The 144,179-nt window shown below is 36.6% G+C and overlaps 1 protein-coding gene across 1 annotated transcript; it reads left to right on the top strand.

The window, feature by feature from the left end:
• Positions 1-26,897: 26,897 nt before the first annotated feature.
• On the top strand, positions 26,898-123,144 carry LOC145682198 (glycine receptor subunit alpha-4-like). Its single transcript, XM_081753781.1, has 11 exons — positions 26,898-26,902; positions 32,323-32,426; positions 43,555-43,622; positions 44,154-44,267; positions 52,608-52,708; positions 59,471-59,553; positions 70,397-70,537; positions 87,617-87,876; positions 94,616-94,720; positions 97,826-97,986; positions 123,009-123,144. The coding sequence occupies exons 1-11, from the start codon at positions 26,898-26,900 to the stop codon at positions 123,142-123,144; spliced, it is 1,278 nt and encodes a 425-aa protein (XP_081609907.1).
• Positions 123,145-144,179: the final 21,035 nt, after the last annotated feature.

Below are 144,179 nucleotides of genomic sequence, written 5' to 3'. Positions count from 1 at the left end.
AGTCTGTGAAAAATAGACTCCATTCAGTAAATGGAGTATTAGCTGCAGCTGCTACCTGTTTCACTACAGGCATACGATTGCTCGTCCTAAGTGTTCGGGTCGGACAGTGTACATTCCATAATGTGTTGCCATCTTTTCCTGTATACATTGGTACAGATAGGGCATTCGGGAATTATGCTGCAATATTTGTGTCATCACCGGATTGCTCAGAATCACAGTCATTGTTATCTTTTTCTATATTATCTTCTTCTTCTCCTTAATCAGAATCCAACGGAGAGTTGAGCTCTATTTCAGAAATATCATCATCGAAAAACAACTGCCTTTGAATAGGCCCCACTTCACTACGACTTACAGAAAACTCCGAATTTTGTCTACTTAAATTTTGTCTGCATAAAATTTCTTTCTCAACACTATATAGCATGTTTCTAATTCTTTTTTCCTCTTTACCATCCATTATGCTTATTCAAGAGTACATACAAAAGCACTAAAATATCAGAACCCACAACAACACATTAAAATAAAGAAAGGAAATAAAAAGCATACGTTCACAAAACACTATTATTTAAATGCAACGCTAGAGGTCACTCACGGTGCAATCGACCGGTTACTTGTTTCTCGAGCAGTCGCGCATGGTTCAAAAGACCAGCTGGTAAACTAAAGCATTGTTGCGTGCAACTTATCCCAAATAAAAGGAAAAATAAAAATGTACTTGTAGCGGACGAGTCCACAAGAAGGTATAGAGACGGGGAGGCACGTGGGTGCTGGGACTTGTACAATATTAAACAAAATTGTTCAGCACGGTCTTTTAGACCGTGACGCGACTCCTGACTCCTGAAGGGTTAAATGATCTTATCTTTAGGCAGAACGGGAATTCCCGATCTGCCTAATCTTTCGAGACGAGGAAATCATTCCAGGGAGGGATTTCTTCAAGAGAATTTTTGTTTAGTAATTGTAACAGATTCTGTAAGAAGAATAACTACTTCTTTAAGTTTTATCATAAATTTTAGATGTTATTCTACTTGTTCTTCTCGGAAAAATGACTGGATACAGTTCTGTTAATAACAGTGTTGTTCACATCTATACAGTAAAAATGAATGTGATTTAAAAAAAAAAGCTACCTGCACAGAAATGGAAAATTGCTTGACTTAGTTGCAAGAAAACCGTTTGACATTGTAGCTGAAATAAAGATAAAACAAACTTACTTCGGTGTAGTATCAAGCCATTCCACAACAAAATGTTATTCAGTTTTGCAGTAGTTCACCTCCAACATGCTAAGGCTCGTAGTCAAGGGCGGCCTTATGATTTTAATTTTGGGTAGGCCCGCACCCTCGCGTATGGATACATATGAACATTTGATTGATTAATGCCGATAAGAAATTACTTTTACAGAAGTGGTTGATGCTGTTTATTAAATAATTATTGACCATTAATATAAAGAGTGGAAAATATATGTATTCTTTATTGTATCTTTTCGTGTTTATATATTTTTCAAAATTTTTGGGTGGTCCCCTGCCTACCCGGCATACCCGCTAAAACTGCACTGCTCTCAGTACGTAAAAGGTGCCACAGTTCACATCCTCAAGACATGTTTGGCCATATATAGGCAAACAGTGCAAAAGGATGCGTAACACGGCCCTTATTCCCGATTATCTGACCTTTTGATTTGATTGAAAGTATCTACGAAAAACATACAAGTATTTCAGTATTGATATTGATATTTTGTATTGCTGCTATTTACATTGACAATATAAATGTGAAAATAAAAGTATATAGAAAAGACTATTGCATAGAATTATGTATATAAGACAAACCAGCTGAGAAGGTGATATCGAAAAAGTTGTGATGTAGAACACTCACATGCTTTCTTAACCTTTTTAGGATTTATGGTATATTTTTATACCATGGCGTAGTATAGTCTTTGACCGCTTATTCAGGTTCTATAAAAAAACATTTAAGCCGGGTTCTTTTTGTTGGTCAAGGCAAGGATGGACCAAAGAACACCCTCCGTTTTAGAACCGGATGTTCAACTTGGGGCGCCAAAGGGGGGCGGAGAGGCGTGACTTTTGTTTTTTCTTAAGGCAAATTTCAACAATTTTTCACTCCTTTAGTTTTCAAGATATCAAAGTGAAACTTTGCATACGGATTGTGTGTACGTTTGGGTATCTCTCAAATGTTTTGGGGTTCCTACGTGAAACCGGGGCCGGGACCGAGGGGCGCAAATGTTCCGAGGGGGTGATTTTTGCAGAAAGATTCCCGTTTTTCTTTAATTTTTACAATGCAGGTGGATGATATGGACATTTGAGTGATACCGTTGGAAAGGGCTCGTTATACTGAAGAAAATGGCGTTTGAACCATGATTCTAGACCAAATAGTAATGACGTAGTAAAGTTTTATAATATGTATATACATGTGTAGGGCCTAAATTCAGACTTTCAATAATTTTTTCCGCCCTTTGTTTTCAAGATGCAAGATTGAAATTTTGCACACGTATTATGTACATAACAGCGATTCTTTTTTAAAAAGTCAGATTCCTACGTGAACCCAGGACCGGGTCCAAGAAGCAAAGTGTTTTGGCGGAATTTTTTTAAAAATCCGGGTTTTTCCGGAATTATCCGGTTCAGGTGTATGATACGGACATGCGAGTGGTACCGTTGGAAAGAGCTTGTTATACTGAAGAAAATGGCGTTTGAACCATGACTCTAGGTCAAATAGTAATGACGCAGTACATTTTTGAAGGTTTATATATATATATATATATATATATATATATATATATATATATATATATATGAGGGAGTTTCAATAATTATTGCCCCCGGCATATTTAAAATACTTGAGCTGAGATGGCTGATGGGGGATATTGTAGCCTAATGTCTTAGATGCCTATATGCTAAATTTCAGAACCATCACTGCTAAAATCAGAAAGACAAAGTTCGATGTTCAAGGGCTGGTTTGGAAGTTATGGGGGCAGACCTGAAACAGTTCTGTGATAGATTTGTGACAGTGGATGAGACGTGGCTCCACAACTATGATCCCGAGTCCGAATGACAGAGCATGGAGTGGCGGCACAGCAGTTCGCCTCTCCCAAGCGAGTTCAAGTTGCAAGCATCAGCACGCAAGGTTATGGCCATAATTTTTTTGGGATGCGAAGGGTGTGCTCCTTATTGATTACCTGTAGGTTGGACACACTATCACGGTGGCCTATAATGCAGCGCTAATCCCTAAGTCACGCGAAGCAATTAAGGAAAAACGGCGCGGGATGTTGCAGCAAACAGTGCTGTTCCACCAAGATAATGTTCCGGCCCACAAAAGCGGTCTTACTGGTGCCGCACCCATGCTGCTAGTTTTGATGTGTTGGAACATCCTCTCTACTCACCCGACCTCGCCCCTAGTGGCTTTCATTTGTTCCCAAAGTTGAAGGAACACCTCAAGGGGAAGAAGTTTCACTAAAATATAGCTGTTATTGAAGCTGTGGAGAAATGGCTCACGGCTCAGTCAGAGACTTCCTTTGAAGCTGGCATAGTGGCTCTACGGCATAGATGGAAGAAGTGCATTACAATGAAAGGAGACTTTTTGGAAAAATAATATTCCTTATAGGTCAGGGACAATAATTATTGAACCACCCTCGTATATACAGATATTGATCAGAAAAATGGAAACACCTGAAGGAAATTGCAACTTACCAGATTAATATGGTGTCGGGCCAACTTTCGCCTTCCAACAGCCTTGATGCGACGTGGGATGGAGGCATAGAGGTCCTGAATGGTAGCAAGTGGAATTTTACACCATTCCTCGTGCAGGGCATCGGCCAGTTCTGTGAGAGAGGATGGAGGTGGAAACCGTTGCCGGAGTCGTGTTTCCAAGACGGACCACAGATGTTCAATTATGTTGAGATCTGGGGATTGGGCGGGCCAGGGGAGGTGTTGAACTTCATCCTGATGTTCCTCAAACCACGTTGCAACAACGCCAGCTGTGTGAATAGGTGCATTATCATCCTGGAAGATGGCGTCATTGTCCGGGAACAACATCCGGACCATAGGATGCAAGTGGTCTCCTAAAATTGCGACATAATCATTGGCAGTGATTCGTCCGCTAACTGTGAGCACAGGACCCAATGAAAACCATGATATGGCGGCCCACAGCATCACCGAGCCGCCGCCATGTTTCACAGTTGGGCGGAGACACTGCAGATCATAAGCTTCTTTGGGCGTTCTCCACACATAAACACGGCCCGTGGTTGGGAATAGGGTGAAGGATGACTCATCCGACCATATCACACGTTTCCAATCCTCAACGGTCCAAGTTGCATGGTCGCGGCACCATTTGCGGCGTGCGAAAGCGTTATGGTCCCTGATGAGCGGTTTTGCCCGTGCAACACGATCCCGTAAGTTCATGTCATGTAATTCGCGGCGGACTGTGATTGTCGAAACAGGGTGGCGGAGGTGCTGATTGAGTTCCTCTGTCACTTGCTCCGCAGTGGCACGATGGTTCTGCGTGACAACGCGCTTTAATACCCGGCGCGACCTGTCACTCATGATTTTTTTCCGCCCACAGTTCCGCTTCCGCGATGTGGTTTTCCCGTGTGTTGTGTAGGCCGTCATCACCTTCGACACTGTCCCACGCGACACACCTAACACAGTAGCCACTGCCGTCACACTCACTCCACATAACCGCGCACCAACAATTTGCCCTGTTTGAAAATCTGAGAGGTCTCCCATTTTACACTACCTCCGTCTGCTGCAGCCACTGGACACTGCTGTTCCACTGCGCCTGACGTAGTATGGAGACCGACCTAACACACCACCACCAGCGGTCCGGCGCTGCGGGCGCCACGACACCACTGCCAACTCATACATCTGACGTGTTGCCAACTACAGGTGTTTCCATTTTTCTGATCACCATCTGTATATATATATATATACGAAAAAATGGATCACCTTCAGACTTTCAAAAATTTCTCCCGGCCTTAGTTTTCAAGATACAAGATTGAAATTTTGCACACGTCTTACGTATATAACAACGTATTTTTTTTAAAAATTCAGATCCGTACGTGAACCCAGGCCCGGGCCAGAGGTGCGAAAAATTTCGAAAAATCTCCCGGTTTTCCCGATTTTCCCATTTCTGGTACATAATGCGGACAAGCTAGTGGTACCGTTGGAAAGTATGCTATATCCTAAAAAAAAAATTAGGTATGAGCCATGGTCTTACGATAAATAGTAAGGAAGCAGCAGCTGTTTGAGTGAGTCTAAAATTTACCTTAAAAAGTGGAAGTCCTAAAAGGGTTATGCATTCTCTTGCATTGTTTACTTTATATGGCCAAACATGTGTTGACGATGTGAACTGTAGCAACTTTTACATCCTGTACTCTTAGCATGTTAGAGATGAACTACTGAAAAAGTGAATAAAATCTTGATGTGATATAATTTGATATTATACCGAATTAAGTTAATTTTATGTTCGTTTCAGTTACAATGTCAAACCTCTTTCTTGCAAATGAGTCAATCAATTTTCCATTTTCCCGCAGTTGTTGTTATACGATAAAAAATCACATTCATCTTTACCAAAGTAGACGTCAATATCACTGCTGATAGAGAATTTTATCCTCGTCATTTTTCCAAGAAGAACAAGAAGAATAACATCTCAAATTTATGATGAAACTTAGAGAAATAGTTATATTCTTCTTACAGCCTCTGTTAGAATTACCAAACAGAATGTTACAAATACAGGACAAAATTCAAGAAGACAAACCCCAAGGAAAATTCAGACAAAACGGACTAAATTCAAGCGACAGAATCATAGGTCAGAATCAGATTAATAAAAGAATGATTTTTTCTTCCACTCTTATGCATCTAAAATGTTATCTGAAATCCTTCACTTTACGGAAATAACATTTTTTTAAAGTCCTGGAAACCCAATAAAAGACGTAAGACTTATAGTAAGTATATATGTCATATTTTGATCTTTGCAAAAAAAGGTCTTGATCAGTATTTCAGAATTAAAATAAATATACATTACTCAAAATGAGACTGCTATATGCTACCACACAAGAACGACTTTTTAAAAATCAAATAGCATCACAGTTACTCTTCGTAATATGCTAAACGTATTTCAAATATATTAAAGGTATAATAAATAGGAATACCCAGAACTTTTCATATGGGTCTGTGTGAAAGTAATTACAGGTACTTTTATTATTATAACTTTTTTACGTTTTGTTCAGTTTCAGCATTTTAAAAGAAAGAAAAAGTTATTTCAGTTGAAAAGATAATCACAGAGGGTGTGCACTGGTACATCCAATATATACTCCTGTGGTTTTGTTCCATGGATTTTGTCCTCGTCATAAATTTCCTTGTATTTTGACCGCTTGGATTTAGTTCCCGCCCTCCTTACTATAGCCATTTTATACATGAGTTCCGATCTGCATAGAAACACGCTAGAAGCCAAGCTTTTCGGTGCTGCATTACTCTAAATATTTCCTCCTCACATAGAATTCAAGGATTATATAGAACGAGAATTCCCATTCTGCCTAAAGATAAGATCATTTAAAATATTTTCTACAAAGTTCTGGAGGACCTCTAGGCAAAACAAGAAGAGATCTTTTTAATATTGCACCCTCCTAGTTTGGAGAGTGTAAGGAATTTATTTCCGGAGGGTGTCCGAAAATTTTAGGGGGGTGTTAGGGGGCTGTAGATAAAACACTGACTGACAGTACAGCATGTGCACCTTGACCAATAGATGTCTTGGAGGGAGTAATGTAAATATGAAGAATCGAGCAGAACATCGTGTAATGTGACCATGTCATAAGACGGCAGATATATTATACACTTCGTTCTCGTCTCGATCAACCAATGATTATCTTTTGATCTTGGCCTCTTTTTAAGCCATATCTCGATAATATCAAAATAAATGGTTCGAACTAAAAACTGGTTTTAATCGAATCGTAATGCAAAATTTACGATTTTTCCTTTATTATAAATTGCATTCTCATTTACTGTCGTCTTCAACACAATTACGTTTACTATCTTAACAAAATATTGGTGAATCATTACTACATAAAATTTTATTTCAAATGGATGAACTGCTTGATACCTGTTTTACTTTACAAGTTTAATTGACATATTAAAAAATATACTTCTTGTAATTCCATTGTCAGCTTATTTCTCAATAATGTAATTATTACGATTTTTGGTGTACTTGATCTGGCGTTGAATCCCCAAACAGGTTAGATTCAAACTGCAATGTCTTACGCATTTCAAATCCCGCTTTATATGTATTCTGTTTCTTATACTAGCTTATAACATTGAATTGATTTATACAAAAAATTCTATTTGCATAAACATTGTAATAGGATATGGTTAATGCGATAGAATTAGAAATCGTTAAAGATCAATTTACCAGAAAACTGGAGATAGAAACGTTCCCTTTCCAAAATAGACTCCTTAGTTGTCTTAAGCTTACGTGTTTGTATGGGAGAAAAATGAAACTGCTAATTTTAAATACAATCATGTAGAAAACATGGATCAAATTTGAACCTCAGAATACTGTATCCACTATGATTGGCATTAGCATTTACATTGTTATTGTTCTTTTCGTTCGGTATTAATGTTCTTTGGATTGTTTTAGGCGTAAAGTCGTAATTATCTGTTTTTACTGTGCAAAACATCTATCTAAAAATTTCCCTGTTTTTCAGTACGTTTTAAAATCTTTTAGAGAAAGATTGTCTTGTACAAGCAGCCACAAAAGTAATTCTCCCCCTTAGGGCTCTAATTCCATTACTTGGGGTCCAGGTAAATTGTAGTTGTGAGAACGCATAGACAGATGCAACCCAAATTACACGTAACTTTTCTCGGCACTCACAGCAGTTGGTAGCACTGAGTCAAGTCTGTATGGAAGTAAAATTGTGAGTAGATGACGCACGAAACATTTCTCTCTGGTTCAGAGCGTGTTGTCCAATGAACATCATATGTTAATCTCAATATTGCTGTGTATGTAATGTATTTTTTCATTATATACTGTATAATCAAAGAAATAAAAAACACTGATTACATATGAATCAGAAAATGCTTGAAAGTAGCTGAAAATATCAAATCTAGAACAACTGCTGGAAATAACTTCGTAAATGATTGCCTCCATTGAGAGACCTCCAATTCTCCTCATGCCAATATATTCTTATTTCTGGAGGAGAGATGTTGCTTATCACACTGAGTATGCATTGAAATTCAAATTGAAACAAGAAAACTTGAAAAAGCATCAACCTGGCCGGGACTCGATCCCGGGTCCACCAAATAAAAGTTCAATGCGCTAACCACTCACCCACCGCGCCATTTAAACTTACAGCCAAACTAATACCTAGTTAAAATCATTTCATGGAAAAATATAAACAAGATACTCAAATATAACAAAAACAAACAAATATAAACAAAATATAAATAAAAATAAGAAAATATAAGCAACTTGTGTGAGTGTCTTAATGACTTACTCGATATTTCCTTGTTTAACTCAAAAACAAGTTATACACACGTTCCTCAATGAAGAAAATAACACGAAACGTTCTTCAAGTTGAGGCTACGCCATTGGCAGAGTCATAGCTTGTGGAGGCAGGGGCACAGCCCCCCCCCCAGAGAAGCTCCCCGCCGTTCGAGGAGTCCATTTTGAGACAAAATTTTCTTACTACATATACAATAGGAATATGAAATTAGAAATAAAGCATCAAATAGGGTCGCTACATTACCTAAACAAAACAGCAAACAAAAGGCAAATAGAACAAAAATGAAGTCTTGGACCCATTTCAGAAAAAAAAAATGTCTACTATTAGGTTCTCTAGAAATAATATTTATTCCTATGGCTTTGAGATTTATCAATATTGTCCACTTACTAATTTTGTCATGTATGGAATGGGCCCAGGGAGTAACTAACGGAACAGCAAACCTTGCCGTGCGGGAGGGCCCACAGGTTCCGGTGGGGCCCATAAAGATTAAGAGAAAGTTGGAAAGAGGGGACCCAAGACTCAGAAGAACAACTTTTTCTACGGAGCCCAAATAAGCTTATTAATGCTTGCTGCCCTCAGAAAAAATCTAAGTTGCGGCGCTGGTCATTGGTTGCACATATTGTCCCGATTTAGAGTACATTTCTTCTTTTACGTAACTTCTAATTTCCAAAGAAGAAAAGACGACAGAAATTATTTTCACATTCTTTAAACTGCATTAACACGTGTAAAAATAGACACTTCTATGTTTATGTTCCATAACTACTAGTTTATTTTCTTATGTTCATTTGAGGAAATTGTGGCAAATTCAGGCCACATCATCATGGGGCGCAATACACTAGGGGCTCAAATTCCTCTGAAGAGCAAGGTCGAAATCTTAACTGTCCTCAGTAATTCAGTGTTAGTGTTTCTGTAGTGTTTGGAATGCGTCTAAAGGACATGAGGTGCAAGTGGCGAACAATACTCCGGTTGGGGCGATTTGTTTAAAAGAAATTGTGAATCCAGGAAACTCCGATTGTAGCTACCCGTCGTAGGAATTATTAATTTTTCTGAATGGGAAGATAATGTTTATGTAATTGGTGTGTAATTATGTCATTCCTTTATTATTATTATTATTATTATTATTATTATTATTATTATTATTATTATTATTATTATTATTATTATTACCACAATGGAAAGAAAAAGTAACATAGTCGAAAGTATTCACAGGAACAGAAAAGATATAGAGTACGAGAGTCACTAAAAAGTTTTGAGATACGCATTGTTGTGGCACAGTATTTTAATTCCAACAATTCCGTTCGGTAGTGGTATCCAGAGCGAAGATGCGAAGCAAGTTTCAACTCGCCTCATTTATCGGCGTGGCCGTATCGCCTTCACTTGTTTGTTGGTGTGAGCAGTATTCGGCTGTCTAGAATGGAGTTCGAAAGGGAACATTTTTTGGACAATGATCCTTTACGATTTCAAAAGTGGTTTGAACGAGACACAAAGCCTTGACCATTTGCAGGGGGCATTTGGCGACCTTGCTCCTTCCCGTGCTATAATTTTTCGGTGGTTTGGTGAATTCAGAAGAGGCCGGGCATCGCTTAAAGATGAATAGAGAGCTGGACGTCCGGCAACAGCATTGTCAGAGAAAAACATTGCCGCTGTGGAACAAATGATTCGAGAAAATCCTCGAACAACTTTCAAAGACATTGAATCTACAGTGAACATTGAATCGCCAGCAGTAACAAAAATTCTTCATGATCATCTTCGGCTCATCAAGTTTTCATCTCGTTGGGTGCCTCACACTTTGACTGAACAGCAGAAGCGCATGCGTGTGGAATGGTATGAAAAAATGCTTGCAAGATTTGATGGAGGCAATTATCGACACGTCTCTGACATTGTTACTGGTGATGAGACTTGGATCTATCAATCTGACCCTGAAAATAAACGCCAGTCTACAGTTTGGGTCTTTCAAGACGAAAATTCACCCACGAAAGTGAAGCGACCGCGAAGTGTGGGGAAAGAGATGGTCGCAACTTTCTTCTCCAAATCTGCCCATGTTGCAACTGTTCCACTTGAAGAACAAAGGACTGTTACTGCTCACTGGTACACTACTGTTTGCCTAACAAAAGTGTTCCAGAAGCTTCGGGAAAGGCGTCCAAGGACTCGATTGCGTGGGATCCTGCTTCATCATGACAACGCGTCCGCACACACGGCCAACATCACAATTCAGTTTTTAGAATCTACGGAGGTCAAACTTATGACTCGTCCGCCGTATAGCCCTGACCTGGCCCCGTGTGATTCTTTTCCCCAGGATCAAAGATCGCATGCGTGGGAAGAGATTTTGCTACCTTGAAGAAGCTGTAGTGGCTTACGAGAACGAACGTTCAACACTTGAAGAAAAATACTGGCAACACTGCTTCCAAATGTGGTTTTTGACGATGCAAAAGTGTGTACAGTATAAAGGTGATAAAATGTAAGTGTTAAATTGATTTTAAGTATGTAAGTTATTTCACATCTCAAAACTTTCGTAGTGACCCTCGTATGTCAGATATTTCTTAGGTTTACACATGAACGCAATAATAATAACGCAATAATTACGTTTATGGATTTGAGATAGAATTATCATTTTACGACAACAAGAAATGGAATATAAAGATTTGTTAGCTGATAACAGTAATGCATTTTGTTTCGCACTTCTTCTAGGTAGATAGATGGGGTGACATCAGTAGGGTGGGGACACTTGGGGGAATTTTTTTTTCCTACTGCGCATGCGCAAACCCTCGACGCTGATTGGCTGGCGCAGGTCACGTGACCCCGCCACGCCCCCTTGACGCTGATTTGTCGGTGCAGGCCACGCCCCTTGACGCTGATTGGTCACGCTCTTTTATGACCTCCTATCTACTGCGCTGACTGGCTGGCGGCGGACCCCCGCCGATTGGCTGGCGTCGGACCCCGTCCCTCTTTACGCTCATTGGCCGGCCACGCGCACGGTCCGCGCAGATCGGCCGGCACCGGATCACCCTCCACACACATCTCACATAAGATTCGTTCCCTTTTATGAGCACTTTACAAACACATAGCAGAGCCGATAACACATTCTCCATCCACCTATTTAACATAGAACATATAGCATAGCATGGGATGAACTCGTTCCCTTTTATGAGCACTTTTAACATAGCAGATATTACTCAGAGACTACGAACATATAACGCAGCACATATTACACAGAGACTCGTTCCCTTTTATGAGCACTTTACGAACACATAGCAGAGCTGATATCACATTCTTCATCCTAGCAGATAGCAGAGTATGGCTTATTTTCTTTTACGGGGGTAGCAACACCCCCAACCCTCCTCCTTTCTCATCCAGGGCTTGGGACCGGCAATGGCGGAGTTTAAAAAAATAATACCATCATACTCTCATAAATGAATAAAGCATAATATCATTAGCATCAATAGTGGTGAGTGAGAATTTGTTTAAAAAATCCTGCATCGAATAACCAGTTGCACGACATGCTAAATATAGGAAACAGTAATGTCCACAAAATTGAGATAAATCACCTTGAATACGTCTATTATTCCATGTATAATACAGACAGTTTCGTTTTAAAAACCTTATATGATGTATATAGGGAGGTATACCATAGCTATCGAAATACTCTCCCACACACATATTAGATATATAAACAGCAACCCAATGTTCACCAGGCTTATCACTAGAATCAGTATTTATAATTATGGCGGCTGGAAATGTATGAATAAACAAAGGTAACTCATCAGCAGCATATACACCAATAAAATGATCTTTAGGCAAATTTTGTTGTAATGCTTCATAAAGCTCAATTGTATTTAACATTTTTTTCTTTAATTAATATATACTTTTCTCTGGAAATCAATTTCTAATTCTGAAGAGAATTCACCATAAATAATTGTTGTTACAGGAGATGCCAGTGCTTCTTTAAAATGAACCTCTAAACGTACACTTCCTTGCCGTTGTGGACTAGTATGAAATGCAGCACTCGCGCTTGAATCAGGAGTTAAATCAAACACCAGTAGAGTATAACCATTAGGATATTCGGCGAGTGAAATATCATTACCTTGATTAGAATAATAAATACCTGAACCTGTAAATAACGTGGAATATGCTTGTACATATAGCTTATTATCAAAATCAGGTTGTAGTGGTTTGGAAGGCACAGGCGTTCCATCAACATACAATGTAAAAAATGACATATTAAAATGCTGAAAATTGAACGGATTTGTTTGATAAATACCATTAAAAGCAGTATTACTAACAAAACCAATAATAATACGTTTAGGCACTAGGCCTGAAAATAGATCTGGAAGTGTACTATCCATAATTCCTTGTGGCAACGTTTCAGTCTTCACCTGCACTTTTGTTATAGGATATTTTACTCTAAATTTAGGATTTTGTAATACTTTATTTTGTGCTATTTTAACGGCCGGTGACACATCAACCTTTTTCACAAGCAATGTTGCATCTGTAATTACAACTTTTCCATCAGCATCTGCGTCACCCATTAGACAAAATGTAGGTTTAGCTGGAATTAGTTTAATACGCAGTTGTACACCATTCAGTAAAAATTTCTCCTGATTGAAAATATCAGCATGAATATAACCCAATAGTTCAAATGACTGACTTAAAGTAGTGAGAAGAAAACGTTGTTTAAATCCTACATTAGCATCCGCCACACTGTCCATATGCCCTGCAGTATCTTTAAACCACATTGATGTTTGAAGATGCGTTGATTTAGCTTCAGCATTATAATTTAGTAGTTTTTCAATATACGATCGATATGGATATGTACGTGAAGAGTAGGAAATAAGTTGATTATTTAAATATAATTGCAATTCACTGAACATTGCGTTGAGAAAATCATTTACAGGGCCGAGTTTCTTATCGGCAGAAGTTAAATTAGAACCATCTGATTTAGTAATTTTACCTTTAACATATAACATTGTGTGCGGTAAGTCAATATAGTCATCCCCATGAGCGGGGACAACAAATTCTATTGGTGCATTATCAGCTATTGAAGCCACAGGTTTATATGGAACTATTTTATTACCTATAATACTGGTTTGAGTGGGTAAACCAGCAAATAAATCTAATTCTGATTTCATACAATCACACTGCATTTTTCTCTCTTTTCTTACTATTAATATTCACACATGGTAAATTTATAATACCGTATTACGTTTGCGAAAATGTAATTTTACACATACACTACCATGTTGGAAAGGAAGTGGATTACCTGTACTATCTCTTAAATCAATAATAATTTGATCAAATTGTTTACGTTGCACGGGGACATAGTGAGGATTGTCAAAAATATGTACATTATTAATACCATACTCTGTAATATTTGTATTTATAATACGTAACAATGGAGCTACGGTGTCACCCACCATTTGTGGTTCTACAATATCACTGTAAATATACATAAGTGTAGGTAGCGATTTTTGTAAATCAGGTGGATAACGAGCATGATGCACAACTGCAATATCTTCTTGTTGTATGTGATCAAAGCCTAGTATTCTGGCTAGTTCAGGAGATAGACGTACTTCTATACGCCTCTCTTGATCTTTTATTACTCTACTGACTTCAATTCGTTTTACTGTTGCTTTAACTTTTAATTGTAAATTTAATATATCACTTTTATGATTAATTTGAGATAGAATATCATCAACATTATAATAGTGTCCTGGTAAGATTTTAGTTATGTTCCAGCTTTCTGTATTCATGAGACGGTAATAAATATTATTAGTATATTTGGAAACATTCTGAAATGAATTTGTATAATGTACTTCAACAACTGCCGTCTCCCACTCACCTTTCTCTAGCACCAATGGATAATATAATTTGGTAGTATAACATGACAAAGTATTTTGTGGAAAATACTCCATAGAACTGTTACTCGGTAGTGTAAGATAAAAGCTAGTAGTACTCTGTTCCATATTAATCAAAAATATCACTCTTCCTTTTCTTTTTACCACCAGTCTTTGCAAAATGAACTTTTCTCCGTTTTCTTCTTCTTCCAGATCCTTCCAACACTTGATTTATTTTATTTTGAGCTTTACTTTTTAAATTATTTTTAGCTTCTTGCCAACGTGATGTTAAAGCTTCGTCAATAGGTCTATTATCACCTAATACATCTCCAGCTACATTAATCCCCGTACGTAACAATTCTTTACCAACAGTTTTTGCTCCTTGTTTAATTAACGGAAATACACTTCGAAATAAACCACCTAAAAAACTTCCAATACCATAACCTTCTTGATATGGTGCACCTCTATACACGTTATAACCACCTCCTGCTTGGTGAGTATAATATTTAAAGTATGGATCATTCATTATTATTATTTTTTCCTATATACACAGATATAACAGTCGTTTATAATATTGTATTGCGGCTAAATGTTTTTTAAATGTGACACAGGAATCCATGAATTAAAGGAAGGGGGATATCCCCGCCAACGAACAAGTACACGTTTACCTTTAACTTCTAAAATTTCGTCTATTTCATAAACTTTAGGCAGAGGTACTCCTTGTAATTCCTCCTCGTAAAATGTACCATCAATTACTTCACCATTTAAGTCCTCCAACACATAAACCACTTTCTTTTCCTTATGTATCACCTGTTTTATTTTAAATATTTCTACAGTCCACTTTTCTTTGTACCCTTTTTCAAAATGCCGTTTTGCTTTAGTAATGCGCACAGTATCACCTTTTTTATATTTTGCAATGTTAGTATGTGGCATCGGTTTTATTAATTTATTCCAAACTTGTTGAAAAGTGTCCTGGTTCACACTGGCGGGTGGTAATTGATGAGCTCTATGTGGTCTAGAATTATATGCCTGAACAAGTTTCGATAGCACATCTATGTATCGGTAAGTCTTCTTGGCTGTAAAATATTTCCACATTCGTTCTTTAAGAGTTCGATTAAAACGTTCCACCACACTTGCCTTAATATCGGAGTTTTGTGTTGTGAAGAATTTAATATTTTGCTTTTTTAAGTATAACTGAAATGGTCTATTAACAAACTCTGTACCTTTATCTGTTTGTAGACGTAAGGGTCTACGACGTGTAGATGCAAATATTTGCTTAAATGCTTTTATAATGTTTTCACCAGTTTTTGTACGTACAGGCACAGCCCAGGCATAACGACTAAACAAATCAATCACTGTTAAAATATACATATTACCATCATTATACTTCTGCAGACTGCGCATATCGTTTAAATCGGCTTGCCACTGATCGTCAATATTGAACACTAAATAGGAATTACGTGGAAACTTTTTACGTACTGGCTTATGCAGAGTATAAGTCGACTGTTCTTTTACCCACTGTTGCACTTTGTGTAAAGGTATAGATTTCTTCACAGCTCTCCATAATGACGTTGCGGTTGAAAACGAGGCAGGGTGTGAAGGGTTATAATAAATATCGGCCAGCTTCTTCATATTTTATAATCACACCATCTGTTGACAACTTTACGTTTACGTGGTGGCTCCTCCTCCTCCTCTTCTTCTTCCTGTTTTGGATCAGCAGCAGATGATGTCAGCTTACGAATATATTCTATACGCTGTGGGTTGCCTATATACTCTAAAGGTATATTGGACTTTGCTAACAGTACAGCAAAGGGTTCCCAACCTGTAGGGGGAATATTTTTCTTGCGATACCTGACAAAATCTGCTATTAGATCTACTATATTAGCTCCAGGAATTAATTTATTATAAATATTAACATTACCATTGTCATCCCAATGAATGTCGGAATTTTGTTTTAATCTACGTAATAAAGGTCTTGCTTTACGCAATTTTCGGGGAGAGTAGATAGTATTTCATCGTCCTCCCCGTCCTCATCCTCCTCCTCCTTCTTCTTAGTACCAACACTAGTTGATGTTGTTGCAGTAGGTTTTTGCACAATGTGTAAATATTTTTGTAACACCTCTTTATAGCGTATCCATTTTTCTTCAACACTCATATTTTTATTATTTAAAATATTTTTCATCTCATCATCTAAATTAGATATAGTTTGATATTGGTGCAATTTTTCTGGTGCAATTAAAACAAGCTTTTGTGCATGCTGCATAATTATTTAATTAAGGTAGATAGTATACCTCCAATAATAGGTGCAAGCAAAGCAGTAAGAAACCCACCTTTTTGTACAATTATTCGTTTTTTCTTTTGTTTTAATGATGGACCCTTTTTCGCTAAATACCTCAATTCCTTTCTATACCTTTTTAATCTATTTTTCTCTTTTTTATTTAACGGAACATTTCCTTGTAATACGTTATAGGAACATTCACAAATAGAGCGAATTAATTCGGGATCAGCATTTTGTAAAATTGCTTGGCGTACTTTGGGCTTCGCCTTTGCTAAAAGTTTTAGTAAATGTGCACTCTCTCTGCTAATCATTTTTCTTTTTGTAGCTATTATATTAAAATTGAGTATTAAAATATATCAGTTATTGAGATTATTTTTTTACCGGTACATAAACATAATTGTAAGAATCTGAGGGGAAAATTTTTGTTCGAACACGATGTTCGTCGGGAGTGTCCTGTTTTAAATCAAAAACCATATAACTATGAGGATCTCGTGTTGCGTCCTGATAGGCCTCCTGTACAAATTTTGTGTTACCAGGATATAATTGGCGTGCTAGATAATTAATTTGAGCCTGGTCTCTGGGGTTTTTAAAACATATTATATAATGGCAATTTAATGATATGTCTCGCATACCTTTAGCTTGATGAAACATATTTTGTGTTATAAAAATAACACTTAAATCTCGGTGGTGGCTACCTTTAGTAAAAAAGTCAACAATTCGTGTATCACATTCTCGCATTAAATCGTCAATAATTACCAGATGTGGGCCAGCTTGTGCTGGAAAATCATCTAATTTGGGGAGCCCTTCTTTAAATGTACAACCCGAGGATAGAGTTTCATACAGAGGTTGCCACTCACCATAACACCATACTATATTTTTCCATTTTTCGGCATAATGTTTTAAAAACTCTTTTACAAAATATGATTTACCACACCCAGTGGGGCCAGCTATAATACAAGTAAATGGATGTTGAAACTCCATATTCTAATACACCACAAATAATTATGAATATAATAGCATATTACAATTCAAAATGTGAATACTTGAATGCACGGCAAATGAAGCTGGAGTTTTCGCCATGTACAGACACAGAAATTTACCTGACAATGATATTTTATAATATACCTCCCTCATCATCGTATGCTACACCAACACATCGATTTAAAATTTGATTATCCATTTTTTACTCTCTCTCTCTCACTCTACTTAATTAACCTATTCGTTTTCTTTTATACCCGTAGGGAAGTGTATCAAAATTTTCTATTCGTTTCCTTTTACTAGCAGTAACCTGATAGATTTTATGCGCCTCCGGCTTAGTAATCAATTTATAATCTTTAGTACGTACAATTTGTCGACCGAGAGGAACGCTAATAGAAGGTGAATTATTTAAAATCATATCTTTCATCTGTTCAAAGTTAACATATTTTAATGTTTTATTATTCAGTGTGATTCCCTTGATTTTACATATTGTCTTTGTTTTACCATTAAGAGTGTTAACAACGGAATAGCCGTAACATTTGGGACCACCAGCACAAAATTCTTCGATATATGCATCCGGACCATATTCTGCCAACTCATTCTTCCATTCCCCTAAATGCACTCCTATTTTTAACTGTGGCTCGCCAGGCGATTGAGTGTAAATAATACTATTGGTATCATAATATAACACACGCTCGCCAAGTAAATCCAAATAACGAAATAACTCGAGGCCAGCGTGTGTCGTGGTGTATGCTGCGATTATCACGTTAATGTTTTTAGCAGGAGCAATAACGCTCTCATTAACACTCCAGTTGAGCACACGGAATTTGTCGCCGATTGGAATACACGAATTAACCTCAATATTTGGATTTGTTAATTTATCGAAATACTCCTCGGGAGTTTTAATGATAGCGATTTGCTCCATGTTTTCTCTTTGTGCGAACTTACCGCACAGGCTGTTTACTCCTAGCTTTGAAATTCGTTTCTTAGGTTTGTTGCGCATAATCTTTTCCCGGTCTAATCGGATACCCTCTTTCTCATAATACTCCTGTATGAACTGGTCTTTTTGTTGTTCGGTGACGCATCCTGCAGGCCACCCGTTACACTCAGTCTTGATCTTCATAAACAGGTTAATGTATTCCGTGAAAAGACCGCCCTCTTTCTTTTCAGCGTCATACATTACAACCTCATAGCTCCATACCTCGTGTTTTTCTAGCACTCTATATCCTTTCTCGACAGCTACCCGCACTTCGTCTGCAACCCACACTCCAGTCAAAGCTCTTTCCCCTTCCGAATGCGTGCATTCTTCTTCTTCATTCAGAGTGTCCGCGCACGTTCGGCATAAGGGGAATAATAATTTTCCACCACTCCGATAGGGCAGCACCGGGTGGTAGAGATCGGCCGGGGGTAAAACCGAACACTTTATTATTCCCTCAAACGCTGAAATATCGGGACACTCGTCATCACCCACATAAACTTTCGGATGACCCACAGGATATTTTTTCACCTTACAACAGTAAGGATAGAGGGAGATTATATCGGTATACATGATACGTTCTCCCTCTTTCGCCTTTCTGTAGAGTTTCACGTTGTCGACTCTACCACCATACAGGGCATCCCGCGGGTGAATTGGGGCTTTTTTAGCCATGATGTGGTTTTTTACAAATATACTCACCGGTGGGTGTTCTTTTAAAAACTCGCGCCACCGGCATTCCCACATTTCATGAACTATATACCCCAGCTCTTTTAAACGATTAATTTTGTTTACACTACTTTCATAACGCATATTAAAAGTAGTGTACGCGTCATTATATATGGGGTTGTCACGGCCTGTGGGGTAACACTCCCGGCACCCGTGGAATAGACACCCTTGGTACTCCCAAACGTGTTCTGCTCCGTTATAGTGCGCATATCCATCCACTTTATACCCACCTCTCACCACAACCTCTCGTCCGTTACCAGAATGCTGGATTCGTGTTTCCAATCTGTCGGCCTCGTACACGAGCCACTGAACGGCGCCGACAGATTGATTATCACGCCACCTGTACCCACTATGCGGGATAATACCAATGGTGTCTGTTCGCAGGAACTTTTTTCGATACATTAAGTTGCACGCGCTGGCAATGCTTATACTCTCGAGGAACGGGTTGACGCCAGATATAGCCTCAAACTCGTTCATAAATTTTACGCAAGCATTGCGCAGCACGTCCACATCGTTCGCACAGTATTTTATAAGTTGTTCTTTTAAAATGAAACCCGTCTCTCCAAGTGTTTCCTTTTCCTCATTGTACCAACGCAAAAACTTCTCTTTCTGTTTCTTTTTCAAACCCCCCACATCGTAATACTCGATACCCGGTAAAGCACCCCTATACTCCTGATTAGCTTTTGCGTTGAATAAATGAGGGAAATGACCCTTCGAGACGGGCAAATCGAACGCGTCGCCTAATTTGGCCAAAGGCATCGGCAAGAAATTTAGACTATCGATAAATTTTAAATATAAATACTCCATCGATAAAATTTTGCACCCCCGCATAATTATTCGCGGCGTCCACTCTTTATGAAGCATCATTGCACGTAAAATAAAATGGGCGTCTTAGCCCTTTGCGTTATGAGCTACAACGACTATTTTATTTATTTCAGAACGTCTTTGTGCTAAATAGTCTAAAAATTCGCCGATGCATTTGTCCCCATAAAATACATGTGTTCTATCACCGCATACACCACACCGTTCAGTCTCACTGTTTTTACAACAGTAGCACACCTGTTGGCTGACTAACAGGTTGGGCTCATGCTCAAAAATACCACCGGCTACTTCTTTATCTTGGCGGCACTCAATGTCGTAAAACACTAATATCCATTTCTGTGGGGTACGCGTTCGGCATGGTTGTATATAACATAAATGCCCTGACGGCATCATATTATTACACCCTGTGCAGAATACCTCCCCACAGACATGTGGATTCCGCCCTTTTTTCACCACGTAGGCTTTACGACATTGAGGGCACACTTTCAGAATATCGCACAATTAAGCCTTATGGTTTTTGAGGCACTGAGCCCCATAAAAGCATCTATTGCATTCCCGGCAGTATATTACACTTTTCGTAATTGTGCATGGTGGTCTGTTCCGGCATTTATTGCATAAAGCTTTACACTTCCCCACGTGCCTGTCTTTAGTCTGAATTTTTTGTGGCATTCTTCGCAGAAGTATCCGCATGAAAAGGCTGCTGTCAGGCTAGTGATCACGTTATAATGATTGTTAATATATAACAAGTTAATCTGTTTGCCATGACCGTGACCCTCAAAAAATATTTTTTCACCCGATAACCCATCATACACTGTGATTTTATAATCCGCTAAATATGCCTGAAATTTTTTTAGTTCCGGAATCCCCCCGCCATTCTCTAGGCTAACACCAGCCTTTTCACTTAGTTCGGATACCTTTTGAAACATATGTTTTGGGCTTTGATTTCGATATCTATCTCTTTCTTTTTTATCATTTTTATGTTCAATAAGCCCTATAGCCACCACCAGAGCTTGACCCAAACAATAGTATTCAGGGTTTTTAACGACTATAATACCTCTGTTATGTTTTATGTACTCGTTTATGTCAGAAAAATTCTGTTTCACTCGTCCCATACCAATAGGTAATTCGACGTGGTGAAAATAGAGAATAAAGCGATCTTGATATAAGAATGAAATATTGGATTGAATTACTTTTTCTAACGCACCCCACACATTTTCAGCAGTCATATTATTAGCAGTTCGAAACGACAAATAGAATGGTTTATCTGGGTGATTTTGGTTTATAAAAGTCAACCCTACACGATGATGAGGGAGCACACCTCTCATTACATACCGTACCAAATCATTAATACCGTTTTCTACCCATTCAAGGGGGTTTTCTCCCTCTGGGGGAGGAGTTAATTCAGTTGTCAGTAAATTCCCATTATCTTTAAACTGTCTATAATATTGCTGAGATTCGGATATTATATTAAATCGCTCCATTTTTTTTGCTGTTTATCTAACTTTTAGAATATTGTAAAATCGTTAATGCTTGCTTTTTTTATCTTAATTGTAGTCTTCCAACTATAGAACACCGATTAGTGTTTTTTCTAATAGCCTATTATTCTTAACGTTCAACAATTATTCACTGTAACGCTATATTGAAAGCAATGCTTAAATATTTTTTTTTGCAAAATTCTTCTAGGAAAAATCAGGTGTTTGCAAGAAAAAAGTAATTGGGACTGTTCCAACTATAGAACACCAATTAGTGTTTTTCCCAATAACGTATTCTTTCTAAACCTGTAAATAGAAAAAAAAAACGGAATTTTACTTTGCAAAACCACCACCGAAAATTTTGACAAAGTTAAAAAATGCTTATTTTTAAAAAATCTATATTCGGCTTATTTTTGACCGCTATGACACCGGGTTTTCACGATCGTATTCAACACAACGTATTCTTCAAAAAATAATCGGTCCGGGGTGAGGTTATGAGGAACACTTAAAAATCCGCACCGAATTCACTTCAATGTTCTCACACACTGCACACGATGTTATCTTTTTTTGCAATCCGACGAATAACTGACCGAGAATTGCTTCGAACCTCACCCCTTATATAGTTGTTCTGCTTTCCTCTGATTGGCTAAAATAAAACTCTTTTTCATTGGAGCAAAATCTACAAGTCAAGTATCTCATTGGCTAAAATAAAACTATTTACTATTGGCTCCGAACAAAAACGACTAAGATATGTGCTAAATATTTTCTACGTCCATTTTTGATGTCCAAAAATCATAAAATGGCTCATATCTCGAAAACGGTCAAAAATATCGAAAAAATAATCGAAAAAATCTCCCCTTTATGAATCTCCTTGCCGTTTTTACACATGAAGAACCCATGGAACCATGTTTCAAACTTGTACGACAAGGGTGGGCCAAGTTGCCAAAAAAAACTTCGGATCGTCATATCTCGAAAACGGTGAGAGATAGAAATAAAATTTTAACGGCATTCGATTTAGGATCATCAAATGTATAATCTACCCAAGTTTGGTAAACATCGCCCAACTTTCAACGTTTTTTTTTCGAAAATCGAAATATTTTGCCTCTAAACCGTCATATCTCGAAAGCGGTAAGAGATAGAGCCACATTTTTGACCGGTCTTTCCAGTGGAGTACACATATACAGAGTTTCAAAAACTCAGAAACCAAACGGGTCGAAATTTTGAAAAATTCGAATCGTTATATAGGGGAAAACAGTGAGAGATAGAAATAAAATTTTAACGGCATTCGATTTAGGATCATCAAATGTATCATCTGGCCACGTTTGGAAAACATCAGCCAAACGACTAAGATATGTGCTAAATATTTTCTAAGTCCATTTTTGGATGTCCAAAAATCATAAAACGGCTCATATCTCGAAAACGGTCAAAAATATCGAAAAAATAATCGAAAAAATCTCCCCTTTATGAATCCCCTTGCCGTTTTTACACATGAAGAACCCATGGAACCATGTTTCAATCTTGTACGACAAGAGTGGGGGTCCACGGTGAGCCAAAAAAAAACATAACATATTGAAGCACTGTTTCTCGTCTTTCATGGCGTCGTTGCTAGAAATACTCCAGACAAATCGTCTAAGTCCATTTTTGGGTGTCCAAAAATCATAAAATGGCCCATATCTCGAAAACGGTCAAAAATATCGAAAAAATAATCGAAAAAATCTCCCCTTTATGAATCCTGTTGCCGTTTTTACACATGAAGAACCCATGGAACCATGTTTCAAACTTGTACGACAAGGGTGGGCCAAGTTGCCAGAAAAACATTCGGATCGTCATATCTCGAAAACGGTGAGAGATAGAAATAAAATTTTAACGGCATTCGATTTAGGATCACCAAATGTATAATCTACCCAAGTTTGGTAAACATCGCCCGACTTTCAACGTTTTTTTCGAAAATCGAAATTTTTTGCCTCTAAACCGTCATATCTCGAAAGCGGTAAGAGATAGAGCCACATTTTTGAGCGGTCTTTCCAGCGGAGTACACATATACAGAGCTTCAAAAACTCAGAAACCAAATGGGTCGAAATTTTGAAAAAATTCGAATCGTTATATCTGGAAAACAGTGAGAGATAGAAATAAAATTTTAACGGCATTCGATTTAGGATCATCAAATGTATCATCTGCCTACGTTTGGTAAACATCAGCCAACTTTCAACTTTTTTTTCGAAAATCGCAATTTTTGACACAGCTTAAAGGGGTTCCACTGCTCATGTTGAATGAATGGGCTGGAAAATAAGCCATACTCTTTTATTAATTCTGCTATGTTTAAATTTGGGTTGGAAAATATGCCATACTCTTTTATTAGTTCGAATATGCACTATGTTAAATAGGCGAATGAAGAATGTGATATCTGCTCTGCTATGTGTTCGTAAAGTGCTCATAAAAGGGAACGAATCTTATGTATTATCTGCTATGCTATGTGTTCGTATTCTCTACCGCAATGTGGCATGTGCGCGGTACGTGAGTCCAGTGGGTGGGGCCCGGCGCCGACCAATCAGCGCGGTACTCCTAAAATGGAGGTCATAAAAGAGCGTGACCAATCGCCGTTAAGGGGCGTGGCAGGGGGCGTGGCCTGCACCGACCAATCAGCGTCAAGGGGCGTGGCCAGCCAATCAGCGTCAAGGGGCGTGGCCGGGGGCGTGGCCTGCACCGACCAATCAGCGTCAAGGGGCGTGGCCGGGGCGTGGCCAGCCAATCAGCGTCAAGGGGCGTGGCGGGGTCACGTGACCTGCGCCAGCCAATCAGCGTCGAGGGTTTGCGCATGCGCAGTAGGAAAAAAATTCCCCCAAGTGTCCCCACCCTACTGACATCTTAAATAGGATAATTCTCGTGACTAGCGTTGTAAGTCCGATCACATTTTACAATTTGTGCATAGCTACGAACAATTCCTTGGAACTCATTTTTGGCCCATACTACAACAGTAAGGACGTGCTTAGCCCTTATGTATTCATCAATTCTTGTCCAAACACGTTACTTCCCAGACGGTTACGAATAAAGTTGATACGGATGATGTAATTTTGTGTTGTTGGCATTTCACCTGTAAGGTAGGTCGTCTCAACTCTTAGACCCAGAGAAATTGAATACTTTTCATGTTAGTATACATCAGAAGTATTAATTTTGTAGAGTGAAAAATTTACTGAATTGCCACACCCGGAATCGAACTCGCGTCCCCAAAACTACGAAACTAACGCTTAAGACACTACTCTAAGACTGGGATAAGGAAAAAATGAGCTCTAGTGAATTCAGTAATTACACACTTTTACGATTCCAGTGTAATAATGCTGAAACTTTCTGATATCAGTCATGATAAAATAGCAAAGTATTATACAGAAAGAATAGTCCAGAGAAGTCAACTTTAAATTGACAACCCATATGTACGGAGGCGCTGCCATATGCTCTCGCCTCGGGCCCTGATTTTTCACGGCACGGCATTGGACAGATACTTATACAGTTTTTTCACTTTTACAGCTCTACAGTTTTCCCATTAACTCTTTAAGAAGAGGGACAAAAACACACAAACCTTGAGGAGAGTAAAAATCACGAACACTATTCGTGCGTTCTTCCTTTGCCTAAGGTAAAACAATAAAATATGGAGAATATGTAATTTTTGGTCTTCCATCTTCTATGTGTTGTCAAATCTGTAAACCCAAACCAAACAAAGAGCGATACTAGTACACAAAACGCTCAACATCTTAGCTATTCATGACATAACTATTTAATGAACCGAATAATTCCAGTATATCCACAAATCATCATTTGTCATATTTTACGAAAATATGTCATGACTTACTTTAAATGTTGTTAATACGCATTTAAGTTCATTGATATCAGCACTTATTCACTTACTATCTTATGATCATCACAACTTTAGAGTACTTCCCGTAGATATAGAAAGGTGAAATATAGCATCCAGGCTTGGTGTAGGATGCAAGTAAACAAATAAAAAGCAAAAGGATTATATTTCTTTCCGCCAAGCACCCCTTCAATGGTGTGAGTTTTTCATTTAACAAAAATACGTGAAGTTCAATCAGAAAATTCATAAAATATAAAATATGTAGCCAAGTCTCGACTTTGCAATAATAATAATAATAATAATAATAATAATAATAATAATAATAATAATAATAATAATAATAATAATAATAGGAATAACAGAATTACAATATTAATTACGTAACATATACCTTCCAATCAAGAAAAAATAAATGCCACACCGAGATTCGAACCCGGGTGACTGTAATTGCAATTCTCTGCTCTCACACTTTGCCATCAATTCCTCAGACAAAGATAAGAAAATAAACTGGAAGTTATGTTAGATAATTATAGCACACACTATTTCTACGCGTGTTAATATAACTCAGGGAATGTGAAAATAATTTCTATCGTCTTTTCTTCTTTGGAAACTAGAAGGTAAAGAAGAATTGTAGGGTTGGGCACGAACGAGTTCGAGCGAGTTTTCACTCAAACTCGACTCGATCAAAACAGACATCTTTGATCTCGACTCCAAAACTCAGCTCGAAAACATTTTCTCCAACTTGACTCGAATTTGAGTCGAGTTTCTATTCGAATCGAGTCAAAACGAATAAAATCGAGCCAAATGCTGTGTGTAGTTTCAAGTACTTCCTTTAAGTATCCTACATAAACAATATGAACAATATACTTCTACTTATTATTATTATTATTATTATTATTATTATTAATATTATTATTATTATTATTATTATTATTATTATTATTATTATTATTATTATTATTATTGTTATTACTTTTACTATGGATCCGTATAGTAGAACTGCAAGCTTATTTTAATGAAAAAAGTGTTATGAAAAGTTAAAAAAATCCTTGGGCAAGGTTTGAACTCACGCCAAAAAGTATTTTCATTACTAGAACGTTGTCTTAGAACACTAGGCCACTGCCTTAATTTCAACTATATGTAGGTCATGACTCTTCTATGTCCTATCTCTATCGGCCAATAAGATTAGAGTATATCTGAAACTCTTGGAATCTCCCGCACACCAAGGTCTGCGAGATCGTTAATTACGCTTCTGGGCTCGTTCCATACACGACAAAATAATTAAGGGGACCATATTGACAAATCTGACAATAATATACAAATATATATAATTTCTGGTGCCCCTAATAGTATACATTTGTTCACTAAAATGGGTCCATGACTCATTATTGTTTTATTTACTTTTAGTGTTCTGTTCTGTTTATGTGATGTAGTGAACCTGTTTGATGCTTCACTTATAATTTCATTTTCGTAACGCATATGGAGTAAGACCATTTTGCCTTAAAATGGGAACCCCTTGAACGGCGGGGAGCTTCCCTTGGGGTGGGGGAAGTGACCCCCTGCCCCCACAAGTCACCTTTCTATATCTACGAGAAGTACCCTAAAGCTTGTGATGATCATAAGAGAATAAGTGAATAAGTGATGATATCAATGAACTTTGCGTATTAACATCATTTCAAATATTAGGTTATCAAAAAAGTCATGACGTATTTCGGTAAAATATGACGAATGATGGTTTGTGGATATACTAGAGTTATTCGGATTATGCAATAGTTTGTCATGAATAGCTAAGATGTTGAGCGTTTTGTGTAGTAGTATCCCTCTTTGTTTGGTTTGGTTTTATAGATTTGATCAGAGATGGCGTGAAAACTTGACCAATTCTAACTAATCGGAGTTTGAATTTCTACGGTCAATCCCTCAAACACCGCTCTGTTACAATAATAATGGATCTGACCTTTACGATATAAAATGGTAAAGTGTTTGTCATGGGCAAACTTACGATTAATTTCAATTAAATTATCATTGTCTAATTATTTCCTTGTTGAATTATCGATACTTCTCAGTGGAGAAGCGGATGAAATTTGAAAGTCCCAAATCAAGGTACTTAGTCCAACATACAGAAGCTTACATTACAAATTTTATGTCCATTGTTCTCACAACTTTATGGGTTGATTGCCCTGTGTTCTAAGCGCTCCATATAATAAACAAGCTTTTAACAGTTATTATAAAGCGCATGGTAAGCATATATGGACATATGATGCGAAGCACTGTATTTTTTGTTTGGGTTGATTTTGAGTTTAACGTCCCTTTCAGCAGCGAGGCTATATGAAAAATTGACCTATTCCACGCCCTAAACGTCGCCAACACCTAGTGGCCCACTTGCGGATAAACGTCGATCGTCAATATAGAGACGAGTCGAAGGATTGCTGCTAGTGCCTAACTGCCGGCAGAGTTTCATCGAGTCGAAACAGATATCTCACGTCGGAGTGTGAAAGTTACCACCGCCTCGCAGGGAGGACTTCGTTTTGGTCTGCGTTCCTTCGATAAATCGCGGAGAATCGCGATGGGACCAACACGAACTATCGCCAATCATGTGCATGCGGTTATTGTTATATATTATTTTTTCCTGACGAATTGTTCCTAAAGTGAGCTACGGGGGTCTAGAATAACCTCTGCCTCAACATCATGAATTGAAAAATCTTGAGTGCGATACTTGTATGAATTTAGATGGCAACTGTCGTCGATCATTAGAAAGTGAGTATGGGAGAACTATGAAATAAAGTTAATAGACACGCGTCATTTTGTTATAAAATTACATGGCGAACGCATTTGATCTTATCCCAAACAGTTATCGTCTCATATATACGGTTAAAGGAGCATTCTGATTGACCAAATTAAAACGATCTGAATCCCTTTTTCCCTCATCGCCTACGTGGCGAATTCAGAAGAACACCCGCGCAGTAATCGTAAGGTTGGTGGTTGGAGCCCCTTCCGAGGTACTTTTCTGGTACTTTATTTTAGTGTTTTTTAGACTCACGTTATTGTAATCAAATGACTCATATAGGCGATTTAACATATTTTGGGGGAGTAATTTTGTGGTTCATTGGCGTTTTGCGCCAGAAAATGCTGTCTACAATGCAGCGAGCAAAGAGGGTCGTGTGTCAGAGTGCGTCATAGTGAGTGGTGGGTCACGGTGGGTGGTGCGTAAGAGTAGATCACGGTGGATGATGGGTCGCAGTGGGTCACATGCTGTTGACCCACGACCCAGTGACCCACTCCAACTCTCGATTTGACACCACATAGAAAATAGAAGACCAAAAATTGCATGTTCACCATATTTTATAGTTTTACTTCAGGCAAGGGAAGAACGCGCGAATAGTGTTTGCGAATTTTGCTGTCCTCCATGTTTCTGTGTTGTTGTCCCTCTTCTCAAAGATTTAGTGGAAAAACTGTAACAGTGAGTAAAACGCATAAAATAGGAAGGTACTGAGGAAGGTTCATTACATTAATTAACTTAAAAAATAAGCCAGTGCCCTGAAACACCAGATACCAATCAATATATGTATCTATCCAATGCCGCGCCGTGAAAAATCAGGACCCGAAGCGGGAGCATATGGCAGCGCCTCCGTACATATGAGTTGTCAATTTAAATTTGACTTCTCTGGACTATTCTTTCTGCATAATACTTTACTATTTTATCATGACTGAAATCAGAAAGTTTCAGCATTATTACACTGGAATCGTAAAAGTGTGTCATTACTGAATTCACTAGAGCTCCGTTTTTTCCTTCTTCCAGAACAGTGATGTCTTTGAGTAGTAGCTTCAGCGTTAGTTTCGTAGTGTTGGGGACGCGAGTCCGATTCCGGGTGTGGCAACTCAGTAAATTTTTACAATCTACAAAACTAATACTTCTGATGTATACTAACATGAAAAATATTCAATTTCTCTGAGTCTAAGAGTTGAGACAACTTCCTTTACAGGTGAAACGCCATTAACAGAAAATTATGTCATCTGTATCAACCTTCGTAACTGTCTGGCAAGTATCGTGTTTGGACAAGAATTGATGAATACATAAGGGCTAAACATGTCCTTACTGCTGTAGTATGGGCCAAAAATGAGTTCCAAGGAACTGTTCGTAGCTATGCACAAATTGTAAATTGTGATCGAACTTACAACGCTAGTCACGAGAATGATCCTATTTAAGATGTCACCTCACCTTTCTACCTAGAAGAAGGGCGAAACAAAATGAATTACTGTTATCAGCTAACAAATCTTTATATTCCATTTCTTGTTGTCATAAAATGATAATTCTATCTCAAATCCATAAACGTAATAATTTTATTGCGTTCATGTGTAAACCTAAGAAACATCTGACAAACTCTATATCTTTTCTGTTCCTATGAATAGCTTCGACTATGTTACTTTTTCTTTCCATTGTGGTAATAATAATAATAATAATAATAATAATAATAATAATAATAATAATAATAATAATAATAATAATAATAATAATAATAATAATAATAAATAACATAATTATAATACCAATTACATAAACATTATCTTCCCATTCAGAAAAATTACTAATTACCACGACGGGATTTAAACCCAAGTAGCTGCAATGAGAGTTTCCTGCTTTCACATTTTTTTTTAAGAAATCGCCTGAACTGGAGTATTGTTCGCCACTGGCAGCTCATGTGCTTTCGATGTATTCCAAACACTACAGGAACAGAAACACAGAAATACTGACTACTATTAAAATTCCGACCTTGCTCTTCAGAGGAATTCGAACCCCTACTGGATTGCGCCTCATGATCATGTGGCCTCAATTTGCCACGAACTCCTCATATGAATATAAGAAAACAAACTAGTAGTTATGGAACATAAACATAGAACTGTCTATTTCTACACGTGTTGATACAACTTAAAGAATGTGAAAACAATGTCTGTCGTCTTATCTTCTTTGGAAATTAGAAGTTATATTAAAGACGAAATGTAATGTAAATCGGGACCATCCCTGCAATTGATGACCAGAGCCGTAACTTAGATTCTTTTCTACGGGGCTTTGGCGTGGGAGACCCGGGTTCAATTCCCGGCGGGAGCTCAGGTGGTTAGAATTCCACGTTAATCAGTAGGTCCACATCTCATAAAGCGTCGCTGCTGAACGCGACGTTAAACTCAAAATCAACTCAACTCTTTTCTGGGGAGCGGCAAGCATTAATAAGCTTATTTGGGCCCCTAGAAAAAGTTGATTTCTAATTATTGGGCCTCCTCTCTCCAACTTTCTCTTAGTCTTTATGGGTCCACCGGAGCTTCTGGGCCCTCCCACACGGCAAGGTCTGCGGTTCCGTTAGTTACTCCCTGGGCCCATTCCATACATAGCCAAATTATTAAGGGTACAATATTGATAAATCTCAAAGCCATACGAATAAATATCACTGAAATGGATCCACGACTCATTTTTGTTCTATTTACCTTTAAGATGCTGTTTTGTTTAGGTAATATACCGACCCTATTTGATGCTTCATTTCTAATTTCATGTTCGTATCGTATATGGGGTGATAAAATTTTGTCTGAAAATGGGGCCCCTCGAATGGCGGGGATGTTCTCTGGGGGCAGTTCCCCCTGCTCCCACAAGTTATGGCTCTGCCGATGATGTAGGCTCAAGTTGAAGAACATTTCGTGACACTTTCTTCATTGAGGAACGTGTATATAACTTGTTTTTTAGTTAAACAATGAAATATCGAGTAAGTCATTAAGAGACTCATACAAGTTGCTTATATTTTCTTATTTATAATTTTGTTTATATTTGTTTGTTTTTGTTATATTTGAGCATCTTGTTTATATTTTTCCATGAAACGATTTAAGTAGGTATTAGTTTGGGTGTAAGTTTGAATGGCGTGGTGGGTGAGTGGTTAGCGCATTGAACTTCTTTTTGGCGGACCCGGGTTCGAGTCCCGGCCAGGTTGAAGCTTTTTCAAGTTTTCTTGTTTCAATTTCAATTTCAATGTATACTCAGTGTGATAAGCAAGATCTTCTCGCCTCCAGAAAGAAGATCATGTTTGAATGAGGAGAATTGGAGAAGGTAATGCAGGCAATCATTTACAAAGTTATTTCCAGCAGTTGTTCTAGATTTGATATTTTCAGCTACTTTCAAGCATTTTCTGATTCATATGTAATCAGTGTTTTTTTATTTCTTTGATTATACAGTATATATTGAAAAAATACATTACATAAACAGCAATATTGAGATTAACATATGATGTTCATTGGACAACTCACTCTGAACCAGAGATTGATATGAGTATAGAGAAATATTTCGTGCGTCATCTACTCACAATTTTACTTCCATACAGACTTGACTCAGTGCTACCAACTGCTGTACGTGGCGAGAAAAGTTACGTGTAAGTTGGGTTGCATGTGTCTAGGCGTTCTCACAACTGCAAAAGACCTGGACCCCAATTAATTCAATTAGAGCGCTTGGGGGGGGGGGAATTGCTTTTGTGGCTGGCTGTACCTGTAAATTGACCCAATATAGCAAATGAGTTATCTCAAATTGAAACAAAATAGGCAGGTTTCTACTTTACTTCTAAAATTATTTCCGGCATCTCAATTAAGCGGACATTCTATCTTGCATTCAGTTATTTCTTTTTTTGAGGTGACTAATTTGATATATTGAATTATTCAGAATTATGAGACAATCTTTATTTTAACACATTTTAAAATGAAATACATACCAAATGTGGACCATTTTTTCGAAAAGTAAAGAGAAATATATATATGTTTTGGATATCAATGTAATGCTAATTATTAGTAAGAGCACATATAAACATGATAAAAAGTTCATTGCTACATGGAGTAAACATTCATAAGAGTATATTGTTATTTTATATCATATTTACAGAACAGTGACAACTGTAAATTCCTGCGAACCTGGTTTCCAAGGGCTGAAGGCATGTAATTTTCTACCATCCGACTACAATCAAACCTATCCACCAAAAATCAATGGTAAGTAATGCATTTGACAATGTTTTATATTGTTTTTCTAGAAGTGAATATACATTTCAACCAGGAACCAACTGATAGTCGTAAAGCAAACTCTGCTAGATTAAAATGAGAGCTCACTTTATGAATATGTTAAAAGTGTATTTAACATTGTTTATATGCTTTATCAGATATTGCTCTATCTACCACTTCTTTAATAATAATAATAATAATAATAATAATAATAATAATAATAATAATAATAATAATAATAATAATAATAATAATAATAATAATAATAATAATAAATAATGCATGTGTCTGTATGTCATCAGTTTTCCCGCATAGAAAGAAGTAACCTAGAAGCACCAAACTTGGTACACAGATAATTCTTCAGCAGATGAAGAAATAAGGGGGTCAAAATGTAGTACATGAATCGAAAACTTTATCCCTCATAGACATGGGGTTGAGGAATATGAGAAGTAACACGTCCGAAATGACCAATACTAGTTTGTAATGCATAGTTTTATGATCACTAAGCAGACTGGTGACAGTTCTGATGACATTAGAGCCCAAGTTTAGTTAAGAAGAAAAACATGGCAGCTAGTTAGAAAACAGACAAATGCAACGTGTAAGTCTCAGTGGCGTAACTAGTTTTACTGCGTCCTGGATCGATCGATCATCGATTTACTCATACTCGCCCCCTGCAACACGTATTTCAGCTGCTGAGTACTACAAAGTTATTTTTATTAAGAAACCTAAAGCTTTTACTGATCTTTTTCTTAAGTTATTACTACATACTTAATATGTATTATGTTCATAGGAAAGTAAAAAAAAAAAAAAAAATGGTCGCTCGCCCCTTCATGAAGAGTAAAGTATATTAATTAGTCCCTAATGAAGAGCTTATTCAAAAAGCTGTGGAAAGGAAAGTTTGAAAATTTCTCTAAAAAGGAATATTGTGAGTGCTTTCTCCACTCTTTGCAGATAATGTATGCGTTTACAGTTCATGGTAATCCTGTATTCTCTCGTGTTGAACAACATTGCTTTCCTCAATGCCGCCTCCAGAAGGGCGGAGATCAATGCGTATTTTGAAGCATTGCAGTCCACAAGAGAAATTAGGGAACCAAATATCGAAAAATGTCTCAAGTTCATTTTTCAGACCTGCGCCCGAAAAATTCCTTGATCTGCCCCCAGTATTGGCTGTTGTAAATTAACTGCTAATAGTTATAGCCTACCTTTTGAAATGTTTTCAAACGTTCCTTGCATAAGGAACATTTTCCCGTATTTTTTTGCCCACGCGCGTTTTTACTGTGCGTCTCGCAGAGGCGGCCTTTCTTCTTGTGAGGTCCTGTTCGAGTTACTTTAAAAAAAGCTTTGCGACTTTTCAGTTGACTGAATTCTTCTATCAAAGCACTGTAGTTTAAATAAGGAGCCAGTCGTTTTCGATGAAGAAAAAGGAGAGAGCGGCCAGTCTCTATTGAGACATGGTACTTCTGAGGTAGGTATGTTTTATGAGTTTTTATCTTGAAAATATCCTCTTTGCGGATGCAACGGTAACCGGTATTGTGCATAATATTCATAAAGCATTAGTATCTGCATTAGGGTAGATTTCCTCCAATTTGTTTTCACTTATATCTTTAAGCATTGATAGTAGCTTATTTGTGCCATCAAAGGCTAGTGAGAACATCTTCAATTCTTTGTACAGTTCCAGTTCATTTATGTCACTTTCTTCTCCGGCAGTTAATGTTTGTTCTTAGTTTTTGCAGCACTTCATAAGGTCTTCGCCGCTCATGTCCATCAAATTTTAAACCTGGTACAGAAAACCAATGTGTGTTCATGCTTCTTCAACGTTTCGAATCGTAGTTCAAAGCTTCGTCGGATCGTATCAATAATTACATAGGAGTATTCTATTTTAAAGTAGTCTTCTGCAGACTCTTGGTCCTCGTTCTCAGCTTTGTAAGAGAATTGTTTATTTGTCTTTCTTTTTGTGATAGTCTTAAAAGTGGTTTCAATTTTCACTTCTTCCGCGACATCTCTCGCTGTTAGCGGGGTTGTATGAAAGCCACTTTCCTGGTAGTCTTGAAGTCATTTCTGAAGCACTTTCAAGTGCTTTCTTGTCACCTATAAGTTAATTTTCTCACCTTGCCACACTTTACTAAGGACATTAATATTTATAAAGAGTTCGTAACACATTATAGATAAGATGGCAAATTCGTAAGTTGTTATTTCTGCTTCTAGTGGCTGGAACTCACTGACCAAAACACAGTCTTCTTCTTTCAGACAAACTTTGCAGTGCATCGCACACACTGTTTACCTGGTATCTGACTGCTTTGACGGATTCTACTTTGCATTCCTACTTTGTTTCCCAGAGAGGTTTCAAAGAAATTTGGACATTTCTGTAAGAATAGTCCATCTTTCACTTGAGCAAAGTGTGTACAGTCTCTGTATAATTCCAAAGAAGAACTTTGTACGTGCACAGGAACTTCCCACGTCTACCAACACCAAGTTCCAGTTGTGACTGCAACAGGGTACAACAAAATCGAAGGGATTTACATTAAGAATTCTTTGCACGCCGCTTTTTTCTCCACGCATGTTTACGCCATTATCGTTGCCAGTCACGTATTTACGATTTTGTTTCGGGAGGGGCTTTGCTAACTTTCGGTGGGGGGCTTTGCCTGGAAATGTGAAAATTTTGCAAGATATTTCATTTACTTTACTATACTAAGATTTCGGGGGGGCTTAAGCCTGGAAGCCACCCCCCTAAATACGCCACTGATCATTGCCTTGGCCTCTACAGTTTTGCGTTGATAGTCCCAGTTGTTCATTTCGGTGAAAAAAAAAACATGCCAATATACGCTTTCATCTGTAGTTACCTTGACAACTATAAAACCCACAAAGTTCTCCTCGATTTCGCCTTTTTTTGTTAATAAAACGCAATATTAGTGAGAGTTGTTCCACACGAGCGACATCTCGAGTGCAGTCAACAATAATTGAAGAATACTTAATCTACATAACTTTCTTCACAATTTTTCAGCTTTGACGTTAGTCGCTAGCAGTTGTATAAGTTCATCTTGGATATTCTTTCCAAGCTAATGGTTCTTAACTTCTTTGCTTATCACTTGTCGCAGGTTTGGATCGCAGGGTTTCATCAAATAAAGCTATCAACTTGACCAGGTCCAAAAAATTACCGCTAGAATCTGAATCCAGTTTCTCTTTGTTTCCCCTGAATGGTAAATTATGAAATGCTAAATATTGCACGATTGCGAGCAACCTTGCCAAAATTTCTTTTCAGCGCTCCTTTTCTGCTTCAATTTGAATCTGAGACATGGTGTCGATAGTTTTTGCGAGTTTAAGTCCTGTTTCTAAATTTAACCATTTTAATATACACTCTTTGTGGAGCATGTTTGTTTCGAGAGATTTCACATAATCATCAAGGTGCTTCCAATCACCCATTCCCCTATACGAACCAAAACTTGTACTCTCTCTCTCTCTCTCTCTCTCACACACACACACACACACACAAACACAGTAAACTGCATCTTTTACTTTGTAACAAATCATCCAACGTGTGTCTTTCTTCTCACCATTACTTAAAATTCTAATATAGTGAAATTCACTAAAACGCCGTCCATTTTCATTCACGGGAAACACATCTAGCTACTTTCGCTCGAATAGGGCTCTTACACACTATCAAAGTTCGCTCCTTGTCACTCTTTTTCTGTGGTCATAATCCTGGGTCATTCTCCACATGTCCATTAGACACTTCACAGACACTTTCATTTGTTGGTGACTGTGCTGATGAGTGCGAAATTGCGGATGAGAACGAACGCGATGATTCCTCTGTGGTGGCTGGTACCTCATTGGCTGTGGTACCTCAACTCTGCTGCTGGGTCCCGCTTCTACTTCAAATGCCGTTGTATGCTCACACTCAGTTTTGCCAACGAATTCACACACTACACTTTTTTCTTTAATTTGATTTTCAGTTTTTAAATATTTGGACAATGATCCGGATTTTTTTCATATTTTTTTCTTTCTTCTGTTTCATATTTTCTACCGATATCCAGAGCCGTAGCTAAGGGAGGGCCAGCGGGGCGCCCGGCCCGGGCGCTGACAACAAGGGGGCGCCGAACGAGCAAGGAGAAAGAAAAAGTTGTGTTGGACATGAATAAAAGACGAGTCGCCCCCAGAAAGTATTGGCGCCTTATTAGATCAATATTGCTGTCGGTTATCAATGAAATACGTAGATTTCTTAAAAATTTTCTTGCTCGCTTCGCTCGCAATCCAAAAGTTTAAATAAGTCACAACAAGTTTTTACTTATTACTTAAAGAGTTATAGATGATTTCTTAATGACATGTGGTATACAAGGTGCCGAGTAATGACTTATAGTGTACGCAGGAGCATTTTCAAACTCAGAAACGAGCAAAGTCGTCTTCGGCGTTTTGACAGTGATGAGTTTGCTTAGTTCAAAACGTTTTTCTACCCCTGGGGGTTCAGTGGTAGAGCGTTCACTTCTGGTACTTGGGGTCCTGGATTCGATCCCAGCCCCGCCAAATGAACTTTGTGGTGGACAAACACCGCGTGCGTGTGTTTTCTCGGGGTTCTCCCGTTTCCTCCCACTTTCTTCATTCCACCATTTCATTCGTTACTCATCATCACCGTCTCCTTTAACCTAACCGGCATAACCGTGGGACATAAAAATCAAAGATTTCATTTCTTTTTTTTTTTTCCTATCCAATCCGATTAATCACGACGCACAGTGGAGCCAAGGCACTGAATTCTTGGCAAAAATAAGAATTCGCAATATGAAGCAGAAAATTGAAAGAAAACCAATTAGTTTGGTGTGTGCAGTGGCTACAATAATGATATTTCACCATTATTTTATCAAAAACATAGAGTGTTACATCATAAAAGGAAATATTCCTTATATTCGCGCCTAAATAATATAACAGATTATATAATTGGCATAAACAAACGCGTGGGCAATATGCTTTGATTTGGCAGCTTACGATTGACTTACATTCTTACGCATGAAAGGAAAAAGTGTTCTTATTCTTTTTACAACTGAAGAGTAATAAAATTGAAGAAAAGTTCTTGCTTCTCAAAATTATTTCCAAGTTGTGGAGGATTCGTTATGACAATGAAGATGCAAGGACGCTTCAATACATAAAAATTATCTCTTCACAAGTTCTCGATATATTATCAGATGTATTAAACATATTATGATTTACAAGCATCAGTAACCTGTTCAGCTTGTTTCATATATTGCATCGTGCATTACGTGGGCTGATTTCAAGGCTTGATTGGAACACTCTGAGCTGGAGCGAGCGGAGGCTCATTACAGTTGATTCCAATGTCACTTCTGTGCACGCATCGCATCACAAAAAAAAAAAAAAAAAAAAAAAAAAAAAAAAAACGCAATACTGAATTGATCAACACCATTTTAAATATGGTTCTACCTTATGGTCCATAGATTGTTTGGCAAACATTGACGTTTCAAAATATCGCCACCATTAATCACACATGTTTGACTAGAGTTTAGTTCTGTTGGCGAATGCCAGAGAAGTATGATTGGATGTTGGTAACAAGATGGGTCCTAGGGGGCGAAGCACCAAGTAGCCTAGGTTTGGCGGCAAAATTCCCAGAATCGATCTATATTTAACTTTGTCACTGCGTGCATAGGGATCACACGTCTAATAATCTAACACTTGCTCTCACATTCATCCCACCTCAATTCAAAAGCAGCATTGCATCCAAAATGCGGTTTTCCTCAAACATTTTCATGCGCTATATTTCCCAAAAGTGCAAATATGTGCAGGTATTCACTTTGCATACAGTAAGAACAATGTTTCCGCTACGATATATTAAAAAATCACAGATATAACATTATTATGCCATATTTTCTACTAAAATGCCATTCTATCGTTTGACTACAGTTTATATGCTTTCAGTACCACAGCATTTTCCAAATATGATATTAAGTAGGGGATTACCATAGGGATATGATACTGATATTAACATCATTCCAAATATGATTATTGATTACACATTACCTCAACATTCTAAATATACAAAACGATACATACATGTCGGTCGTGTCACCATGTTTACCAGTCACGGAATATCTACACGCAATGTAGGAATAGTCACATTCAAAGTCAATTTCCTATCTTCTGTCACTAAGCAGCACCTTTCCTGCTTCGGTGGATAACCAAATTTACACGTCCCATGAATTCATTGTAAATAGCTATCACTTCTTTTCCTGCACACTATCTTATGTGTACACTATTAAGGTTTCATTATAGCAAATTATATCAAGTCAATCTTTTACTTCATTCTTCGAGTTTTTGCTAAGAATTGCCTGGTTTGGCCCCACTGTGCGACGTTGAGAATGAAGGTATGAAAGTGAGAAGAGTGAAGAGACACATTCAAGCTGCTGTTTGCGCGGGAATATTAAAAATAAAAGTAAACGAGGGAAACAATAACATTTTCGAACTTCAAGCAGTTGTAGAATAAGGGCTTAAGAGATCAGAACTTAGCCCGACGAAGTTCGACTTTTTTACACACACTAATCACTACCAATGATTTATTTTAAAATTCCATTGACATATCAAATGCTTCCAATTTGGAGGAATTTATTGAGGTCATTTTTCATCAACTTTTTATATCGGCACCATATTATTTTGTGTATGCGTGTCTAGTTGTGTGATTTTTTTATCTATCTACATACATACAAAACATAAGTACACACATTCTTCATATATGTACGTGTTAGTGTATTTTAATATGTTAATTAATAATAAGTACCTTAAATTCGAAACTTTCATTCATTAAGAAATTAAGTAATTACTATAATTTCAGACATATGTAGTAGCCAAAGTATATTTTGGATTTTAAGTACAAACATTGAACATATTCTTCACCTTCATCGATCAATATTTGGAAATTCACAAAGAAGGATCCTTCTGAATTTCCATTACATTTCACAAAATATTTTTTACGTTAAGAGATCGAAATTAACATACTATTGATGTGGTCACATACAGAATAAAATTAAAAAGTTTACAATTATTACTGGAAATTAATACTGTCACCCATTTGGAACAATTTAAAAGCACGTAGTTTTTAATGTATTAAAATTTCATTTCTTATCAATAGTATGAAATGTTGTAAATAGTAGTAACTTTCCATAACTGTTCTCCTAGCGAATTTGTATACAACCAAAGGCAGTTTTGTCAAGTTTAACAAAAAGTCCCAAATAAGACTCTCGAAAACAGCTCTTATTTGGAAAAGGATACATAATGATCGTTTTTGGTTGTTGTAATGGCCTTTCCAAGAAGATTAATAAAAATTCAGCGTAACAACAAAAGTTGCTTTTCTTACACACACACACACACACACACACACACACACACACATATATATATATATATATATATATATATATATATATATATATATATAATGATTGCTAAAGTGAGTGTAGGGGCGCTGAATTCTACTTCGCCCCGGGCGCAGAAATCTCTAGCTACGGCTCTGCCGATATCACAATCACGCGAAGTCATGTTTCTAAACTAGTCACACTCAATAAACCAAAATACGTACGAACCTTCAGACTTCACGCGACACTGCAATTAAAGAATCCAAACTGAAACGCTTCGGACATTTTAAACCAACAATTAAACCAAAAGTCCTTCTTTTTGTAATCCGACTTCACATCATTATTGCCTACCTTTAGATTGGAGAAAAGATAGTTATACATCGCTAAAGAACAGAGCATTTTATAATTTTCTCCTTCCACGTACGTTTCTCATGTTGGACGTTTACTAAAGTACTAAAGACATACAAGTTGACCCGTCTGTTGTTATAAATCTCAAGAAAACCTTTTGCAAATGCATACTATCCAATACATTAAAATATTGATCTATAAACTCTTTGTAAGGTTATCAGATTATTTGTGTACAGTTTCAGTTTTAGCTGTGCAAAACAGCAACTTAAATTTTAGTGCCAACTAGGATAATTAGTACATATTATTTTGCGTACCCTTATTAAGTTTGTGTTATATTTTGATCTTGTTGGCTAAAATACATAAATACTTTTTTGATTTGTAATTTTCTCTCATGTATATATATTTTTAAAATTATGATATGCTGTTGCGTATACTTTAATTAATGTGTGGCTTCCTTCTTTGCGCGAGGCCCCCCCCCCCCTGGCAATGGCCCGGTTCGCCCAACCCAAAAGCCGCCTTTGGCTCTTCGTTATATATTTATTTCACCCATGTTGAAAGGAACAACGCGGAAGGCATTGCTATTTATTCCAATTACAGGGGAACGAAGACGTTTTCTTTCTAATTTATTTTACTCATTTCTTTACCTTGAAATATATTGCATATAACTGATCCTCCCCCTTGGAAGAATGGGTATTTCAGCTAATATATTATTATAAAAGCAAAATATTGATTACAAACATATTCAAAAAAAGTTTTAAAAGTAACAATTTCTTCCTAACGCATACTGTGTATAGTTGGCATTTCATTTTAATTGTAAAAATATGCAGCACTGGAATTGTCGCTTTTAGTTATTTGTATAATGAATTTAAACATCTTTTTTTAAACAAATAATTCTTACATTTTAGAAAAGACCTAAGATTAATCTCAATAGTATAAAAAAACACAATGTCTCATTACTACATTTTGAATCATAACTTCTTCTGTATCAGGAGGTATTCCTAATATTTATCAAACAGAATTTCCTTAATACTCTACTTACGCACTTAGAACATGATGAACGGCTTTTAACCCATAGCACGCACCGCGGAGTCTCACTCTGCGGATACTCCATGGACAGAGAAGTTTTTGTTTTCTTAGAACTGTTAAAGAAGTTTGTGCTGTAAAATATACGTGGGCAATTGTCAAAAACATTGCAAAGAAAATATTAAACAATTTAATATCGCTTTAAAACAAAATACATATTAAAATAAGATAAATAAATATTGCGGAGTGAGACTCCGCGTGCGTGCCTTGATGTTACAATTGATCACGCGTGCTTTGGAGGGTTAAGTGTAGATTACGTGATATATTAGACTACAATTTTCTACCCAATGAAACGGTAATACTATGTGGTCATTCGTCACTGGACACTCTTCAAAACATGCTTCGGATCGTCTGCACACGCCATAAAATATATAAAAAGCGTTGCCGTTTGAAAATACACGCATATCAGCTACAACAGTCAATACGGAAAGATGACGCAAACTGAGTGAGGTGGAATGAGGAATGATCATTGGAGCTCACATTCGACCAGTGAGATTCCCAACCAATTTCAGATAGCCTAGTCAACAGTGAGTGATGTTATCTTGAGGTGGATGCAAAATGCGGTTATGCACATTGGCCCAAACACATCAAAACGAAAACATTAACAGATCGTAATCGTCAGTACTTGAAACATGTGAAGGTAAACTGAAAACCGTCATTAGAGATGGTACCACAGGAGTTCGGGTTCCAATAGTGCTGCAAGTGATCGCACCGTCCTCCGCGAGAACACCGCACTTAGTTTTCATGGTCGAGCAGCAGTTCACTAGTTACATATCATAACCCCTAATACGACCATCATTTGGACTCTCGCGACTATTGGACTCTCGAACAATGGAACTCTGTCTTATGGTGTGACAAATCGATCGCTACCAGATGTAGCGATGCGATGGACGTGTGTGGGTGTGACGTATACCCGGAGAATCACAATGAAATTCGGCGGAAGTGGCATCATGATGTGGTCCTGCTTTTTGTGGTATGGGCTTGGTCTTCTTGTTTTAGTTAGGGGAAACATGAATGCTGAAGGGTGCCAAACAATTCTAGATAGTTTTGCGCTCCCAACATTATGGGCACAATTCGGTATTGGCTCATACCTGTTTCAGCTCAACAATGCTTTATATCATACGGCAGGTATTATAAACACATGATTCGAGGACATGTGAATGCAAAAACGTTTGGGACAAGTTGCAGCACCACTTAAGGGCCAGAAAATGCCACCCCAAAACATCATTAAGTTGTTAGTCGCTTGGTAGGACGAATGGGCTAAAGTTTCCGTTAACGCCGTGTTGCAAATTGGTGGAAAGTCTTCCTCGAAGCGTTGCTGCTAATGGTGGCCTTACAAGAGACTTATATGATCCAGCGAGATTGGATTAACATGCTCGTATGGGTGTCCGGTGACGAATGGCAACATAGTATATATTGTATTTCTTAGTCTGATTTAAATTTCGTCTAAATCTGGTAATTTTTCTTGAAAAATTTGAAATTTTGAGAGGTCATCAGTGATACTTAGCCCTAATGTTCTTTATTTTCATAGTTACAGAAAAGAGGACGTTTCTTGCATATTATCGATAAGAATTTAATCAATTTTCCGGGTCCATGATATACTCAATTCTTTCGCATAATGATTTAAGTTTTTCTTTAATCCAAAGTTGAATAGAGTAGGGGTAGAATTTATATTTCTGGGCTTTCGGCATCTAAGGCCATTTAGCCCGTCACGATTTGAAGGATGACGTTCCTCGGCAAGCACACAATCCTGGGAAAGGGAAGGAAAAAAAGGATTGGAAAGGGAAGGAAGCGGCCTGGGACCTATAAGTTAGGTACCACCCTGGCATTTGCCTGGTGTGAATGAGGAAAACCCAGGAAAACCTCATTCAGTGTGGCTGGCCTGAAAAAGCGTGTTACAGTTTTTCGACCGAGCGACTCCACCGGGAATCGAACCCGCGACAGCTCGCACCGGAGGCGAGACCGTTAGTGACTACGCTTCGCGGGGCCACCAAGGTTGAATAGAAATAGAACATGTTTTATTATAGAAGAGTTGTAACAAGTGTTGTATGGAACTCAAAAATCGTATATAACTTGGTATCGTATACGTTTAAATGTCATTTTGTTGAATCATTTGATCCACTTTGAAGAACAATATATAATGGAATATTTGATTAAGTATTCCCTGGTTTTACAGAACGGGAATGATATCAGGCATAATGCACTATGTTATGTACAAAATTAATCTTCAAGCTATCACAATTGCATTTATATCATGATTCGTTTTGAACAATATCGAATTTTTTCATAAAGTTTCTCTAGTACAGCAATATTTTAACACTTGCATTTACTTAATGTTACAGGTCAGGCGGTGAATGTTACTGTGGACGTAGCCATTGGTGCTGTGACTGCAGTGAGAGAAACAGAATTGGTAAATGCTTATTTTTGCATCTCGATTTGTATTTTAGGATGAATTTTTTCTATCATAAGCAGATCTGATTAATCTAATTTTCTTTAAAATTTTCGGTCATATTGGAAGCTTGCACTACAGAGTTGAGCACATTCCTGAAATATAACTTACTATTAAAAATATTGTTACAGCATTCCTTTTGTACATGCAAGCAGTATGAAACATTTCTTCACAGGAAAGATACACATGTAGCTATGCAATACAAATTTATTATTTTCAATGAAAGAAAAGATTATAAGAAATTTATCTATAATTTGTGTAAGGAAATAGACTAAATTCGATGCCTCCTGTCGCTTTAGTCTTTGTTCGATTTTAACTTGGCAACTCTGCAACTTGTAATATTGACTATAATGGTGATATACTCTAGTAGCCTATATTTTGGCTCCTTAATATTGATATCATAAATTCCAATTAATATTGAGACGTGACTACTAAAGTACAAAGGTATCGTAACTAAACGTCCCCATAATATTTCCTTGTTTTTTTCAACAGGACATGGACGTTACTTTCTTCATGCGAATAACATGGTATGATTGTAGACTGTTGGCTATTCCTGAAGATATTCTACTTCCGATTGAAGAATTCTCGAAATTTTGGCAACCAGATGTAAGTGTAACATACGAAGTAGTTTGGAGTGCGCTATGAAATTTGGATTGGTATTAAAAAAGAATCGATATAATTGTTTTAGTGGAATAGAATATTTTAATGCTAGTATATATTCTGTTGCTTCTCTCTCACAACACACCCTGAGTTATACATATTAAATATCCTGTTTTATCAATCAATAAAACACTAAAAAATAGATTATCGTTACTCACATCAGGAGATGAGAAAGGAAATCAAGGCACAGGCAACACATGTAGTCTCATATTTTACTCTTACAGCTCATTATTATTTACTACAAATGACCAATCAACACTATAGCACAAAGTATATGAGAATACTTCCAAGAGTTCCGACTTGACCCTGAAATATCCCTCTTCACTGGATATTTGAGGTGAGCTGTCATACATGGAGGTTGACAGACTTCTGGATAGATGACATGCAAAGCGCACAGCACTGCGTGTTAGCAGAGCAGAAACGTGAAAGTTGGACCTCTGAAGCAGAAATATGTGATGTGTCTGCTAGCAAAATAGTCGTGTTGTGAAGCCTAATGATGCCTAACGTGAGTCGATTCTGAGAAAGCTATATTGTAGCACTTTCAGATGGACCCATTAGTTTTTCTAACATAATGAATCAAAGAAAATGGTTTTACTATTAGACGCTCAATTGTAAATGTCATAATTCAATGATATGAAACACGATCGTTTCCGGATTGTGCATCACCTACTAAGCTACATTCAAAAGGACTCCAGTAAAGCTGACACCACCGGTGCAGCACCAAATTAAGACACTAACGGCGTCGTACAATCCACGGACACAACCTGCTACGGCCAGCCAGTCCTGTGTGTCCCAAGCAAACAACCAGCATGTCACAAACATCACGTCTTAAGATAGTCCAGGAAACAAATGTTCATGTTCTGAAAGCCCACCATGTCGTGCACTGAAGAAAGCTGTACGAACAGGGACGCGGGGTAGTCCTGAATGGTACAAACTGCAACTGTATTGAGCTTCACAATCACTAATTCTAAACAGCAGAAGTTCTAAAAATCAACTAGTGGCACAAGTACTAAACAATGTAAGTTCTTTAAAAAAAGCTCTTGTGACTCTACCATCGTGTTCAATCCAAGAATACTGTGAAAGTGGTACGAATAAGTGCGAATACAACCATATTTTATAGAATATATAAGTTTGTAGTTTGTAGCAAAGGTGCTCATACCGTTGAACGGGTTATAACCCACAGTGAATCATTAAAATTTTACGAAATCTTTCAAAACCAACGTAATTGAAATTTCTGTGAAACTTAAAAATGTATTTTCAATAAGTAATAATTAATACAAGAACATCATTTTTCATCAAGCCCCCCCCCCTCCCGTCCACAGGGCTGCAGGTAGCATATTGAAGTACGATCCATTGAATTAGTTTAGAATCAATAGCTCTTTGGATTTTATGAGTTTCTGTGTTTTGTGTTCTTGTACAGCGCCGTGGTTACGAAGAGCAAGACATACTAGTAACATGGGCCTTTAACCATGACCAACGATTGATTATGATGCAGTTGAAAGTTTACCAGTCACCTGCAAGATAAATCTTCATATTATAGGCCGTTCCCCACTAAGTTATCTCACCTTCAAGAGAGTTGATCATAGGGCCATGCCACTGGCCCCAGCAGCAACAGCTGTTATTTTGAAGGAATATGTTAGGTAAATTTAGTAATGGAGTTGCGACATGTACTAAAGTGGATGGATACCCATGGTTTATAGCATTGCAAAGTAGACTAAAATCGAATTCTAGTGGATGAAGAAACATACATTTCTTTAAAGTTCCGAAAGACACTTCACAAATTCAATCCCAACCAGTGGTAGTAGTTCTTAATCTTTTAATAAAACACATGCCTTGTTTCAAGATTTATATTCATTTATTTATTCTTATTATTATTATATTAACGAAAGTTATGGTGAAATATGATTTTAAAATTGGGATGAATATGATGTTGATCAATAACAATAGGACCTCTTGGATAGCCTGAAAGAAAACATAAACATTGTTTCATAGAAAATGTGTAACTTTTAGGAAAGTTATAATAAACCTGTTTTTTGAGCAAGTGTAAATGACTAATACCCTAACAACCTAATCCTCTGACTAGCTTCAACTCTAAACATTAGCAATAACTCTCTAATCTCAAAGAAAACATATTCTATATTTCATAAACCTGCAGAGCATCTGTAGAGGTAGGGATAAATTCATTTTCTCATTATTGATCAATTTCAAGTTGGCTATTTGGTAAGTTAAGAAAGAATATATAACATATTGCGGCAAAATCCAATACTATTGACGAAAGCTATCGAAGAATTTTTAAATCAAAGAGAAAGGGGATTAAATCACTTCCTCATAATTGCCTGGCTTCAATCTCATGCCAGGGGATTGCGAGAGAGCCTTAATCATATACATCATATTATATAAAATCTAATAACTTTTGGAAAATTATAGCGAAACATTTCTTTAAATAAGAGGGTTAATTCAATCCTCATTGGGAGTCAATTTAACCCTAATTCTTGAGTGATTTTAGCACAAAGCATTGCAGATTGTGGAAAATCTTCAAAGAAAAACACATAATATTCGTCAAATTCCTATTTATACGTGAAACATTTTTCTTAAATTGTGGTTGACCGGAGGTCGAGTAAATTCATGTCTTCAAAAATGAAAATGAAATTATTGTGGTGGCTGGGCTAAAGGAGACGGTGATGATGAAAAATGAATGAAATAGTGGAATGAAGAAAGTGGGAGGAAACGGGACAATCCCGAGAAAACTCACGAACACAGTGTTTGTACAGCACAAAGCTCACTTGGTTCGAGATAGGATCGAACCAAAGACCGCATGCACCAGAGGTGAATCCTCAACCACTGAGCCACCGTGGCCTCATGTTTCCATTCTTGGTAAATTTCAAAATCAAGCAATAGGAATGATTGGGAAGTCTTATATTAGACTACATTGTACCAAAATTGAATAATTTACGGTACAGACGTAGATTTATTGGATTATCCTTTAGTTATCACATTAAATATATGTACAAACTTAGAGCACGGTGTTGATTTTATTCATTTCTCTTTCTGGTAAAAAAAAAAAAAAAAAAAAAAAAAACCTGCTCATACACAGTCCATTGAGAAATAAAAACGACTTATGAAAATCCATCCCCTGTTGGAGAGGTTTCGACCTTTCTTAACGAAGTCAATTTTAATTTTATTGACTGAATTTGTCTTAAAATAATGTAGGCCTATGTAGAGAAAGTGTCTTAATTCTTTCTTTGCAATGAAGTAAGTTATTTTATGTAATTCATGTGTAACTGCAGAATAGATAATAATAATAATAATAATAATAATAATAATAATAATAATAATAATAATAATAATAATAATAATAATAATAGTTTTGGTATTATACTGTTGCCGTTGGAATTAACTGTCGCCGTTCCTAGCAGCATTGTGGCAAGTACTGCACTGTTGCGGTTCTGTTTTGTGGTGGTGTATTTCAGAACTAAAGCAAGTGGAATAAGCACGAATCCTCAGCGACACAAGTCTCAAACTCCACAGGTCTTAAACGGCCTAAGTCCTAAACTGAAGAAAACCTAAAATTTAGACTTAGGGGGCCTTATGCAGAGTTGCTTGTCGCGTTGTATTAAGAGTTTGACTAATGAGTGATGCTAACTTCCGTGTTTAGTAACATGTAAGTGAAGTTAGGAATGATTCATATCGGAAAAGGTCAACCACGACTTTTCTCCTTAAATGTTTGGCTAACCCTGAGAAAAAGTCGAGGATGACCTTTTGTGATAGATTGTTCTTAACCTCATTCGCGTATTACTAAATACGGAATTTAGCATCAGGCGTTAGTCAAGCTCTCAATACAATATTAAAAACGACTCTGCATATAATCTATGCTGTTTTACGACTAACGAACGTTACCCGTATGAATACCATCTAACGGGAGATCACTGGAAGTTTGTAGTCATCGTAAACGAGGCATGGATATATGTGGCCGATTGTGGAAAGGTTCGAGCAATTACGTACAGAAATGCCGAAACATAAGAACGAGGCAGATTCGTTTCTTAGTGCACCGAAAGTTATTTCACGAGATTTCATGGTTCTGGTTGGATTTTCTTACAGTGAAAAATTGAAGGGACGTCACGTTGCCAATAATATGAGAACCAATACTGTACATGATAAGGAAAATGTTTTGATGGATATTTACAACGAAATAGGCATACTGTTTGAAGCGGACATCAACCGGATGGAACCGTAGGACAAGGCGCACCATCGCACAACAAAAGAAACGCTGATTTTCTATAGAATGATAGAAACTAGGACTGAAATTCGTGCTATCTGTTCACCGACATTCCAGTGAAGAATCTCGATTTTATAGCCCAACGAACTGCTGTTCGTTTGGACTTCTGAAACGTAGACGGATTTTTCGCAAAGTGCGACTGCCTCTGGAAAGCTGAGTTCCCGGTCTCTGCAGAGTGTCCCAATAGAAGTGGAATAAACTATCCCTAGTACATCGCAAATAAGTCTTCCCCAGTAGAAAGAACGCTGAAGAGTGATTGTAAAGAATGTTCGTCGCATAGACCGCAATGGAGAAACAAATGCAACCGGAAGATCTGGTGGAAATATACCATGGATCACTTATTTATTCTACACCACTCTTCCCAATTTTATCCAATACTAGCTGAAAATACCCATTCTTCGCATGAGGGCTGTATTTAAAAGTCAATGCTTGTGAGATTTTTTTTCATTCGTTCAGTCACGTTACTGTCTGCCGGTGCCTTGAGCATTCAAAAACGTCGAAGTATCATCATTGCAAATGATTTCTCTTTTGGGTTTATTTATTTCAAAATTTTGAAGAAGGGAAAAAGGACGTGAAACCAAAACAAGGGACTGGACAACAAAACAAAAGATCGAAAAAACGAACAAAAAAGAAACAAAAATACACTATTTAAACTTAACATTTGCTTAACTCTAGTCTCATTTCTAGTCTTGGGTGATTTTGTGTGTTTTATGTTTTATTGAGTTTGTTGTGTGTGTGTTGTTTTGTATGTCGTATATTTTGTGTTTTGATGTTTACCTTTTGGTCATCTTCTTCTTTCTTCTTCTCTTCAGGTTTTCACTCTGTATGTTTGGTTTCTCTGGTTTCTCCATGCATTTCTCTCCTGTGTGTTCTGTTTCACATTTGCACTATTTACACTGGCCTTTCGCCTGTATATTTTGCCTCTTTTCACTATCCTACATCAATACTACGCTACACTCACTACACACACGGATACTGACTGCTTCTTGTGAAATCACTAACCTTCACCAACTAATACTTACACTAGAAACACACACACTACATTTATTTTTATCTAAATTTTCACATTTTCCAAACTTTTAATTTTGTGATGCTTCTATATAAGTGTTTCCTGCTTTGATGCTTTAGTGTTCTCAGTTGCGTGTCAATGCCAGTTTCCACTCATTTGTGCTGGCTTGAAGTCCAGAGCCCACTCAGAGCACTTAGTGCAGGCCCTGGTCCGTTTTACCCTTCGACCGGCACGCCCAGGATAGGCCGCACTATTCGCAATAGTTGCGCTATGTTTTGTTTCTGAGACACTATCCTCGCATCACCTCAACATTTACTCTTGCTCCGGAATTCCTTCCCAAACCGAGAGGCTGGAGGTGCAGCACGCGTTCTGGTCGTCGGCAAAAGCACGGTAATCCAGTGCTTGGGTTCCAGGAGTATTTTCTCCCGTCCGAGGACTTCCTCACACGTTCTTCCACTTGCACTCATCCTCCTACTCTTCTTCTATAAGTTTTTCGTCTTAGTTCGGAGTATCGCCATTCATCTCAGCGACCGCCAAAACTATGGATTTGACACTAATATCGTTCATTTTGGATTATTTTTACATGTATCGGTAACCCCTCCGTCCGCAGGTGACTCCCGACCCGTATACAATGGGAAACAAATTTGCAAGTCGTCGCTAATGGAAGAGTCACCATTGATCTCAGCGACCGCGAAAACTATGGATTTGACACTAATATCAACCATTTTGGATTATTTTTTACATGTCTCAGTATTTTCCCCTCGGTAACCCCCGGCCCGCAGCCGAACTGGGTGAATGCGATCGGAATTTCACCATTGATCTCAGCGACTACGAAAACTATAAATTCTACACAAATATCGGTCATTTTCTACTACTTTTACATGTCTCAGTATCCCCCCTTCCCGGCTGAACCCCGGCCCGGGTAGCTGAATTTGCAAGTCATCGCTAATGGAAGTGTCACCATTGATCTCAGCGACCGCGAAAACTATGGATTTGATATAACATCGGTCTTTTTCTACTACTTTTATATATCTCTATATCCCCCCACCCGGTGCGGTGTGCCCTGGCCCGCAGGCGAATAGGATCAATTTGGAAGTTTATACGATCAGAGTTTCTTCATTGATCTCTGCGACCGCGAAAACTATGAATTCGACACTAAATCGGTCATTTTGCATTATTTTTACATGTCACAGTATCCCCCCCTCCAGGTGATCCCCGGCCCGCATAGAATGATAGCTGAATTTGAAAGTCACCGCTAATGGAAGTGTCACCATTGATCTCAGCGACTGCGAAAACTATGCATTTTACACGGTCATTTTGGATTACTTTTACATGTCTCGGTATCCCCCCGGTGACTTTCGGCATGCATATAATGGTAGCTGAATTTGAAAACCATCGCTAATGGAACTGTTACCATTGATCTCAGCGACCGCGAAAACAATAGGTTTGACACTAATATCGGTCATTTTGGATTATTTTTATATGCCTCGGCATCCCCCCGCCAGCAACTCCCGGCCCCCAGCCGAATAGGGTGAATTTGGTAGTTAATGCGATCGGAGTTTCATCATTGATCTCAGCGACCGCGAAAATTATGAATTCGACACTAATATCGGTCATTTTCTACTACTTTTACATGTTCTGGTAAATGCTCCCCTGAGACCCCCCTGGTTCGAATTTTGATAAAAACACTTCGCCCTGGTCTGGAGCCTGGACTAAGGTACCCATGACCAAATTTTGGTTACTCTTGGTCAACTTGTCTGGTCCCTAGGCCAGTCCCGGTAAACGCCCCCCTGAGACTCCCTGGTTCGAAATTTGTTAAAAGGGCTTTGTCTTGATACGGGGTTTGGGCTTCGGTATCCCTGACCAAAATTTGGTAACCGGTCCATACGTCTGGTCCCCAGGCCACACACAGACAGACAAACACACAAACAAACTCTTTATTTTATTTATATTCGAAGATTAGACTAGATTAAACTTCTGGAAGCTATTTCAATTCGTCTCACATGTTTGAAAGGGTTTATACCCTATATCTAGAGATAATTGTAGATGACTACGTCCAGGACGATCGGCAACAGATGTAATCCTGTAAAATAACCAAATTAAAACTTATGATAAAAAAATGAAAAGTATGCTCCTTAATAATATATTTTCCTCCATCTCACCCTATTTCTTGAAATAACCAGAGGTTTATTTTAAACGCAAAGAAGAAATCGCTTTCCTAATAAACTGAGCCTAGTATATTTTCTCATATACAGGGTGTTTCAAAACAACACCGACAACGTTTGGGAGGTGATTCCTGACACCAAGATAAGACAAAAAGTATAGACCAACTTGGGTAAGCAAATGCTTCTTTTCGGAGTTACAGGCTGCCGAAAATATGAAAAAGTGAACTTTAAATGTCCATAGCTTCAGTACTATGGAACGTACTGTAGTCGGGTCAAGACTTCACTTAGGAACTACTATGTGTACTATCCAAAAATCCATGTTTCAGAATCCTAAGGTTCTTACACAAAAATTTTTATAGAGGGAGTGTGGCTATAGGCATATAATTTTTAGCACTCACCAACCACCTCTATAAAAATTGTTGCGGAAGTACCGCAGGATTGTGAAAGATATATATTTGTGTAGGTCGCATACAACTTTCTAAGTGAAGTCTTGGCCCGACTATGGTAGGCTCCATAGTACTGGAGCTACCGACCTTTAAAGTTCACTTTTTCATGTTTTCGGCGGCCTGTAACTCCAAAAGGAAGCATTTGTGCACTCAACTTGATCTATAGTTTTTGTCTTATCTTGGTGCCAGGTATCATCTCCCAAACGTTGTCAGTGTTCTTTTGAAACACCCTATATATATATATATATATATATATATATATATATATACTTTGTTTTGATTTATTAAAAGTTTATTACTTCTTTCTTTTAATTTTGTTACACCTATATATTTACGAGTGGTATAATTCAATCTGTTTCAACCTAACTCAACATTCATATATACTTCTAGGTACATTTTCGAAATGCGAAAGAATGGATGTTGTTTGAACGTATTTTAGACAGGGCTGTGTATTGGATTACTCCAGAGAAAAGACTTTTCAGAAGCAATAGGTAAGTGAAATTTAACGATCAGAGTGAAGGTGTAACACTAATGTATTTTTTTTAAAATGGAAATATTTACAATTTTCAAAAAAAAAAAAAGTTTGTTTTTTAGGTTTCGTTTTGTTTTGAATTTATCGTCCCTCATCATGCAAGCTATAATGAGATATTCAGCTTAACGTGAGATCCGAGCCACATTAACTTTCATACCAGAAATTGAACCTGGGTATTCCGCACGGATTAGCCACGAAAAAGTTGTAACCAGAAAGCTTTAACTACTAATCCACGATTATGTTATTATATGATGAAGACGATACATTAGACTTTAGCATTCCTTTCAACATCGGGTTATATGAGATATGGACCTACAGCCCAACGTGAAATCTGAACCACTTGAGCTCCAGTTGGAAATGGAACCGGGGTCCTCCGAGCCGAATACCATCTTACCATTTATTTGCGCTTAATTGAAGTATATTGTATTAAATTTATTGCGTTCAGTGTACCAATAACATGCAAATTGTCACGAAACGTTGACAACATTTTTTAAATATTATGTTCGCAGATAGTTAATTAATTACAATATATAAACGTATTATTTTCATGAATGATATTAAGTAATAATAATTGTAAAAGCTCTCATAGAACTAGCGTTTGTGATCTCCATTAAGAAACTCAACAGAATAAAACTACCATTTAAGAGTTTTTGATTCTGATGCCTTGAATCTACCGATATTAAGATTTAATTTATTGGTTTGTGGCGAGTGGTGAACAATCTTATGGATGTCCAGAATAAACATTTTCCACGTTTTCAATTAACTGGGAGGAACATGTACAGTATACTACGTTTAGTTTGTTTTAGTTTATCATCACACAATTATGCTGTGAAGCTAACAAGTAAACCTTACGTTTGGGTGAATCGAGTTGCTGACGGAGACACATATGAGAAAGTAGTACTAAATGTGGTCAGTATTTCAGTGAAGTTATAGGTGCGAAGCTCCAGGGGTTTAGGAGATACAGCTACCAGAACATCACATGGAAGTACAGAATAGTCTTCATACAGTTGGAGGTAAAAGCTCTATAAGACCTATTGGAACGACAAAAGGTGAATAGCAAATATATAGATACATATTAGGACTAGGGAGAAGTCATATAGTAAGGGTATATCTGACGGCGGCCATCTTGAAATCCGCCATTTTGAATTAATGTTAAGTTTTTAAAATAGGAATAGGGTCATGTGATACATGATTTAAGACTCGAATTTAATCAGAAGAACAATGGTGACGCTAATTTTGATTTACGGGCAATTGGTAAAAAGTTACAGGGAAATTAAATATTGTTGCAGCATATTAGTCCTTTACCCCATCTTGTAAATTTTGTGTTAATGATAATAATTAAATAAAAAGCAGGTGGATAAATATTAGGTCTATGGTAAGAGTTGCCTTGATGGCGGCCATGTTCAAATCCGCCATTTTGAATCAGACAAAGTTTTAAATAGCGAACGAGAAATAGATGTGAACAGGATACAAGAAAAACAACGAAATGGCGTGCAAGTACAGCATCAAACAACTAACATTGTAACGCCAACATTCTATTTTTGATTAACTTCTAGCCCGAAGTCATCTATTGCATTACTCTATTCCCATTTAATTTTGTGCTGAATAATGATAAAGCAAAAATGGGTATACCGTTGGATTTATGGCAAATTTGCTATTAATAAGATGTCACTGTTATGCATTTTGTTTAAAACTTTTGTCTGATTCAAAATGGCGGATTTGAACATGGCCGCCATCAAGGCAACTCTTACCATAGACCTAATATTTATCCACTTGCTTTTTATTTAATTATTATCATTAACACAAAATTTACAAGATGGGGTAAAGGACTAATACATATGCTGCAACAATATTTAATTTCCCTGTAACTTTTTATCAATTGCGCGTAAATCAAAATTAACGTCACCATTGTTCTTCTGATTAAATTCTAGTCTTAAATCATGTATCACATGACCCTATTCCTATTGTAAAAACTTAACCTTAATTCAAAATGGCGGATTTCAAGATGGCCGCCGTCAGGTATACCCTTACTATATGACTTCCCCCTAGTTCTAATATGTACCCATATATTTGTTATTCATCTTTTGTCGTTACAAGAGGTCTTATAGAGCTTTTACCTCCAACTGTATGAAGACTATTCTGTACTTCCATGTAATGTTCTGGTAGCTATATCTCCTAAACCCCTGGAGCTTCGCACCTATAACTTCACTGAAATACTGACCACATTTAGTACTACTTTCTCATATGTGTCTCCGTCAGCAACTCGATTCACCCAAACGTAAGGTTTACTTGTAAGGAGACAGTGATAATGATACTGGTAATTATAACCAACGAAATGATGCAATAAAGAAAGTGGGAGGTAATAAGACAATCCCAAGAAAACCACACACACGGTATTTCTGCACCAGGAAGCTCAGTTGGCGAGAGCTGGGATCAAGCTGTAAAGGATTTGGATCATTTCGAGACACCGTGCCTATTTCGAATTTCTCCTGTGTGCCATTTTCGTTTGTTGAATCTTCATTCTGTATTAATTATTGAAATAAAAACACAAAAGGTTTCCTATTTATCCACTTTGCCAAATTGCTAACATGAAAGTCATTGTTCTTTCTCTTCCTAGTTCATGTTTTGTTTCGCTTTCACAGCATAATTTCTCTTTTCTATTTTCAACTCAGACTTTTTTGAGGTAGTTAGCGCGTGAGTTCAACAAGAAAAAATTACCAATGGAACGTCTAACAAAACTCGTGGCCGTGGCCACTCTAGACACTAATATGACAGAAGACCAAGGGTGCAACACGAAGTTGACTCGAGAAGAAGTACCTTTATAGAAGGTTTGGGACCAACCATAACCTTAACATCAAATGTATGACAGAGGTAAAGTGCCACCATATTTTATCCTGAAAGATCCTAACTTCATTATGTTCCAATGAAGAAAACGATAAATTACAAGTCTACACTAGAGGCCCAGGTTCGAGCCAATGTGAGACCAGATACCGATTGGTACGTGGTCGTCATTTATAAGGAATTGTAGAATTATTTCACACGTTGACACCTTATAAGAGTAGTCTATAATCGTACCATGCTGAAGCATAATGCATCCCATCCTTCACCTTGCTATTTGCATTTCTTGGATCTCTCTATTAATGATTATATGATAGTGTCTTATTAATTGTCTTTCCCAATCTTATTTATTTTTATTACATTGCTAATCTGATCCCAGATTGAACTCTCTCGCAATGCTAAACATCATCCCATATTCTCTTAGCTTAGCAACTTGTTTTAGAAACTAATTTAGATACCCCCCTCGCAATTTTCAGTACAGCTAGATGCAAAATAAAACGTAAAGAATTATGCTAGGAGAGTTAAACCTGACATCTTACTCTCTCAGGTAGCAGATAGAAGCTAGGAAGGAAAGAACTCGCAATTGGGCGAAGTGAAAGAATACACTTCGCAATTGGGCAAAGTGAATTGGGAAATCTGTTGTATTTTTATTTTAATAATAAATATAGAATGAAGATTCAATTAATGAAGATGGCATACATGGAGAATCCAAAATAGGCAGAATGTCTCGTAGTGATTCTAACCCTTTACAAATCCAGGTAACCCATTTACCACAGATGAGCACTGAACCACTAATAAACAGCGGCCTTCCATCTTTAACTCGTGTTATACGGTAATACAGATTTACATTTTTGTATATTCTTTGGTTTCATTTTACTACATTCAACACTCTGATAAGTAAGGCAAATGTAGAATACAGTATTAGTACATTTTATTTTCTAAATAACAGTTTGCTGTGAGTGTATTTTGTGTGATAGATCTGAACATTTCCTTCTGCAGTTTAATAATTCGTATGATTTTGCAATATTGAAATCTTGATTCAGTCATAGTCAGTTAGTCAGTCAATACTGAATAACAATTCCACCTTATATATCATTCCATATTTACATAATACATTATTGTTACTGCATGCATTGTCATTTTATCTACTAATGAGCAAATTCCAATGCACAATGTGATCACTTTTACACATCTGATTTACTTTCTGATCAAGTTTGAAATATTGGTCTAGAATTACATCCAAAAACTTTGCTGTGTTCCCTTTATGTAGCATTTTAGTTACTGCGTACTTACGTTTATGTACCGGTAATTTAATTTTTCTAATCGTTCGATAGTTATAAAACTACATATTTTATTTTTGACTCACTAACCAAGAGCCAGTTTTCCTGAAACCATCTATGGAAATAATTCAGGATTTTGTAGCAAACGTCCCTGTTTCCGTAAGTTTCAATCACTTCTCTTCCAAACTGTAGAAGCTCCTATTAGCCATCTGAAAAAAAAGAGAGAAGACCTTGTAAAATAATAATAATAATAATAATAATAATAATAATAATAATAATAATAATAATAATAATAATAATAATAATAATAATAATAATAATAATAATAATAATAACAAATGCTCGTAAAAATGTGCCGAACCACATATTATTCACGTATACTTCTAACACAATTGTAGGTGGTGAAAAAACATTTCAACCATCCTGTACCTAGGTATAATCTATCTTAATCAATCATATCGTAATCAGAGGGTTCTACACTGATCCTTGTATAGCTTTAATTTGTGTTTCTATTCTTGAGATTAATCAATAACCAACTCCGATTTAACTGTTGATCTGGTGGGAAAGTTTGCAATAGTTTTCGTAGTGTATGTTCAATATTAAAACTAACTCATCTTCCGCCTTTGAATGATTTTGATTATCAGTGTTGATATGTTTATTTTTCCCTATTATATGAATGTATTAACGAATAACCGCTTAAGTTTAATAGAGATAATTTATTACTTCGAATCCAGCGTTCACAAACAAAACGTCCATAAAATCTTATAACTTAGATGTTAGATATCTGATATTTTGTTCTCAATACATAAGAGGTTTAGGTAAATGATATTGAATGATATGGTGGCATTTTTTCCAGTATATTGTTTCACTATTAAAGTTTAATTCAACATTATTTCCGCTTATTTTTGTTACTGAATCACATTCTTGAAATTTGTTTCTTTATAATATATTTTCATTTTCAAACTCAGGCACTACTTAACACACCTACACAATAGTCAATGGTGGGCATTTAAAAAGATATCAATTCCATTTGTAATTATATTCCTGTCATGCCCAAAAATAACAAATCTTTAATAGGAAGTGGCATTTTTAACCTTTTACGGGAATGTATGTGGAACACGGACAAGTAATAACGTAAAATATCTTTAAAAATTGCATATCTAATGAAAAATAATGTAATTTGGTTTTATCTAAGAAAATTGGTTAAAGAATGAAAAATATTTAACAGGAAACAAACAAACAAAATAATAATAATACAATTCCAAACACACGTTTTTACAGCTTACAAATTCGTTTTTCTGTACCTGACTATTCTACGGATTGCCTATGTGAAAAGTTCAAAGGCGACTTGTCAATTTACAAACACTAAACAGTCACTTTTCGAGTAGAATCAAATAAATTGGTCTCTAACATAACATTTGTTAAATGTTTTTATTCTTTAAGAAATTTTCTTAGCTAAAAACAAAGGTACATTATTTTTCATTAGATATGCAATTTTTAAAGATATTTTACTTTGGTATTTGTCCATGTATTATGTTATATTCCGTGCTCCTGCTTTCTTCTACCAAGTACAGAGACTGCGTTTTCTTTTCCTTTTAAGTTTTTCAACTAACAGGTAAGGTCGGTTATGACTACTCTTCTCTCTATGCAAAATTTCATGGATTGTCGAGTGCCAATTTGGTATGACAGACAATACGATTTCCCAAGATGAGACATCATTAGTTCTAAAGTCGATTCTTTGATAAAGTCGTATCTCAAGATAGCAGGCCTGCTATTGGCTCTATTAAATTCCATCTTTACCAGTGTAACATTCGGGTTTATTACTGAAGAATCATGAGTAGATCTATTTACATTTTCCGTTAGCTCAGTACTTACTTAACACGTGTTACGCAAATCAAAATTGTTATCTTCTATACTTTTAATAAATAATTGTAATTTCTCAGTAATAAATGGGGTGTTGATATCCGGATCTTCTGACGAGAATGCTATCAACTCCTCCTATATATTCGCGTCTTTGTCTAGCTTCTTCTTTTCACTTTTCGCCCCCTAAATCATGATCTGCTACATTAACAGTCTTTCGTACGTTTCCTCTCTGATGGACTAAGGCCATCCATTTTGTCAATAGAAAGCAACACTTACAACAATATAATAAACCTTCAAAGATATGTTGCTGAAAAAGGTACTTTTAAAATAAATTTTACTTTCCGAAATGCATGTCCAAAAGACACGGAAAAAATACCTCCGTTATAACGGAAATGCGTGTCGGACACATTTCAAGAAAACAGCTATAACTACTTTCACAGACAAGATTGCAAAGAATTGACTACTTATACACGCGCGAAACTAAATAACGAAAAGCTATTGATGAAATAAATTCTTTTACGCGAATCAGCCTTCCCAGCACACTACATTGAAAACACATACGTGTCTGAAAGACATGCATTTCCTGTTAAAGGTAAAATATATGTCTGTACTTAGCTAATGGAATCTATAACATACCTAGATATATATATATAGTCTGTAGCAGGTTGCTCTACAATTGATCTATATCATTCGGTAAATAATAAAAGTCCTTTAGTAAGAATCGTTTATGTTATTTTCAGGTACAAAGCTACAGTGATATGTAGCATGGATTTTCGAAATTATCCGTTCGATAAGCAGAAATGTACTTTGGAATTGGAAAGTTGTAAGTTCTTGATTTATATATATATATATATATATATATATATATATATATATATATATATATATATATATATATATATATATATATATATATATATATATATATATACGTTATTTTGCGAAGTGACATATAAAGCGTAGTTAAAACTTTTAGATTCTTTACAATAAGCAAATAGGAAAGAAAGTAAGTTCGAAACGATTTTAAAATTAAATGTTACATAATCACACAGGAATCGAACCCGGAACCGCTCTGCACAGGCTCACACGCTAGTAACTAGATCAATGAGGAGACTTTAGAGACAGACAGACAGCTGAAGTACCTGTGTACGTAACTTATTTAGATAATGCTGCATCTATCAATAAGCTAATGCCTAATAATCATAATAAACAGTTGATTGTATGCAAAGAAACTACTAAAAATGAAAATTCTCTGAATTATATAGTTATTCCAGTTTAAAAATATGAAATATCGTGAGGTTACTGAAGTTTTAGCTAATATACTACTTGTTTTCTGTCAATTGTAATATATGAATAATAACAAGTTTATATTCTGTCATGTTATATTCTTTGGCTACTGTAATATTAAAATTAGTAAATTGTAATTGTGTATGTAAATATATTGACTTATGTTACATTGATTAATTTACGTAAACAGACATTTGAAATATTTTTTTATTAATATTTGATGCCACTTTGTTGAGTTGATCGCAGAAATGGCCTATATTCAACAATCATAAATTAAAAGTATGTTACTAAGTGATGAAAATATAGCTTGAAATATCAGGTAACTAAAAAAATAAAGGTAACCAAGAAAGTTCTGTTTTTCTGGAGATCTGTGTTCAATTGGCCGTCACACCGTGAGTTGAATGCGAATGTAGATAAGGCGAAGGTCAGTTATTGGTATGGGTATATCCAACATACTACCTGGTTATGGCAGTTCAGTTACACCGTGAACTTGCGTAAGGACAGAGGGAACATAAGACCTCAGCAGAGCGTGAAACGGAAGTGTATGTTGTACAAGTTCAAACTGGGGTCAAAAGCAGCTTTATAACGGTGAAAGATATGTTAGGCCTTTGGTGAGGGTGTCGTCACTACGCGAACATGCAACGGTGGTTTAACAAGTTTAAGGACGGCGACGAAACACTTGAAGACGCACCATGTGCTAGAAGACCAACACGTATACAAAATGAAGACCTTCAGACAGCAATCGAGGCGAACAGTGGCCAGACATGTAAGGAACTGGGACTACTACAACTCAGTGTGAGTGGAGAAACCATTCGGCAGCACGTCCATCAACTTATGAAGCACTACAAGTTGGATCGATGGGTCCCTCATAATTTGACTCCGAGCCATAAGGCAACGCTTGCAGACACCTGTGTTTCTTTCCTGTCTCGTCTGAGAAAGGAGCCATTTCTGGACAATGTGTTGACATATGATGAGAAGTGGGTCCCTTATGAAGGTCCATGGCACCGTCACAATTGGTTATCATTCCATGAATCGGTTCCAAAACAGTCGAAACCATCACTGCAGCAGACGAAGGTTCTCCTCTGTGTTTAGTGGACTGCTCGCAGCATCGTGCATCGGGAACTGCTACCAGCTAGTTAGAGCATCAATGCAACTGTATACTGTCAGCAGTTAAGCTTATTCAAGAAAAACTCAAAACTCTGGAGCCAGCACTTCCAAATCGGAAAGGGGTCCTCCTGTTTCAGGACAACGCTAAGCCCCACTTGGCTAGGATGACCTGCGACACCATTCTACGCCTTGGATGGGAAACACTATTGCGTCTTCCATACCCCCCGGACATTCTACCGTCCGATTATCACCTGTTCCATTCCTTGGACAATCACTTTAGAGGACACCAGTTCAAATCCATAGTTGATTTACAAAATGCACTTGATACTTTCTACGCTTCACGGTCCACCAAGTTCTACCGTTATGGAATCTATGGTCTTCCAGAACGTTAGCAGAAGTTTGTTGATGCTGAGGGGGACTATTTTTGATCTTTCAGATACGTCTTAGGTGACATATCGATATTCGAAAATCGTGGATAAAAAAGCGACAGAACCTTCTTGATTACCTTTATAGTCAGCCTTTTGCGCATGAAATGGCGCTAGTGACCCAAATCTCAGGGTGCAATATAATCAGCATCGAATCTGGCTTAACGTCATTTGATGGTTGACAGTTGTACCTATTAGATATGCAAAAAGTGTTAAAGGTATTATCAACAGATGTAAGGTATTGCGCCGTGGATATATGAGACTTTTTTGCAAGACTGCAACATTTTACAATTTCCTTACGATAAAGGCGCAAGACTGTCAAGAAATTTGTGGTGTTCACGGGGAAAATAAGTTATCAACATTAAAAGCCAGAAGTTGATTCTGTCTCTTTCGTTCTAAAAATGTTGATGTCCAAAATGATCCTCGCAGTTGGCGACCAATCACAGCAGAAGTGGATGAGATTCTGGCGAAAGTCGAGCAAAAGCGGCCAATAAGCAGCCATGACATAACCAATGCCATAAATACTGATTACAAAACAGTGTTAAATCATCTAGAGAAAGATGGGTACAAAAAGAAGATTGGCGTTTGGGTTCCACATGGTCTAACTCAAGAACATTTACTCGATAAAATTTCTATCTTGGATCTCTACTGAACTGTACTAAATTCGAGCCATTTCCGAAACAGTTGACCACGAATGATTAAAAGTCGATAACCTATGACAACAATGTACGTAAAAAATCGTAGTCGAAGCAAAAGACGCTCCAGAATCTGACGCCCAAGTGGGATTTGATGGTAATCGTGCATCACGAGCTGTTGTCGCCAAGCAAAACGACAGACTGGTACAACGATGAATCAGGACACTGGTTCTTTATTACTGAGCCACATTAAATAATACTCACACTTCATCTCTTATATTGATTCCATCTTTTATTTATATATTATTTATCTGGTTGCCTGCCAACCGAATATTGACAATCTCATTATTTAACATATGAATATCCTTTTCTGTATATTTGACAATTATATTATTTTTAACTAACTTCTTCTTCATAATAACCTGGGTTAGTACGTATAAAGAAATACTCATTGCCCCAAAAATATAAGTATATACAACGTATCGTTGTACTGGGACCTGCACTGTCGACAATTAGCGCGACTGTACCTAGCAATTCAAAAGAAATGGCAATAATTGGTCCGAAAGGCTACCGTATACCACACTAACAACAGTAGACCGCATACATCTTGAACGACTTGTCAGATGTTAAGTTAGTTTCAAAAGAAGCCTGTAGAATCTTTTGACCATACACTACAGACCTTCTATAGTGACAGGTTTATGATGTTGTTGGATATTTGACAGAAGTTTATCGAACAAAGTGGTGCATAATTAGTTTCATGGTATTTTCAATTTCGACCTTCAAAGCTCAGTACTTTTTAGACAAACTAATATAGGTATTTAGGTACTTTTCGTAAATAGATTGACTACATGTGATGAATATGCTATAAAAATACACAGAACGGATTCAGATTCTTTCTGTAATCATCGCTTCATTTGCATGATTGGATGACTTTTATTTCATAATATCATTTATAATGTTAAATTTCTAGCGTTCTTCTTAATTTCATTTCTTTTGAACTTCCTGGATTTCAGGTTTTCGAATCTGCTTATACCTTTAATTTTTTCCAACTATGTTGTTTATTCGAAGCAGTAAATTTGGAATTTTACCTTTACTATTGGCGATTTTATTTTAATATTTAACAGTCTAGCTTGTTCCTAGTCACTTCACGTGATTTTGCCATTAAATTATTTCTTACAAATTCTCTTAGTTCAAATATGTTTAACCACTTTCTTATTAGTTTTTCTTCTTTATTCAGGTTTATTCCAAAGAGTTTTAAAAATGTTTTCGGATATACCTTTGTCCACAACAGCAAGTTTTATTTTCTTCTAAGCCTAATCTTCGTGTTTCATATAAATCATTTCCACTTGTTAATTGTATCATGTTCTCTTTTGGTTCTGGCTTCATTGCTTTATCGGTATGCAGTATATTCTGCTTTGTCCTCCTAAGTCTGCAAAGTAAGTCTTATCGTACGCGAGTAGAATGGCCTGACAGTAGTTTACTACCGGCCGGGCTCCGCAAACGACCATCACCGAGTTGTGCCAACGTCTGTAGTGAATGTCGGGTATATGACATTCAAGATCTATATGATTGACTTTCTGTCCAAACAGTTGGTTTTGCCGGTCTGGTGGTAGTAACAACTGCTATAATTTTTAAATGTCCTGCATAAACGTTAGGAACATAAAGTTTTGATTTGGAAAGTAAGTATATTTCAACTTTTCAAATGAAGTGAAATAAAAAAATGATTGTTATTAAACTATTGGGACATTTACAATATTGCTTTATTTTTTTGAGTTTAAATCGCTAACATTAAAATATACAGAAGTCTTAAGTCCACGAGATCCTATTCTCAAAAAGTTTTATCCCGACTTTTTAATCATTTTTCATTCATATCCTACTTGCTTAACTTTGTTTCATCCGAGTTTTGCGGTGATACATAAACTTAATTTTGGGCGTGCAATTAAATCTTCCGTTTGTTTGATGCAATATGGATAAAATATTCAATAAAATGGAGTAACAAACATATTTTGTCATTAATTTATGTAAAATTCAAAAAGTAGCGACCTGGGAAACCGAAGCAAAACCAACTTTTTAAAACTAATTATTTTTAAGACCGCCATATTAGATCTGACATTTTATGTTTTTAGAAACGTAATCTGAAATTCAAAATCAGCGTCCTGGGGAAACATCCAATATCATCTTCAATATGTTCACCACATTGAGTCCGCCATTTCGTTTTCATTTTTAGTTATTTTTCTATTTTCGAAAGATAATATTAAATTCAAATTCAGCAATCTAAAACAACTCGTGAGTGTTGAGTTTTAGAAAGGTTCAATTGAATCAGTCATTGTGAAAAGGTAACATGTCCATCCCCACTACATTTTCATTTTAGTGCAAATTTGAAACGTACGCGACGAAACGCGCATCCCCTGTGAAAAGAAAAAATGTATGATCACATTATGTTATATATCCTATACTATTGCCTCAATATCATCTATGCCATTCTACCCGTCGCGTTTGTAATAAAAAGTTTCTTTTTCCTCAACAATTTACTTTGGTGGATATGTGGCCTTTTCAAAATGACTGATTCAGTTATGTTCTAGACTTTTGACCACGTTTTTGAGAATTGGGCCAACTGTGTATCTAGAGGCGCCACCATGTTGTTTTGGGTCAGCGGTGGTTCAGTGGTATAACGTTTACCTCTTGTGTGTAGGGTCCCTGTTCGATTCCAGTTAGCGCCAAGTGGATATTTTGGTGGACAAACACCGTGTGTGGGGGGGGGGAGTTTCTCGGGGTTCTCTTGTTTCCGGCCACTTTATTCATTCCACAACTGCATTCATTTCTCATCATCACCGTGTCATTTAGCCTAGCGGGCGTAAGTGAGACGTAAAATTGAAAGAGTTTTTGTGTATTAATTTAAAATGAGATTCATGCATTACTATTTTTCTCCACCAGTGTAGTTACAGAATAATTCTTTGAGACGTACCGTGTCTCGGCTTGCAAAATATTTTATTTAGATGAATATTACTAAGTAAAGCAGATATAAGAAAAGCAAAACTGTCGTGCAAATTTATAAAATACAATGCAATATTTCAGTAAAATATAGACTCTGGACTAACTCGTATCTCTGATTATATATTCTAATGTTGACTATTAGAACTAAATCAGTAGCTAGAGGATACGACGATTTCAATAGCTTAGGCCTATTAACCAAGATAAAATGTGAACTACCTGTTAAGACAGAATATAGACAGTTTTTTAAGCACAATTATTCAAGGATTGATCGTATCTTACACCGAAGCAACCTGCAAAAATGGTTACACAGCTTGCTTACCGTGGCTTATAAGGCCTACACTGAGAAAAAACCGTTCTCCGGACAGCGATATATTGTACAAATTTACGGAATCCTCTTGCTTACTACAGAAATCAGTATGGAGCATATGTTATTCATATGCTACATACGCTTTGCGCTTAAATGTTACATCATGCCGTTGCAGGATGTCTGAAATCTAACAGTTTTCCGTATATCACATGCATATACTTATGTTTCCTTCTTCAGCTATATGTTATATACGTCCATTTGTATGTGAGATCCTGATCGTCTACATTGTTTCATACGGAAAGTACGTATAGATAGAACACTTATACAGAAAGTATTATAAAACATGCGTTTTCAGTTATACGTCTGCTGTACGTTAAGCCCAAAAACTACAGGAATTACGCATGTAACCTATCTTTTTAAGTATGCTACCTACATTTTTTTTTCTCAGTGCATATGACACATACTCACTGCTTTTAGATGTTACATCATACCGTTGCAGGACGTCTGACATCTAAGTCTCCCGTGTATTACAAATGTGACGGTGTTACATACGTCACCTATATGTTACATATATCTTTCTGTTCGTTCGTATTAAAAGTACGTTTGTTCGGAACACTTATACGGAAAATTCGTATAAAATATACTTTTTCAGTTATACATTTGCTTTACGTTAAATCCAAAAACTACAGGATTGACTATGTAACTTACGTGTTCACGTATGCCACATACGTTTTTTCTCAGTGCAATGCGTCTAAGATGGATCATTTTTGTTCCCATACGAGTCCAGAATATTTGTCCTACATATTTCAAGTAATATTTTGAAAATAATGCTGTAATTATTCTTCTTTGCTTTTGAAACACAGTGGATATTACTTTTTTTTAATCAGTTCCTTATAAAGATTCGTTAACATCAGATTAAGAGATGAAACAGTAATATTGAGAGTGGCAATACTTTAAAGCAAGTACGAAGCGTAACTGTTTTGTCCAAAATTTTCTTACAATTGTTCACTATAAATAACTAGCTGAAACCTCCCTTTTTTCGCGCAAGGAGAGTAGGTTTATGGAATATATATGGAATAGGTTTATGGAGTGATTCATGGGTCGAAATACGTCTCCTTTCAGAATTATAAAACGCCGAATATTCGAAATATCAAGTTTCAAAGCAGTCTGGCTTAGAAACTACAAGGTCTATGCCAAGCGGTTTAAGGAATTACTCATGAACTATTATGCGTTCTGTGTAAATATCCGTGTTTCGGAATTCACCGGTACCAGCGAAAGCAACGCACTGTTATAGTGCGTCCAGTAAGAGAACGTCTCTGACAGCTCGCAGTGACATTGCCAATACTCGCGTGTCAAGTTTTTTTTCGGTGCAACTGTAGTGGCATTTAATTAATGGTATAAGATAGAGTGATCGTGGTTGTAACACTGGTATCAAAGTAGGGGCTGCAATGTCCCACCACATGTGGTAAGAAACGTCAGAGACCATCTCTTGTTGGCCGTGCTATAGTACTTAAAGGAGTGTCCCTACACTTCAACTTCCTTTTTACAGTTTGTTTCGCGGATAACGGAGGATGGTAAAACATGGATATTTACATAGAGCACATACTAGTTTCTTTGTAATTCCTTAAACCGCTTGAGGTAGGTCCTATAGTGTCTAAATTAGGGTGTTTTGAAACGTGATTTTTCGAATTTTCGGCGTTTCATAACTCTAAAAAGAGACGTTTTTTGACCCATGATTATACGAGCTTTTCTCTTCCATTTCATATAAGGAATCACCTCCAAACGTTTTTCGGTAGAGTTACCTACCACCCTATATATATATATATATACAGGGTGGGCCATTTTAATCAATTCACGGAAATATCTGAAAAATGATAAAACATAGAAGAAATTTTTGAAGTACACGTTATATATTGCTAAGGGGGAAAACCAATTCCGCCAAAAGTACCTCTCTCCGCCCCCCGTAAATGGGGGTAACGGGGGTAACTTTGAAATGTCGAATGGGAACATGGGTCGAGTAATACCTCGTTCGAAAGGTCTTGGAAAACTAAGTAAAACTGTATCAAAAGATGTTTCATATTGTGCACCAGTTTCAAAATGGCCGCCATGATATAGTTCGGAAACCTCAGTACCCGTAGTATGAAAACCATGGAAGGTAAATGAATGGAACAAAATTGAAATACGTAAATATCATATGGCATATCGAATGGTGTGGTCCCTGTAATCCCAGCGGCCTCCCTGAAGGGGTCTTGGGGGCTAACTTCAAAATTTCAATGTCCGACCGGACAACGGTTCGGGCGTACGCTTGACCTGCTCAATGCTGTTTGGAAGGCAGACTTCATGGATAGAGAATTGGTGCACTGAGTTAATGCGGATGGCCACAGTTACATTTTGATTAACTATTAGCACTCATGTCATATTGTGAGCTTCAGGGATGAAACGGTGCGTACGTATATCCCAGAAATGCTTTCCGAATAACCAGCACGCATTGCATAAAAGTTTCTGTGGCGACGGAGATTAGCAAATTCACACGTTTGTAAGTTCCAGCAACTGCATTATTCGACAACTTTTTTCGTATACCGTTCCTTCTGTTTTCGCATCAAGTCATACTCAGCAATACAGATATGCGTTACCATTCAAATAAAATTTCACCTTTTTTTAGTCACTACAGCGTCATCCTTACAAACAAATGTATCAACCATACCATACCTATTTGTAAGGTAGCCTTAATTTGCGAATTAAAGTAGAGTTCTCATTTGAACTTTCACTGTTACTCTCCCCACAACTCACATACAGAGCGCAGGGAGAGATTATTTTGCAGGACTTGGATTTCTCTCTATACATTATGGCAATTTTATTCTAATATTTTTATCTCTGTTGTATTATTCTCGAGCCTTGGAACGCCTTCGTGGTTTTCCTATTTATTTTTTGTTATTTTCATTTATGTCTAACCGTATTCATACTATGGGCACTAGACGTTTTCTTAGACACAGTCACCATGTCTTGGCGATCATTTTGAAAACGGTGTCTCATGTCGAAAATATTCTTACAGAAGCTGTTTGATATTAATTTGTCTATGTAACGTGATGTTACTCGCTTTAAGTTGCTATTTGAAATTTTCAAGTTGGCCCCGGATACCTTTCAGTTGGCCCTTGGAGTCACCCCGACAACACCTCTCGATGTGCCTTACGTCAGTTAGCTACTCCAGTTTTTTTCTGTTGATTTATCTCCAATCGCTTTCATACTACGGGTACTAAACCTTTTCTCTGACATGGATACTATGTTTCAGCGGGCTTTTGTGAACACTGCCATTTCACCGCAATCGTTTGCTCCTGCAATGTTTGATTTTGCAAGATTTATCGAACGAGATACCACTCGACTCATGTTACTATTTGAAATTTTAAAGTTAGCCCCCAAGACCCCTTCAGGGAGGCCACTGGGATCACAGGGACTACACCATTCGATATGCCCTATGATATTTACGTATTTCAATTTTGTTCCATTCATTTACCTACCATGGTATTCATACTACGGGTACTGGAGCTTCCGAACCATATCATGGCGGTCATTTTTAAACTGGTGCACAATATGAAACATCTTTTGGTACAGCGCTACTTAGTTTTCCAAGACCTTTCGAACGAGGTATTACTCGACCCATGTTCCCATTTGACATTTCAAAGTTACCCCCGTTACCCCCATTTACGGGGGGCGGGGAGGGGTACTTTTGGCGGAATTGGTTTTCCCCCTTAGCAATATATAACGTGCACATCAATAGTATTTAGAATTAGAAGTATATAAATTTCTTCTATGTTTTATCATTTTTCAGATATTTCCGTGGATTAATTAAAATGGACCACCCTGTATATATATATGCATGTACGACGAAGATAATTAGTTTATGATATAGTGAAACGAATTATAAGTATTGCTGTCTATTATGCTCTGATGTTAATGATCTTCTAGATCTTATGTTGGCTTTACGCTACGACATTATTGTATGATACTTACCTGTATATGGCTTTATGTGTGTTGCAATTCCTACGGATTATGAAGTATGCACATTAAACTAATATATGACAATAGTCTCTAATTTGTTCTGTTTAATAATTAATATAAATGTTAACTTTGACCAGATCACCTTAAGCTTATTGTCATTTCAACCAATATTTTAAGTCTGTCATAATTATACGAAACAACATCCGTTAACTCCGACCTGCGCTATCTGTACAAGGGTCTGGATTCTCTGAAACGCGTTCCAATGTGTACGGGCTTAGTGTATTGCAATGAACTTCACACACCAGAAATTGTGAAAGCAGAAACTGTTGCTGGAGCAACATGGCGATCCTAATAAAATAAAGTGTTGATACTGAACATTGTATAAAGACTTTGAAGAGGAGGTGCAACAAGTTGTCGAGTCGAACTCAAAGATGTCTGTTTCAAGTCAAGTTTCAAAGAAAACTCTCTCGTGCCCATCCCTAGAATTTATAAACTTAACTACAGCCAATTTGAGATGCTCTATTCACTTTTGATAACTTAATCATCCTCTTATATGCCTACCTAATATTTTGAAATAATTTATTGGAAGAAATCCGAGAAGAATATACTGCATTTTCCATTATTCATTTCTCTAGAAACAAACGAAATTGGAGTTACAAAAATATACTTTGTGGGAGTAATAAAATTAGAAATTGCATTTAGTAAATGAAGATCACTTGAAAATAAACAACAGAAACATGAACAATATATTTTCAATAGTTTGTAGCACAAACATGATTGATAACTTATATACGGATCACCTAAAATATCCAATCTCGAGTCTTTCATTAGGTACTACCTCGTTTAAAAGTTATCAATGTTAATGAAACTATCCTAATTGCTCTAGTTCTAATTTATATTTGTGTTTTCGTCTAGATTCCAGAAATATGAGAGATCTTGTGTTTATCTTAAATGGTGTAAAATTAGATGAAAAGATGCCATTATTACCTCAATATGATGTATATAACGTGTCAGGAATCCATTGTGCAATTCCATGGGATCTTGGAGATTTTGGAGGTAAGTACGATTCTCATGCATCTGCATAGATAATCTGAGATATATCATATCACTGCTCAACATTTTGTTATAGAGAGTTGGTCAAGATTAGTATTTCGCTTCCGACAAACGCAAATCGGTAACAAGTAGTAAGTCTACTTTGCCGATCGAATTGGGTATTAGGGCGAAACCGATGTCCAATTTTCTTTTCACTACCGAAAGAAACAAATAAAATGCAAACACCTTTTCAGTAAGAGTAAAGAAGTTTAAAATAATAATATCTGATTCTAAAGTTGCCTGCTCTTTTCCAGAGTTTCTTATCTGGATGACTTCTGAACACATTATTAATGGTGATCCGTGCTTTTCCACTCTACAGGGATTAGGTGTTGTCATCCAGCGGACACTCAGGACTATTGGTAACAAAGTCATCCTTAGTACAGTATGGAATTGGCCCCCAGCGATTGTTCTTGTTTACTGTCTTGAAAAAGAATATTGCATACTCATTTCCATTGTGACAATGAAGTGAATATGATAAGTAGGGAAGATGGGGTAATAAGAGACAGAGGTAATAAGAGACAAAGTGGCTGGTAATTTGGTTTATTATCAGAATAACCGAAACCAATTCCACAGCTTACTGTATCTTTCTTTGTACACGCCTAGAAAAATTCATTGCTTTTAGGCTACTTCTTTACCTTTTTTCCCGCCTTTCAAAAAATGTCTACCAGAAACTTAAGGTACCTAATGTCAGTCTTTTTCGTGAAAAAAAATACAACTTTGTTATGAATGTTTCTTTAAAATTGGTTGCATAAATCTGTATAGTATTAGTGATTGATCCAGTGAAATTGTTTCAGTTTTTCTCTGATGAATGAGCTTGCCAGAAAATGCGTATCTCTTATTACTCCATTTTTTTTTCGGGGTAATAAGAAACAGTCGTTTGGTCTTTCCAGATTCACTAAGTGAAGATTAAAATTCCACTGTCCTCCTCATGATGATATTTAGGAAGTGAATAAAGTGTTTATACTGTATTTTATGGTCCTGTAATTTTATTAGGAAATGATCCGTTCACTGTTAAAAGAGCAGAACTTGTAAATATTAAGAGTTTTAATTCTGTTAAAAAAAAAAGAGAATATTTAGTTTAAAAAGTTTTGGTCTAGTCCTATTTTCTGTTTTAGGGCTTAAAGTTCCCATTATTTAAGTATTCACGCAGGCTATTTTTTATTTCGGTATAGCCTATTTAATTTTGTATAGTCAACTGGGTAAGAAGTCACTGTAGCATAAAGAGTTGTTCTACGATGTAGGCTCTACCTTTTAAATAAAAAGAAAAGTTTATATGAGTATAATGTGTAATTTTGTCATTCCAAAATGTTCATAGTGAGTAAAAAACTTCATAAATTATGAAAGGCTATAAATTGTGTAGTTTGTAATTAAAAACATTCAACTTTCAAGTATGACTTTTACTAACCTTAATTTTCACATGGCAATTGACAGAAAAGTAATTAGAATAAAAACAAGTAAAAATGTAGGGCAATAGAATACATCTTAGGTATATCTTTTGTAACCCCAGTTTAATAACAAGCCACAGCATGAAAGAAATCTAGGCAGCGTCTCTTTTTACCTTTTTCGCAGCCTTCCTGTATATTGCGAAGAAATAAAATAATTTTCTGTTGTGTTGCCCAGTAACAAAGTATATATACACAAAGAATCAGAAATGTGACTTGAAAACTGTTAACATCTTATATTACATATGTCTCTTATTACTCCGAGTGTCTCTTATTACCGTTTCTTTCCCTAGTTCAGCAATATGAACTGGAAAAGATGGTCCTGTAGATACACAGGTTTAAATAAACTTGGTAATACCTTGAAATGTAATTTATGTGTATCCTAACATGCATTACGAAAGGGTGTTTGTATTTTAATTCTTAAACCATGTTCCCTTGGTTCATAAATGTCTGGTGTATCAAAATACCTATTTGGTATGGACTTTAGATGGGTAGTAAAGTTAACGAAGACTGAATTTGCTTTGGTATCATAGTAAGGTTAACAACTCATCCAATGCGGTCCTAAAGTAATTTTCCAATTATTTATTTCCCAAAGCTATTCGTTTATATATCCACTATTTGTCCTAACTTTAACGTATGTAAAGAGCATGTCTTTCCAATTCTGATTGTGATTAAACTCTCAACGGAGAGAAAGATGTGTGGCAAGTAACCTACTAAACACACAGATTCCAATTTAACCATGTATTTCTTATCATGTTCAACAAGCAATAGTAAAGAAACATAAATGAGCATAAAATATAAGTATTTAATAAGAAGATAAGACATACAGTTTCTACTTATTGCCATGGTTCTACTACCTGTTCGGACTACTAAAATAATTAATAAAAATAATTTCTGCCAAGGACAAAATAGTAAAAGAATGCAAATCGATCTTTTTTTTGGATGGATAATTTTTCATTAACCCCTTAGTTTCCAGGTATTATTTTCCTGCGCGTGCAGTAATACTAGGTTTTCCATTTACTGTTAAAAGACTGTCTAGATCGTTATACCGGGCATAATTATTGTGCACGCGCGAGGAGAACACTCACGTTACTGATATATATATATATATATATATATATATATATATATATATATATGTACTGTATGTATGTATGTATATGTATATATGTATACAGTATGGCGCTAAATTCGTTGTACAAAAGCAGGGGAGTGATTCCTGGGAGTAAAACAAACAAAAAAGTTGCAATAAACATAGGGCGAAAACCGCATCGTTTACGCGCTATAGGCTGCCGAAATCATGAAAAAATGAATTTTAAAAGTCCATAGCTGCAAAACTATGGGACCTACCTTGGTCGGGTCAAGACTTCACTTAGGAACTAGTATGTGCCCTATCCAAGAATGCGTGTTTCAGAATCCTGAGGTGCTTCCACGACAATTTTTATAGAGAGAGTTTGACTATGGGCCTCTGATATAAAGTACTCTCCAACTACCTCCATAAAAATTGTTGCGTGAGTACCTTAGGATTCTAAAACATGTATTTTTGGATAGAGCACATACTAGTTTCTAAGTGAAGTCTAGAGCAGACCAAGGTAGGTCCTATAGTTTTGGAGCTATGAACCTTTAAAATTCATTTTTTTCATGATTTCGGCAGCCTATATCACGTAAACGATGGGGTTTTCGCCCTATGTTTATTGGAACTTTTTTGTTTCTTTTACTTCCAGGAATCATTCCTCTGCTTTTGTACAACGAATTTAGCGCCATACTGTATATATTTTAAATTGCATTGTGGAACATTTGGACTTGAAAAGGGAAATTTTGATGTTCTGAAGAGCTTTTCTGCTGGTTCAAGTTGGCGACACTGACCAGAGATCAAACTTTTTATCTTTTTTCCAATCTCGAAGTTGCCAATTTTTATCGTCAAAATAAACACGTGTGTCGTAATTGAATGCTCACTTAAGCCTGCTATGCCCTGAAACAAAACATTTTTTAAAAAAATTTCTGTTAGTAAAATGCTCTCACCTAAGGATAAATAGTAGAACTAACTCATCAAAATTTTCATCGTCTCGAGGGTTTATACGACCCTTAATAAATGATACGTTTTCATGACATTCACATGGATGTCACTGGTATTTTGCAATGGAGTATCTTATGACATTCACATTTATGTGAATGGAATGCAAGGGGTTAATTCATATCTTATCCAGTATCAGTATCAAAGAAACATGACAATCAGAGGCGGACTGGGCCGCCCGGATACCCGGAAATTTCCGGGTGGGCCCTGCCCTCTGCAAAATTACTTAAGATATTGCTCCATTAGTTATAACTAATTCAAAACTCCGTTCTCGTTCATAGTAACTAGTGGCGTAATTAACGGACCCACAGTGCTAGCGAAGGAGTGGACTAGGGAAACGGGGCCCCTGCTCAACCTGTAGCCTTGCTTGTTGAAAAATTAAGACAGTAAAAAGTCTTAAAAATACATGTGAGTTATTAACTCGAAAATGTAATCGCGTCCATAATTTATGTATTCAAGAATGTGATGTGCAATCGATAACATATCAAGAGCATGGAGCTGATCTTTCTACGGTAAGGAAACCATATTAAACATGGAGTTCTTGGACGCGAGTGGTGGCGATAAGTAATAGTCCCCTGAGCACATCTATGATGTCTGAAAACGAGCCCAAAGCCCAGAAATCGGGCCCCTAAGTTTCGAGCTTGGGTCCCTTCTATTCATCAATGAAATATGTGGTTCTTGGACGTGGGAGGAGCCAATGGAAAGGTCGTAGTCTCCTGAGCACAGCGATGATATCATAAATTGAGCCTGGAGCCCGATATCCCCAGATATCGGGCCTCGAAAGTATAGGGTTGGGTCCGTCTTATTCATCAAACGTGGAGTTTTTGGACGTGATTGGTCGCATTGGAAAGGGCTGGTTTCCCCTGAACACACCGATGATGATGTAAATCTGACCTGGGGCCCGAAGCCTAAGAAATTGGGCCCCAATGGATATTCATGCCATATTTTCCATGGTTTTTGCCCACAGAAGTAAGTTTCCTTATTATCCCGCCCGAATGTTATTCAAGAGAATATTACAAAAAATATCTGATGCTGCATGTGAGTAAGGGACAGCGCAACACATTTAATATCGAATAGAAAGGAACCTGAGCCAAACATGTGAGGCTCGAATTCTTGGGTTTCGGACAACGGGACCGATTTCTAATATCTCCGCTGTGCTCAGGGGACCCGCTTCTTTCCAACGCCACAACCCGAGTTTCCAACTCCATGTCTAAGATGGTTTCCCTACTGTAGGAGGATTTTCATGGAATATTCTCCATGTTCTTATCCAAGAGTAAGAAAGACATTACAAAGCTGTGTATTTAACAGGGCATTTGAAACAATTTTTTTATCGTGTATATATAAAGTACACGGGAAATAGTGAACCCCAATGGAAACGCAACACTCGTTTCTTGCAAATTTGTATTTTTTTTTTTTTTAGTTTTGGTTTTTATTTTACGTATTTTACTTTTCAAAACTCGGGTAGAAGGAGGTCTCCATTGCTGATGCAATCATAGCTTTTTTTAAAGTCCGAGTCAATAAAGAGGAAGGGGGATAGAATATGGGGTTTCTAATTCGGTATACGTAATAATAGTGCACGAATATAGACGGAGGTCCATTTGCAAATATTGCGGGGAGTTGGAGCACGCGATCTTAGTTACACTACTAATAGTAACATTAAATATAATTTGAATTGTATTTATGCATGTCTCATGTGGAATAATTCATCCTAGGGAAATATATGAATTACACAGTTCATATAGGTCTTTAACACGAAGGAGTCTCCGAAGCAAATAGGTCACGGAAATATACTGTATTACAATTAATTATTGTCGTAACTTAGAACTCGATTAACGATGAGCTTTCTGGTATTTTCTTCAAGCATAATCTCACCCTTTCCAATCCCTAGAAAATAAATTTTACAATCATAAAATTACATTTTTCTTTTCTAAAATTAAGTTGCAACACCAATTGTTTTCACTACCACCTAAAACCTCTATTCTATTTCGGCATCCGTAAATACCGTGTTCATAGGCCCAAACTTAAGTTCAAATAGCCTGTTCCCTATTCCTGTCTAAAGGTAAAGTTCATGTATTATTCATGTATTATATGTTAATACAAGTTCATGTATTATATGTTAAAGTTCATGTTATTCATAATAGTTATAACACTGAGATGAAAATGGGGTCACTGGGAGTTGTGAATCTAGAACTATTATATTTGTTTTGGACGTAATTGTTATTCGTATTTTTATGGACATGTTGATACGAGGAGAATATGCTGGCAATGGTCAATTCCCAGTCATTCCAGAAGTTTGTTATATAGGTTAAACGTCATCATCAAATTAATCATCAATTAAAAAAAGATTTAGGTTGTTATCCTGTATATACTGTAAAAGCTTCTTGATAAGGGTCCAATTTCTTGAAGTTATTATCATATGTACTGTAATTAGAAACGTATGAAAACAATTTGAAAGATGTGTTATAAACTCTTTTCTTTTATGTTATAATAATTCACAATGAAATATTAGATGGTTCAAATTTCCAATTTCTTTTCCGCACCAGCAGAGATTCGTATCTTTATTCTTTATGCAGAAGAGTTTTTTGTGTGTTAATGCTGTGTTTAATATTATATGGTAAAATAATACAATTTTCCATCTAGACCACGTTCTTAATACATTCCAAGCATTAGCTTCCAGGTCAACCAACATAATTCAGTAGTACTTGAAATGTTTTATAGGTAGAGACTAAATAATGGACCGGGCGAGATTTATCCCTTCACCAATTTTATTACAAAATTAACTCTTGTGTCTACAAAAGTTCTAATAACAAAGATTCTCTATAATGACCAAGGCTTGTAGGCTATAATGTTCTGTACGAGTAACCCCTTAGCTTCATAGCAGCCTCCAGGGTTTAGGATAGGTTGCGATCAGTTGGTTGATTGATGCCAGGTCTCACCGTGGTTGCGCTTTCATTTGTTTTCTTCGGGTACTTTCGTGAGGTCCGTCACCTTTCGGCATCCTCCGGTGTCTTCCGTGTTGACTTCTCGTCTGCTTCATTGTTTGTAATCAATAACACGTGTTGTATTAACATGTGCTTTTGTCGTGATGTGAGGATCCTTACAATTTATGCATGTCTTATGTGGAATAACTCATCCTAGGGAAATATATGAATAACATAGTTCATATGGATCTTAAATACGAAGGAGTCTCGGAAGCGATACGAGGATATTATGGTGGCAATAGTCAATTTCCAGTCATTCCAGAAAGTTGTTATATTGGTTAAATGTATCTATATGCATCAAATTAATCATCAGATTTTTTTATAGATTAAGGTTGTTATCCTGTATGTACTGTAAAAGCCTCTTGATAAGGTTCCAATTTCTTGAAGTTATTAACATCTACTGTAATTAGAAACGTATGAAAACAATTTGAAAGATGTGTTATAAACTCTTTTCTTTTATGTCATAATAATTCACAATGAAATATTAGATGGTTCAGATTTCCAATTTCTTTTCCGCACCAGTAGAGATTTGTATCTTTATTCCTTATGCAGAAGAGTTTTTTGTGTGTTAATGCTGTGTTTAATATTATAAGGTAAAATAATACAATTTTCCATCTAGACCACGTTCTTAATACATCCAAAGCGTTATCTTCCAGGTCATCCGATATAATCCAGTAGTACTTGCAAAGACCTTTTCTGTTTTTCTTTTTCCATTGGCTGATTAATTTTTCATTTTATTTCTGATAATAAGTTCAAAATTATAGCAAGGAATTTGTATCTTAGTACTGATACCTGTAGTAGCTGCAGCTTTACTTGATCGGTCCACAGATTCATTAGATTCTATGTTTACATGCGCTTTTGTGTTACGTAAAATAGTTTTGAAGTTGTTGGTTTGTAGCGAATGATATAATATTTTAATCAATAAAAGATTCCAAGAAGTTTGGACTTTCCATCGCGTTTTATTCAAAGCTGTTATAACACTTAATGCATCCGTACTATACAGGCATGTTTGAGATTATTTTTTTAAAATGAATAAAAATGCTTGTCTTATAGCGAAAGCTTCCCCTTCAAACACAGACATATTACATCATCATCATCATAGGTATTCTGCCTTTATTAGCAGGTCACTTGCCGCAGCTGAGAAGCTTCCATGCTCCACGGCCCTCCGCTAACTTCTTCGTCTTCGCCTATGATCTTTCTGTTTTTATATCATCCATTAATTGTAGTCTCCTTCTCCCCTTCCCTCTCTTTCCCGCCACCATACCCTCTAGGACGTCCCTCATGATACAATCTCTTCTTAGGCAATGTCCCAACCAGTTTCTCTTCCTCTTCCCAATAATATCTAAAAAGTGTTCTTTTCTCACCCACCACTTCTAACACTCTCTCATTCGTTTTCCGCTCGACCCAACTAATTCTTTCCATTCTTCTCCACACCCACATTCCGAAGGCTTCCAGTCGATTTTCATCGCCTTTACGTAATGTCCACGTTTCCGCCCCATAGAGTACAACACTCCACACGAAGCATTTTATGAGTCTTTTTCTCAACTCTTTATTCAAGGACCCACAAAACAGAATTTTCTTCCTCCTAAAGGCGTCTTTCGCCATTCCTATCCTTGCATTTATTTCACGTTCGCACTTCATGTTATTACTAAGAATACTACCCAGATATCGAAAACTATTCACTTGTTCTATTTTCTCCCCTCCTACTTTTACATTTGACACAGACCCCTTCGTTCCAATCACCATGGCTTTTGTCTTTCTAACATTTATTTTCATCCCATATTCTTCAAAGGCCTTTCTCATTTTTTCTAACATTTTATTGAGTTTCTTTTCAGATTCTGCAACAAGCGCCATATCGTCTGCAAATCTTATGCATCTAATCATTCTACCTCCTACCGAAATGCCATCATCATCATATAGGTTCTTTTTCACTATCTCTTCTAGATAGACATTAAATAGTGTTGGCGAGAGACAGCATCCTTGTCGAACTCCCCTTCCAATTGCACTCTTTTCCGTCAGTTCTTGCCCTATCCTAACACTAGTTGGTTCATGTATAAGTTTCTTATGAGTCTTGTATCTTTTCATTCCAACCCTATCTTCATTAGAACTCCCAACAACAATTCCCAATTCACTTTTCCCGAGGTGCTTTTAGACTTGCAAATGAGATATTATTAAAGGAGCACCAACTGGTTTATTTATTTATTTACTTTTTTGTTTTGATGCATCAGTAAATGTCAATATGTATTCTTTAGGAAGAATCTGTCAAATTGCATATATTTTTATATATATTATGTAAATTTTCAAATTTATGATATTGTGCATATTGTAGGATAATGGAAGATATTTTTGTTAATATCATAATGGAATAGGTATGCTGGAATTGTTTGTGCTTTTGCTATGTTAGATTGCAGTTCTTTGATATTCATAAATAGTCTAAAGATCCATGGAAGTGATTTTTGATAAGGAAGTTTTTATTTTGATTTGAAATTTCCATGATTTCCAGTTTATGTATTATAATAGATGAAGATTTTTCCATTCGAGAAAGTAAGAAATTAGCCGTAAGTTTGAATATTCTTTTTTCTATCGGTAAGTTCAACGTAGCTTCTAAAATTGCGTTTTTTTGGGGGGAGACAAAAACCTGGTTGGGATAATATTGTCTTGATCATATCATATTGTAGTTGTTGGATTTTTGTATAAAACATTGAGTAATTTCTGTTATAAAACATGGAACTGTACACTATTCTTGCTGTTAGTGTTTGTTGATTGATCATATTTAACGCTTGAGGTTGTATTCCAGAGTTTTTAGCACTAATGCCCTTCAAGATATTATGGTATTTGATTGCTTCATTAGTTAAGTGTTGAAGGTGTGTTTTCCAAGACAACTTGGTATTTATATTTAGACCTAGATATTTCAATTGTTTGGTAAATCTTAACTGTTTTCCATTAATTCTGATTTGGTAGTTGTTTTATAAGTTTTTTTGTAAAGATTGTAAACGATGATTTATCCCAGTTAATATCCAATCCATTCTGATAACTCCATTTATGTATAATTTTCATAATGTGTTGAATTTTTTCCACTCCTATGTTTAAATTCTCAACAAGTGACAAGGTCGTCGGCATAAAAAAGGTATTTGTTCTTTTGTTCAACAAATGTATGAGGCCCAAAATAAAAAGATTAATGAAAGTGGGACTTCATTTAGTACCTTGAAGCAGACCAATAGAAGTGCGTCTTGATCTTGAATAAGAGTTATTCATCTTAATATGTAGTTGTCAATTTTATAATATGTTGTAAATGAGTAGAATGAACTGCTGAGGAATTCGTAATTTAAATAATTGGAAATTAATATATCTAAATTTATAGAGTCATAGGCTTTTTGAAAATCCACACTAACCAAGATGAGAAATTTCTTTTGTTGAAAAGTTTGTCATATGTCAATTATCAGAGGATCAATATAATCAAAAGTCGAGCTATTTTTTTTTTTTTTTTTACGAAAACCTGTAATATTATCAGGTAACAGATTATTATACTCAATGTACCATTGTAGGCGATTTAACATTAACTGTTCGAAAAGTTTTAAGCTACAGCAGAGAAGAGCTATTGGTCTGTAGTTTGTGGCAACATGACTTGGTTTATTGGGTTTGAGAATCGGTACGATGAGAGATTTTTCCATATTCCAGGAACTTTTTCTGTTTTCCAAATTGAATTTAAATAGGTTAGAAGTAATTATTTTCCTTCAGAAGGTAAGTTCGAGTAATGCAAATATTGAATTCCATCAACACCAGGTGAAGTGGTGTTCTAGATAGTTTTAAAAACTATTTCCAGTTCTTCTAATTTAAACGGATCAACCTTGATTATTTTGTAATTGAGCAATTATGAGGTTTGAGTTTACAAACTCCGGTGTTAAAATAGAGTGAAATTGATGTATCCGGTCACTTTTAATTGAGGTCCAACTAGTTGATGCAGAATTTACAGAGTTTTTGGTAAGCTGACGATGTAAAAAGTTTCGAATTGAATTTTTAGGTGTTTGAAAGGATAGATTATCACAAAATGCTTTCCAGTTTAATTTGTTTAGAATGTTCTTTGTTAATGTTTTACAGCTAATATACTGCTTGAAATCTTAAGGGATCTTTGTTCGAATAAATTGAAGAAAAGCCGCTTTCCTTTCATTGACTGCTTGTTGTACTTCCTGGTTCCACCAAATAGGTTTAGCATGTGGGTTGAGATGAGATGAAAATTCTAGATCTATGGCTCTGTCCCACTTCTTTTGCTTTTGATCTCGCGGCAGCTTGCATAATTACTTGATTAATTTTAGCCAAAGAGCAAGTGGATGTATTATTTACATTCAATGTTTCTCAGATAAAGTGTTGGTAATGGTTCTAGTTAATTTCCTTTTGAATTTTATTAATTTTGGATGTGAAGTCATTGCCAGTTGAATTTTGTTGAACAAATGATTTAATGTTGCAATTTACAGATAGTTATGTCCGGAATACTGTTACCTTCTAAAGTAATTCGTGTCGCAGTGCCATCATTTAGAAATAAGTACGGATATTCAGTTGATGCTTGATTAAGGATCTTGCCAGCAGTATCCCTTTGGATGCACCCCAGGCTGCAGATTGTGAATTACAATCGCCCACTAAATGATCAATATTATTGTCTATTAACAGCTCTTTTCAGAATTGAAGTTGCGGGATAATATCCGGCGGTATGTAAATGCTAATTTAATTTTATTAATTTTGAAGCCAGTTAGTTGTATTTCGGTATGTAAATTATGAATTGCTAAACTTAGAGTACGAAAAGGAATATTCTTCTTAATGCATGTAGCTAAACTATTATATCCGTCATCTCTTAAATGTTCAATGATGTAATTTTTCAATTTTAAAGAAAACTTAGGTTTCGCCCAAGTTTCCTGTAAAAGTAAGATGTCCGGAGAAAAATATTTTATTAAATGCAGAATAGCATTTTTTGTATACATACTCTGGCAATTCCACTGCATGATTTCAAAGCTTTGTTTGTGATCCATAATCAAGTGGAAAACCAAGAGTTTTTTTTTTTTTTTTTTTTTTGATAATGTATTAACTTGCATGCATAGAGTTGAATAGCAGATGAAATTGTTTCGATAAGTGTTCAATATATTCTGATATTACGTTACAATTTAAAGATATTAGAACACAATCAAGTAATTGTTTAATGGCAAAAATTGTTTTTATGTTTACCAAATCCCTGTCAGTTCTCTTATCACATATTTCCGTAAAGTTATGAAAGGTAGGATTACTTGTGTGAACGAATGATATTGAAATTAGTATGACTTTTCGGGTCATTTAGTTTTTGAGTTTTTTGGTCCGCCGTTAAGTTCCTGTTCCTGTTAGAATTTACCAACGACACAAATTGAAGGCTTGTACTAGAAGTAAAATCATAAGCTTTACATGAGGGATTTTCCCCACTATAAACATTAGAATTACCATTGGTTTCTTCAGCGCTTTTCCTTCTTTTCCAGGGGGATGTCTTGTTCGGCCGGGGTGGGGGCCGCGGTGGCTCAGTGTAGAGCGTTCACCTCTGGTGCTTGGGGTCCCGGGTTCGATCCAAGACCCCGCCAAGTGAACTTTGTGGTGGACAAACACCGTGTGCGTGGGTTTTCTCGGGGTTCTCCCGTTTCATCCCACTTTCTTCATTCCACCATTTCATTCATTTCTCATAATCACCGTCTACTTTAGCCTAACCGGCATAACTGTGGGACGTAAAACTCAAAGATTTCATTTCATTTTTTTTTTCATTTTTTGTTCGGTCGGCTTAGGTTTATTCCTATAATTTGTTATGGCTGCAGCAGATATGTTTTTAGTTAGTGACGGTTGACGAATACCTCTGCTCTGAGAATTATGGATCTCATTCCCCAATGATCTAAGAGTACTATTATATGAATCTCATTTACGTGAGTCTGTATGTAATTTTCCATCTTGCATATTTGCTTCGTTGAATGACAGATGGTCTCCAGCCATTATTGGCATTATTTATTTTGTTGATGGTATGATGTTTATCTCTTTCCGGACATTGAACATTATCCGCTTCATGTGGCAGACCGCAATGAAAGCATTTTGTTATTTTAGAACACTGCGTAGGTGGATATGAAAGAGCACATGTTTTACATATTGCTGTTTTTGTTTTACATGTATGGGAGGTATGTCCGTATCGTAGGCATATGGTACATTGTCTTATAGCTGGGAAATAAGTTTCCACTGGCAGTCTTAAGTAAAATACTTTAACGTGGATTGGCAGTTGTTGCGCATTGAAAGTAATGATAATTGTGGAGGTTGCAATTTTCTTGCCTTCTTGTGTTCGGTATATACGTTTAATTGATATAATTAGAACATCTGATACAATTTCCTGTATAAGTTAATCTACCTTTACTTCCGGATCAATACCTTTTACTGCCCCTGTTGTATAAATTGCAAAGTTCGGTATAAATGCTGTCCAATTTTGTGATTTTAATATTGGATGGCATAAAAAAGCATTAGCTGCTGTGCCGGATATAAAAGATACTTTTATTGTTTTTATTATTATTATTATTATTATTATTATTATTATTATTATTATTATTATTATTATTATTATTATTATTATTATTATTATTATTATTATTATTTTGAAGTTTGTAATATCTTCTACCGAAGCTAAGTATAGTTTTCGGCTGATTGTCATTAAGTGTTTCGATCCTATATCTTCTTGATTCGATTTAATGAATAGATAATATGGAGCCACATGTTCTTCAGTATAGCGATTTTGTAGAGATGGATTTGAATTTACTAATTCAACATTATTATCTGAGTGATCCATCGTAGGTATTAGTATTAATCTTATTTAATCCTATTTTTATGTGTAGTGGGATGCTTTGTGTATTTTCATTATCTGTAGCTTCCATAGTTAGTATATTAGCAGACAATTCTTTAACATTGGCAGTTGTTGGATCTAAACTCATATTTTCATTGTGAGGGCTATCCGCCATCTTGATATTGAAATAAAGGTATGTTGATTTACAGAAAATTAAAAAATATATACTTCAGAAATCACACATTAAATAAACCACTTAAACTCTTAACACTAAAAGGAAAAGAAACTATTCCCACCATAAATATTAAATCAATATGCACGTAGAAATGAAAAAAAGTTTGTTGTGACCACACTCCTGTCTCCATGCGAGTAGGATTCCGGTTAGGCTTATAGTCATAGGCTGGGATCCTAACAGATTTGTGCCTCACTAATTCACTTTTTACACTTTTTGCATTTCTACCGAAGTCTGTGTATCAACGTGAGTTAGGGGCTACGGCGCCGATTTCTCTGTAACTTTCGGGGGCATATTCATAAAAAATACATACAACAATAAAAAATACATATAAAAATACATAGGGCCCACATGAGCTTGTGGGGGGAGGACCCCCGGCCTCCCCAGGATCGGCGCCCTTGGTTAAGAGCACTTAATAATATATGAACTGAAAATCTTTATCAATACTAGCACAGAATTGTATCAACACATATCCTCTACTTTCTTGTCCGCCATGCTCCAACATCCGTATGACTTTTATAAATAAGTAAACACTATTCGGAATATTCTAATTCAGTTTCAGTACAATTCCGCTAGGTTTGCGAACCATTGCTAATGGTTAGAACGTACACCACGCAAATAGCTGCATGTATGTGACGCCAAAACTGTAGAAGGATTATGTTCCATATGCGATACTCTAAGCGAACTGTTTTATTTGGCGAATTTGGTTTTCTTTAAAATCTGAAAGTGATGGAATCGAGAAAAGTACACGATTAATACAAAATCGAAACAATGAAAAATCTGGATATTATTAACGTAAAGAAGCAGAAAATAATGCACTTGTCGCAGTTGGAAGTGATCCAAAGCAGTGAAAACTGCTTTTTCTACCAAATTCTCAAGCGGTAAAGATAAGCTTTATATTTTTATATAAAGCCCCCTACCTTATTCATTTAATTGAATTTGTGGGATGTCAGCGACAAAGTAATTTACCTCAATTGAAATAGTAAGTGGAAGACGTTACCCAAGGCCAGTGCAGCATTAATCCGCGTAAAGGCCTCCAAGTTACTCGAAAAATCGCCCCTTCAGAAAGAAAAATAAAAGGAAGTAGCTAAGGAAAAGTAAAAACAAGATGAAACTTTTGTGCGCGAACACTAGTGGGAAAGTGGGGGCCGCGGTGACTCAGTAGTAAAGCGTTCACCTCTGGTGCTTGGGCTCCCGGGTTCAAACCCTGCTCCCGCTAAGTGAACTTTGTGGGGGACAAACGCCGTGTGCGTGGGTTTTCTCGGGATTCTCCCGTTTCCTCTCACTTTCTTCATTCCACCATTTCATTCATTTCTCATCATCACCGTCTCCTTTAGCCTAACCGGCATAATCGTGGGACGTAAAACTCAAAGATTTCATTTCAACTCTAGTGGGAAAGCAATCCTTATACTTCTGTAACATTGAAGTATAAGTAGAAAAGTATGTATATAGATTGGCCACTAGATTGAAAATAACCATCACTACTATGCATTACAATACATGTATCAAAGCTCACATCTGCACCGGACATTTTATAGCCTGATAGCTGGAAGGAAACGAGGTTTTACGAGGAAAATTGTCATTTTAAGTTGCTATTTGTATAGGGAAAAGGGAAACTTTATTTGAATAGGCATTTATGGCATTTTTGACCTAAGCTCGTCTCAAGGCCTTGGGATGACGCCCTTCAACGAACGACCCCGAGCAAAAGGATTCGGAAAGGAGCGCTCAGAGCCTTATTCAAGGTATCATCTCGGCATTCGTCTGGTGTGGCTGGGGGAAATCCTAAAAAACCTCAGTCAGAATTGCCGGGGGCAGGGTTCGAACCCGCTTCCGTCCCCAATTGCCTGCTCCGAGAGCAGACTTATGACACTGCGTGAACGCCGAAGAGTTGCACTCCCACCAGAAGTCGAACCCGGGACAGCGTCAGGCCCGTATCCAGGGGGGTCTAGGGGGACCGGGTCCCCCCCTAAATTTTTACTGGCCCCCTCTAAACTTTTCACGGTAGGTTTGCAAATAAACTATAATATGGGATGAACTAATATTTTTGGATCGGCCCCCCCAAACTTCCACCGGGCCCCCCTACATTCCGGAGCTGGCTACGGGCCTGGACAGCGTAAACAGAAGTCCGACGTTTTAGCTACTAACAAAACCGGGGCTCCCTGTATAGTTTGTCGTGAGTTAAAATTGAAAACAAAAATGCAGTAGGAGTATCCTCACGACATCGTATTGGTTCTATGGCTTATCTTCTGTTTCATGATTCCGTTTTTAACTTTCGGAAACAATTTAAGAAAGCTTTATTGTAACCATAGTCAGGTCCAGTGGCGGGAGGTGAGTTCAGACTCCAGACCAACTCGGTATTCATCAAGGCTCTTAAGCATCATTCTCCGGGCGGACCCTTGTACTCCCAGTCCTCTTCTGCATTACATAGCCTTTCGCATAATTTATGAATTTTCCTATTTCCAGGTCTTAAGTAATACTTAACAGTTTCTCCCTTGTTATAACTTAACATAGAGCATTTATACTCTGAACGTAAAATGTAAAATAATATTACGCTGAAAATGCTTCCATTGTTATTACAGTAAGTTATAATAAATCCCGGAGAACCCAAACTACAGTAGTTTGGCCTTGAAATTAAGTGTGTAAGTAATTATTTATGATTTATGTGTATCCTTTAACCCAAAGTAAATATGTTAATAGAAACATATGTTCCACTTTCAATGAGAACAAAATAACAACACAATCAACTGAACACAACATATTACGTTGCTATTTTTTTTGTCTTGTACGTTGGAACAAAGATATGTAACAGTAGACTACAAATTTCTTCAAATAAACTAATTTCTTTAGTACTAACAATTATTTTGTTAATAGAAAATAAGATAATTCTAAGAATAGGCAATCAAAATATGTATCCTCTTAGAATTTAAGTAAGGAGAATATTCAACGAGTCTATCTTTCAGAAAATTTTGGGAGGGCAAAATGAAAATCGAAGAGGACTTCACTAGAATCCTATTCGATAAAGGGTGTTTTCAGTTCAAGATAACAGGTGATCGCAACTTATATAATTTTAACTCCGGGAGACCAAAACCCTACCGTCTGAAGTATGACTGGAAGAAACATTGTATACTACTATACATACAGCAGCTTATACGACGCTAAGAACAGACGGTGTTGCTTTGGAGACATTTCTCACGGTATTGGAAAATCGAGTTAGATGACTGGCTTGAACTAGCACATGATAGGATTCACTAATGAGCTTATGTTTCTAAAGCGTAAAACCTTTGACTTACTTAAACCATAAAGTTGTATGTAGAAATGCCTTTTTCATTCAGGTCAAAAACGATGCACAAATTGAAATAAAGGATAAATATTTATTTGAACTTCGTCATTTCGTATCCTTTTCAGTAATTTATTAACATAAAAACAATGAAACCACCGACTAACATATTCATTCATTCATTATATTTAACCCTATTCAACTTTACTTTCAGATATGTATGCTTGTGTTGGCTTTGTCATTCATTTGGAAAGGAGATACATATTTTATTTATGGAAAATTTATTTCCCAACTATAATACTGGTTTGTATTGCATGGCTGTCTTTTTGGATTGACACTATGGCTGTTCCAGGGAGAGTGGCTCTTGGTATAACCACACTTCTTACGCTATCGACGCAATTTGTATCTATTCAACAGTCTTTACCACCTGTGTCTTACTTGAAGGCAGTGGACATATGGATGTTCGCATGTATGGTAAGTTTATATAGTAATATTTTCTAGAAAAGTACAAGCTACTGTTTTCATATCGTTATTGACAATAGAGGAATACACAATAGAGAGAATATACATTTCAACACAACTTTCATTGTCAGGACGGCGATATCTTGATGAGGTGGGACGTCAAGGATCTTAAAGGTAAAATTTAGTTTCTAACGAGATGAGAGCATTTCAATAAGCTTTTGTTTTATAGATCCGGAATCGCCTATTTGGTGCAGTAAAAACGTGATTCTATGTACCTCAATAAACATTGTATTTAACTGTTAGTCCAATTATTCAATTTTATTTTTGCAAATAAATATATTGGAAGAAGAAAAATACACGTTTGTTGGCAAACGAACCACTAATGTACTGTTTTTTATTTCATCAAAGGCTACTATGATAAAAACATGAGTTCAGATCGAGTACCTGTTTGATAGTAGTTTGCTAAATAGAGCACAAGTAACGCATTTTAGATTTACAATTGAAGTATTTATGAAGTAAACAAAGATCTTATTATTTTCAATTTTTTGTACAGTCATGATCATCGTTAGTAATACGTGTAAGGCCATCTATACACTACAGGATAGATCCTAGGAAATCTCTTACGAGTTTTCCTAGAATCAAACTCCCAATTTGTATGACATCATATCTCATGTCGTTTCCTGTGTTCTGAACGATCTTATGAGATTTCTCTTGTTTAGAATACGCTCTATTTTGACTTAAGCGACATCAAGTGAGAGAAAATGAAAACAAATTTGTTTTCCCCCCGCCAGCCGTATATGGGTGAAAGAACAAAAATAATCGACAAAATAAAGAGCGGTGCAGGGACTGATGGGGTACATTTTTCTAATTTATCTTCTGATTCTAATGTTTCTTTTAGAGGCGTGAAATTTAACAATATATCGCCTAGTAACAATATCAGTAGATATGCAATGTATTTAATGCATGGCACAAAAGGGTAGGATTTCCTACGAGATGTGTAAAATTTTTCTTCAGATAAATCCTAAGATATTTCCTAGAACTTATAGTGTATAACTGGCCTAACTAGTAGAGAATTAAGAGTTGCTTAAATCTAAGTTCTTTTCAACCCACTTACCTTTAGGGCTTGAAACTAGCCAGCGTACATTAATAGGTCAAATTTTGCGTTTTTCAGGATTGTCTTAAATAAATGCCGGATTTTAAAATTCTTGTCATAGGTAACAGGAGATACTTCTGTTTTTATTTTACGGGATCGTTCTCCAAGTTTTCGCACAAGTGTTTCTTTCATGAATATGGTACGGCAGTATCTTTGGATTCGAGTTCCTTTCATGAAATAAGTGACACATAATTCATTCCCTCCCCACATTTTGACGTCTTCCTAAATCTCCTTTCTAGTGACCAAATACGAGAGTAATGAAACGAAAGAAAACTGTATGAGTACATACCGTTATAGGTACTACACATTTCATGCTATTCTACAAAACAATATTTTAAAACGCTCATAATCATTTATACTAACTCTGCGAACGGACGTGTTTTCCCTAGAAGACGTAGGTTTCTAGATGTTATTCAAAAATCATTTAATTGTTTTTATTTTAAACATATTTCTCATAACTACAAAGCTTGATCTCTCAAAAATTATATAGCATGTTATATTTATTGAAATTTTTTCTACATTTTTAATTTTTTTAAGTTAAAGAGAACGGGCTGAGACCACAGCCCACCCAGAATGTGCGAACCTAGGTAACATTGCACCTACCATCAATAAAATGTAACGTATACAGTTCTCGAAGATAGTCAGTTATCTTTAGTTACTTAAAATCAAGAAGACAGAATGTTAGCTTACTGTTGGCGTTTGGGGTCTTGCTCTCGGGTCTTGACATGGGCATTTAGTAGTAAGCAAACACTAAACACAAAGTTTCTCTCGGACCTTCATTACTCACTTCTATCTACAAATTTTAAGATACTGAGAAGGAAAATGAGACGTAAACTCCATCCAAAACTTGTTTAAAATTGTGTAATGTAATATTAAAATTTAGACTCTAGAATTTTGTAAAGACGAGATCAGTGGGAATAGAACGAAATTAAAATATTTCAACTATCATGTCACTTAGGCTGACCCAAGAAACTTATCTTCAAACTGATGTCAGGCATACAGTCACACTCAAACTTCCTTTGATTAACTTTTTGACCAATTGCAACCTAAATCGTTTGATCGGATTTGATTATCTATTACCAGTGTTTGACATATTACAAGCAAAGATACAAGACTTTTCCGCAAATTGCAAGAGAAGGGGTTGACATCAGATAAACTTTTTGTTTAGCAGAACCAATTTTTTTTTGTAACAGCTGCTTCTCAGATAACTATTAAACACGTTTTCACGGTTTCTTAACCTTTCCTATATCGAAAATCCGAAGAAACAATACCATTGTAGCAAACTTATAATATTATTACCCCTATCTCCTGTGCTGTGTGAAGTTTGTAAAGGAATTACTTGTCAGTAATTATTAAGAAACTTTTAATAGGTTTTGATTAATCTAATATCCGAGAGGGTAATAACATTATAACAAATCGTATCGTACTGTTATCCTTACCTCACGTGATGCAAATAAGTCAGAAAGTATGAAGAAAAGTACTTTCGTTTTACTAATTATTAAAAAGAAAACTTTTCATGGACTTTTGAGCATTTCTGTGTTAAAATCTGAGAGAGGTAATAATGTTACATCCCTCTCTCTTTTATATTATTACCCCTTACCTATGATTTATAATTGTGTAGATACATGCTAATAGCGTTTCATGTAACAGATTTTGGTTTTTACTATCTTATATAAGGAAAATATAGATTGTGATAGTAGAATTAGTTCACCTGTCTTGGAAATCGTGAACCATAATTATATTCATAGGTTGGTTTGACAATTGATGATTTAATTGTATTCGCAGTTCACAAATATTGAGAAAGGTTTAAAATGTGGGGGAACATTTTTCTCACTCCTTTTGAGATCATTAACCATAGTTTATAAAGATGGATCCTATGATATTTAAGATGTAATATTCTTTTTGTCCCTTATATGTTATAGAAGATAAGTAGCGATTAAGTAAGAATATTACAGAATATTTATCTTCGCTTCCACACGAGACTATGGGCCACAATCTAAAAATATGAGTAACATGCCCATTGAAGATACAACTATATATTTGTTTCCAATCTTTGTTTTCAATATGAAAAAGCGCAGGGAATCATTAAAATGTAGGAGCAAATTTTATTTTGACCTATTTTGAGAACTTTGGCATTATGTATATTAACCCGTTAGGGACAGATTTTTTTCTGTCTCAGATAAGACAATTTTTGTCATTTTGAGATCACTGAGGAATGAAATTAAACAGAACTACACAAATTTGTGACGTCAGTCATTTATTATGGGCGTAACGGGGTGTGAAAGTTAGATAGACGTAGGAGAATAATAACACTAAAGTAGTGACACCTACAGCTTGAAATATAGAACGCTACGTACTGTGACCATATGGTCACGCTAGTATATAATGGTGAAGGCAGTGGGATATGTAAATGTATTTTAGTTTTAAATACACAGAGAAGACAAAAATAAGGTTATTACTTCAAGATAGTATAGATACTAGATATAAAGAGAGATAAAACTGGACAATAAATTTGAACTTTTTATTTTTTTCTTTATGAAAGTATGACTTTTATAGATTTTGATTTCTTGAATCTGAATCTGAAATATGTTTGTCTGTATCATTAGTTGTTGAAAAGGTTTAACATAAAATTACAAAGTTTATTATAATAAGTATCGAAAATATGTATTGGTAAATAATTGTGGAAAATGTTAGTGCCTACAAGACACAGCCACAAATATATAGGAAGATAAAATAGGGCTCTTAAGTAATCTTCATAATTATTGTGTTATATCAATTTTCACCCATTTTGTAGGGCATACACATTATAGTACCAATAAAAAGAATGAAAAAATCGAACAACAAATTCATATATGGGTATTGATTGTACACTGATACGAACTATGTGAAACTGCACTATATTTCTAATATTCACCGTTCAGTCTTCCTCTATGAATCGTAATATTTATTAACACAAAATCGGAGCTACTATTATAATGTCGTCCTTCTTTTATGTTTGGATGTGTGTAGGCCAACGTGTCGCCATAATACTACAACAGTTGTCTGCGAGCATTTGTTTCTTCCCAGAAGCCTTTGTATCATCGCTCAAAGATGTGAATTGTCTGGTGAAATATTTTACCGTGCTCATCTGAAACTGCTTCTAAGTTAACAGAAACAAAATCAAAATGGGTATGAAGAAAATGTGCTTTAAGCGATGTGTTACAACCCATCGTTTAGTAATTTAACAACAGTTCCTCCACTACTTGTACGTAGTTCTCACTTTTGTACTTACCGAGAAAATTACTCCATATTGGTTTGAAAGAGAGCCATACCCTCTTCTCAACGTCAGCCAATCTACTTTCTAAACCTGATCGTTCTTTAACGTAGTATTTTGAAGCCCAACGAACACCCCTTCTTTCAACTTGGATCAGATATGTCTCTATACTACCTCTTCGAATATTGAAACCGTGGAGACTCTGAATCCGATCCTTTGACGAACATCTTCATTGTCCCTAGCTTGATGTGGAGAGTAGCAACTACACTTTCTAAGGATGCACAAGTGGTTCTCGTTGCGCACTTTTTCACTTGGAGGTATAGAGGTAGGTCATGTTCTTTGAAGATAGTGCCTTTTCCTGGTCCTACTTATTCCATTCGCATAAAATCAGTAACTTTTGGTATAACCTTACTGTAAACCCGAAAATAGACCGATGATTTTCAGATCGCCACATATATGCCACCCACGTTTCGCATATTGTATTTTTTCAGTAGATTCTTAAGATTTTCTTAGAATTCCTTCATGATAATGGCGTAACCAACAGGAATGGTTGATGAAAATTCCTGTTATGTAGAAGCATAAATTTCAAACTGAATTCTGAGGCGTCGATGAACTATCGTTGTTCACTGCTATAAGGAACTTACAATATCTTCATTAATGCATTCATATCTCTACAAAACACTACATTACCATAGCTATTAAAAATGAAACAAGGTGCATGGTAACTTTTCGGAGTAGATTTCAAGTTAATAATCGTGAGTCAAAGACCTCTGATTGCAATTTTGACAAACTGAAGTCTCTCACTAGATCGTTTACTTCTTTATGTGATAAGAGAATAGTTCATCGGACAAAGTATAATTGCAATCATGAATAGGCTTATCACTATCACCTTCTATGACACTATCGCACGCTGTTAATTCTGTTGTTTTACTGGGGGTGACAATTCATCGCTATGTTAGATTGGCTGTCTACGGGTTAGTATGTATGAGTAATTCACAGTTTATTTCTTTGATTGTTGTTCCTCGGAGTTTCTATAAACAGAAGTAACAATCTTGTATGTAGTCATGTGGTTCACGCCACACCATGGACACAACAAAGGACATCGATTTGTAAATACACACTAACAATTTCCTCAGATTTGCAGCACGCACTTTGAGCTGATAATTTGACCTCGTATACTTTGGGCTGAAGTACAATTCATAAGCCCTGTTTATGAGCGATTTGGTGATGTTTGTGGTTGCAGCAACAACTTAATCTTACACTTTACAGCACACACACATCAAAATCGGTTTGATTCATTTGATCACTTTCTCGGAATGTATTATATTGATGAACAAAAGCCCACATGCTTTCCACTTATATTGCATTGGCATGATCACATGCCTACAATCGGTAAGTAAGTATGTCTGATGTTTCACTCTTCCTGCGTAATTCAAAATGATTTATGGTACACTGTTGAAAGCGATACAAGTGGACATACACAAGATTGTAGAGAATCAGTAACCAATTCACTGTGGCTATTTATTCTACATTCATTTGTTTCACAATGATGCCGACTGCAACTTCATTCAGTTCCCTATAACGGGAAGATATTATATTTCGTCACTTATGTTCTCGTACATAAGACGCAAAGTAATGGTAACATTTAGAAAGACATGTAAGACGTCTATTTTAACTAAAATGATCATAAAAATTTGATATACCAGAAATAACATGTGTCCATTACAGTAAATGGCTTGAAATCAAATTTCAGTGACTTCTTCCATTTTTTGAAACAATTTTTTAATCAAGTCATGCATCTCTTTAAATTAACACCTAATATGTAAACACTTAATGCATTTTCGGATTCAGCATGAAAGAACTTTTCAGAAACACATATCAATTTACAGGAAAGAAAAGCTATATTGTATAGTAAAGCTATGTTGTTGAATGCAAAATGAGGATACATCCTTCTACTATTTTTCGACGTAGTCATGTTCTCTATCGAAGTACTTATTTATCCTGAAAATCTATTTGTCTACACCCTAGATAGAAGATGAGATCCTGATCACGAATCCATATGTAAACCACATACTTGACACTATCATTTAATGTGGATCGTTTGCCACGTAGATGTTCTTTCATTTTGAGGAAAAGATGGAAATCAGATACGACTAGATCTGGGCTGTACGGTGGGTGTGAAAGAATTTCCGAGATTCACCATTGCAAAAGATTCGACTATCGCATGAACAGAATGTCTCGAGTGTGTTTCAAATAATATTCCAGGTAAATATAATATATTTGAAAGGAATTCATGTTTATAATACACATATTTCTTAATCACAAATATTATTATGTACTTCCAGGTATTTGTGTTCCTTAGTCTGGTTGAATTCGTTGTAGCTTATAACTGGACGAATAGTGGTCCAAACCATTTTGGAAAATGGAATTTAAAATTCTGGAAGCGAAAAGTAAGTATGATGTTAGAAAATTAATTTAGATTGTATTTTATGTTTAACTTATATTCTGATATATATTTAAAAGTAAGTAAATAAATATAATAATAATTCGAAAGAAGAACTTTAATATCTTCTATACTAAATGTCCAAATAAAATAGAAATACACATGTATATTTAAATAAAATAAAACATCCTTTGAAAATAATAAAGCATCTAGTAACTCAACATTATTTAAAGTAGATACAAATTACCCTACTTTCTAACGACTAGAATTCGCAATGGTCTAGCCCAATGTATCTTAAACTGTAGTTCGCGACTATGGTTTATTAGAGGTTGTTTTCGATGCATAGGAAATGATCAGCTTACAGAAAGAAAAAAATGTTTCAGTAAACATATCCTTGGAGTCTCTTTATTTCGGGAATACAGGATGCAGAAAACATAGCAATATGAACTTTAAAACTCTGTTTTTTTTTTAAATCTACGCGTGACGCTGTACGATCAAACTTAAAAACTTGTTTTGTCCAAATACACCTACTTCAGGAATATGCAAGGAAGTCGCAAGGAATTTCCCAAAAGAAGTGAAAGAGTCTCATTATTTTTCCGTTATGAAAGCTCAATCTGGTAGATGACGTGCGGAACGACGTCCCAGAATGTAACGAAAGTCCGTTGGCAGGACATAGATATCTCGAATAGAATCAAAGGATGATAAAGGATATTTACAGTGTTGTACTAAATTGTATGTACGACCAGGGTAGCGAGTAGAGAATGAGTACAGCAAACAAAACGAAAGTAAACGAAATCTTCAGATTAACGATCTGCACCTATACCATGTGGGCTAAAGGGAAAGTGTAGTTAGTGAAAGTGAACGACGATGGAATAATTGATGAATGATTGGAATATGGGAGAAAACTCAAACAACTCCGAAGAAGCACGAAAATGATGTCCACCACGAAGCAAGTATAATGCTGGGACACTTTGCATCAAGGGTAAGTGCTCTCTCTCTGAGTCACAAAGCCCTTCCTTGACATAAAGCATAAAAGGTAATTGATAATGCGCGAGAGGTAATTACACACACACACACACCCAAACACACACAAATGACTATATAATTTAAAACATAAAATGGATGTGTTCTGCAGATAGACATACAGAATGAAAAAGAGTTGGTACATAATATTCCGATGCAAATAGTAGCAAGGCGACAATATTACACTTAGCTCGCTCTGACACAGAAGTAGAGCGCTCACCTCTGTACGTGGTTCGATATTAGCTCCCTCCAAATGGGATTGGTTGTGGACAAATACCGTGTTCGTACGTTTTTTCGGGTTTCCCATCACTTCCTCCCACTCTCGTCATTGCATCGAAATCATCCATCCTGTCATTACTAACTGATCCTCGGTGAATAATCGCTGGACGATCAGCTGAAAAAAGAGACAACACTGTAGATGTATAACGTCAAGCACGTTCCAAGGGAATATATCGCTACGTTCCAAAGTTTCAAAGATGAGACATGTTGTGTTAGTTTCCACCTGTACTACTGTGACGATAGCAGTACAGGTTGGATACCCTTGAACTTAACCTCATTATCTTATATTAGTATATGACGTTTTGTCGAAACATTTAGAGATGGAACAATGAGAAATTAGGCTGCTTCTGTGGTTCCAACACAATGGTGCACTTGCACACTTCGACGTGGATGTAAGGGACTTTCTCAATTAAATACTTGCTGATCTTTGGATTGGTAGAAACGGAACTGTGGCTTTTCCACTCACTCACCTGAGGTCATTCCGGATTTCTCTCTGTGAGATAAAATAAATCATCTCGTGTACAAAACCTCTCTAGCAACAGGTAAAGACTTAGTTGAACATGTCATTGCAGCTGGTGCTGCGATTTCAGAAATATTAGGCATGTATGATCTGTCCAGACAAAGCCAGACATTTGTAATGTGCTAGTTGCAGATGGTCTCAACCCCGATTTTGAAGTGATCTAAAATTCTTCTTTCTCGTAGTAAATACTCTTTCAATTACTGTTACTGACAGTAGCTACATCATGCGATACAGCTCTGCATAAAACAACTTTGCTACTGTTTTGCAAGTAGTGAATATATATGTGTGTGGATGGCAGAAATAGCTAAAGAAGCATTCAACAAGAAAAGATCACTCTTAACTAGCAGGATCAATATTGGACTTAAGAAGAAGTTGGTAAAGTGCTATATATGAAGCATTGGACTGTATGGTTCAGAGACTTGGACATTAAGGAAGTTAGAGAAGAAATATTTAGTGAGCTTCGAAATGTGGTGTTGGAGGAAGATGGAGAAGATAAAATGGACAGAGATGCTTTAAGATGCTTTAAAACGGGTAGGAGAGAAGAGGACACTTCTACCCACCATCCTTCGTAGAAAGGCCCATTGGATTGGACATGTCTTCCGAAGAAACAATCATTGTCTTCTTCACACCGCCATAGAAGGAAAGATGGAAGGGAAGCGAGGAATAGGAAGAAGAACACAGCTGATCGATGATTTGAAGATAGGAGAAAATACTTAGAGTTAAAAGAGGGAGCTGAAAGACCGAGAAAAGAGGAAGAAACATTTCCAAGCCCAAATCTAAAATTTTTAAAAATCATTAGTCTTAGGACCTGCCGAAAGGCAGAATACTTAATAATAATAATAGATGGCAGGAATGTGCTACCACTTGTAGCACCGTTGCGAAAGGTAAGAACTACTTACTTTTACTCGACCACCGCGCCACGACCATCGCCTAGCCGATTTCATAAGATTATTTGAATGCACAGGGCAGCAAATCTGACTTAAATTTACTCTTTAACCTTTGATCAATTTCAACAATAAAGATGAAGGTCTTAATGTGAAATCTAGAATAAAACACACAAAATTTACTCAAAATAGAGAAAGTTTTACGAACGTATCGTGAAAGAGATGGGCAGGCAGACATAGAAGTAAAAATCACATATATAATCATAGTATCTTTTGTGGTATTTTCACTTGCTTTAACTGACTGAATTTCCTGATAAACCTTATGCAAAATTGTAAGATATCTTATAGATTATTTTTTGTGGAAATATATTTCTAAACAATATATGCATTTATATTTTATTTACAGAATAACGTTAAACCTGCCGTACGCCTCTTTGAAATGCGCTCCATGAACAACAACCCTAGACGGATAGAAAACAATATAAGACTAATGGATACTGGAAACTGCTCTCCCTATATTTCAATTCGGAAGAAAACCGATGACTTAGAATCAGCAAGTGAAAAACTGTTAGTAGGACCAAAGAATATAATTGACAAATGCGCTATAATTGTCTACTTTGTTGCATTTGTTTTATTTAACATTGTTTACTGGAGTGTATACTTAACTTGACACTATATTTACTGCAATGGACACTTGAGTTGAAACTATGTTTAATGTAGGCTTTACTTAAGTTGAAAGTATGTAATCCGGAGTTTGTATATGAGTGGAGAAAGCAACATTAACTGGCGTGTGTACTTGAATTGAAACTATGTTTACTGAAATACGTATTTGAGCTGAAACATATGTTAAGTGGAGTAGAGGTGGTATCGAGACGAGACTTTATACAATTTCGGTTGACAAGTAGTGTTCTCGATCTCGGTCAACAGATACTTGTCTCGATCTCGGTCTCGGTCTCGGAGGCCAAGTCTCAATCTCGTCTCGATAGTCTCGAAATAAATTGTATGAAAATTGAGAGTGCTCATAAAAATAATCCTTTAAATCATAATTTAAAGTGGTATTACGTCGTTTTGGATAGTCGTATTTAAATGATTTTGTTCAACATTTGAAAGAAAAACTCAAATATTTTTACTATACCTCGTGTACATTCAATGTGGTCCCTACGAGTGGCGATGCAGACATCTAGACGATATTCCTATTCACACCACACACGCTCCAACATATCTGATGAAATGGACTGGATGGCAGCACTGATACGAACTTGCACTACCTGCAGGTTTTGACACAATGACGGTACCTAGACACAATCGTTTAAGTAACCCCACAAAAAGAAGTCACAAAAACCCTCAAGTCAGGCGACCTCGGCGGACACTTGTAGACGACATTATCATCATTTCCGGCATGTCCAATCCATCTTCCTAGAAGCCGCTCATTTAGATGTACTCGAACATGTAAATGTCAGTGAGAAGCTCTTCCAACTTCTGTATCGCTTCAAAATTAACGTGTGTGTAGGAGCCGGATGTTGAAACCTTTGTTTCAAACCACACTGAACCCGCACCAGACTCTGCGTGCTGTGATACTCCAAAACACACCAACTTCGTTCTTGTGGGGTCGCCATAACTACTTAAAACTTATTCTTTAATAACAACACAACACAACACAACGAAAGGAAAGGAAATAAATTTACGTTAGCACATTACGGCATAACAGTGTAGCAACAAAAGCTTCCCAAGTGACCTCCAGCAGAAACGGCAACTGCCTGTTAAATATCCAACAATAAGCCCATATCGACTAATCATGAAGTAAACATGAGTGAATTTACTTTTTCTGTGTTTGATAACGTCCATTATTGACATTGTTATTGTTACCCACTGTTGTTGATTGTTGGCATGCACAATATATTTGAGTTTTTCTTTCAAATGTCACTAATTTCATTTAAATACGATTATCCAAAATGGCGTATGACGGTATTTTAAAAGTATAATAGGATTTATATGGACACACTGATATGTACCTTCTACTTCCGTATATCAGTTCTGAACTAAAACTACTGAATTAAAGATGAATATTAAGAATATAACAGTGTGAAAATGAGAATACGTTTCCTTATTTAATGGATTTGGAAAAGTCTTTTAGAAAATACGTAAGTAATACTAGCTTAACTTTTTTTTTTTTTTTGTATTGGATTTGAGTTTAGCAGCTATCTCATCCAGCAACAAGGCGGGACCTATATGAGACGTGGACCTATAGTTAACGTGGGATCCGAACCATATGAGCTCCCGCAGTTAATCGAACCTGGGCCAAAGGCGTGTACACTATTTATTTTTCTGTTTCTTTTAATATTATTTATTTATTTATTTTGAAGAAGTTAAGTTTCTCCTTGAAATCCTAGAACGAAGAAAATAATTTTTAATTATAGATTACAGCAGTGTTTCGCAATTTTTGGGGCGAAAACACACTTTATTGAACGCCACAATATTCCGACACCACACTTGTTTGATTTATTATTAGGCCTATTAATAATAACAACATAATTTATAATAATGAAAGCCAATAAGTTTCTATAAAGAAGTCACCTTATGTATTATTGGTAGGGTTGCCGTATTTTGTACAGACTGTTTGTATTTTTGGGTCCGTGTCCGTAGTTTACAAAGCATGAAATAGGAAAATGTCCATATTTGACAGTTTTTGGAGCTGTCCGAAAATTTCCGAGTCGGGAATCGCTAAAACCTCGAGCGAAAAGAATTGTGTTTTCATCATATACGGTAAATTATATTTTAGTGACTATTAATAAAGTAGGTTATGTTTTCAAAAAGTGTCTCATTTTTCCATTACATTCGTTTGGTTAAATTTGATACACGTAATCTAATGGCAGGATTTATTATATTCGTGTTAATGAAAAAAAATATAAAACATATTAGTTTCCAATAGTGTTTTAAGTATTACAGTGAACTATTGTGTGATAATCTAAAAAGGTGATTTTTAAGTAAGAAATTTCAAAATATTTATTTGTGTTTGGGCACCGTATCTTTGATGCGTCGTCATTTTACGGCTTGTCCGTATTTTGGGTCAAAAAATTATGGCAACCCTAATTATTGGGGATTTCCATAACACAGAATCAGTAATTTACCAACAGTTATCAGGATTGTATCTCAAACTACAGTCCACGTAGAAACAGCGAAGACAATACTTGCACAATTTTGTTTAAAATAAATACTACATCAATATACACTTTGCTACATATTTTAAATGTAAAGTCCTTGTTTATTACTTTGAAAAAAATATACGGTTTAATTTGGTGCTCTTTCTCTTTCCATGGTCTTGCCGTATCATATTACAAAACTTCTGCTCCTACTCTCCTCAAATCTGAAGATATTCTGAGTCTTAACCCTTTCATGGAGCACTTTCTTCTAGGAGTGTTAGGATGGTACTTCTCATGTAACGCAACACACGCTTAGAAAAGATAAAAAAAAAGTTCAGAATCCTCGAAGAGCATTGCCAGAACGAACTTAACAAAAATTATTTTTATTAAATTTATATTAAATTGTATATTAAATTTATTTGGTTAAATTCAATAGATAATACACTTACATATTTGGAACCTGCGTATTAGGGGATTAGCAATATTATACACTGAAAATACAGATATAACCAGTGGCAACCAGTTACTATTTGGTACCAAAATGTTCAACATCCTCTTAAGTATTGATCAACACAAATATCGCCTCCAGAAAGCAGAAAGGTGCTAAGCGCCATTTTCCTTGATTTCCAACTAAGTGCATATCCTGACTACCAATTTCATGTTTAATGTTGTGCAGAAAGGAGACAATATGAAAGGTCTGCAGTGAAAACTGAATTCTAGAAGAAAGAAAGAATTGGAAATAATTACTGTTTCATTCGTTTTTATTCATCTCCTCAGAAATTTGCATTTTGGCGCTTAGCACCTTTCTCATCATATCATCTCTCTCTTCATGACTTACGGATCCCGAGATATATCTTCTTAAATTTCCCGGAAGCGGAATTTTTCGGCCAATATCTTGGGAACGGTAGTGACGCGAAAAATTCCATCACTTCTTTCAGATAGTTCTTGATGCTCCATAGAATGAAGGGCACAAAATTGAAAACTTCGAAAATAAAAGACACACATATATAGATACAGAGAATTCAGAAACGAATATTTCAAGTTTGTTGAAAAAAATCATTTTTTGAGTGGAATTTCCATTATACCATTTGCCTTAAAGTTTCCTTTAAGATGTAGCTTTATTACAACATATATGATGATATGGATGATTACAGGAGCTCTCATTTTCTTTCATAGGGCAGTGGTTCCTTAATGCACTCATCTTAAATTTTGGTAAAGGTACATTGGCCATTCCTAAATTTTGGAATTGTATATATACACAGGGTGTTTCAAAACAATACCGATAAAGTTTGGAAGGTGATTCCTGACACTAGGATAAGACGAAAAGTATAGACCAACCTAGGTGCACAAATGCTTCGTTTCAGAGGTATAGGCTGCCGAAAACATGAAAAAATGAAATTTAAAAGTCCATAGCTCCAATACTACGAGGCCAACCGAAGTCGGGTTAAGACCTTATTTAGGAACTAGTATGCGACCTATCCAAATATCTATGTTTCAGAATCCTGCGGTGCTTCCGCAAGAATTTTTATAGAGGAAGTTAGTGAGTACTTTATATTATATGCCCGTACTCAAACTGCTTCTATAGAAATTATTGCATGAGTATCTTAGGATTCTGAAACATGGATTTTTGGATAGCGCACATAATAGTTCAAAGTGAAGTCTTGACCCGACTACGGTAGGTCCCACAGTTTTGGAGCAATGGATCTTTAAATTTCATTTCTTCATGTTTTCGACAGCCTGTAACTCTGAAAGAAACCATTTGTGCACTCAAGTTGATCTATACTTCGTTTTATTTTGGTGTCAGGATTCACCTCCGAAACATTGTCGGTGTTGTTTTGAAACATCCTATACATATATAGGGTCAGAATACCCTAATATGAGGATAGGCACCTAAATTGAGACCCCTACATATCTTGTGAAGCAAGAGCTGCAATGTAGCGGAAGCGAGCTAAAACAAAAGGAAATAGCCCACCACAGCACCGGAAGTCACGTGAGTTCGTTGTCTGGAGAGTTGTTACTCGTTGTTAGTATAGTGAAGGCTGGAAAAAAAATTGCGCCCCTCAGAGTTTTCTTAACGTACACACATCAGGCGCTGAAAATGGAGAAGGTAAATTGATATTCATTCTATCGTTATTATGAGATCCTTAACGGGTTTAGTATATGAGACTGGTCTCATAATGTGACCCGTATAATAATATTGACTCTTATATTAAAAGCTCATTTGCATCGACATTTCTGTATTCAAGAAAGTAGTCTCTTAGACTTAGTCCTGTGCATAGAGCTAGTGATTTCGTTGGCATTGTACTGAAATTTTGGACACATTTCTTCTCATTTGATACATATTTGAACATTAAAAGAAGTGATTAAAAATCGTTGCAGTTTATACGCACAAAAGTGTATAATTTTAGAGTACGCATATTCTAAAATTGAAGAAAGTGAGTTAGATCGAAAGTGTGATGTTTTATATTATTCTGCCATCACAGGATTTGGCTTATGATGAATTAATAAAAGAACTCTTTTAAGAGTAGTGCTGTCGAAATCGGTTTTTGAAAAAAACGAAGACCGGTTTTTGAAAAAAGTGAAATTTCATAAAACCGAAATGTCGGTTTTGAAAACCGCATTTGCGGTTTCGGCTTTGAAAACAGCAAATGTCACTAAAATTCGACAGCACTAATATCAAGTAACGACGAGAAAACAGCAAAGAATCTTTCCCCACTTCGGCTCACAGTTGCCAGATGGAGTTAAATTTCCCTCGGCGTAGGCAAAAAATGCTCAAAATTTGCAGAGGGGAAGGAAGGTGTTTTTTCTTAAAATGTCTTAAAGTGTAGAGAAATTCTAGTTCAGTATACTTTTACAATTGGCAGAAGAAAAAAAATAAGTTGCAATTTCTCACAAAGAGAATAAAACATGATCGGTGTTTCCTTCACATATGAACTATTGCGGGTGTCTGGGACTTACGATAAGAAACCAGTCATCACATGCAAAACCACAACATTCACATTTATCGGAGTCGCAACAAATCAACAATAAGGCAGTGATGCCAACCTGAAACAATATGAAGTCCCATGTCGAGAGGCAAAATATCCCATTTTACGTGTGAATATCCCACATTATACTAATAAAAAGTATGCTATAATATTAAAAATTAAATTTCTCTGTGTTAGTCATTTTTTACAATATCTAAACGAATAAGTCGTAAATTTCGATCTTTTTGAAAAATCCTATACATGCTGCTTATTATTCTTTTCCGAGAAAATAAGTTCAAAAACTCCCACAATATGGGATTTTTCCCAGCGATCTAAATTTTCTTTCTTTCTTTTCTTTTTTTTAAAGAAAGGGAGGTGGTGCTTTTTTGTTAACAAAAGGGAGTGACAGCCAGGGGACTCTCGGGTAGCTTTTCTGCTCTCATTTTTCCCAGGATACATTGTGGTCGGTGACGTCACGTGGAGGAATCGTGGCATTTTTCAAAATAAGTGAAATTCTGCATAAACAATAACACTACTGTTTCAATATGGGGAAAAGTTATCTTACTTCTGCAGTAGCTCATTCTAATATATAGGAAGCAATACAAATGAAATAATGTTCCATCGATTCCCTTAAAATGATGAACTTCGAAGTAGATTGATTTCCCGCTGTAAGCGAAAGAACACTTTTAATGTGGATAACGCACGAATATGTTCTGCTCACTTTTCACTAGAGGATTATCAAAGAGTTTGAAAAAACGAACTTCTAAGTTTCCTGCAAAAATAGTGTTTAAGATCTGACGTTTTTCCTTCATTGTTGATACCAAACTGGCATGGGGAAAACTAGACTAGACACTAAAGCGTTTTTCACAGTCCTTTGCACCTTTCAAAAACAAACCGCGTAACTTGTGTTGTATCACTGCGCGCACGACTATTTGCTGATTGGTGAAGAGGAAATTGTTTCGTCTATTTCCCGCAATATTTCTGATGCAGCACGTGCATGTATTTCTGCTTCTGCGATGTGCATTGCTCGTCTCACTCTCACACCATTGCCGTGATATACGGCTAAATAGCCAATACTATATTATCCCCCCTCCTTTAAGAGCAACTGAACATTGTTTTTCTCCAAACTGTAATTATAGATAAAATTACAAGGAGTTATGTCAAATTATCAACTGAACGATAAAGAGATGGCGCAGGTATGTAACAGCAAGCATATTTACCATTATGGGAGATTATTTCTTTTTCATCTATTACCTAAATCATTATGCATATCCATGAAAAACAGATGGTACTTTTCCCCCTTAAGTTCAATTTATTGATGTGCTTTCTGACATTGTATAGCATGCGAATGTACAAATACTAACTTCAGTACTACAAAGTAAGTAAATAAGTATTCTATGAGAACATGAAAATTAGCTATTATAGGTCGTAATTTTCTTCAAGTGAATTGAACAACGTTGATATCGTTTGATAAAGTATTTGCTTTTCTTCTGCACGTACGGGTTTGCCTTGTTTATGTTTAACAGAATAACTCGGAGCAGCAGATAACCTACTGGCTTCCTTTGGCGACATCTTTAAATTGTGGCGCGCACTTCGTGTGTTTTGTCATTTGTTGTAACAGTTTTCTCTTACAAATTCGATTTTGGTTCAAGATTTCGATCCCATATAGATACATACTTTGAGTCAAAACCTAAATGTTCTTACTGTGCCTAACAATACACTAATTACCATAATACATTGCATTTGGTGTGTACTATTTGCTCATGGAAGAATAAACTGTTATTAGTCTCATTTTAAATGTTGCTAACTCATAGTTATTTTTCAGTTTTTCACAAAGAATGGTTGTCAAACAGTTGTGTCATTTCATGAAAATGGGCTAAGAAAATGAAAAAGAGAAATCAAGTGTACTCGCTGTTCTTATTGAAGATAATAAGTTCCTTACAGTATTTCAGATCTTTGTTTGACCTTTCATTAGAGATGAGGAAATAGTCAATTTAAACAAAGAGGGGGGGGGGGTCGAGAGAAGTTAAAGAGGATAAAACCTGTTTTAGTGAATCATTACGAAGTAATATGAGGCTATTTTTTTCAGTTATAATTTGTATATCGCCTTTTTAAAATGCGATCAGAACGAATGACCATTTAAAAGATGCAAAAACCGAATATTCGGTGCCAGAAATGAAATAATGTACAGAGGAATCTTCAACATTTAAGAATTTTTATAATATTGAATAGGAATGTTCATAACTTTTGAGTCTTATTTTTTTTCTGACTGCAGTGAAATTAAGAGTAAGTACTATGTGCATGTTAATAATATGTCTTTATTCCTATGTAGAATCTAAACAGTTTCTTGGAATTGGTTGAATAAGATGTCGATAGAGTCTTCATACTCGCATGACTGATATTAGTTTATGGCGTAACTTTTCTGTTAGATATCAAAGGAAAGGATAAGTCACGAGGATTCAAAATATATTTTATAGGTATTTTATTACATATAACAAAGGAAATAAAATAATAAAATCTCTATTCAATAAATAAGTAAACTCAGTAGTCTTCAAGTTCTTGCAGAATGAACAATTGCTTGTTCCAAACACCCGCTCGCCTATAATGAAAACGTACAAGGATCTCAATTTTAAAATGATATGAAATGAAATTTTTCGAGTTTTACGTCTCACGATTATGCAGGCTAGGCTACAGAAGACGGTGATGATGAAAACATGAATGAAATGTTGGAATGAAGAAAATGGGAGGAAACTGAAGGATCCAGAGGAAACCCACGCATACGGTGTTTGTCTACCACAATGTTCACTTGGCATGAACTGGGATCGAACCAGGAACTCCATGTGCCAGAGGTGAACGCTCTACCACTGAACCACCGCGGCCCCCCAAGAGCTCAATTTTGAATAGAAGTCGTGAGTACAACTGTATATGTTTCTAGATCTGATCCTTTGTGGCTATATGATCCGCGTACTCGTCGTCGGGCGGGAGACCCGCGTTCGATTTCCGGAGGAAATTCATATAGTTCGGATCACTCGTTTGGCTGTAGGTCCAAATCTCATAGAACCTTGTTGTTGAAGGGGACGATAAACTTTAATCCATCCATCCAAATATAGATCTGCTAGTAGGAACACTAAGTCATCATGTAATAGTGGCTCTGAATCCTAACATTTTAGGTAGATTCTGAGCTAGGGGAAACATTAGGAGTGGGGATAGTAAGTTTTAGTTGTAATTTACACTGGTAGAAGAAATTCAACGTTCTGCCCTTCTTCCCCTGATGCGTGTCTGCGTTTACATAGTAATTCAAAGATTCAGGAGAGCAGTGCGTACTCCACTGCAAACGAGATAAAATGGTTCCTGATTCTCTTATCACAAGCCCATGCCATTTTATTTTTAATCTAATTGTTTTTCCCCCTTCAGTTTGTTTATTCATTTCTTAGCACAAAATTGCATATAACATTTTTTGTTTAATTAGTTGGCAACATTTCTGCACTGCAGTCTGCATTGTTTACAAGGGGTGCAAAGCTTCGTGAAAATCAGATTAGTCAAGTTGAAAAACAGGTGTGTAACAACAATAATTAATTTTACTTTTATGACGTTTGTTTCTGAGGGCCTGAAGCTTAAGGGGTTTATGTAGGTAAAGCGAAGTGGAAGGGGGTACCAACGAGAATATAAATGAATACTCTCATATATTCTTTAGTTTAAATGATATTCGTAAGTTTTTTTAAGTATCTGAAACATTATTCTAGCAAAGTGCTCAAAGTGCACTTTGAGCAGAACATTCATAGGAATCTATTACGAACCGAACCTAACCTAACTTTACCTAATCTAACCTAATCTAATCTTGTTTAACCGAGCGGTACTTGCTACGTCCAAATCATATTGATTTTATTCCTTCTCGTATGTCACATCGTGTGATAAAATCATTTGTTCTGATCAAAGTGCACTCTTACCATATTCTTATAATTGAAGGGCTGGCCGAGAGAGGGGGCTAAGCCACAAAAACTAAATTCCGGTAAATCGAAGGGCAAAGTGTAGGACAAATAACTGCAAATTTTCCCATGTGAAGGTGGTTCTTTTTGTATGTATACCACTCTATAGATATCTGTGCAACTTATAACATGTAATACACAATGTAAAATGTGTTATATTAAGTAATAAATAAATATTAGAAATGTAAAGGAAATATTTTGCAGTCACGATTTCTGACAATTAGGTTAATACACACTAAATACAGCGGGTTAGGTTAGATTTCTAACCTGATCTAACTTAACCTAACCCAATCAAATTAGGTTAGGTTAGATTCGGTTATATTAGGTTAGGGTAGATTAGATTTCTAACATAACCTAACCTATCCTAACACAACCTAACCTAATTTGTTATTACATACCCGGAATTTCTGAAATTTTGAATAATGTTTGCTTTATGTATTTTACTACCTGAAATGTTCTTATTGAGAGGATTGGTTTATGAAAAGTATTTGAACTCTTTCCACACTTAGAATTTAATTTTCAATGAAAGTGCAACGACGAAAATCCATAATGCCACCCTTTCCTCACGCCCAAAGCGGATGAATTTGGTTTTAAACGGTATCAGAATGGTCACTATTAATTTCAGTGACCCTGAAAATTATGGACTGGACACCAATTTCGGCTGTTTTTGACTATTTGTCACCTCCTTCCTATCTCATCTCATCCCGAGCGAAAAAATGATAAGATCCTAAGTTAGGCCTGGCTGCATTAAAGTTGGTCGAGGAGAAGTTAGCAATCAAACATTGTTACAATGATTAGAAAATGTCCCCTCTTCCCCTTAAAACAGAAATTTTCAAAAACAATGGGACATGTTTTTCTTTAAGCTTAATGAGGAGTTTATATACCGAGTTTCATCTTTCTAACTTGATAGGCACAGGCGTGCGCAACGTGGGTGCCATGGGTGCCTTGGCACCTCCATTAGACAGACTTTTTATGTGTAGAATTATTACAAACTGAGAAAAGAGTGATCTACATTCTGCTTCGGAAAATCACATTTAACTTCCGAGTGCCAAATATGACATGTTAATTTTATAATAGTTAACAGTACAATTATTTTTTTGTGAATTAAGAAAGATAAAGAATGTATGCGCTATGTTCGTAAGGTGTAACGATTGAATGTCAGATACCATGAATGTCAGCAGAAGAGGTGTTTACAAAATATTTACGTGTAAATTATTTCCCGTCTGCAAGGTGTGCCGTGCGTCGCCGACGCAGCATCGGGTGCAATGACGCTATCTTTCTTAGGGGTTAAGGGGGGGCGGGCGACATTCAATATGGTGGTACTTTATATCTGGCACCCACATTCCCAATGTCCTGCGCACGCTAATGTTGATAGGTTCGTGATATACTGTATTTTAGGTACAAATTTTGAAACCTTCTACCCTTAGGATTCGCCCTTTAATCAAAGTATTAACGGCCAGTTCCACTCATGTACGGCACTAAAAATTATAAAAATCGATCCAAAGCTCTAGAATGAATTGGCGAGTAAACATTACATTCATTTTTATTTGTGTAGATAATTAATCATTATTGACGGTATTTATAGATGTTTTACATTATATGGTCTCATCTGTGAGTAGAAATAACTCATTATTTGATTTGGAAAGACAAGGAATATCATAATATGTTTTGAATTCAGTTTTACGAATAAAGCGCGAAGTGTAATAAGCAGGCAAGCGAAAAAAATCTTCACCGATACCTCCACATGACGTCACGGACAGGGAGCAAATCAGAACGCTAATGGCGAACTGGGGCTACCTGTCATTTTATATACCTTGAGTGACAGCGCTATTTTTAAAAACAAGGGGAAAGAGTAATAATAATATAAAAGATCTCAGTCTAAGTGGATGAGATTTCAAATTGAATTTCATGAGTTGCATGTGTAGTGATCTTAAATAGAGATATACCGTATTTTCTATTTAGCTTAGTGTTGCCATATTACCTGATTTTAGCGGGTACCACCCGATTTTCATGTTCTATATTCGTCCCTTGCTTAAACATATCGTAATCACGAAACAAACTCCAATTTTTGGGATTGGAGAAAAATCTAGGACGACTTAGTTGATAAAGTGTTGGTATATTTGACGTAAACCGCTACACCTCTGACAATCTCAATCGCGATTGAGTTAAATTTGGACTCGCGCTCAGGCTGAGGCTCTGAGCTATCTGAGCAGTGCGCGTGTGCAGGGCCATTTTTTAATGAGATCTTCTCTAATGCACAATGGTTTTCTCTGTGTAGTTCATATATGTTAATATAATGTATTGGAAGTTGCGACAAACATACTTGAATTACTCATGCCTTCATAAGCTACAAGAATGCCGAACGACAATTTCAAGTGTAACTTTAAAGACTTTTATAGAAGCGAATTTAGCCAGGGCAGAACTCAGTTTGAAGCAAAATGTATACTCTGGAAATCTCAGTTTTGTTTGAAAAGTAGGCTGCAGGGAAGCAAACTGGACCCCACCACGAGGAACACGAATCTGAAGGAACTTTGACATTTCGAATTTCGGAACTCGAGATATTCGAACATAAAGAAACCACGGAAGCAAACTGGACCCATCTTATTTTTATATATTTTGAAACTAGACCACGAGGGACACGAATCTGAAGGAATTTTGACTCCGAATTTCGGAACACGAGATATTTAAACATAAAGTGACCACAGAAGTAAGCCAAACCCCACCTGATTTTTATATATTTTGTAAACTAGATCACGAGGAACACGAATCTGCAGGAGTGTTGACACTCCGACTTCCGGAACTCGAGATATTAAAACTTAAAGTTCCATATAGACGCTATACATCTATATGAAAAAAATACACAATATTCTCTATACGAAACATATTATGTCCTGTGAGATATATAAAGGTAACCAAGAAAGTTCTGTTGCTTTTTGTGGAGGTCTGTGTTCAATTGGTCCTCAGACTGTGAGTTGAATGCGAATGGAGAAAAGGCGAAGGTCAGTTGTTGGTGTGGGTATATCCAAGATTCTACCTGCTTGTGGCAGTTCAGTTACAACGTGAACTTGTGTAATGACAGAGTGAATATGGAAACTCCACAGAGCGTTATAAGGGCGTGTATGCTGTATCAGTTCAAACTTGGGTCAAACGACACTGCAGCTGAGTGGAAGATATCTCAGGCCTTTCGTGAGGGTGTCGTGATTACACACACATTGCAAGGGTGATTTAGGAAGTTTAGGGACGGTGACGAAACACTCACGAAAGACGCAACACGTGCCGGAAGACCAACCTATGTACTAAATGATCTTCAGGTAGCAATTGAGACGAACAGTGGACAGACATGTGAGGAACTGGGGCTAACATTCAATGTGAGTGGAGACACCATTCGGCAGCACCTCCATCAACTTATGAAGCACTACAAGTTGGGTCTATGGGTTCTACTTGATTTGACTCAGGGCCAGAAGGCAACGTGAGCAGACACGTGTGTTTCTTTGCTGTCTCGTCTGAGGAAGGAGCCATTTCTGGACAGAATGTTGACATGTGATGAGAAGTGGGTCCTGTACGAAGCTCCACGGTGTCGTCATAATTGGTTAAAATCCCATGAACCGGTTCCAAAACAGTTGAAACCAGTAATGTAGCAGAAAGTCCACCTGTGTGTTTGGTGGACTGCTCGCGACATCGTGCAACGGGAAGTGCTTTCGGCTGGTCAGAGCAGAGCATCAATGCAACTGTCTACGGTCAGCAGTTGACCCGTGTTGAAGAAAAACTCAAAACCCTGAAGCCAGCACTTCTCATTCGCTAAGGGGTTCTCCCGTTACGGGACAACGTTAAACCCCACATGGCTAGAATGACCCGGAACACCATCCTACGCCTTGCATGAGAACACTATTTCATCCGCCATACTCTGCGGACACTGCACCGTCCGATTATCACCTGTTCCATTCCTTGGACAATCACCTTAGAGGACTCCAGTTCAACTCCGTAGTAGAGGTGCAAAATGCACCTGATACCTTCTTCACTTCACGGCAAATCAAATTCTACCGCGAAGGAATCTATGCCCATCCCGATCGTTGGCAAAAGGTCGTTGATATTGATGGGTACTATTTTTGATCTTCCAGTTACGTCTTAGGTGACATAGGTCAAAAAGCGACAAAACTTTCTTCGCTAATTTTATACATACTATATAAAACTACTGTATAAGTTCTAGTATCTCGAGCTCGGTAAGCCGGAATGTCAAAATTCCTTCAGATTATTGCTCATTTTGGTCTAGTTTATAAAATATATAAAAATCAGGTGGGGTCCAGTTTGCTTCCGTGGTCACTTATGTTCGAGTATCTCCAGTTCCGAAATTCGGAATGTCAAAATTCCTTCAGATTCGTGTTCCTCGTGGTCTGTTTTACAAAATATGTAAAAATCAGGTGGGATCCAGTTTGCTTCCATGGTCACTTTTCTTTCGAATATCTCGAGTTCCGTCATTTGAAATGTCAAAATTCCTTCAGATTCGTGTTCCTCGTGGTCTAATTTACAAAATATGTGAAAATCAGGTGGGATCCAGTCTGCTTCCCTGCAGCCGAAAAGTACATTGGAAGTGTCATCAAAGAAATAACTAAAAAAAGTGCGAAGGGTCCCAGATCAGTATTTGTAACACACAAGTTCACATCAGTACTTACGGTTTAGAACACCCAGTTTTCTGATTTTAAAATATATCAACCCTAATTTAGCTGTGACTTGTACAACCATGGAACTATCCCTTTCGCACAGTGCTGCATATATTACCAAAATAGTCTTGCAGCAAATAAAAAAAGTTAAAATACGCATATAAATCAATACAATTGTCTCGATTGATATATGCTTTCACAATTGTTAAAAGGTGTAAAAAGAGCAAAAAATTTTTCTGCTTTGAAAAGGACAAACATGGTTTCGCTTATAAAACCGCAAACGCGGTTTCGGGCGGCTTTCGCTTTGAAGCAGAGGTTTTGCGGTTTCCGTTTGGAAATCCGCTTTTGCAGTTTCGGTTTCGAAACCGCCTTTGCAGTTTCAGTTTTAAAAACCGCATTTGCGGTTTCGGTTTTGAAAACCGCTTTTGTGATTTCGGTTTCGAAAACCGAATTTCGGTTTCGTTTTTTGATTTTTAGAAAACCGATTTTCTCAAAAACCGAAAACCACGAATGTCACAAAAATTCGACAGCACTATTTAAGAGTACACAAAAAGCCGGGGTCTCTCATTAGGTACTCCTCATAAAAATGAAAGTGTAGCAACTTTGGTCACATTTTTCAATATAGTTTTTTATTGTAATATTTTTATGTATTCCAATGCTTTGTATCGTAAATTAGACATTCCACAAAATATATTAAAGTAACGACAATGTTTGTTCATGATATAGTTAACCAGTATAAAGCATCTTTGGGTTTCATATTTGGGGTTCTTACCATATATCGTTCAATATACATAATCACTAGTTCAAATTTTTTACTCTATTTCATCTATGCAATACACAATGTTCTTGTAAATATGAAACATACCAAGAAAACTATATTTTTTTACAAAGAATATGCCATTTACGGCGGAAACTAGGGATGCAATTTGTGAACTCACATATATCAATTGTTTTATTCTCTTTGGAACTCGTGTATATACAGGGCTACTATAAATCATTGGTTCGTTTTTCAAAAGCATATACGCGTATTTTAAAAAGTATTAGACGCACAAAGTAGAATATAATCCATGCCTCTGCAACGAATAAACAATGGGGAAAAATATAACGTTTAGAATTTACGGAGCAACATATGAAAATAACCACAGACTCAAAAAGTTTTCTACTTTCATTAGATGGCGGTTCTTTTCCGTACTCTCTTCTGAAAGCGTGTTGCACTGCTATAACGGACGAACATCTCGCATATTCTAACACAAAAAATCTCTTCTCTTGCTTAAGTTCATTTTGGACGGAACACATAATACAAATTTGGTGAGCTTGCGCTTATTTTCATGCATATCTCATTATTGTACATATAATATTTATGAAAATATAACATTTTGAAAAAGAATGAATCATTTATAGTAGCCCTGTAATTTTAGTCAATTTGAATAACGCAACCTATAATACTCCATGTGTAAAAAAAAATGGTAAAATTTAAATTTGATGAATATTGGCCTAATTACCACGTTAACATATAACGACTCACCAAGGGTAGTCGTCAACCTGGTTCGTCTAAGTAAGATATACAAATATTGAGTGGTAGTATTTGTTTGCATGTAAAAATTATCTTTAATAATTATATAGCATTATTCTCACCTTTTCTATTAGAATGATAACGTCGATGAACGTTGCTAAAATGGTTTATTAGCTGATATACTTTATAATATATTTTCCTTCAAACTGTCAAGCACACAAACTTGCTGACTAGGTATCCATAAACATGTACATAGCAACAACTATCCCATAATAATAATTTTACATATCTTAAAAACATTCTTCTTTTGTTATTATTAAATTAACATTCTATTAAGTATAGTGCACATGTATGAGCACTTTCTGCCCACGGTACAGGTAATTATTACTCTATCCAAAGTATTTTGTTATATAAAAATGTCGCCCGACAATTGGACTGAATATAAAAGTCATAAGTGAGCTTGGCTTTTATCTTCAAGAACCACTGGTCCGTTTACAATAGTGCTCTTACATTACATATGTTCTTTATATTTTGATCACACCTCGTATATATCTTCATTACATTTCACATACATATATACATTTATAACAAATATTACACTTCATCAATACTTATTTTTAATTACATTAATTATATTTAATTCATTATTATTCATTACATTATTATTATATTTTCTTATTAAAAATATCGTCGCTCATTTATTTAATCGTTGAAGTGTGCGAATTCAAAAATCGTAAGGGACAAACATGGGTTACAAATAGTCAAGGCGCATTATATGATAATCATTTTAGGTGATGTTTTAAAATAAACATTGGATTCCTAAGACATCAAAACATAGAAGAATCTCATTTAAGATAGTCGTCGAATAATTAGTTTTATAGAATGGATCTTATTCTTAACATAATCTTTGACAATTAAGTTTTCAACGCAAGTCAATCTAATATAAATAACCTTTGCTTTTAATCATTTATGAATCAAATTATAATTCTTACATATATTAAAAACATTTGAGAATTATCATTGATTAATGAGAATTAAAGAGAATTAAATTGAATAAAAATAAAATAAATGTTCATGAAAATCTATAACTGATATGAATTTAACCTAATTTCATTAACGGTAATCAGGTTACGTTCGTACTTGCATATGAATCTAATAAAGTACATTGTACTGCACAATCATTATTATGTTCTGTACTATTTTGTACATGTATTACGTCGTGATTCTGATTTTGACATGAAGTGCCATCTCTTGACCTCCAATTACGTCTATCCGCGTAGTTCGCTGTATTCCTGGAATTTCGCCATACATTCCGTCTATTTTTAAACCTATTTTGATTATATGATCTAACATATGGATTGCTACGATTAATTAGGTTAGGCGGATTCCATATATAACTTTGCCTATTCTGCTCATTTTGATTGCTAGAATTTGCTCGGCTTAGGTTATGTTCTGTATTATTCACACTTCGGATATTTAAATTCCGAACAGGCACAAAATGATCTGAATTATTCTTATTTTTACCCGTTCCTGCTTGTTGATTCATGGCATGGTATTGAGTTTCATAGCATTGGACAAGCATTAATAAATGGTTGAAACTCATACACTGTGTGGAAAATAAGATCTGTTGTAATTTAAATGGAAGCAAATTTCGAATCGATGCTATTATTCTCGATTCCGATTGCAATGGATTAACGACCTTTAATTCGTTGTATGTATTTACAACAAACTCTACAACAGATTTATGCAATCGAGGATTGAAGTGTTGATTTCTAATGGTGGCATCTCTATTCGCAAGCAAAAAGTCATTTTCATAATTGGCGATTAGTGCCGCTTTGAATTCCTCATATGTACTGATGTGATCACGTACTGCTTTAAACCATAATGAACAAGGTGGGAGTAGTACATGAGGGATTAATTTCATATATTGTGATCTATCTATACACATAATATTGCACTCGTCCTGGAATTTTTCTAAGAAAGAAGTAGCATTCTCGTTACACTTACCACTGAATTTGCTCATAGCTCGTATTTCACTCATCTTAACACTTAATTTTACCTTCCTTTTATCATTCCATGTACCCATTGGGTGACAGTTCCTATTCATGACGTGATGTGTCGTTACACCATCTATGTTTCGCCCATCTGTACTCTTCGGATGTATTTCTTCCAGTATAATATCTTCATCAGACACCGGCGAAGGCGAGTTCATCTCTGGTGAGTGGGGAAACTCCATGCGATCACTACACATGTTATTACGGTATGTGTTGTCCTTAACCTGTAGCATTCTAATTTCTTCCTGTAACGTAGCTATCAATTGCGTATTTGCACGTATATTGTTAGAATTATTGATGACCTGGATCTTTTGTTGTTGAACAGAAGATTCGGTTACTTCTAAATCCTTTTTTATATCGCTGATTTCTTGTCTCAGGAGATTGTGATTACCCTGGCATTCCTCCGATATTCCTTTTAACTTTTCCTCGAACTGCGAGGTGATATCGCTCATCGTCTGGATAATTAATTGTTTCGTTTCATCCGACTTCTGTTCCATCTTCTGTTCTATCGTCTGCTTCAATTCTTCGTATTGCTTGTTAGATTCATCAGACTTCTGTTCTATTCGTCTACTTAATTCTTCGTATTGCTTGTTGGATTTTTCGGAGTTTTGTTCTATCGCCTGCTTTAACTCGGTAGACGTCTGCTTCAATTCTTCATATTGCTTGTTGGATTCTTCAGAGTGTTGCTTCATCGTCTGCTTTAACTCGGTAGACATCTGCATCAATTGCCGCTGTAAGACTAGCAAGATTCGGTCTTCCGATGTCAATCCTGATGTTACACTAGGTTCACCGTTGTCACTATTAGTGGATTCATTCGCCATTATTTCAGTGTCCATTTTCCTTACAATTATTCTACCACTTCTCAGTATGGTCAAATTTGTATTCATTAACTTAATTGTAAAAGTAAATTCACCCTTACTTTACTTCGGGGTAAGAATTTATGAAAAATCCCGGGTGAGGTAAACCAAAATTTTTATAACGACTCACCAAGGGTAGTCGTCAACCTGGTTCGTCTAAGTAAGATATACAAATATTGAGTGGTAGTATTTGTTTGCATGTAAAAATTATCTTTAATAATTATATAGCATTATTCTCACCTTTTCTATTAGAATGATAACGTCGATGAACGTTGCTAAAATGGTTTATTAGCTGATATACTTTATAATATATTTTCCTTCAAACTGTCAAGCACACAAACTTGCTGACTAGGTATCCATAAACATGTACATAGCAACAACTATCCCATAATAATAATTTTACATATCTTAAAAACATTCTTCTTTTGTTATTATTAAATTAACATTCTATTAAGTATAGTGCACATGTATGAGCACTTTCTGCCCACGGTACAGGTAATTATTACTCTATCCAAAGTATTTTGTTATAAACACTGAATTTTAGGGAGAATTCATACTCGTTATACTCAGAAGTTCGTTGATGCAATCTGATTGCTTGACTTCTGCCTCTGATTAACAATGCCACACTTTGAACTTTAGGGATTGTGGTGCAGGGTAATCGTAGAAAATTATCTTTGCTGCAATGTGATTAGTTGATTCCTGCCTATAGCTCCAAACTTTGGGCTTGAAACCCAATAAGTAATTATTAGCCCTATTAGAGACAGCAGGACAGCAGGACAGTTGCAGAAACTACCCTGAAGAGGCTCGACCAGTGCATGTGAATGAAACACAACGCGCCTGTACTGCTACCGTGTGCTTCCTCTCTCGGTTTCCGTGTCAGTGCTTTGTGTGATGGGCAAGACAAAGGACCTGAGTGCATTTGACCGTGGTCAGACGACTGGTTGGTTCGATTTCGCAAGTGCCCGCAGCACTTGGATTTTCAAAGGCAGCTGTGTCACGGGTGTAACATGAGTACCTGGCCTCCGGTAAAAACGTACCCGCACAGGCAAACTGCCGCGGTCAGTGGCGTGTCGACGACAGGGAGACATCGTAACACCCAATAGACGGACCACAGTGCGTCAAATTGCGGAGAGGTCCAATGCAGGAGAGCAACGTAGGGTTAGCAGTCACACAATCCACAACTACCTACTCGCCATGTGATACATCGGCCCAGGCGAGCACCCCTTTTAACCTCACAACACAGGAAACGACGTCTAACATGAGCAAAAGAACACAGTCATTCGACCGTGGAAAATTGGAAAAAGATTGCCTGGGCAGATGAGTCATGTTTCACATTGATACGTGCCGATGGACGGGTACGAGTGCGTCGCCAACTGCGTGAGGTAATGAATCCATCATGTTAGCAGGGACTGTGCAGGCCTGTGATGGTGGTATTCTCATATTGGACATGTTTACGTGGACTGAATTGGGTTCCCTCACAGGTGAACGCTACCGCGATCTTCTGGGTGACCATATACTGTCATTTTCTCGGCTGCACATCCAGATGGTAACCTCATCCTTCACAGGACAATGCGCCGACCCACCGCTCTAGGATGGCAAAAGAGTAGTTTGATTAGCGCCCCTCTGATCTGGCAACACTACCCTGGCCATCACGGTCACCGAACCACAAGCAGATTGAACACATCTCAGGCGCCATGGAAAAACGCCCTCGGGCTGTGGATCCTCTTCCAACCAACCTGCGGGCTCTGTAGGAGACTTTGCAGCAGATGGATTGAGATGCCACAACAGCACTTCAGGTGCCTCACGGAGTCCATGCCGTGGCGGCTAGCTGCGTTATCAGAGCGAAAGATAATATTAGGTAGGTGTTGCAGTAAGAAACGGCTATGGTTGAATACACATGCCTTCGAGAAAAAAGAAGAAAAAGAAGTTATATAATTTCGGGGTGTTTCTGGATATATCTTGCTATGAGTAGATTCTAATTAAAAAAGTTTGTTGTTACTAAGCAATAAATATACAGGGAAAAGTTAAAGGCTTGTGTATAGCCCGCTCCCCCCAGTTCTTTGTCACCGGAACTGGAAGAGTCACTACTACATTCCTACTACTACTACTACTATTCCTACTACTGCTACTACTACTACTACTATTAATACTATTCCTACTACTGCTACTACTACTACTACTATTCCGACTACTGCTACTATAACTCGACAAGTTTTAAACCAAGATGCGCAGATCGCTACGGAGCACTTCGTATTCCGCCATCCTCCCCACTACTCTTCCATCCACTGGTCTGGCTTTGAAAGTTCCAGTGATACTAACTCAGCAAACTTATGTTACAACAAATATCACCTGCTAAAATAAATATTACCATGTAGCGTTAGAGTACCGACTCGTAATTCTCATATCAGTGGTCCATTTCATTTAATCCCGCTTTTGAAAATGCGTTGCGGTGGTAGCTCTTCGTATTCTACGGTAGTATATTCACGTATGTTCGTTATTAAGCTTTATAACGAAGAGAAACCAAAAGGCGACTGACTTAATTTTCTAGATGCCACATTAAAGACTGACCTGACAGCCGAACCTACTAGAACATTACGATACTGAACCAGGGGCGAATACAGAACGGGGGCGCATCTTTCTGAAAGGGAAATATTTCTGTCTTACTTCAATGAGACGAGTTGACAAAAGTATTTTTGTCAATATAAGACAACAAATAAGCTGCTTTCAGTCTATTGTTAGTACAAACTATGTCTCAAGTGTTATAATATTTAACATTTTTCGCCCCCATCCTTCTCAGTAAGAATGAATAATTATTCTCCTTCCAAGGCTGAAAATACTTGTGCAAAAAAAAAAAAAAAACTATAACAATGATAACTAGTAGAGAAAACTTTGTTCAACGATTTCTTTTATTTCAGCTAGTTCCTCTTCCAGAAGTGCTTATCAAAATATTTGGCACAGTTACAATTAAAATATTTGATTTAATCATCACCCTAGGTATACGATCGAGACGAGACGAGACATAATTTTTACGAAAAGATTCGAGACGATACAAAATTCTTGCAATAGAAACATACATTTTTCGAGACGAGATATCACTTTTACAAAATAGTTTCGAGTCGAGACAACTTCAAAATTTGTGTCGTGCGCATCACTAATCAATTCAGTAAAAATATAAATTTAAGTTTATTATTCTATAAAGCAGGGTGTTCACGGTGGATAAATGTGTAAGCTCGTCGTCTTGTAATCAAGGCATCCCAGGTTCGATGGGGATACGAGTGGTTCGGATCTCACTTTAAACTGTAGACCTCGTCTTTAGGACGTCATTTTCATCTCATGGAAGGCAATAGCAAACCACCATGGGTTAACCTTTCACAGGGAGCTGCTGCAGCTCAAAGACCTGCCTTCAGGCAGAACACGTCATCATAATCATCATTCTGTATAGGCCTATATAAAGATGTTTCCTTCTAACCATAGCTCTGTAATAATAAAATGGAGTGAAATATTCAGTTTAACATCCCACGATTATGCATCGAGGCTAAGGGGGACGGTGTGATGAGGAATGAGTGAAATGGTGGAATGAAGAAAGTGAGAGTAAACATGAGAACCCCGAGAAAACCCACGCACACGGTGTTTGTCCACCACAAAGCCCACTTGGCGCGAACTGGGATCGAACCAGGGACCCCACGCACCAAAGGTGAACGCTCTACCACTGAGCCACCACGGCCCCTTGTAGCTCTGTCATAATTGGGAATGTTTAAAGTCCGAATCTTACTTTTTTTTAGTAGGTAAGCAACCTCATGGTAGAGGTCTGCACGAGCTCAGGCCTAGGGCCGGGCTTGGCCCGTAAATTTGTAAATAAACAATCATATTTCTCGGGACCTTTTCGGGCATAATACAACGATATTTTCTGGAGAACTTTTAACGCACACCTAAATTTGTAACTTGAGACGCCCACACTTAAAAATCACTGTGCAATTGTGAGAAAAGTTGTGTAATAGAGAAAAAAAAGAAACTAAAAGTAACAGAAATAAATATGCTTACCTGGTCTGAGGGAAAATACTGCTTCTTACACTGAATTACCTGTAAAGGAACCAGAGCGTTGGGAACAACCTGTCTTGGTTTTTTCTTCAAGACAATGTCAGTTTATAGGGCCTATTATATGAGAATTTATATAATGACTTTTTTAAAAATAGAATTCATATAAATGTCCAGGATAACCTTTATTTCCTTGTTGTCTCTGAATCATGAAAGCTTTTAAACTGCAAAATTAAACATGTAATTGTTGCAAATAAAAAATACAATTTTGCCCTAATTGTTAAGTTTTTGTAATTCGGGCTTATTTCGGGCTCATTTGATTATCACATGGGATCGGGCCCAAATGCTAAGACATATCTCTCTCTGGTCGAGCCTCATATTATTAATTCACAGGCCGGGCCCGTGCAGACTACCTCATGGATACACTGTAAGCAGTGACGCTTTCCAACGAGGCGATCCCTTCACGCCTTCTGAAGGGAAAATTTCTCTTTTTGTTATTATTTTTTCATTGGTACGAACCGGCAAGAGAATTTTTCCAATTTATTAAACCAATAATTTGCGACAATACGGTGCGGCAATGCGACTGAAGACGGCGGCATTCTTTCCATAATCTCACCATATACACAAAATACAAAAGTAACGAACTCTTCATTTCTCCCCCAACAATCCTTCCGCGACCTGCCTTCAGGATGTCATTGCCGAATAGTCTATATCTTTGAAACAGAAATGGACCAGTTGGTAATACATTGGGCGGCATTGTCACAGAAAAAAAAATCCAGCTCCTAAATAGAACAAGGGTGCTCCGCCCTGTCAAAGACAAAATGTGTGCTTCGGTTCAATGACCACACTTAAGGGTTGAGAAAGGTCAGCGTAAAGAAAAGCACATTATCGAAGTTCAGGCGAGGAATCAGTGATCTGTTAAAACTGCTGACATTTGTGTGGCACCCATCTACCCGATTGATTCGTGTCGAAGAAGTTGTTGTTCTCGGAGGTGTTTCTCTGTTTCTGAAGTAGTGTCTTTCTTTCATGTGTTTGCGTTTCTGAGCAGTAGTGAGTGTGTGAGGCGCATTACGTGATTATTGACTGTGAAAATCAAATCATGTCGGGTCCGTCCAAATCCACAATGTGCTCTGGAAAACCTCTTAGAGGGCAAGCCAGAGAAATTGTTTTCAATGTTGCAACGTATTTGCAAAATCAAAAAGAGTTATATAAACTTAAGTATAATGTTGTCGAATCCACAAGCGCCGCCACGGGAGTATCTAAATGGATGGTTTCTCAAGTTTTAAAAGAAGGAAAACAGTCGCTGGCTAAAGGTGAGCTGAATTTCTCTACACCGACAGGTAAAAAGAATCCAAGGAAAAAGCGAATACAAACAGATGATTTTGCTAAAGGTGCAATTAGGCGAAAAATTCATGAATTTTACACAGTAAAGAAAGTAGTTCCAACATTACGAAAACTAACTAAAGCTATAAGAGAGGACGGCATATTAGATTGTAGCAGTGAGTATTTAAGGTGTCTTTTAAGGTCTATAGGGTTTAGGTGGAGAAAATGTCAGTCAAGGAGAAAGATTTTGATTGAAAATCCGAACATTGCTGAGTGGCGTGCACGATATTTAAGGGACCTGCGTGAATACAGAAAACAAGGTAGGCCAATTGTATATGTTGATGAAACCTACATTCACGCATCACATTCAGTACCGGCGTGTTGGCAAAGTGAGAGTGAAATAGGTGTAACAGAAACTGTTGGAAAAGGGCCACGTCTTATTATTGTCCATGTAGGAGGGGAATTAGGGTTTGTTGATAATGCTTTATTAATGTTCAAATCTAAGCAAAAAAGTGAGATTATCATGATGACATGAACAGTAGAAATTTTTCAAAATGGATCGATGAAAAACTACTTCCTAATCTTCCCGAAAACAGCGTTGTTGTCGTTGATAATGCCAGTTATCACAATGTTCAAATCAATAAAAGACCAACTATGTCTTCACTTAAAAGCGACATGATACAGTGGCTATCAACGACAGACAAACCTATAAACGAAACCGAAATTGAAGCGGAGAATAGAGTAAAAACATTGTGGAGAATGAACAAAAGACAACTGTTCTTAAGAATTCAAAGTGTACCTTATGTGAAACAATACGCGATTGACAAGAAATTTATAAACGCGGGGCACACTATAATAAGACTTCCACCTTACCACGCAGACTTAAATCCTATTGAACTTGTGTGGGGGGAAATCAAGACCAAAGCGAGGCAATCATTTCCGATTCACTGGATGCAAAGAAAGAATTACTGGGAAAGTTATTTAATGAATAGTCACGACAGAAATGGGTAAAATGTTGTGAACATGTGAAAAAAATTGAAGATTCTTACTTTGAAAGAGACGGACTTATGGATGAGCGTGTAGATGAACTGATAATTAGACTTGGTGAAACCGATTCAGACTCAGATTCATCGGCCGATACAGACTCAGATGAGTGGGAGAGTGAAACTGAAGGAGAAATGGAAAACATTTAGAAGGTGAGTTCTGTTCTATCGTTTATTTATTTTTCATTAAAATTAATTTCGAACTTTTCCAACGGTTTTAATTCATATATTACGTTGGTAAGAAATACTTAATTATTTCCCCTAATCGTACTTAATTCTTTTAATATTCAAATAGAAAATATTAAAATGCATTAACAATTTAAAACAGTCAATATACAGCATTTACACTTAAATGTCGTAGAAAATCCTCAGACCATTCCGCTCCCTGCAGATTGCAACACTGCAAAACATCATTGTCACGGAGAAGGGAGTGGGGAAATGTAGGATTAGGTGCGCAACAGCTAGGTTGCAGCGTTCTGTTTACAAACTTGTTCACTTATACTACTACTACTACTACTACTTATATCGAGAACAGAACCCAACCAACCCCTGCGGGGCTTCTAACCCGTTCCTACTACTACTACTACTACTATTGCTACTAATTACCACTACTACTACTATTGCTACTAACTACTACTACTACTGCTACTACTACTACTTATACTAAAGCTTCCTTACCACAAGATTTACATCTTAAATCTTTATAACATGCGATTCCGATTCATTATGAACTAGTATGAATCGTTAGAATTACTATGATTCGTTAAAAATCACTGGGGGGAGCGGGCTATACTCAATCCAAGTTAAATATATAGATATTATTCTACGATAAGCTGGTTTTTATTTTAATAATAAAAATGTGGTAAATAAAATAAATAGAAAGATTAATCTCAACAATTGGCGCCGTCGATATTTTCAATCTATGTGCAATATTTTTATTTAAGTGTCAATCATGATAATGTGCAAAGAACCATTATATATTAATTTAAGATGCAATGCTCAAATAATAAAATTTCTGGTCGATACAGGTGCGGCCGTTTCAGCCGTTAGTTATACTTCACCGTTACTAAAAGGAATGTTGATAGAGCCATTTCAGGGTCGACTCAATAATGCTGATGGCTCACCCATTAATACTTTAGGTAAATGTACAATCAAAGTAGAGCACTTAAACTACAATGATAATTTATCTTTAATGGTAGTTAAACAAGAGATATTCCAGCCGGTTTTAGGAAGATGTTGGTTGGATTCGATGATTCTGCAGTGGAGGAGTCAGTTAGCATACATGTTTGGAGGTCCTGAAGAATTGAAGCAAGTAGAAGCTGAGAGCAATCAGTCGGTAAAAGTATTAGAGAATCAGGTGTTGCAGCAATTTGGTGAAATTTTTAATGGATCTATTAATGTTCCTATTAAAGATTTTAAAGTGACTATTCCTTTAAGACAAGGCTGTCACTCCAATATTTAGAAAAGCATATGACATAGTATATTCATTACAGGAGCAAGTTAAGAAGGAATTGGATAGTTTAATGCTGGGGTTTTAAAGAAGATTTCACAAGCGGATTGGGCTACTCCAATTGTAATTGTTACGAAAAAGAATGGAACTATAAGGTTATGTCTAGATTTTAAACTAACAGTAAATTTAGTTACAGAAAGAGATTGTTATCCTCTACCTAAAATACAAGACTTGCTGAATAGATTATCGTGTGCTAAGTACTTTGTACTGTTAGATCTAAAACAAGCTTATTTACAAATAAAGGTGCAGGAAGATTCGTAGAAATATTTAGTAATTAACACTCCTGGGGTTTATATTTACAGCATCGGTTACCATTTGGGCTTAATTGTTCAGCGCAAATTTTCCAAACATTTATGGATAATGTCTTACAAGGTTTGGAAGGAGTAGCTTGTTATCTTGATGACGTGCTTATTTGGAACATACGGTGGAAGAATGTTATCAGAGAACAGTGCAAGACTTGAAGAAATGTAAACGTTACAACATACAGGTAAACAAAGAAAAAAGTATTTTCTTCGTTATGAATTTCTACCATAGACACTTACCTTCATTGCCGTCCTGTATTCCGACATTATATGGATTATTGAAAAAAGGTGTACGCTGGGAATGGTCTAGCAAACAAGAGAGCGAGTTTCAGTTAGCGAAAAGCATGCTGCAAGATGCTTTACATCGAATTTTACATCCATTCGATGAAACATCAAAGGTGGTACTGATGACAGATACCTCTCCAGACTGAGTAGGGGCAGTACTGTACAATGAAATAGATAGTCAGTTTAAAACAGTAGCTTGTACTTCAGCTACTCTATTGGAAGCGGAGAAAAAATATTCCCAATTCGAAAGAGAGGCTTTACCCTTGTAGGAATTATAGGAATTATAAGATTACATACGCTTGTAGTTTTATTTACAAGAATAGATAGAAACTTAAGATCGAAATGTATTATGTATTTGTACCTACCCTGGTTTCATATACTCAAACAAAAGTGAAAGCAGCTTTACGCATTTTCTGTCATTTATCAATGTTTATCTCTTGCTTCCTTGTGTACTTTTTCCACCATTAGATCATTTAATCATTCATTATTTGATAATCTAATGCCTCCAGCCTCAGTATTAATTTATCACATAATTATATAGTTTTCGATCAATCAAACATTTACCATTTTATTATTAAATCATTAATCTAACCCTTTCCGGATCCCGGCTTTTTGGGCTATTTTTTGACTTTCAGTCAAGCAGCAACTACATCGTCACTATTTATCCTAGCATCATGGTTCATACCTCATTCTTTTCAGAATGGAGCTGGCTTTCAAATGATATCACTTGCATGCTCATACCATTTACCAGGAGCGGGAGAAATGATGTCAAAGGGAAAATTTCGGAGGGAAAATTTTTTCTCGCACATTGGGCCCCCCCTGGAGCGACCCTGTGTAAACGTAGCCATCTTAAAAAAATCTCATAAATAGTACTTGGTATACTGAATGTGTGTGCCAAATTTCAAGTTTCTATCTTGAATGCCAAGGGCGGGAGAAATTTTATCAGGAATTCCCACCATGCCCAAATTACCGTAAAACACCATGATCTCAGGTAAACCATTCACTTGTCTCCATCATGTATCTAAGGCGGGAAAATGAGGAAAAACGGGATTTTTGGGTAAAAATATCCCTTTTTTCAACTTTTTGACCCTCTGGATTCCCCCTGTTTTAACGCAGAAATCTGAAAAAATCTGGTAAATACTACTCGGTGGACTGCATGATTGTGCAAAATTTCAATCTTCTACGTGCAAAAATAAGCCCGCCAAAAATATTTTACATAAACCCCTCAAAAAGTATTACACGAAAATATAAATTTTAGACTTATGACGTCATCACCTCCTATGTCTCGACGCAGGAAGGTGTGAAACCATACGTAATGTCTTCTACAATGCCTCTGGACTTGAAAAACAAAAAAAAAACGGACGAAAAAGCTCAAATAGGAGAATTATAACGCAATGTACCATGAAACACCCCGTATGGTACAAATTGTACCATGGGATCCCCAAAGGGCTATACCTAGGTGATTGTAAAATGATGCCAGCTTGTCGAGGGTCTCGTTTTCTATTTTCTAAATCTGTTCACCTTCGTTTACGCTAGTTTGACATTTGAGCTGAAAGGTAAAACTGTTTACACAATGCTTCAAAAAAACTACCATGATATATTGTAAATATCGGATTTAACTGTATCATATTGTGCACTGCTAGAAGAAACTTTCGGTAAGTTTATGACATCTTATATTTTCGAACTGGAATAGAAAATTGCTTAATAATAAAGTACAATTTGTTCTTCCCTGTGCATTTATTTAAAGCTCAAGCTAGATTTTCCCAATTGATATTGAAGTTTATGGAACAGGCGATATGAATCATGCTCAGGAATTTAAACGATTTTTTCTCGTATAAAGTGAAAATCGAAGTTAAGACAATAACAGACGAAAGCCTGTCATAGACCTCTTCCAAGTTACTAGATATAAATTAAATTAAGAGAAAGTTGAATATATCTATGTACCATAATTATAATTGAGGTTGCAGATCTAAAGTAACAGTTCGTTCGTTCTATCTTCGATAGTAAATAATTCGTTCTATCTTAGCGATCTAGTTCTCTTTGGAGAGGGATGGAACTTGAACTAATGTGGGCCTTGGTAGATTAAATTCTTTGATGCAAAAGATGTCGAAGGAAGAAACCACACAAATGAAGAGGTGAGGGGGAAAGGGGATGTCCATTTTTTTTTTTTTAATTTTTCAGGAAATGATTTTTAAAGTTCAAAACATTTTATTTCGTAAACTAATCGTGGAAAATGCTTCAAATTTGTTTTACAAGTTCGTTTATGCTCAACGTATACTATTGTAAGTAAAAGAATACAGAAAAACTGATATGAGGTTGGTTTGTGCTGGGGCAAAAGAGGTCTATTGTAGGCAAAACAATGAAAAGAAAAGCGATTGTTTTTCTTAAAATTATAAACAATATTATTAAAAATAGATCGTTTTCTTCCTTTGTCGTTTTTATCCTCGTTTACTCCGATAATTACTTCTTTGGTAGTTCCACATTTTTTGAATAGAAGATTTGAGCATCTGGACTGCATAAGACCTTCAAAACATTGCAGATTCTACCATTTTTCTTCAGATAGGCAACTTCCCTTTAAAAAAGAGGAAACGATCTTGTAAATCACATTAATAATTATAATTATCGTATTGATCATAGCATCTTATTAAAACTATTCTCAACCGATGAAACAGTACTGTATTGTACATCGAAAATTTTGGAAATGAAGGGTACGGGGAAAAAACAAGGAATGTCCATGTATGTGCTTCTTCGGGTGCTTTGTCCTATCTGTTGGTGACTCTTGGCACTATTTGACTGTCTATGTCGTGCATGCGTAGATGTAGAAATGTTCATGTAAAAAATGGCAAAAGATTTTATAACCCTATTCTTTGTACGCGGTTTTCAATATTAAAACGCTGTTTTCTCGAAAATGCAGTTTTGTGACATTCCTTGTTTTTTCCCCTTACCCTTCAAATGTACTTTTATCCTTGAATCAGTATCAAGTATGGGAGACTAACGCAAGAAGAAGCGGGGTACAAAAGTTCATTGACTTTGTTGACTGATAGTCAACGTCGTATAAACGACTATCTGATATTGCTTATGGAAAAGTGCACTTGCTTAAGCAAGTTTGACGATATTAGAACGTTAAAAATCAGGGTCTGGGGCAAGAGTGATATATTTTTAACTCATTTAGTATGTAATAATTCATTGAATATAGCTGTATTGCACGCGTGTCCGTGATAGAACAAGATGGCATGATAATCTAAATTTTGACCAAAAGTGGACCTGCCCCCTTTTTCCACTGTAAGTGATGACGATACCCCGTTCTTCCATTTACAAGGTTTCTATAAACGGCTATAGCAGACTAACCATAAACCTTTTCCCACTTTTTGACATATTGAATGAAACCACTCAGCGTGCTCTACAAGATGGTATGAAAATCTAAATTTTGCCCAAAAGTGGACACCACCCTTCCCCCCTAGACTCTTCAAATAAGTTATTAAAGTTAAATGTTTTGGAAATACACATGATACAGCTGAACGGTTCGTTTGTACGCAGGGGCGGATCCAGGACCGACTTCTGGGGGGGCGGTGAGTTATCATATTGCTACTTTTAAGGGCTCCAAAGTTTGGGATGAGTTTTATTTATATATATAAAATAAGAAAGTTTCCTCTTCTGGGGGGGGGCAATCGCCCCGATCGCCCCCCTCGATCCGCCCCTGTTTGTACGTAATATTAAGGACAAAGAACAAGTTGCGAAAAACCGATACTTGCTATCTGTAGTAATTGTGCTACTTTTTTGGGGGAGATTTTAAGCTACTTTGTTCGGACCACAAAAAATGCAAACCTCCTCGAAACTTTACATCTTTAGCGGTCTTATAAATTTTATCTCTGATTTTGATTTAGAAGACATCAAAAGATATTCACAATGATTTATTGCAATGTATTCTGGAAATGTGCCATGGTGCTACAAAAGAGGAAACAAAAATGCTGATTATGTTGTTAGAAAAATGGGCGAAATTCCTGACAACTATTTTTCATCTGAAAATACTATTCTAGTATTTCTACTTGTCTGGAGACAAAACATTAATTAATCTGACTTCGTATTCTGAATTGAAATGTTTCATAAGATAATGCCTCATATGGATATTCTTTTTAATTTGTTCTAGAAATGGTCAGTAGAACGCAACAATAACTGAATAAGCCACTGATTCGTTCTGAGAAACCATTAATATATACCTTAACAAGATAGCTATTGTTATTCATTGCAAAAGGGAAAGAAATGAGACCAGAACATTTATATGACTTTGTGCCTAGAGAAGTAACCCTGTGTGGAATGCCAACCCAAAGAAATATTTTCTTTCAGTAGCCATCTTACTGCTTCTAGTTTATCAAGTTTAAAGTGCTTGCAGATTATTACAGTATTACAACAGTATAATGGCGTATTTTTGAAGATTGTACCACGATGCGAAATATATCTCCTCATTGAACAGGTATTATAAGGCAAATGATAAATTGAGTTAGATGTAATGTATACGCGAAATGAGTTTTGTAATATGCAGAGTACATTTGACGGAGTAATAAACACTTCTGACCAGAGTATATCCACTTATTTATTAAAATTAAAACACAGTATAACGGTAAATTGTCGAAACCATTACACTATATTTTAGTTTTTAATAAATAAGTGGATATGCTCTGGTCAGAAATGTTTATTATTCGTTTAGTGAGTTCCAGAGTCGTGATAGGTAGGGTAGTACCTTTGACTTTTTGCTACTTATTTTAGAGAACAATTATAAAAGGTTTACAGCGAAACATGAAGAAATCTCAATAGTGCGTGGAGTTAGCGTAAAAATATTTCACTTCCGGCTACCAGTCTGCAATTTTACACAGTTCTGATATGTATACGAAAGAACAGAAAACCGCCGGGAGACACTCGATCCAATGTCCAGAACTCGTGTGATGACGTCATCAAAATGGCAGACAGCTCGATTCATAAAATAAGCCATATCTCCGTTATTTATGAACCGATTTTCTTCAAACTCGGCTCATTTTAAAGAAAATTAAATTTGCAATAAAACATGTTACCAAAATATTTCCTCTAAATTAACCATTTCGGAGTTATTTAAGAATTTATTAAATTAATGAGTATTTATTGAAGAAAAGTACAAAATAACTCCGAAACCCTTAGTTTTAGACGAAACACTTACGTAACGTGTTATATTATTAATTTCATTACCTTTAAAATGAGCTATTAACGAAGAAAATCGGTCCATAAATAACTGAGATATCACATATAACGTGTTAATTACATTATTAAAATGGCGGTCACGACTTCTAACAGATAGCGACAAATTCAGCCAAAATACTTCACTACCATATACCAGTCCCAAATTTTACACAGAATTTGTATACATAATAAATAATTTTAAAATACTTGGGAGGCACTTGATTTAACACGGTGTACTCCTATGTTGACGTAATCAAAATGGCCGCCGGTATTAAAAACATAGGTTTGCTTAAATACACTTAACTCCGTTACCAATCATTTTATTGAGTCTTCCAATTGTTCCGTTTGAAAGAGCATGAAATAAGCTACAAAAATTTTATTCGATTTTAAATGGTTTATGGCGATGAGAGCGTGGAAGGGGGAAAAAATTAATGTTTTGAAATGGTTGCTGTTGGCTTACTATATTTTGCAATGACATTTCTGTTATTACAAGAGGCGTTCACTCAAGTAAAGACACATTACATCCATTGCAATGTTGCATGCTTGTATAATTTTTTATGAGTGATTCATCTTTAATTATAAATTATACCACAAAAGAGTGAACATGAAAATAAAAATAGTTATTTACATCTTTTAGTGGATCCAATGCTCTTTTTACTGATTGGCAAAAATGAAAGAAATAAGCTTTTCTCTTTTAGGAAGGGTAACAGATGTTTACAACAGTTTCTCACAATGAAAACAAGTACAGTTCATATGGATTATTAACGCGGAAGGCACAACTATTGAAAACAATATAAACTTTAAACAAAGTGACAAGTTTGTAAGATTAAACTTAATTTCTGCATTGACCCTCACAACTACAAAGTAAAGTGCGAAGTTCGTGTATTTTTACACATCGACAGCGCGTGCAAATCTGTTTGCACTTGCATGCTATCAACTCTTTTAGCTTTTCCATGGTGAAGTTTGGGTTTGTCGACCAGTGGGGCTCATAGTCATCTGCGGTCTTCTTCCATCCCCACTCACAAGGATCCATGCGTTGACTGTTCCGTTGAAGACAGTTTGTCCACAAAGAACATTGTAGGATGGCCCTCTTCAAGTGTTGCAACAGAGCGTTGCTGGTTGGTGGAATATTTTCAATAGGTCTGTTTTGCTGGGTAAAGAGAATCCGCCTGGTTTCATTGACGGTCTCTGCAGAACTTGATGAATGGTACATAAGAAGTACAAAGCGTTGAATGAGTGAAAACGTGTCATCTTCAGAGATGTGGTCCAGAACTTGAGAATATGCCGAAAAAGCTTTGTCTAGGTCTCGGAAAGTCATCCACGTTTTCCATGCAGTTGTTTTACCAATACTTGCAAAACTTGACACAGTGTCAGGCCCCGTAAATGCATGGAAGAAAGGCAAAAGATATGGAACTCCTCGTGGAACTTTGTTGTGTAACTCGTGGATCGGAAGGTATTGGATGTGCTTTCCACTGCCGTATTCCATCCAAAATTCTTTCAGTGTATTGAGTCTAGAAAAGGCATACATAGCAATTACTACCACGTCACTATCAACAGTTTTCACAATGACCTTAGAACAACCCGAGTATTTCATGGCATGCCATATATGAAGTAGGAGAGGGGCATCGGCTTCTTCATGGAATTCGGAAGATATAGCTTCAAATGTCGCCTCCATTTGCGATCCAATTACCGTGTCTCTGTAGGTGCAAATGACTTTTTTCCCGCCGGGGAGATCCATTATGACCAGGTTTTCAGCTAAAAATTTAAAGTGTTCTTCTTTGTTTTTACTGTGAGCAAGGAACTTACTGAAATATTTGGGGATGACAACATTAGATTTTACATCTATTCTGAGCCCAGACCCTCTCGACTGTCTTACGTCATTTTTTAGGCTTCCTTCTAGGTAGCGGTCAAAAACTAGGGCAACTCTTTCCACAGATCTTAATCTCATTAGAATGTATGGTTTAACAATCTGGTTGCAGTACTCTTGAAATGCCCGGCTGGATTTAGGGACAAGCATATGAATCAAGGCTGCTGCATCGATTATGAGCGAAGAAACTTCGGGCTCATGAGCAGTGGTCACTCGAACTCCACTTGACTCGACGATACAGGACACCACGTCGGATTTTTTATTGGTTTTCTGAGCTTACCGCAGTCAGATATGGAAGGTGGACATGAGCTATTTTTATGGGCAAAGAACTTTTTGACGTCAATTCCCCTTGATTGACTGGCAACGTACAACTTGGCAAAAAGAGTACTGTCTTTTCTCAGGTCTACTATATTCTGCTTGTCTTTGAACTATAATTTCTTAGCACTCATCAATGGAAGGTTGTTTCTTTTGATGACTTCATTGATGGAAACTTTTCTAAGGACCAACCGATCTTCGACAAACGTATCAAATTGGATTTTCCCTGTAGCATTTGCCGACATTAACACTCATCGCATTTTCTTCTGGGAGAATGATTCTACTGCTGTTGACTGTAGTTAACTCGTCATCTTCGAATGGGTTGCCGTGTGATTCAAACACTTCAACAAGAGTAGAAACAAGGTTTTCGAATTTCTTATGAAAACTTGGAGTATCTTCATGATCCTCCTCGGAAGTGATGTTAGATTTCCGGTTCCGATCCTTTTCGAACTCTCCAATCATGCGAACAACTTCGGGTCCTGCAAACATCCATTGCAATAGCCCCTCCCCTTGACTTAGACGGGATAGGTTAATTGAAGAATTTTTAATTAGTTTGTTGTTCTGCTCATGTAACTGGTCATGTGCCATCCTGGAAAATTTTCTTTTAGTTTGGCAGCCAGATATATTTCCGTTTTGGAACTCGCGGAACATTGTTGGATGCATCTCTGGCAGTTGCTTTAAGTTGTACAGAAACACTGGCAGCCATCGCGCATAGTTAGTATGATCGAGAGCAAACATCCATGGACAATTTTCTCCAGAATAGAAATAAAGTCTATCAAACTGCCCTGTCGAATGCTGCGGACCAAATCTAAAAGGAGACATTCTAGCACCATGGTGGTCTTCCAGTACATTGTGTGATAGAATATTTGTTTCTTTTCTAATAATTCGGTAAGCAACAGAAGTTACCACTAGCAAAAACAAAAGAAATGTTTTTTGCGTTTTCTTCAAGTAGAAACTTCTGCCATCTACTAGAAGAAAATGTACAGATCTTCTTTCCATCCACTTCCAAGTTGTCATTGCTATATATAGTTCATATACCATTTACCTATAAACTAAATCGAATAGCATTTTTGTAGCTTATTTCATGCTCTTTCAAATGGAACAATTGGAAGACTCAATAAAATGATCGGTAACGGAGTTACGTGTATTTAAGCAAACCTATGTTTTTAATACCGGCGGCCATTTTGATGACGTCAACATAGGAGTTCACCGTGTTAAATCAAGTGTTTCCCAGGTATTTTAAAATTATTTATTATGTATATAAATACTGTGTAAAATTTGGGACTGGTATATAGAAGTGAAGTATTTTGGCTGAATTTGTCGCTATCTGTTAGAAGTCGTGACCACCATTTTAATAATGTAATTAACACGTTATATGTGATATCTCAGTTATTTATGGACCGATTTTCTTCGTTAATAGCTCATTTTAAAGGTAATGAAATTAATAATATAACACGTTACGTAAGTGTTTCGTCTAAAACTAAGGGTTTCGGAGTTATTTTGTACTTTTCTTCAATAAATACTCATTAATTTATTAAATTCTTAAATAACTCCGAAACGGTTAATTTTAGAGGAAATATTTTGGTAACATGTTTTATTGCAAATTTAATTTTCTTTAAAATGAGCCGAGTTTGAAGAAAATCGGTTCATAAATAACGGAGATATGGCTTATTTTATGAATCGAGCTGTCTGCCATTTTGATGACGTCATCACACGAGTTCTGGACATCGGATCGAGTGTCTCCCGGCGGTTTTCTGTTCTTTCGTATACATATCAGAACTGTGTAAAATTGCAGACTGGTAGCCGGAAGTGAAATATTTTGGTGGTTTCTGACACTAACTCCATGGGAATTGTTAAAAAAAAAAAAAAAGAATTTGTAAATGATGTCTAAGACGCACTGCCAGTTTGGGTGGTTCATCTCGCTCCTCTTCATGGGCATAAAATTACCAAAAATATAAAAGTTTGGCGGTTTTTGACCTATTTTATCCTCTTTGATGAGGGCTGTATTACCGGTACCTTATATCGTTATATGATTGACTACAGGGTCTTGGACAGAAATACATGAATCTATTAGAGCGGATATATTTTCTTTCATATGACAAGGGCACGTGAAGGAACCGTCTCAAATAATTTTCGGGGTCAAAGTCAAGGTTAATATTTTGGCACAAGCAGGGCCATGTTCTAATACTTTGTTCTCTTGGATGAGTATAAAATTGCCAAAACTTAAAAACTTTGGCAGGAGGACCTAATTTTGTGTGTCAAAAGCTCAAGGTTCAGTGTTGAGTTAGGGACTTATAGGCCTCGAACCACTGTGTCGAAAAAGAGTGCTATTGAATATTATTTCAACTTAACTTGGTCTAAAGTCTACTAATCTGGAATCCAAATTTATTTATTCTTTAAAGTTTAATTTTACTCCCATCCAAAGATGGACAGGCTACAGAAGGTAACGCCTTCTCTGGGCCATGAGCAGTCATTTATTGGTAGTTTCATTGAGAGATGTGTATCAGGATTTATTTATTGACAGATGTATTTATTTGGTTAGGCATACAGAAAAAGGTGCCCTGAGCATGGTATGTAATTTATAAGATGAAATGAATACAGGTAGCACAACATAAGGACATATGATGTTAGTTGCGATGATGGTGTTAATATTCTGCTCTAGGGCTACTCAGAGCGGGTTTAGACACTTGGAGCCCTATTAGTTAAAAACAAAGGAGAACATTCTTAAATTATGTGCAATGGATAAATAGAAAGTGACAATATCTACAGACAGGCGTTATAGTAAGGGGTGCCCTGATCATGCTCATGGATAGCAAGAAGGTGATCTAACAGTAAATATGAGTAACGTGGTGGAGCAGTAGTCTTTTCTAAGAGTTCATAAAGAAATATTAATCTTGATCTTTGACCCTGTAACTGCTTCAAATTTACAAAATTTCACTTTTCCACTCCAACGCAAATTTTGCGCTTCGTATTCAATACTGATGATAATCCGAATTCACTTAGTTCGCCTCGTGTGTCCCGTTCTTCGATTATGCTGCCATCTGATGGTATCAGGAAACAGTAGAAGAAAAGGAACAAGAGAACTGATGTGTGTAGAAGTTCGGGAAATTTGTCTGTGTGTTAGTGTGAAGCATGACAAATCAAAATTACAAAGAATTTGAAATCAAAATCGAATACTCAAAAGTTATACAATTCCGGTTGTGCATAATCGCTGAAGTTAAAGGTGATATTTTACGAACAGTTTGGGGAAATTAACAATTAATATTCTGGTATATTTTACACTCACATAAATAATTAATATTAATGTAAAATTTGGACAGACCCAGTCTCGTGATCATAAAACGGGTGGGAAAGAGACACGTTTGGCGAACGAAGAATTAATTGGCGCAAGACACCAAGATGGAGGGATATGAGTAAACTGTCCGACGAAATTATTCTACAGTTCGTTGTACATTGAATTGAACGTAAAATGTATTCTTGCTACGATGAAGATACGGAGTAGACATCTTATTTCCTTGGCAGAAGAGGCGGCACGAACATGTATTATTAGAAGATTAAGTGGATTTCGAGAAAGAGACGGACTTGTGCTTCGAGATTGAATATGCTCACGTGTAAAACAGACCTGAGACAAGGAACACATTTGAATATTCATTTATTATTCCACGAGTTAATCATACTATTGGGGCGAAAGTTGTACAAGTATCATGTAACAGATCAGGTACCGGTATGTTTAATAATAAATAGGCAGTAGAGGTACATGTAATTTTCTGTTTTGTTTCCAGAAAGCATGGTAATTGTAATGTAAGTGCATAACGTTCGTTGTGACAAGTATATGGGAGTAGATGATGTTTTCACCTATTCTCCACCTATTCTAACAGATGCAGCCTCCCGTATCCGGACCGTAGGCGGTAAGGTTGAGTGCGTTTATCGGGGTCATTGTGCGACTAACGGAGAGAGGCATTATACTTTCTTAACTCAGAGGTAATTTAGTCCAAGGCTGCATTGCTTGGGGGTGAGGAACCGGCCAAGCTCTGCGTGAGTCGCTGAATGATTGAATCATCCGGAACGCGCGAAATCGTGCTGTCGTAAAATGGCGTTCCGTTATTGGAACGAAGACTCTAAAAATGTCTCCCTAATAGTCAGGGGCGTCCAGGGATCGAACAAAGGATTTACAGAATAGCACCCGAACGGTGGACTTGAACCTGGGTTGTTATAGAATGGCGAAGGAACAGGGACTCGAACTTGGACTACCGTAAAATGGCTTTCCCTTCACGGGACAGATCAATTAATAATAATTAATATTCTTATTAAGTGATTTGTAGAGGATATAGCATCTGAAAGAAGATCTAGGTGTATTACAATACTTGATAGGTTCCAGTTTTCATGATATGCTATATGCGCTAAATTGAAAGTATTATTCGTGTTTATTGTGTTTTATGCATTTTGTAAAGTATAATCATGGCAGAAAGTGAAAATTTAGCCTTGCAAAGTTTGCTTGATGCTATCAACGAATATAAAATTGATACCAAACAACGGCTTAATAATACCAAACAACAAATAGAAAATTTTCCAACCAAACTGAACAACGGTTAGAGAAATCTTTTGACGGTGTTACAAATAGAGTATTGACGTTAAAGGAAGCTTCTAATTGAAAGAGAGCCTAGGAAAAAGTGCCGAAACAATTCAAGAAGTTAAATGTAGCATTAACTGTAGTGTAAACAGAATTAATCGTGCAGGTTCAGATAGGGTTAAACGATTTTCGTTGCAATTATATGAAAAGCTTGAAGCACTAAAGAAAGAAAGAAATGAAGTAAATAGTGTTGTAGTTAGTGGTACTTGTAGAGATAAAGAATATGTGAGTAGTCCTAGTCCAGTGGTTAATGAAAGTTTTGGTCGCCAAATTGCTGTGGCAGACACCTGTGGCCTAGTCTAAAATAGTCGATAAGCAACAGGTAAAAGAAAATTGTATGTTGTGTAAAGGGTTGAATGATATTCACGAGATGTGTGTATACTGTTTAGCGAAGAACAGCACTAATGTTGTCGTTTATTGTACTGAAATTGGAGGCAAAAGTAAGACCTCGACGCGCATTAGTACCGCAGGAACTTGAAAGTGCCCCAGGTAGTGTACCGCTTAATGAGTTAGAATTCATCCCTGCCTCCACTAGTTTTTAGTTTCTTAATGTAACAGTTGTCCAACTAGGTAGTGTTGGAAGTAATCTGGACAAATGTGAGTTAGTAGTCAGTCAAATACAAATTAACCAGATCAAACAAATAACTTTCTTTGTACTCGTATGCAAAATATCTGTAAATTCGACAATCGAAAATGGTAATGAGAAGAAAAAAGAATAGTTTATCATTAAATTTTCAGTAGCGTAAAGTATGTGTGTAGCAAACTTGTTAAAAGCGCATTCATTTACAAGTTTGCGATAAAAAGAGTAAGAAAAACAAAGGTTCCGTAAAGTCCGTAGGAAAGTAAAGAAAATGTTCCGTCTGTTGCATAACTTTCATAAGTTCTCGAAAAAGGTCCTGCGTACCAATCTTAAAAGTAGATTAGACTGTCGATGTATGTAATGATAAACCATTGTAAACGTAAAAATAGTTCTGCGTACGTTTATGAATTGTCCTCCGAAAATTCTTGAATGATATTAACTTTAAAGCCAGCGATCATAGTAGATCATTAAGTATTGAATCAGCTGTTATATCAGGTGCAGACCGCAAATCGTTTGGAAATCGTAAGAATTGTAAATATTTTCAGAAAACATCCACGGGATTAGTGAGTAAACCACACGCACTTGTAAGAATCAAAAGTAAATACAAATGCAAAATGAAATGCTTGTTGATAAGAAACGGTATGTTAATAGTGTCATTACAGTAAGAAAATCCAAACATACAGGAACGCCGAAAAACAGTTTAAAATAGAATGTCATATTAGTGCTGGAATAAGATTTCAAAAATTTTAAACTGTTTTTCGGCGTTCCTGTATGTTTGGATTTTCTTACTGTAATGACACTATTAACAACGACCCGCTCGGGAGAGTAATACTCCCGGAAGTTCGTTTTTCCGCGCGCTACTCTAGACAGCTGTTTTACGCGCTATCCTAGCCAGTTGTTTTAAATTGGTCACAAAATTTATATCATGAAGTACAAGAGGAACAAAACGACCCTATATCATGGAGTACAAGGGCATAAGTACAACTACTTATCTGCATAAAAATAAATAAATCACTTTTTAAGTATTATTTTCATATTATTTTAATTTAATAAGTGTTATAAAAATGTAAAAAAAAAAACTTTCCTAGGGCGGGGTTTGAACTCGCGCCGAAAGAGAATTTTATTACTAGCATATAGCGCTAGCCCACTCGGCCACTGAAGCCGACAACAGCAAGCATTTGTTGTCTGCTATTTGAATGCAACGTGGCAAGAAGTGGATAACGCCAACCAATCAGAACTGTGTTTCTCGTTTCTACTTCCGGGATCATTACTCTCCCGAGCTAGTCCTAAAATTAGTGGATCAATCTTCCAATATGAATCAGTGCTGCAATTCAAAGCTTCTTCATTAGGATCCTGTCGCCTACAGTCGAACAATTTGTCCATGCCGACCAGATGCAGCGGTCGGATTGCCGGCGCCGGACACCGGCGTCTTTCCGCGCGATTTTCGACCGCAACGAATAGTTGCCTTGCCGAGCAGTCGGTAAACAGCCGGAAATGAGCATTAAGTGCGCCAGCGCCGCCGTCGTAAATTTGCCTCGCCGAGCAGTCCGCAAACAGCCGTAAAGGTACATTAAATGCGCCGGTGCTGCCGTCGAAAAGAGGCCGGCATAAGAAGTCGGCACAGGGTCGGAAAGAGGCCTTTCCGACAATTTTGCCGACTCCGACGGTTCGCAACAATCGGCAAAGAGTCGGTAAAGGGCATTTTATTTTATGATTTTCGTCCGCTTGCCGCCTCGGCAAAACGTCGGCAACTTTGAACAAGTAGGTCGTCGTGCCGCTGCGGCCAGGTGCGGCTCCCTCTTTCAGACCGCGACTTCCTGATGGGGTTAGTAAGCAATCTAAATCTAGACGCAGTATTGCCATTATAAATGATAAAACGTGCGAAATTTAGTACTAGTAAAATGAAAGCAAAGCAGTTCAGTAAATTAAAATGCAAAAGGCACAGCATTTTTTGTGATGTTGCCATGTTCAGTGTTTGAAAACCAACCGCATATGTTAATATGGTATGTTCCAAGAGTAAAATTACGAGTAGAAACCATTTAGTCACTTGTGATTTCACGTTCTTGATGTTTTGGCAAAATCATTACAAAATTACTCCTGAGTTAGAGAAACCGAAAGTAGGCGTACGTTAAACAAGATATTACCTTCCGCCGAATAGTTTATCTGGAACACCTGACATCTGCAATGATTTTGGAATCATCGAAATACAAAATTACTTTTGTAATCATCGTCATTTAAATATAATATCTCAAATTATCATCTTTTTGAATTATTCTGTATGTAGTAGTTTAGGTGAGAGCCCTCCTAATCTTCATTTGAATGTAAAACCTAACTATTCTGTGTTGAAACATTTTGGCACTGTAACAAACGAAAGATATGATGAAAACGAACCTGGGCTGTTATAGAATGCTGCCCGAACAGGAACTCGAACCAGAGCGCCATTCTATAACTACCCAGGTTCAAGTCCACTGTTCGAGTCTTATTCTGTAAGTCCTTTGTTCGATCCCTGGACGCCTCTGATTATTAGGGAGCCATTTTTAGAGTCTTCGTTCCAATAACGGAACGCCATTTTACGACAGCACGGTTTCGCGCGTTCCGGATGATTCAATCATTCAGCGACTCACGCAGAGCCTGCCCGGTTCCTCACCCCCAAGCAATGCAGCCCTGTACTGAATAACCTGTGAGTTAAGAACGTATAATGCCTCTCTCCGTTAGTCGCCCAATGACTCCGATAAACGCACTCAACCTTACCGTCTACGGTCCGGATACGGGAGGCTGCATCTGTTAGAATAGGTGGAGAATAGGTGAAAACATCATCTACTCCCATATACTTGTCACAACGAACGTTATGCACTTACATTACAATTACCATGCTTTCTGGAAACAAAACAGAAAATTACATGTACCTCTACTGCCTATTTATTATTAAACATACCGGTACCTGATCTATTACGTGATACTTGTACAACTTTCGCCCCAATAGTATGATTAACTCGTGGAATAATAAATGAATATTCAAATATGTTCCTTGTCTCAGGTCTGTTTTACACGCGAGCACATTCAATCTCGAAGCACAAGTCCGTCTCTTTCTCGAAATCCACTTAATCTTCTAATAGTACATGTTCGTGCCGCCTCTTCTGCCAAGGAAAGAAGATGTCTACTCCGTATCTTCATCGTAGCAAGAATATTTTACGGTCAATTCAATGTACAACGAACTGTAGAATAATTTCATCGGAGGACAGTTTACTCACATCATCCCTCCATCTTGGTGTCTTGCGCCAATTAATTCTTCGTTCGCCAAATGTGTCTCTTTCCCACCTGTGTTATGTTCAGGAGACTGGGTCTGTCCAAATTTTACATTAATATTAGTTATGTGATTGTAAAATATACTAGAATATTAATTATTAATTTCCCCAAACTGTTCGTAAAATATCACCTTTAACTTTAGCGTTTATGCACAATTGGAATTGTATACTTTTCGGTATTCGATTTTGATTTCAAATTCTTTGTAATTTTGATTTGCCATGCTTCACACTAACACATACACAAATTTCCCGAACATTCTACACGCATCAGTTCTCTTGTTTTTTTTTTTCTACTGTTTCCTTTGATACCACCAGGTGGCAGCATAATCGAAGAACGGGACACACAAGGCGAACTAAACGAATTTGGATTGTCATCAGCATTGAACACCAAGCGCAAATTTTGCGTTCGAGTGAAGAAATGAAATTAGGTATAAATTTGAAGCAGTTACAACCCGCTCTGAAGAATCAGATGAGTGTCTGCTATGCGGCGTTGAATGCAACGAGAGTGAAAACTGTACAGATGTGGTAAGAGTGTGTTGGAAGAGTTGTGAAACGTTAGACATCCTGTGTTGGCGTCCATGGAGTTAAGGAGTAAGCCAGGTCTAAGACATGGCATTCCAGGACTTGTTGTTTATCATAAAACTTCTGGGAAGCAGATAACCCGGCTTCACGTTCATGCGTAAGAGCACTACGAACCAAAGCTTTATATGTATAAAGAACACGTTTGTTGTAAACACCCCAGTTATTGCCTTTCAAACTGCGGAACAAGTTGATCCGTCATCGAATATTAGCTTGTAAATTTCAGAGGTAGGCGTTTCGAGAGAGATGTTTGTCGAAAGTTACACCAAGGTATTTCACGCTGGTTTGTTATGGTAATGGCGAACCTAGTAATGTAAGATGTAAACGGTCTGGATTTCATGTTAAGCAATAGTTTTTTTGTTTAAATCTAAATAATGTTTGAGTTTTCGATGAATTTAAGTTTCCATTTTAAACATCAACTAACGAGTTTATCAATTGATGGTTGTAATGCTGTGTTTATTCGATCCACTCAGGAACATATAGTGATAAATGCCGCATCATCAGCAAACAGAAGTGCATATATTGGTGGTTCTGGTATTAGCATACCAGCAACATATAGGATGTATAATAGTGGTAACAAAGCAAAACCCTGGGGAACTCCGGCCGGTAGGCTGAAGTCATGGGATTGTGCTTGATTCATTTATATGAAAGCTGGGGGATTATGAAGAAAATTGGCTATAAGCCTAACATATGATAATGGTAGAATGCGAAGTAATTTGAAAAGGAGTCCTTGGTGTCAGACTAAAATGCGCGCTCAATATCGAACGAAATAAGGACAGATGGCAGTCGTTTACTGAAATAGTTAGCAAGATAGCTCAACAATTTTAACAGTTGGTCAGTAGTGCTAAATGACGGTCTAAAGCTTGCTTGTGTTGAAGGTAGAGTTAGCGACTAGGTAAGAATAAAGTCACTTTACCCAAATTCGTTCCAATGTTTTGCACAATACATTGATAATACCGATTGACCGATAGGGTCCACTATTAGTAGGGTCTTTATTTGTCTTTAAGTAAACGAGATTTTGGCAAGCCTCCAGAAAGTAGAAATAAAGTCGATAGTGACTAGCAATGATAACATGAAAATCTATCGATGCCTGGCGAAGTTGTTTATAACTGATGAAATCAGTCCCAGGAGCTGTATTTCGGCGATTACGGAGAGCTTCAAAGATATCAGTACTGATGATTGGAGCAGTGATTTGTTGGGTCAGTTCAGGGTGATGATTTATGAATGATGTCAATAATTGTAATTCAGGATTGCCAATTCTGCTAATGTGTCGATGAGATGGATGAGTAAGTAGCGGAGCAGAATGATGGGTGAAGACATCATCAAAATGATTAGCGAAAGCTATTGCTTTCTCTCTATCGGTGGTGGGTACAGTGCCTTTAACATGAATTGGATAGCGTTAACCACACTTCTGATGAGTAAGACGTTTGAACATGCGCGCCCACTATGCGGGTGCTCCAGTGTTTCGGCACCCACAGGCGCACCCACAAGATTTTTAGTTTGATAGAAGCAAAGTAAAATAAATATTTCTCAGAATAGTAATTGCTTATCAAAGTTAATAAGCAATTAGAAAAATTGGGGGAATGGACTTAAAATTTCTAATCTCTAAAACATAATTGTTTCTTTGAAATGTGTTTGCGCAAAAGCAGCACACTGAAGTTAATCATTTTGTAGTTTATGTTCATAACAAAATCCCTGCACAGTTCTTTCTGCAGTAACATTAAAATTATTGGCTTTTATGTCGATTTATTTCATTTTAATTGGTATGAATGTGGTATATTCTTTTAGTAACGTGTTGGCAATACGTATCATTGCCTCTTGCAATCATTGTGCATGATGTAAGTTGTTCAAGGTAGGCTATAAACTTAATGTTACGATTACACTAACTTATCCTTAACCTGGACCCGGTTTGAACCCGTTTCTCTTGTGTTTAAGTGAGCCGAGTTACCGACTAACGAAGCTAGGGCAGCCCCAACTTATCCTTATAGTACCGATATATTTTATTTTATCACAGCATAGCCCTTTGTAAAAGATTTTAATTAAAAGGTTATTAATCAAAAATTATGGAGACTCCCTTGAAAACATATAACACGTTTCGTCATTGATATGTACCCACATAAATTTTGGAAAGTCGGCGCTGTTGCGTTTGAATAAATGTCAGAATTTAGAAGAGTTGTTTCTATTGCGTAATTGGCTGCAAGAAGTTCTCCAATCAACCGTTTCCGTGCGATTATGTAATGCTTGATCATGCATTGGTAAAGAAATGTGAGGGCGTGGGGAGGTAAACTAGGCCGAGTAGAGTATAAGCTTCTTTTAGAAACTGTATATTCGGTTGCATCCATTATGCTATTACTTAAAGATGTAGATACACTGTCTATGTCACCTAAGGATGTGATAGAAGTGTTACTAGAATTAAGCTGCTCGGAGATGTAGATACGATATTTGTTGTAGTCAGCTTTAGCGAAATTTCACGTCAGAAACTTGTGGTTTTGTTGTATGAGTACCAGACGGAATGATTATAAGAAGGATAGGCAAGTGATCACTGCTCAAGTCGAGTACCTCTACTTTAGTTTTAGTTAGTAAAGTATTACTATGACTACATCA

Source organism: Thermobia domestica, chromosome 3 (genome assembly GCF_964235325.1).
Source record: "Thermobia domestica chromosome 3, izTheDome1.hap1.1, whole genome shotgun sequence".
Taxonomy (NCBI): Eukaryota; Metazoa; Arthropoda; class Insecta; order Zygentoma; family Lepismatidae; genus Thermobia; species Thermobia domestica.
The sequence above is the reverse complement of the archived record's forward strand: the minus strand, read 5'-3'. Positions and strand labels throughout refer to the sequence as shown.

Excerpts from the sequence above, each read along its gene's own strand:
- LOC145682198 (XM_081753781.1), top strand. Across the intron at positions 32,427-43,554 it reads CTATCCACCAAAAATCAATG|GTCAGGCGGTGAATGTTACT; the intron begins GTAAGTAATGCA and ends TTAATGTTACAG. Across the intron at positions 94,721-97,825 it reads TAAAATTCTGGAAGCGAAAA|AATAACGTTAAACCTGCCGT; the intron begins GTAAGTATGATG and ends TTTTATTTACAG.